Raw genomic sequence first — 144,179 nt, forward strand, 5'->3', positions numbered from 1 at the left:
ATCTATAAAAGTTACGATTTCAAAAAAACAGAATATTTTCTCAAAGCATGACTATGTTGGTGTCTCAGAACAACATGGCACACAGGGGGTTTTCACCATGGCACATAAAGAGTTAATCATTGCACCACTTCAGCTTAGAGACATAGAGATGATAATTACCGCTATGATAGCTAAGCACCTTTCAAGATACAGGGAGGTCACTCTCAATCAGACATGCTACACACCCATGTCCAAAATAAGTGTTTCATACCCCTTTCAGTAACTCCGCTAGCTTGGGCCAGGCCCAAGTTAAGTCATAAAATTTTGAGTTTACGAATGGGTCGGGCCAAAGTGGCTCGCCCCAGGCTCAGGCTATTTTGGCACTGCTGTAAGCTAGCGCCAGAGGTGGGCCAGGCTCGGGCCTGGCGCCAATCAAAGACTTTATGAATGATAGCAGTGCCAGGCTCGGCCAAAATTCCTTGCACGGTCAAAGGTAATAATTACCTGATTGTGCCTCCCCCGGAGCACGCGTTCAGTTACCATGGTAGTTATCCCTTACTTGGCCGAGTTCGCGTGAATGGGTCATTGTAAAAGTAGTATGGCTCTGCTTCAGTTACTGAATGCAATTTTTACTGCATGGCGCGGGCCAATTTAGCTTGGGACAGGAGCTGGCCAAAAATGCATGAGTTACTGAAAGGGGTATTAGAGGTCTTATTTCACAAAAGAGCTTCTCAGCATTCACTACCGGACATTGTTGAGGATCACATACAATTAAATCCGACATCTGTTTCACTGAATTCCATATTGTATTTCAGGAGAGTGCTATTTCGCTGTCATTGCTTTTTAAACTAGTGTTAAGATGCATTTATGTAGAATGCCATTCAGGGTATTGTACTTGGTACAATAATGAGATACACCATTCAGGGTATTGCACTTGGTAACATAACAAAATATGCCAGTTAGGGCATGTATACGTGGCATCCCTGGTGGCACAACTTAGGGGTGCAAAGTCATCATGCCGTAGGGTCAAATTTCTGAGTTGTTAGGATGCGGGTGAGTATCACATTAGTCTGAGAGTGACCAATCAGACTACATCTGAGCTGTGTTCTCTTCTAAAAGTAGCCTTTTGCAAAGGCAGCTCGCAATGGACTCGCTAGCGAGCAGTGGACTCGCACGCACACAGCGAGTGGATCGGAGCGAGCCAAAATTCTCGCAGCTCGCCGGTCGCGCGCTGTGTGTGCGAGTCCATTGCTCTCTGTGTGCATATGCTGAAATTTTAGCGAGCTGCCTTTGCAAAAAGGCTATTCTAGAAGAGGATTTGAGACATCAACATTAAGTTAACGGCACAAAATCACTGCTGATCACAATGGTTGGCACACATATGCTTTTCTTCTCAGGGTTCTGTACACTGATTTGACAGACAGAGCTTTTACATAATGTTAACAGAATAAGAGAGCATGCAGCCCTGGGCTTGATTCTTCTACAAACAGACAGACTTTTGATGACTGTACTAAAAAAAGAACACTCTGAACAAGATGTTACAGGTACTGGAGGTTTTCCTCCACAACACTAGGCAGTATAGTTCACTGCAGTTCTCATTACACAGATCTGTTTGTCTTTCTGTTTTTTTTCTCCACAAATTCCAGGCAGCTTACACATTACATCGGTACAAGGTACAGTATTAGCAAAAGATGTCTAGTAACAACCAATCATATGAAGCATTTGAGTTGTTGCTTTGGAAGTCAAACTGACCATCACTCACAATCACCACCAGGGGCGGATCCAGGAATTCTGTAAAGGGGAGGCACCTTTGCAAAATTAAAGGGGGCGCACGCACCCCCACCATTTTTTTTCTATTTATTTCTTTTGTTTTAACCAAAATAAAGAGGGGGCGGGCGCCCAGTGCGCTCCCCTCTGGATCCACCACTGACCACACATGTCTTTAAAAGCAGGGCCTAAGAAGCTTTAAAGGCTCACATGAATTTTTGTTACCATCACCAAGGAAGTTAACATTTTGCATCATTTGTTTGCATTTTTTGTTCAGGTATAATTGTATGTGTGTGACTGTTATCAATAAATTACTTGAAAGTTACGCACAGATTTTGATTATGTCTTCAGGATATGTCTCCTGTAATAAAAGGGACAGGGTGACTAGCTTTTGGTGGCATTCCTTTGCTCATAATCATACTTTTAGCTCAATCTCTAGTCAAATCATGACCACTAAAGATTTACACAATTACAATGGTTACTGGATGAATACTAGATACAATTTCATCAAACATACTACATCATATTGATAATGGGGCAATTTACTCATTTAATTCACAGCAAAAAACCAGGTTTGCTGCAAAGTCTAATCACATTAATTTCACAGTGCCACACCAAGGTCCATGTCCCTTCCCATCCATCCTGAAACATTAAAACAGAAAAAAAGAAAAAGAAAAAGAAAGTGGTTCACCTTGACCTGTAGACAGAAGATTGAAAGGGCTACAGGATAACTCCCCCCCCCCCCAAAAAAAAAAAGATGATGCTAATCATACTTGTCAGTATATACTGATACACACTGATTTATGTCATGTTATTCTTACTTGCATTTTGACTTGTCTGTTATCTCTCATTTTTCATTTTTCCTTTCGTCTTTTCCCTTTGCGCTTAGAAACATTGTATTAAGCACATTACAAATGTAATGACTATAATTATCATTATTATCACAATTATTATTATTATTATTATTATTATTATTATTATCATTATTATTATTATTACTATTATTATCATTATTATTATTATTATTATTATTATTATTATTATCATTATTATATTATTATTATTATTATTATTATTATTATTATTATTATTATTATTATTATTATTATTATTATTATTATTATTATTATCATTATTATTATTACTATTATTATCATTATGTATTATATACACAGATATTGTACTAAAACACGGATTCTCTGTTGTCATCTGGCTTCACCTCACGCATTGATGCATCCCGAGAAGGCGACTTGTGTTTAGGTTTTGGGGCAAAAATGAAACGACCTGTCGAGGCAAGAGCCATGGTCACAGTCCTATTTTTCCTGATCTGCTCATGGCGCTTTGATCATGAGCAGAGGGATGCCACTATTCATGCATCTCAACAACCAGACAGATTCCAATGGAGGTATCGGGGGAGATACCCTTGCATTATGTGCCATGGATCTTAACCCATTGAGGATGGGCTGTTTTTGTTACATCAGGCATTTGCCATAGACACCCTGCACAAGTGTACTCAGGACTAGTCTTCATCGGGTTAATACAGTGAAAATGACTCTCAAAACCACTGAGGCCTTTATGTTCTTCTGCCCAGATGTGAAAAAAGTAGTTAAAATTACAGGAAGCCTATTGCAGAATTAGAGAGATATGGCAGACCTTTCAATGACATACTTGCTGCAACAATGCACCAAACTTGGCACATTTTTTGAAGTATTATACATTAAATGGTAAAAAGGTGAAAAACTGAATACTGTACAGATTAGGATGATATCATGCTGAAGGTAAATACCTTGATAAAAACTCATTTTTGATAGGTACGGGTCAAGGAAATGTATCTAAATGTCTCAGACCATCACAGTGTACATGGATTTAGGATTATGGTGATTAATTGTGTGAGGCGCTACTACCTGGCAGCTCCACATTGGGCTCCTCAATTTCGGCTGCTTTTAGCCTTTTCTACTTTGAGATCTATCATGAGTTTTATATCAGGAGAAAGCTTGAAATTCACTGATCATCATGGGCTGCTGCACTCTCGGTGAAAGGACTCCTGGTTGGAGAATATCTTGGATCATTTTTCTGACTTTTCTGTGTATTTTGGACATAAGTGCACCAATCTCTTCAACAGCTTTCACACAACATGGACTTCAAACAATAGCATTCCAGAAGACGAGCTTTCACAATAGGTCAGTTCTGCACCACAAGTGGCCTAGTATTGTGCACCATCACCTTCATGGATTAGCAAGCTGTCAGGGAAGCAGTAAGCCGCCAAGTCTTTCACTGTCATCCTTTCATCTCTGTGGAGGTCTATTGAAGCTTACAATGACTTCTGGTCATTCAACCTCCCAACAGCAGAAGTTCACTTACACATCTACCCAGCTCTTTATGCTGAACAAGGACGAAGTGTTTAATAATGACCAAGCATGTCCTTTCCAGCTACATACATGCAGGTATATCACCAGCTTACACATCAGACAGACCCCATGCTTGCTGCATCCACCTACGTGTGATCCTGATGAGTATCGTGCTGTCCGAAGACGTACACGTAGGGGTTGCAAAGCTGGAACTAACAGAAGAAGGAGGATCCCTCAAAGTTTGATTCCAGTGCTTGTTGGTCATAGGAGACGGAGAAAACCTATCACTGCTCAAAGTAACTTTGACCCCTCGCAAAATAGGAGAGAGACCAGCTGCCAAGGTAATCTAGTAAAGATTTCAGGAAGCACAAAACGGATAATGAGAGAGCCAACAACCTCTTTCTGTTTGATCAACGCACGATCTCTCAGGAATAAAAGCAGTGAATTTCTTGACTTTGTTGTAGACAACAAGTTCGATGTAGTCAGCGTCTGTGAGACCTGGCTATCCACCGACGACGATGCTGTCATTGCAGAGCTTAGCCCCAGGGGGTACACCTTCAAGCATATTCCCAGGATAGGGAAACGTGGTGGTGGAGTTGGTTTCCTATATCGGAGTCATTTGAATGTCAAAGTTCATACACAGGTCAACAATTTCACGTCCTTTGAAATGATGCAGATGGATGTAATCGAGAACTCAAAGTCGATGCACTTGGTAGTTATCTACAGACCTCCCAGATCATCAGTTCCATTCACATGTTTCCTGGAAGAGTTTTCAAACTTATTGGACGATTGTCTCTTCAAACAATCTAGTCTGGTCATTGCTGGTGATTTCAACATTCATGTCGACACTTCTGCTCCTGATGCCAGAGAGTTGAATGATGTTCTTGACTCATATGGTCTACAGCAACATATCCAGCAGCCAACTCACATACGGGGCCATACTTTGGATCTGCTCATTTCACGAAAGGAAACTGATATAATCGTGCTTTCTGACGTCAATGTCATCGATGGTATTTCGGACCACTCAGCCATCACATGCCATCTTCATGTAAGAAGTCAGAAATCATCACGACAAACTGTTGTGTCCCGAAACATCCAGTCTGTAAAGGCCAGCTGCTTCATGGAGGATCTGGATAAAGCCTCACTGACGAATAAATGCATGTTGACCAATACAGACATTGCCGTCAACAACTACAACTCTATTCTTGAGGAGACTCTAAGTAAGCATGCTCCTGTCCGACAGCGTTCTGTAATTGTTCGTCCAAACACTGAATGGTACACGCAAGAAATCGCAGAAGCAAAACTGTTACGTAGGCAACATGAGAGAAAATGGCGATCGTCCAAGCTCGAAATACATCGACAACTGTATCGCCAACAATGTCAACGTGTTCAATCTTTGATTCGTACAGCGAAGAGGGAATACAACTCAGAACGAATCAAGGATTGCTCTGGAGACTCAAAACGACTGTTCAAAATTGCAAGTGATCTTCTGAACAGAAAGCAGAAATCACCTCTTCCAACACATACCTCTGCTTTGGATCTGGCCTCACGTTTCAACAAGTTCTTCACCAATAAGGTTGATGCTATACGTGCATCATTGCCAGATGTTAGAAGACCTTCTGGAGCGCGTCAAACTGCTACAGTAATGGACACTCTGACTGCTACCAATGAAGATGAAGTCCGAAGGATCTTGTCAGGGTCACCTGCGAAATCTTGCAAATTAGATCCTATCCCAACATCTCTTCTGAAGAAGTGTTTTTCTGCCATTGTTCCTGCCATGACAAACATCATCAACACCAGCCTCGCAACTGGAGTAGTTCCTGCAGATCTGAAGAGAGCTATTGTTCGTCCGACACTAAAGAAACCAGGAATGGACACTGAGTCTCTTCAGAGTTTCCGCCCAATCTCCAACTTGTCTTATCTCTCCAAAGTCTTGGAGCGTGTCGCTTTCTCTCAACTTTCAGAATATCTGTATGATAACATGCTACTTGACAGCCATCAATCTGCATATCGGCCAAACCACAGCGTGGAAACACTCTTGACCAACTTAGCAGATGATGTACTACAGCAGATGGATAGGGGAAACGTTACAGCTCTAATTCTCCTCGACATGTCGTCGGCATTCGACACTGTTGACCACGACATTCTCCTAGACCAACTTTTTTCTTTGGGAGTCAGTGGGACAGCCCTGCGTTGGTTTACCTCATATCTGACAAATCGTCATCAAAGTGTGATCATTGGTGATGCCTTGTCCCAAGAAAGTAGTCTGATTTATGGCGTTCCCCAAGGTTCGGTAGGAGGCCCCCTCCTATTCTCCCTGTATCTGCAGCCTATTGGTTCCATCATCAAGAGTCATGGCATCGGCTACCACTGCTACGCCGATGACATACAGCTCTATGTGTCATTTCCTCCAACCTCCACCTCGATGTCATTAGCTGTAAGACGCCTTGAAGCTTGCATCAAAGACATCCACGAATGGATGTGTGCATCTGGTCTAAAACTGAATCAGCAGAAGACAGAGGTTATTGTTCTGGGCTCAAAGCAAATGCTCGGCAAAGTTGACATGAAGGACCTTGGCATCCACGTTGGTGATAACGTCGTCTACCCATCCCCCCAGACTCGCAATTTAGGCGTTATCTTCGATGTCAATATGTCTTTCAATGCCCATGTTTCTCACATATCAAGATCCATAAGATACCAACTTCGCAACCTTAGCTTCATTCGTAGTTATCTGACCAGAAGTGCAACAGAACAGCTTGTCCACGCTCTCATCTCCTCTCGCCTTGACTTTTGTAACTCTCTCCTCCTCGGCCTTTCCCAACGACAGCTCTCCAAACTTCAACGCCTCCAAAACTCTGCAGCTCGACTTGTCACCCTCACTAAGAAATCCTGTCACATAACTCCCGTTCTTCAGTCACTTCACTGGTTACAAGTTGAAAAGCGTATCATCTTCAAAGTTCTCTTACTGGTTTACCACACAGTCCATGGATCCTCGCCACTCTACCTCCAGAACTCCATACATTTATATCAACCCCCTCGTAGACTCCGTTCAGCTGGTACTTCACTTCTCCATGTTCCTCGATCCTCTCACTCTTGGGGAGACCACAGCTTTTCCCACGCCGGTCCTTCTCTCTGGAACAATCTTCCCCTTTCTCTTCGTCAGGCTTCCTCAACCAATTCCTTTAAGCAACTCCTCAAAACACATCTGTTTAATTCCAAATCGTGAATGAACGTGATTGTTATAATTGAGTCGTTTTGTACACTGTATAAGTTACTGTATAATTTGTACACGAAGGGTTTTTCTTATGTTCTGAGATTGATTTCGTTATGTATAGTAAGCATCTTGTTTTTGTTTGTTTTTCATTCGCTATTTCATATGTAAGAGCGCCATGAGCATCATCATTGATGGACTTTCAGCGCTTTATAAGAGGCCACTATTATTTATTAACTGCTTGTAAATGTGTTTAAGCTCATTACCTGAATTAAGATTTGTACATCAATCACGTACTGCAAGATACAGAAAGGCACATTAGGTGACAACAGAACATCCAGTAATGTCTCTAATTTCTCAGATATATTTGATATCAGACTGACAAAACTGTAAACAGTTTGTTATTTTTAAACTAGAAATGTTGCTATGGCAATTGGTATGCCTCCGCTACACTGCATGGTTCTCCCAATAGGTCTACAGTACATCTTGACAATGTGAGACGACAGTTTCACATAATTGGCAAAAATTCTCGGTATCGATAATACCTAGGTGCCGTGCACAAAGCAGCCGCATTTTACATGCATTATGGGATGAAAACATAATGCCTCCGGCGACACTTCATGGTGGAGGCATAAAAAATGGAGTCAACAACCTACAATTCCAAACCTCAGTAGTTATTACACTTCAAGTAAGTCATCATACATTTACATTTGCTTCAGCAGGTATACAACTATAAAGCACAAAACATGCAACTGCACCGTCATCCTCCTTATTGCATTTTGAAATGTAGCATAACCATTCAAGTTAAAAAAAAAACAAACCACAAAATATCAAAAGCATCATCAATGATCAAAACAAAAAGACATAGCACAAGTAAAAAAAAAAAAAAAAACCCAGAAATTATGGGCTTTCCATGATAATTTTGGCCTTCCTAAAGACCAGTTCTTCCATGGCATTATTGAAATAATGATTTCCTCGTATCATTAGCAATGCAACAGAAGTAGAAAATGAAACAAGACTCCACACTCACACATATATCTCAAGTAGAAGGACTTCAGCAGCATTTAAAAAAAAGAAAGAACAAGGAAAATAAGAAACAAAACATCGTCGGTGGTTCTTAATGAAGGAATGAATACCCAGTATCAGCAAGTGTGAGTTTCAAGTTTTCCATAAGAACTAATTGTAAGACTGAAGTGTTCTTCTAGTCAAAGAGCTCAACTCCTTTACTCCTTACTTTATACAGATTTGTCAGCACTCGCATCAAGGGACATTTCACGAGAGGAAAACAAGCACCAGACTTATGCTAACTTTTGTATAATATATGCCATTTCGTAATGAGTGTAGTTCTCCAACATGTTGATGTGACCTTGAGAAGCAATGTAAGACAAACAAAATCCAAAAGGTAAAGTTCCATAAAAATCTGACCTAAAGAATAAGCATGCTCTGTAATTACCAAGTTTCATGTGGTTATGGGAAACAAAACTAATAGAAGCAACCCCATTGGCAACTGAGATACATGCCGGCTGTATTACAACCTCACAAGTCTTCCTTGATCTACGGGTAAATCTTGACTAAATTTTGTTATTTCAAGGCGACGTCAAAAAGAAACGACCACTGTTTGTTGCCCTTTGGTTACCATGCAATGACGATGTTAAGGGAAAGGGATGTACTTTCCAAATGATCAATCCAATACATGATTTTCATATATTCTCATGCACAAAACAGTAGGGAGGGGGGTTCAGGAGTTCACCTGGGCACCCCCTCCCCCCCCCCCCCCCCACACACACACACACACACTCATATACACTCTGGGTTTTGAGGGACCACATGCATGTTCCCTAAATCTCTGGTACAGGAATGCTTTTTGCACCACAAAATCCGGACTGAGAATTGCAGAAAAAAGGGTGAGTAGTTGACTTTTCTTCCCGAGATTACTTTTCAAAAGGGATGGTGCTGCATTTGTTTTCCTCTCTCTCTCATTGGAATCCTGAGAAATTCTAAAAACATAAGATATATTGAAAATCGATGAAAAATGTATCAGTTTTTGGGATCAAATTCCTGAAATTCCTACCAATTTGGAAGCTCATTCTTTGTCCCAATTATTTGACTTTAAAAGCGGAAACATTGGCAACCAGTCCCCACCCTGTTGACTCGGTAGTCAGATATTTGGCAAGATGTAAGACTTTTTTTTAAATCTCTCAACACACTTTTCGTCATACATGATAAGCCATAATCACCTGAGATAGGCAAAATAGGAGGTTGCACTAAGCAATGTTCAAGATTTAGGGGGTCTCTAAGGCAAAAAAGTCTGCAAAAGGAGAGGAGGGGGGTTTAGAAATTTTGCGAGTCCTGAGATAAGGGGTGTTTTCAAAGGAAAAGAACGGGCATTTGTGTACCCTACATAACACTGGGGGTGGGTGGAGAGTTGACGATATCATCACATCAGCTACTCTTTGCATATCTGGTTGCGACAAATATGACTACTTGGTGAAAACGTGAAAATTTTTATAGCTTCCGATGTTATGCTAATGTTGAAGAACTTTCTGCCATTTTGCTTGTATGATTTCACTGTGGTTATAACAGTTACGTGGAATGTGGGTGTGGGAGTGTGCTTTAAACACATCTGGCAGGGTTCCAGGGTCATTCAGTACACTCAGTACACTCATTGATACTTGCACTCTAGCTCTGCTTTGACATTTAAAATGCACTACAAAGTGTGAATATGAGGCAGCCATTATTCAGCCCTTGAATCCCTCTCTGGCTCCCACCCCCCCCCCCTTCCTCTCACCTACTCTCAAGCTCTATAAATCTCTCTTTCTTTGACAAATTCATAATGTGGTTATCTTCATGTTAGTAAATACGCAGTATTCGTATCTTTTTGTTCTTGTTGTTGTATTTTTTTTTCCAGGACAAAAACCTAACACCTGGGTATCAACCCTTGGCAAAATCTCAAGCATTCTCTCACCCAATGAAGAGTTCAATCAGCAGGAGAGTCGATATGATTGCCTCATGCCATGTGACTGGTTTTGAAAGCCTTTTAAAACATACCAATTATTCCCCTCTCCCCCCCCCCCACCCCCCATAATAACCTGCTCCCCTGCATATCGATGCAAGAAGCTTGTATAAAATCTCCCAGGTGTGTCTGCAAAACAGGCTGCACTTGTAATGACATGTCCGCGTGGTGATGGTTGACCTCACCAAGACCTACATACAGGTAATTTTATGTAAAGATCATGTAGCAACTTGCCTTAGCCCATAAAGTTCAACAAACTACATATTTATGTGGTCTAGCTGAGCACTGTTTCTTTTCATTGTCATTTTTACGATCTATTTTCAGTGCTTCATACGGTAGAGTATGAAACTTTCTCTTTCTTTTGAACCATTCATTATTCATCATCATTAATCATTGTCTGTTCAGTTGTGGAAATTTGAAAAGCCTTTAACTGATTACAAAATTGGCAACATCCTGTAGAAAATTAGAGTAACTATTTTGATCCCATATTGGCTAATTTTGGATCACTTCTTTCTGATATTGAGCAGCTCTGATGAATTTGAAAAGTTCTATCTAATCCTACTTCAACTTTATAAGGACTGCAGAGTTGCCAATTTGAGGATGACAAAATGATTTTTTTTTTTCCTCGGCAGCAAAATTTCCTGCTAAACTCGGTGGGATAACATAGCCACTGCTGCAGGTTTCCTTTGTGCTGCCATCATGAGCACGCCATACTCCGCACTGCCCAGGCCCCGCTCATGACCTCCTCCAACTCTGCTGTCAATGCCACTGGTGCTGACCGCACAGTGGTCTTCAACACCTGGCTGCCAGCTGTGAAAAGCCCGACATTTCTCGCCTAGTACATGTTTTGTTATCTTATTTTCACTTTCTATTTGTCCAAGACAAAATGGCTGCATGGTTAACCCATATTCAGCTGCACTATTAGTGCTACTGGGGGGCGTTTCATAAAGCTGTTCGTAAAGTTACGAACGTCTTACGAGCGACTGGTGATCAGTTGTGATGTGCTATACATATCAGAATTGCCATAATTCAGCACAAGAACTGATCACCAGTCGCTCGTAAGATGTTCGTAACTTTACGAACAGCTTTATGAAACGCCCCCCAGCTGGTCTTCAATGGGCACCAGTTGTATGGATCATTCTGTGCTTGGGGCAGACCACTTCAGCAGGTTATGCATCGAGTTATGGATGATTTTCAACACAATGCATCACCAACAACCTTTTTGATCCAGACGGGAACACTTTCGATATGAAGTTACTGGGGCTGTGAAACCTACATCGCAAAAAAAGAAAACAAATCTTTGGAAAAAAGAGAAAGTTGCTATCAAGTTGATTCATGAGATTGCTACTCAGCTTATCACGTGTGCAAAGAGAATGAGGACGAGATGCTGATATGACCATGATCACCTCACTCTTCACCCAAAGTTTTCTTCAATTCTTACTGATCTGTGACTTTTACCGGGCATTTTCAGTTCAAAACTTTTCCATCTTTGGGGTGGAGTCTCCCAACAGTGGGACTCTTATGCCCAGTCAAATAATGCTCTACATCCGGCGTTTGCGTCCAAAAATTGGACGGGAGGTAAAAATCTTCCTGGATGGTCTGCGTCCATGCTACGGATAGTTACATTCACTTACGGATAGTTACATTTAATTACTACTACTTGTATGAATCTGCATCCGTGGTAACTCCCTGCGAAATGTTGAAACTTTCAAAATTTCACAGGTTTGGCACTGTTGCATTTCATGAGGGATCAGTTATGGACATTTGACCATGTGGATGCCTGCATCCGCGCTGTGTCTAGTCCATTTATTGGTATCCATCCATGGCGGGCATAACTCAACTTAAGGAACTGTGTGACTGTGGTTTTACAAAGCTAGGCCATGCATAATCTATGGTATTCTTCATAATGCCTTGTAGGTAGTGTGGTACAACTAACATCGCATGCCAGGGCTGCCAACATTGGAAACTAGTTTAGAGTGAGACTCCCATAGGCCAATGCTATAATTCAGGAGTCAAAATGAGTGAGATCAATAGAAATGCATGCAAATGAAATAAAGTTTTGAGTGAGAAAGGACCAAAATGAGTGAGTCTCACTCTCAATGAGTGAGAGTTGGCAGCCCTGGCATGCAGAAACCAGTTAGTGTTGTAAAGACCATCAACTATGCGGCTACATGTACTTTATAAGTGGGACTATACATGGGGCAAGATTCGTAAGTTGCTCAATCAGGGCATCAAAGTTCATCGGAAATGTTCTCGAAAACAAGTCCATATTGACTGCACGCACAACCACATAAAATGTAATCTCAACAAAAGTGACTTGAAAAAGGAGAATAAGGACTCAACAATGTTCTACGGCACTACACATATTCCAGTGACTCTGAGGTCTGAAACTATAGACAGACTTTTTCGATAGTACCATCAAATCAATGACTTCTTCAAACTTTCTTACAAAGAGACGGCTCCATTCTCTTAAAGGCAGCATTTAAGGCAAACTATGTCAAAGATAAACTCTTTCAAAGCCACTCTCAATCTTCCCCCAAAAATCAAGTTCGACGGAATAAAATGACATCATTGGTACTGGTATTTCAGACCCTGTATCTCTGTGACTGTTAGGCAAACTAGTCCATAATGATTATAAAATCAGCTTCACAAAGTTGAATTCCCCATCCATGTACGAGCTCCATAAAAAAGCAGAATGTGCTTGGAACCAAACACGTGGCAAACACCTAATCTTAATAGCCTCGATTTGACGAGAAACCTTTGCTTGAGGTCTCGTAGATTAACTCTCACAGGAACAAAAATCACTGAAGGCCACTGACATTGTACATGACCAAAGGCAATGGCAAAGTCACAGGACTTTCTTTTTCCATCATACCACTGAAATTTCTCACCCAAGAACACAACTGCACATCTTTGCTTACAGAAAATTATTTGTTCTATGTACATGTCTATAGCTACGTATACCTTATTTTTTTATAGGTAGACTATATGATCGTGTAAATTTTGTATCTGTATGCTTTGGGGGGTAAAACAAGAATGTATTTTTTCTTCGCCATGCATGTTTATTACTTTCTTGTGCTCATATATCTTGTAATCTACTGAAACCATGAGAAAAAAACATTACCAAGTAGTCAAAACATATCCTGCCATATGCACCCAGCCATTGTTCACCCAGTGTTTTCTTGTTTGTTTTGTTTTGTTTTTTCATTGAAAATATAGGAAATGAACATTATCTATTTCACAGACAAGGTTGACAGTACTACAGCATTCGATAGTGAAGATATGATGAGATAATTTTCTCTTTTTCTTTAAAATGTTATAAAGCACACTGTCTAACAATATCAACATTCACTATCAGATGACTGGGTCTGATAGGCTTGTCAAACTTACAATCTTACCCACTGACAATTCATCTACCACACCACTCAAGGCACATGTGTTCGTGTTTTTGAAGGTTTTTCAGGGAGTCTTACTCAGTGAGTTGCACGTACCAACAAACTCACTGTTTTACGGTATTTCAGCAAATGATGGATGGAATGTGTCAACTGTTACATCACAAATCTTCATGATTTGACAAAAAGTTCCATGTAGAAAGACGGACAAACAGACAGACAGAAAGACAGGCACACAGAGATATATACAAATGTATTAATTCTCGGTATTATTAGTTAATTTCCTTGATAAAATGTTACCAATGTAAGATACCTATATTTTTCTAGAAAATACTTACAAAAATACAGGGCTCAGGCTGTTTGGCATGTTAGCCACCCTGTGAAATATAGATTAATATAATATTTTGTTTTCGCCGCCTTAAGGAGCAGCACTTGACATTGGTGTCAAGGATTTTTCTTGTCTTCGGACAGTCGTTGCTTCTGCCTCAAGTCCGTGACGGCCACGAGGGCGGTGTTTCCCAGCGAGACGACGAAGGAGAGGATGATGGGCCCAGACATGCTGACTTCTTGAGTGACCCCGGCCACGAGGGGCGAGACGGTGCGGCAGACTGACATCAGGGACTGGGACAGCCCCAGCATGGCCCCCGTGTCCTCCACTTTCCCGCGCTCGATGCTCAGGTTGGTGATGCAGACGCGGGCGGAGGCACTCGTCATGGACAGCAAGAAGTAGAGCGCCATGAAGATGTAGATGTTCGGCACGAAAACCAGCCCCACCAATGCAACTACACGGAGGATGTTCGCATGGAGGTACAGTCGCGGCACGTCGCCGTAGAGACGTACAAGATGCCCGACACCCAGAGCACAGCTGGCGCTCGCGATCGAGCCGAAGGAGATGATGCGGCCGTTTTCGGCGGGCGTTGTCTGGAACTTTTGCTCAAGGATGAGCATGAAGTTGCTGCGGAAGAGCGTCGCCGACAGCCCCTGGAGGAATCGCATGAAGAAGAGCTCGGGGCCAGAGCGGATGATATTACGAAAGGTCTGCAACGAGTTGCGGAAGTCGGCACTGAAGTCATCCTGCATGAAGTTCTTGACAGAGTCGGAGGTGGGTAGGCTGTTGCCACGGCAATGGTGATCTCTCAGGAAGAGAAGCACTACAACTGCACAGGGACATATCATGAAGTAATGAAGAACAGCGAAACATAGAAATTAGCTACCGTACTCTTCATTCATTCTGTCTTCATTCTCTCTATAATGAGGAGCAGATCAAATTGCATATCCTTTCAGTGGCAGCATATATTTCCACTGTAACATTTTACTCAGTTCATTGATGTGTACAATCATTACAGATCATTTGATGTGGGCTCCATAGCTATCACACATAAATCACTTACTGTACAGTAGTTTAATAGAGCAACATCTGAGCTATAGAAAAACAGCCAATACATTTGAAAAACTAGAGGGGCCGTCAAAGGTGGCAGACCCACGCCTTAGCGGTGCTACAGAGTAGTTGCAATACTATACTATGGGGTCAAAACTACAAGGTCATATAGAATTTCTTACTTCACTTCCACCAAAACACTCTACAATGAAAAAGAGTGCGAAGCAGTGATCTTGACATATATGGTGCTGTGTCCAAATTTCGCCCAGTGAGATAGTGCACTAGGAAATGGAAGCATACACACTGCAGTGTGACTGGGACCGAGCAAAATTTTTCCGTGATTGAGGAATGTTCCTCAAACGAAAAAAAAAATCATTATCAATATGAACAAGGCAATCGCCAAATTGTGTCTCGCCCATTCGCGTACAAGGAATTAATATTTTTTATAACACCCAGAAGTTAATTGACCTGCTTATGACCTTTGACCTTGTGGTGACCTTCAACACCCTAAGGGACATCTACCATCCAAGTTTGGTCACAAACGGACAAAGGGATCAAAAGTAATGAGCCATAATCGAAACGCGCCATAAAAACTTAACATTGGGCCATAAAAATTTGTTGACCCCTTTCTGTGACCTTTGACCTTGTGATGACCTTTAACTTCCCAAGGGACATCTACCGTCCAAGTTTGGTCACAAACGGACATAGGGATCAAAAGTTATGAGCCACAATCAAAACGCGCCCTAAAAACATAACATTGGGCCCTAAAAGTTTGTTGACCCCTGTCTGTGACCTTTGACCTTGTGACGACCTTCACCTCCCCAAGGGACATCTTCCATCTAAGTTTGGTCACAAATGGACAAAGGGATCAAAAGTTATGAGCCACAAACGAAATGCGGCCTAAAAACTTAACATTGGGCCCTAAAAGTTTGTTGACCCCCGTCTGTAACCATTGACCTTGTGGTTACCTTCAACTTCCCAAGAGACATCTACCATCACCCAAGTTTGATTGCCATTGTAACAACGTGTGCTGAGTTACGTGTGATAAGAGAGTCTTGCAAGTAAACTTTAACGTATGACCTCAAATGACCTTTGACCTTATCATGTGACCTCTTACGGCACCATAACATGAAGGTACCCCTAGTGCATCCATCACCCAAGTTTGATTGCCATTGTAGCAACATGTGTTGAGTTACGTGTGATAAGAGAGTCTTGCAAGTAAACTTTAATGTATGACCTCAAATGACCTTTGACCCTATCATGTGACCTCTTACGGCACCATAACATGAAGGTACCCCCAGTGCATCCATCACCCAAGTTTGATTGCCATTGTAGCAACATGTGTCGAGTTACGTGTGATAAGAGTCTTGCAAGTAAACTTTAACGTATGACCTCAAATGACCTTTGACCTTATCCTGTGACCTCCAACTTCACCATAACATGAAGGTACCCCCAGTGCATCTATGACCCAAGTTAGGTTGTAATCCAAGCAACTTATATGAAGTTATTTGTCAAAAGAGAGTCTTGCAGGTAAAACTTTAACATAGAAAAGAGAGTCTTGCACATACTCTTTAATATATGACCTCAAATGACCTTTGACATCATCACATGACCTCCGACAACACCATAACATGAAGATACCCCTAGTGCTTCTATCACCCAAGTGTGGCTGCCATTGCTGTAACAGTTGCCAAGTTATGCATCATAAGAGAGTCTTGCAGGTAAACTTTAACATTTGTGACGGACGACGGACGGACGACGGACGGACGCCATTTGGATCCCTTAGTCTCGCCTTCAACTCCGGTGGGCGAGACAAAAATCACCAAATATGGGCCATTTTGTGACAACAGAAAATGAACTTCCACAAAATTTTCACAAGTTCTGAAGGACTAGTCCCTCAAACAAACATAAATTTCGAAATTCTTAAGAAGATTTGAGCAGCGAAGTCCGTCGTCTAGGAGTTCTGCTTATGTATCAAAGAGCATAGAAGCGCACGCACGCATAGCGCACTGCGTGCTCTTCTATACTCTTTGTTTCGTATGGTAGCGGAAAATGTGCAAAAATAAGAAACGGGAAAATGTTCAGAGTGGTCACCCCATCATACTATTGTATGGGGTCAAAACTACAAGGTCACAAAGAATTTGCAGGGGTCAACTGATTATCACCAAAATCTAATCGATTCTTTCCTGTCAGTATCCAAACATTCCCTGAACATTTGGTACAAATCCGTTCACCCATTCTCTTGTAATCTTGTACACAAACAGACAAACAAACATACGGAACCCTTTGCAAAACCCCAGCTGCTGATTTTCATTGGCGTGGGTAAAAAAAAAAAAAAAGATTGCGTTCATCTTGGTTTCCAATAATTCCACCATACTCAGCCAACACTTCACTGGCTGCATGCAAGCCAGCCAGCATCAAGTTTCAAGACAAAAGTAATTCAAATTTACCGCAACGACCTTAAACCAGCCAAAAAATCTCATCACTTGCACTTGACCCGGAGTAATCAGGTTTCATTGGACACTCGTATTCATTATTCCCCAATGCCAAGTTATGGTTACTGTTCAAAATGAAGGACATATTGGGTGGGGGTGGGGGGGAGAAAGCAACTTGTAGCCCTACTCACGGAAACAGAATGCGAAGATGGAAGACGTTGCTACGGTGACGATGAAGAAGCCGTTCTCCAGCTCGGCCAGGTGGCCTCCAACCAGGGGTCCGACGATGAAGCCCATGCTGGAGAAGCCATTGAAGTAGCCCAGGGTTTTGGCCCTCTCCTCCTTGGGTGTGGACTGGGTCAGGATCGCCTTGGTGATGGACACACTGTGCTTGAAGATGCCTGCATCAAGAAACGATAAGAGGGCGTCAAGATAATGATACTAGTTTGGTGGTGATAATGACAGTAACAATTATGGAAGTAATTGTTGTTATATCCTTTTTATCATTAATCTAAAATGATTTTATTATTATTGTTATTATTATTATTGTCATCATTATTATTATTATTAATATTATTATCATCATCATCATCATCATATTTATTATTATCATTATCATTATCATTATTATCATGTCCATCATTGTCATTATTGTCATTATGTTCAAGATATACGCAATCACTTTTGATGCATATGTGTAGGTCAGTTGTATCACAAAACATCCTACCATATAAAATTTTTGCAATAAAGCCTAAAACATAAGGAGATATCTAATTTTTTCTCATTAAACCATAACTGTAAATGGTTCAGTCTGGAAACATTCTTATCATAAATATTATTCACATTTTGTATAACAATACTTAACATCTATCATACTGGTTCAAACCGTTTTGAAGCACTGATGATGGGTTTTTGTTTCATCTGCAAATAAATGGTATTAGTTGGTTGCTATCCAAGCTCATGAATCAACAAATAAAAAAAAAAATGACCTCTTTATACACGATATCTCTGCATTTTGGGGTAAACCCCTTCCCAAACAATCAACTACAACAGCATAACATTCAACAAAGGCAAAGGCACTATCAGGGTCAAACCAATTCCCTATCCCCCACCCCCAACATGGCTAGCGTGACAAGCTAGTACAGCAAGCGTGGCTGCGTTGCATCAGTGGTCTTCCATGGTAACCTTATAGCCACTTGCTTCCCCACTCTCCCCTTGTCTCGCTCCCATATCAGTTATCAGTATGAGGAAATCTCGTGGCAGCACAGACCATCATTCTAGAGCCACTTGACACAGACCTGTTCTCTGAATACTGCATTCAGTGTTCACTTATTCCAGGAAAGCCATTCAAAAAATTAAAAAAAAATATATCTATATCTATATCTATATCTATCTATCTATATATATATCTATATCTATCTATCTATATATATAGATATAGATATATATAATACACATGTATATATACATGTATATATATCTATGCACAGACAGACAGTGTGATATACATGTACACATATATACATGATATATCATCTACACACATACATGTATGCCAATATAATAATAATTCACAATATTTATAAGATATAGAGAAAATATACTTTTTCAATCTATAATTACATGTACATGTATACTATATAATTTGCACACAGATGTGTACAATAACACCTGATATCAACAATACATTGTTACCTCCGCCAAGGGAGGAGGTTATGTTTTTGTTACCGTTTGTTTGTTTGTTTGTCCGTGTGCAAAATAACTCAAAAAATTGGGAACAAATTTTGATGAAACTTGCAGGAGGAAAGGTTGAGAATGACACACAGAACAACAAATGATTAAATTTTGGTAGTGATCCGAAAACTTTCACGGATTTTATGAAGGATTTTCAATACTTTGGCAGGTAGGGTCAATGAACTTGGGAGTTCAAGCTGCGCATTTTTGAGGTTTTCATACATGCACCAAAGTGCGTGCTCTAGTTTCTGCCATGGCAAGGCGTGCCACGCAGTAGAGGGTTTATGATGTAACAAAGACTTCTAATTGGGAATTCGGGCGATTTTTCAGCATTCGTGTGTATGGGTGGAAATCACTGATCACTATGGAAGAGCAAGAGAAGAGCAAAATCTTCGTAAGTTTTTTCCCCGAGTGTCTTCCTACCTTGAGGTGGTATTCTGAAATCCTTCCCAGGAAGAAATTATCACATTTCATGTGATAATGCGTTATATAAATGTTGTGAATTTTCATTATTATAGCTGCTTGGCAGAGGTTTGCGCTCTCAGAGTGCTTTTCTAGTTGAATATGCTTTAAAATCATTCCAGATTGATCATCTGCATCAATGAACAGATGTCAAAGGTTCCTCTATTGTCACAGTACAACACCAATACCCAAATTATACAGGGGCATTCAGAGCGCTCTCGAATGCTCTCAGAGTGTTCCCATAAGAGCTCCCAAACCCCTCTGAACTCTATAACAACAGACAATCGGGTCCCAGTGTGCTCTTTATAGTCATACCCCTCTCCAAGACGAGGCTCAGGAACACTCCTGAAGCACTCTAAATGCTGTATAAACGGTCACTAACTATTAGTGATCCGGAAGTAGAATGGTGTGCACTGCATGTGCCTACAGTTTGTATGATAGAAGTTCCCGCACACTCGAAGGTCACCACAATACCCTTCTCAGCCACTTCACATATGGTCTCAGCAAGCACCTATTCTCTGTTAACGGACACAGATGGGCATATTCAAGTCGAAGCGCTTCCAGGAGTGCTCCTGGGCCCAACTTTGTGTATGAATGGGGTATGAGATGTCTTTTGGCTTTCTATTGGGAGGATGGGAGAGGATAGTTGAGGATAGATGAGGATGGGTGAGGATATGTGAGGATGAGTGAGGATAGGTATTAAAGGATAGGCCAGGATGGGTGAAGATAGGTGAGGATGAGAATCCGACTGAGATCTTGCAGAGAAGTTGTTACTGGTCAACCTTAAAGGGAAGTTTACCCAAATATACATGTGGATTGAGTGAATGTAGCAATTTCTGGAGAACACATTAGTGAACATTCGAGGAAAATTGGATAATCCATTAAAAAGCTGTGAATTTTTAAAGTTTTAGTGCCACTACGACTGGAAGAGAAGACTACTACAGCTTGTGACATCACATTAGAACAAGGCTATAAAGAAGATATAAAGAGAATTTCACAAAATTTCAGTTTATTTGAAAAGTACATCCTGTTCCTTTGACTTGTTGCTAATATATCAAGGGTAATATCATTTCCCCTGCTTTCTATTACAAAGAGGCAAGTCAATTGCTCTTTCACTATGGTAGAAAAATGAAATATTGTGAAATACTCTTTATATCTTCTTTATATTGTTATTCTGGTGTAAAATATCACAAGCCATAGTAGTCTTCACATCCAGCCGTAGCAGCACTACAATTTTTTAAAATTCATAACTTTTGAATGGATTATCTGATTTTCCTCAAACTTTCACTGATGTGTTCTAATTACATTGCTGCATTCACTCCCATTGTTACACCTGAGTGGGTTGAATAACTTACAACTGAATCAAGTTTGGATTATTTCAGTGAATGCTGATGAAAAAGCATGATGGCAATTTACAGCCAACTGCTGGACACATTTCAATAGTTAAAGCTTGGGTAGAGAAATCCCTGTTCCTTCTGTAAACTCATCCACTCAAAAACATAAGATATCCAATATTATAGTATACAAATGATGCACAGGATAGAGTGCGGTTTCGCCTCGTGCATGTTTCACAATTGTAAATACCCTCGAGTGCGCTACATCTCCACTAACGCCACGAAATAATCCTGTGCATCATTTGTTTTATAAAATGGGTCGAAAACTAACAGCATTTTTCACGTACCTTTGTGGGTCAATACCAGTCAGCTACATGTAGCACTCGCTCAAGTCAAAAAGTCAAGATGTCCGAAGATGTTCGTCCCAAACATTTACGCACGTCGCCCTCGGAAATCCCGCACATATAAGTACTGTGAGATGTACGTACGTATAAGAGTATACGTACGCCACATGTATGCACACAAGAAAGGCCGGCTGGCAGCCCGAACTAGAAGTTGTTTACAGGATTGACAGCGCGTATAGTAGCGCGCGACGCACTTGTAACAACTGATTGAGTGCGCACTGCTAGTGTAAACATTGTGACGTCAGGCCGTGCATGTTATAATAGTGAGAAATTAATGCACGCACACGTGACTCATTTCAGCGCTTCCAATTGGCTACATTCTTGAACCCATTTTATAATATGCATTTAAAGGAAAATGTACAATGTAAATCCTTGTAGTATACTTTGGCTACTATACTTTTGAAAATATCTTGCATCTTTCATTCATTCATAACAAAAAGAAAGTACTATACTTTCAAAACAAACTAAACTTGTATGATCTTGAAAGAAGATTCTCTTTCACTCTCAGTGATATAAATAAGACACACTGTAAGATCTGGGCACAATTCACCCACTCCTTCCAATGGCATTTCATCTGACACAAAAACAGTAGCCAAAGGAAGCCAAAAGTAAATAGCAAAGCATGTACGAGATGGTGATGTCCACAACTCAAGTCAGGTGCACCTGCACAATTAAAGAAGAAATTTATAGGAAATAATATCATATAAATTGACTGTTTTCCATCATTTAATGTTATTTTGATTAATTTCTGACATAAATCATGCAATAAAGTTGTCTCTGCTTTGAATATAAGAATCTTTATTTTCACCAAATTTGAGCACTGGAAAAAGTTTGATGTGGCTACGAAAAGTGCCAAATCTGCGACGTCACTAAATGTGTATGCAACCCAGTGGGATTTACGTATCTATAGGCAAACTGTGTGCACTTTTCAGGAAATTGGTGTGTAATTTGTCGTCAATCTAGAATAAATCGTCCGCCAAAACTATATATTCACGTCGTGAAATTGTCTGTTTGTTTGTGTTCATTGGAATCATTTTTTACACCCATAAATCTACGGAAAAACAAAGTTTTAAAAGCACAAAACCTATCGTCAGCTCAATATTCACGATTGCCGTGATCAGCTGTTCCTTCGTACAGCCACAATTTGCTGTTATTATTGACACAACAAATCGATCATTGTGGGGGAATTGCTTATAGCTGAGGTAATCTTACATACTCATGAAGGATGATAACTAAGTCAAAGAGCTGTAATTGATCGGAAATCATTTTTACACCCATAAATTTTACGGAAATACGACGTTTGAAAAGCACAAAACCTACCGTAATCAGCTCAAGATTCGCGATTGCCGTGATCAGGTGTACGCACAACAGTACCAGCAGAATCGGCAGTGAAGAGGTATTCCTTGATGCCGTGATTTCAGTTTGATTCTTCTTCGAAATGGCATGATGAAGGTTTGTTAGATAAATGTGACCTTCTTTTTCTCTTGTGTGTTGGTTTAAATTCTAATTTCTACCCCAACTTGCTAAGAAAACAGTCTAACAAAGCGGGAAACTGCAACATTTCCGTGCTGAGCAGCAGTCACGATACGCGTGTTGCATGCAAGCATGCACCGCTGCTGCAGCGATCCCCATAGTATAACACGTAGGTTGCTTGTAAACAAGGGGGTCCAATCGTGAACACGTATTTCGATCACGTGTCTTGGTAAGCAACAAGGCTGTTTATGCGTCTGGGAGACGATTTGCATAAACTTACGCATGTTTCAGACGAATTTATGAATGAAAGTGAGTAGCATGACATCATGCCATGACCATAATTGGAATAAGCAGAAGTAGAGCTTTCTGTAGGCACCAAATGTGTCAGGGTTCAACGCAGAATATCTAAGACACGATCGCCAAAAGAACAGTCATTTTTGCCATAAGCGAAGGCGATTTGGTCTTTAGATGTAAGATTTTGGCCAACTTTTGAGATTGACATCCCACTTTTCTCTCCAAAATTCCACATTTTGTAGGTTGTATTTCAAAATGTTGTTGATATCAATCAGAAACTAGAAAATTTCCCCTACAACGTGATACCAAAATGTCAATTTGGTCCCTGAGGTAGGTCATTTTTTTACCTTTTTCGGGCAGTAGCGGAAAATCACATTTGCCGAGAAGTTTCGGGTTTTGCCAGAGCAGGTCTCATATAGTCGTACGGCAAATCAGCTCATAGACATCTGGTGACGTCGCTCAAATCCGATGTTTCTTGTAGCGAACGGAGCTACGTGGTCATGGAAATTGGGCGTTTTTTCAATCTCAAAAACAGTTTGGGGGCAAAGTTACATCGTCTAAAAGATATCCAGTTTTGTTAACTAGCTTCTTAGCTTTTCGTAGATATCAAACTTGTCATATTTCTAGATTCTCTATAAATTTCTGCTTTAAGCACCGGTTAATTTGTGTTACTGCATGCAACACAAATAATGAGCTGGGCGGAAAACTCCAACCTCAATTGCTGCATCTTCGCTGTGAAATCCTCACAGGCAATTCATAGTCAAAGTCGGTGAATGTCACATTTTAAAACTGTGACTATTGAGCAATTGCTCTGTTACCTGAGCTTTCTATCACCATAACTTGAGCTTTAATGGGTTAGTTCTGCAAAGGTGAGTATGACAGTGAAACGACTAGCTCAGTGCAATCATGTTCTTACATGATTATGTGACCCTCCTACCAATTCAGTCAATAAATCGCGCACCCATACACGTGCATAAATAGTTTGTATTGCGAGTGGATACACAGCTACCACTGCACTCTGCAATGTGAACTTCAGATCAATTGACATGGCACAAAGGATTAGGCCATGCCCCCTCTTGAGAATTGATATTCAAATCACTGTTTCCAAGGTACCGTGTGTACGGTCCAATCATGTTGATAACGAATTACAATCATCATCATCATCATTATTCTAACTAAATTTGATCTCGTCACCGGAATGATATGATAGAAGGTGATACGCAGCCTATAGGTGTGACAAATATAGGGCAATAGGGCATGTATTTTATCTACACTTGTACTATGAATTTATGTATTTATCTTCTATCTGATCCCAGTAACGAGAATCAAATCTAGTTAGAATAATGACTACGATGATGGTTAAATCCGTTATTTTAAAAGCAAGACAGAGAATGTAGTATTTTTGACATTTGACTGTAATTTATATAGCCGAGGTGCCATCTGATTAAGAAGTCATTATTTTATGAACAATCCATGTAACAAATATATCCATGCGCAAAATACAATGGGTATGGATAAACCAGAATACATAAGAAAGTTTTTTACCCTTGACCAGTCTTAATCTATATCTATAGCCAAGATTGCATCTGATAAAGATGTTGTTAGTCTGTAAAAATGATCAATGCAATCCAGCAATGAGATTTTGTCTCAAGTGTACAAGGAACCGCTCCAAGTCTGTCAAATTGTACTGCCATGAATTATTGGGCGTCTGCGACCTAACTTCAGATAGAGTCACCATGTGATAAAAACCCTCGGAGTCTCTTCTGCCTACAGGTTTTGGACAGACAGCTCCCTGGAAGTTTTTAAATGGACTCTACTTCACTGACATAAAGGTGTTTAAGCACTTCAACTCACTGGTAAAATGTTACAACGATGAATGAAGATGGTAATGATGAAAAGAATTATTATGAAGATGGTACAATTGGTAGTGTTGATTTGACATCTGAATGATGATGATGATGATAATGATAGTAGTAGTAGTAGTAGTAGTAATAATAATAATAATAATAATAATAATAATAATAATAATAATGATAATGATGATAATAATCATAATAATGATATTAATAATAATAATAATAATAATAATAATAATATTATTATTATTATTATTATTATCATTATTATTATTATTATCATCATTATTATTATTACTACTACTATTACTACTATTACTACAACTGCTACTACTTATGATATCATTTATTTAACAATTACAATTACATAAATGATAATCACAATAAAAATACAACAAAAACAACAGCAATGACAAAGTAACAATCAATACAGAAAATATTTGTCCATGTTCTACCTGTACACAATAGTATATCATAATGGTATTGCAACGGTTCAAAGTTTGGGATTTCGCCTCTGACAAAGTTTCCACTGGGATCGAAAGCTATGGCCTTTTGTGTGGGATAACATTCTTGGCACAACACTAGCCAAATGAAGGTTAGATGTGGAATTCCTCAAAAACAGGAAGGAAATTATCTCAAACCAATCCAATGACTTACAATAGCTTGAGGTCACTATATTGTACAGACGCTTTTTTGGACAGCGATCAAAACCTCCAATCAGATGGGAGATATTCAGCATTAAAGGCCAGTCCAAAATTCAGACTAAAATACACCTCGTCAACTAATAAAAACAAACAAACAAACAAACAAACCAGCAAACACAAAATCCTAAAACAGAGTTAAGGAGTGAGGAGCTTCCCCAGTCATGTGGTAAACCAACATGGGGTGTGGGGGATGGAGGTTAAAACAAAATCTTTTCCAGACAACATTTCACTCACTTGGACCTAAATAATTTTCTTTCCTTTTTTTGTGTGTCTTTTCTTGTACTCATCATTACAAGCACTCCATAATGACATTGTGCAGTTTCTGGGCAATGTCCAGGGACCTGGGTGAAAAGTGATACCTAAATTAAATTGTGTAAATGCCTTGCCGGCATTTGCGGGAGAAAGACGATACAGAGGGTACGCTTTCACGCTGAAACTTGAGAGACGATGACTCACTTGAGAACAATTAATCAAAGGCGATTTATTTCAGTCAGTGTGAGGAACCTTGAATGTGACACTGGGCTGACCCATTCATCTGGAGGGGTGTCCGGTCTTTTGTTCTCACAACGGACTAATGGTGTGACTACTTCCTTGAGTACACTAGTTCATCATGCTGTTTCTATCTTAATTCAGTTTACCTTTTCACAGTAAAGGCTATAGGATTCATCTTCCCACCTCTTCAAAAATCTATATCTCTATCTGTGTTTAGTATTTCATGAACTTCACGTCAACTTTACTTTCTTGCGCAGACTCTGACATCACTAGTTTATCGCGTAAGATCTAATCTGTGTATACTTCCTTTCAAACACACACGCTGTTCCTGTTCCCTATCGATTTCTCTTGTTCTAGTTTCCAGCAACTTCTCATGTGACTTCACATCCAATCACTCGTACCAGAAAATGACCTCTTTTAAAACTTGATTTTGAAATGTGATGCAAAAACTTCACATATTTCACAAACACATCAAGATGCAAAAAAAAGAAAGAAAAAAAAGTCTGTCTCAAGTGGTTTTGTTTTACAGCTTCTTGATACAATGTACATGTACGTATGTACTTTGTCTTGCAAATGAAACATATTTTCATTTTTCTAGCAAATTATAGAGCACTTGTACCTCTTCCAGAAAGCAGGGGGAATAACATTATTTTTAATATACATCAGTAACAGGTGCAGGGAATGTGCACTTTTCATTGAAAAAAAAAAATTAAAATTTATGGAATTCTCTTCATATTTTCTTTATACTCTTTTCCTTATATGTGATGTCACGAACCATAGCAGTCCTCTCTTTCAGAGACGGTGGCATCAAAATATTTAAGAGTTCCTGAACTTACCAACAGATGGTCTGATTTTCTTTAAACTTTCTCTGATGTATTCTACCAATACTGCTGCATGCACTCAATCCACATGTAATACTTGGGTTTCATTCCCCTTTGGCCGTCTGCATGCCTCATTAAAGGACAAGTTCACCTTCACAGACATGTGGGTTGAGTGAATGCAGCAATATTAATAGAACATATCAGCAAGAGTTTGAGGAAAATCAGACAATCCGTTCAAAAGTTATGAATTTTTTAACTTTCTGCTCAGTCACAGATGGATGAGAAGACTACTATAGCTTGTGATGTCACATGTGTACAATGATATAATAAAAGAATAAAGAAAATCCAACATATTTTCACTTTTCTCGCATACCAAAACAACACTTGACTTCTCTCTTTCAGAAGGCAGGGGAAATAACATTAACCTTAACATACATCAGTAACAAGTCGAAGAAATGTGCACTTAATTCAAAAAGTAAAGTTTTGTGAAATTCTCTTTTTATTTTCCTTATATCGTTGTACGCATGTGACATCATACACTGTAGTAGTCTTCTCATCCAGGAGGGACTACAAAGAAACTTTAAAAAAATTTGTAACTTTGGAATGGATTGTCGGATTTTCCCCAAACTCTCACTGATGTGTTCCACTAATATTGCTGCATTCACTCAATCCACATGTATAATTATTATGAAGGTGAACTTGTCCTTTAATTTCCTGCCCATAGGTATATGTGTGAAATTTGTACACATTTGACTATTAAAGTGGCACAGATAGGGTTAATAAACTCACCTAGTGGTATCCTAGCCAGCAGGTATAGTGGAAGAAGTTAAGTATACCTAGTGGTATCTTGCCAGGAGGTAGTAGAAGTTAACCCACCAAATGGTATCCTAGCAAGCAGTTACAATGTACGTTATATCCTAGCCAGCAGGTGAGTAGTAGTTGACCCACGTAGTGATATCTTGAATAGCCAGCTGGTAGTACTAGAAGTTGACCCACCTATAGCGGTATCCTAGCCAGCAGGTAGTACTAGAAATTGACCCACCTAGCAGTATCCTGGCCAGCAGGAATAGTGGAAGAAGTTAACTCACCGAGTGGTATCCTAGCCAGGAGGTAGTAGAAGATGGAGGGGGCCACGCCCATAAGGATGTACCCCAGTGAGGTGAAGAAGAGACAGATTAGGAGACTCCGCCTCCTCCCGGACACATCGCTCCATCTCCCCTGAAATGAGGATAAAGCAAGAAGGCATGTCATCACATCTAGAGCTCTTTCCTTTTTTGTAGAATCTCCTCCATAGTGTGCTGTTTACGAATGGTACTTGTTAAAGGCTTGATGAACTTGTTAACAGGCTCAACACTGTTCATCGAGTCCATGATGGTTGATAATTCAACACTGACCACAATATCAAAAAGAAAAGTTGAGGAATTTAAACATTTCCTTTGTTCAAAAAAAAGAAAAACAAAACAAAGCAAAACAAAAACAAGAGTGATAATGGTCACAACTTCATATCCAGATTAGCTGGGGTGGTATCACTACATCACAAATCTTCCATATAGATACATAAATATGTAGAATGGTAGAAGTCTCAACAAACCAGATATAAAAATTATAAAAGTTTAACATCTTTTCACTAAGTATCCATATACTTACCCCAATTAGCTGAGGTGATATTAAAAGTAATCAACCCATAAATCTCTCAATGATTTCTGCGTAAACTGTCATATATATAGAATTTTATGTGCGTGTGTGTGTGTGTGTGTGTGTGTGTGCAGTTATTTCACAACTACAACCCTTTTCCCCATAAGCAACGCAAGGTTATTCTTATTGTCACACAACAACATATTGATACAAAGCATTTGAGTTTGTTTTGAGCTCACATCAAAGACATCAATTCAGCAAAGATTTGTGTGAAAGTCTGTGGCTGCCTTGCAGGGCCACGACATCACCACAGAATCTAATTTACATATATTGAAATGCAGTGACTACAGTACTTTCATCAGTTTCATCACTGCTTCTTACATACAAGTGAGCTTCATAGGGTTGGCTTTGATGCAACCTTTTCTGGCCTGTATGAGTGATTAAACTCCTTATGAAAGCCAACATGAACACGGTGTTAAGTAGAACTGTAAAATACAATGGCTTCCATTTGCCATAAAATACACGTCGGTATCGCTTCATTTCTTACAGCATCAGATCATGATCAGAATGCTGTCATATACTCCCTGAATGAGGCTTTTTATTTCAAGGCTACACAGCAAGTATTCTTAACAACAGGAAAAATCTTTTTTAAAACACGGCATTCATTACATGTTCAACCATTGGTATAGAAAGTCTCCCATTCTTTGCGGCACAGTTCGCACTCGTGGCTTCAAGCCTTGAGAGCACTCTAACATCTTAATGAGGATAACCATGCCATTAGAAGGCAATCACGTATTCCCCTTAAAATGAAAGTAGGTATGAATGGTCATTCTGGAGATAGTCCAGCGAAAAGTCCCATTTCTTTAATGACTTATCCCATCGCAACTGAACTCAAACAATTCTTTCCTGAGGGTTATTATGCCACCCAAAAGTTTCAGTTTCATCTTCTAAATAAGATGAAATGAATCTAAATATCTCACTGCACTACAGTACTTGCATCCTATGCTATAAATGCAAGCACAGGCGTCTTCGAAGTGGCAGTCTAATCACCAGTTTGGTCTATAGAGGGGGCACTTGCTCTGTCAGTGCTGGTACTAAGTGCACACATCTATGCCTACATAGGTGGGATTTTGAAGTTCCTTTGGTCATATTCTTGATCTGGGATTAAATGTACACAAGAGGTAAGAGAAAGCTCTAAAACATAATGATGGAATAAAAAGACACAAAAGCTGAAGAGTCAAACCTGTGTCTGTTTCATCTGTTAGTTTCTGGAGAAAAGAATTCAATTTTTTCCTGCTGTGTGACTCTCATGTGAGTTGGATAGTGCACACATAAGAAAAAGGTAACCCCTCGGTTTAAAATGTGCAATGTCTAGGGTGATTGATTAATTATGAATAAAAACAATCCTGTGGAACTGCCCTCCAGCTATTAAACATTTGATCCATGTGACTTCTATTTTTTCAACCAATTATTTGATCCAGGTGTGCTGTGATATAACCCGAAGGGGAATCATGGCCCCTCACGAGTAGTGAGTTAAAGGGATGGTAGAGTTTTGGTAGAGACGGGGATTCAGGTTTTAACTTGTCACAAGATGATTAGAATCTTCTTCTATGAAATATCAAAGAGCATACAATTCTAAGAGGAATTCAAAGTTTATTCGACAAAAACTGGTTTTGAAATGGCCGAGATATCCAGAAACAAAGAGGTCCTAATAAAAGGTGGGTCCCATCTCTTATTAGGACCACCCTGTTTTACTTTGTTTTTGATATATCTCAGCCATTTCAAAACCAATTTTCATCAAATAAACTTTGAATTCCTCCTAGAATTGTATGCTTTTCAAAATCAGAATGGTTTCTGATTGATAAAAAGTAAAAGCCTGAATCCTCACCTCTACCAAAACTATACCATCCAGGGGTCGCACTTAACACTAGCCAGGCGGACTACTTAGAATCAAATTTGACACTGAAGCAATATTTTGGCTAGCCAGACGGACTAGTTACTTCAGAATTTTATGATTTTTAGCTAGTCCGACATGATTTTGGGTGGCCAATGGCCAGCGGACCATCGCCAATTTCGAACCCTGCCATCCCTTTAAAATACAACAACCACAGTTTCAGACAAGCACTAAACATGACTGATGTCCGGCATGTAGGTAGTATGTGCATCATCATTTATGGCACTCTATTCAACAAAGATATGATATCCATCTTATAGAGAGCATGAATTCTAAATACTGGGCATTCAGTCGATACATGCCTTGAAACCACACCCTCTCAAAGGCATCTAATTGTGAAAATGTGGTTAAAAACTAGGGGCTTACTACAATAAAGTCACTTGTCACTCTGAACAACCATCTTTAGCGAACCATAACTACATCTGAGTATGTTACTAGTAGTAGAACAGAAAGAGAGTGTACCCTCTAGTTATCAAAAGCTTTGGGGAATCCCAGTCGTTGCTTCGCATTCTAGTTACAAGACACGTAGGAGCTTTATGCGCTAAATCATCACAGCACTATAATACAACTAAATGATGTCTCTTCCTCTGTACCCTATTCTCTCTCTCTCTCTCTTTCTCTTTCATAATACGGATAACATGATACTAACTCAGTATGATAATAATAATGATGCAGTAAGGTGCACTGTCAAGAGTACATACAGTGTCATTGGGAGGGGGGAGGGGGAGCCCTGTTTGATAGAGCAGGATTTTTTTTTCTTAAAGGCACATTCACAAGATGCCCCTTCCCTAAGTTTTTTTTTTCTCTCTCTCTCTCACTTTCAGCATTGCCCTCCCCCTTCTCTCTCTCTAACACTCACCTACATAGCACCTCACATCTGTGCATGACCTCTGCTGACCCCATACATTGATGACATGCAGGCTATAGGAATCATAATTGCACAACACATCCACTCTTTTTTTTCCCTTGTATTTTGATTCACCATATCCACAAGGTTCAGTACCATTATTGCTGTTGGCAGCATTCTCTACTGCCTGTGTACGACAGATTGAAGTTTGCACTACACAAATCCAAAAATTTTCAGGTGCACATCACGAGACTTACACCCACAAATCATACAGCCAATGAGTTATACGGCCCATGAGTCATACAGCCCATAAGTTTGACACTGAGCAAACAAGGCCCACGAGACCGACACATTAAGCCCCATGTTGTATCTGTCAAACTCGTGGGCTGTTTTTGCCTTGTGTCAAACTAATGGGCTGTATGACTAGTGGGCTTTATGACTCCTGGACCTCATTTCGAAGTCAAACTCGTGGGCTGTATGACTTGTGGGTGTCGGTCTCGTGGGATGACCCCAAATTTTCTGCGCTTTTTCCAGATATACAATCGACTACAGACACTTGTAAGCTGGGTGAGTAGGCGACTTGTTGAAAATTGCCATGGCACGTCGATGAGAATGAGAAGGCATGAAGGCAACTCCTCAGAACACACCAAGGCACCTTGCTTGAGAAAACAAAGAATAGCAGAACAAGGTGCCTCGCTGCCTTGGTGAGTCTTAAAACATTGCTGTCTTGCCGTCTTGTCCTCGAACAAAGTACTAAGGCCAGTTTCTGACCTTCTCATCTATACGGCAGCACCAGGGCAAGTTCTAACAAGTCACCTCCTTGCCACATATTGCAAACCCCTAACAAAGCAGCATGCCGACTTCTTGAGAAACCGTTACTCCTGCCTACATTCAGCAGCAGTTTACACATTCTTTATATGTTGCTGAGACTGGGCCAGTCTAATAGCACCCTGCTCATTCAAAGACAATGTAACTATCCTGCTGTGCCTACAATTACTTGTATGTTATGTAACGTAATACTCATCTCCAACTCTTGGTACAGCTATATTCCTACCATGGAAAAAACTTTCTTTTAGTAAATGGGACCTCCATTTTTTTTTCTCTCTCTCTCTCTTTTATGTGTATATTACATCAATATCAACATCAATATCTCTCACTAGAGGGGACAGTACGATTACATGCAACATTGCTCAGCTACACTCAGGAATCAAACCTGGGTAATTTGTATAGGGAGGCAGATGCGCTACCAACTGAGCCAAATCACCACCTTATGGAAAAGACTGAACATTGAAATCAGGAGTTTCAACGGATACACATCTGCATCTCGATACTAACCACAAGTGGACTCGAAAGCAGCTGTAGAGTCCCATAAATGGAACCTGAAAGCAAGCAAAAAAAAATTTTACACAGACAAATAAAAATGCTTAGTCATCTTGGTAACAACAAATCCTTTAAACATAATGTACTGGCAGTCTTAATAAATTACACAATCTAACCATCAGGAACGTGTATATATGGCCTTCAGTTCTGGATAAGTGGAATGCTGTAGTGTCTTGGTAGTGCAGGACAGAGGTATCAAATTATCAGTCATACAAATCATCATCACATACACTGGCACTGAAAAAGTGCACTGAAGTTTAAGGCTTGATTCCACGTGGTCCAGTACAATGTCTTTGCAGCCTTCCTAACCAAAAACTTGAGTTTACAATGTTCCCATTTGACATTGATCTGCAACAAAGGATGACTATCCCCCATTTTCAATGAAACAAAACCAGCAGGCAGAATTCATTTGTTAAAATCAGCACAAATGAAATAGTATATGCGGCTGTGCATCACAAAACAAACAAAAAGTTGCACCCTTCGATTGTATGTGAGGACTCAAAAAAAAAAAGGTGAAATGGGTCAACAAAGTCAATCTTGAGTTTTTCATATCTCCTGAAAGTTATTCTTCTTCTATATTATACCTAAGTTTGGGATCATGAAATGAATTGGAAAGTGTGTTTGCAGCAGTTTCTCTACAATCCCTTTTCTGTAGACTTGAGTGATCAAGGTATGTCCCCTTTTCATTTCTTGAAAATCCTAATAGCACATTCTTCACTTTCAACTCTAATAATTTTTGAAAGGATGAGGTTTCTGCTTTGAAAGTTAGCATCAATCATGGCCAGAATGTGTTGATAGATCATGCTCAATTTCAGCTTAATCTGATAATCCCTTCATTGTTGTTGCTCCAGCGGTTTACATCCTGTTTTTTTGTCCCATTCATCACACAGCTAGCACAGCATGGTAAAGAGTAAGTGCTTGAAGATCGGAGAGACCCTGTACTGTCTTCAGAGCCTCTTTTCTCAGTTCACACTTTTCCAGAGTGTGTACTTTCTTTCCAATATTTAGATATGTTAGGAGAGTCCAATTGAATGGACTTATACATCATTTTAAAGCCTAGAGTCTGCTCTTTCAGAATCTGCCCTTAAATAAAAATCCATGTCTGGCGACTTTTTGTTGGCTTTGTGATGCAGGGTCACATATTATGTCATGAATAATGAATGTCCTTGTTTTGTCCCCCCCCCCCCCCCCCTTGCAAGAAAAGAACAAAAACAAAAAGGTGTGATATCTTTGCATGGACTCGCATAATGACATAGTAATACAAACATGTCTGGTTGTAGGCTCGTCAAAGGTGTCTTATCATATCAATCAGTCCTTCATTGGACACAAGATGGCACTCTTACAGGTAGCACTATTACAACTAAACTTAGAGTTTGATTGCAAAACAAGTTAATTCCATTTGTGCTTATTTGAGATATATTTGTGATTAAAGCTGCAAAAAAAAAAATAAGAAGAAAATATGGGGTATTTTCAATCATAACTTCCAAGAATATTGCATGTTATGTAACAAGTTAGGCATTGCTGGAAAAGTTTTCTTTAAAGGACAAGTCCACCTTCATAAGGATTGAGAGAATGCAGCAATATTAGTAGAACACATCAGTGACAGTTTGAGGAAAATCGGACAATCCGTTCAAAAGTTATGAATTTTTGAAGTGTCTGTGCAGATACTGCTGGATGAGAAGACTACTACAGTGTATGATGTCACATGCATACAACGATATAAGGAAAATATAAAGAGAATTTCACAAAACTTTACTTTTTGAATAAAGTGTACATTTTTTCGACTTGCTACTGACATATGTTAAGGGTAATATTATTCCCCCTGCTTTCTGAAAGAGAGAAGTCAAGTGTTCTTTTGTTATGCGAGAAAAGTGAAAATATGTTGATTTTTCTTTATTCTTTCTTTATGTCGTTGTACTCATGTGACATCACAAGCTATAGTAGTCTTTTCATGCAGCCGTGACTGAGCAGAAACTTCAAAAATTCAGAACTTTTGAACGGATTGTCAATTTTCCTCAAACTCTCACTGATGTCTTCTACTATTATTGCTGCATTCACTCAACCCACATGTCTATGAAGGTGAACTTGTCCTTTAATTTCACTCAATCTGATTATGGAGTAACTTTAAAATGTTAAAAAATGGCGCTTACCCATTTTACAATCAAATTCTTTCCTTGTCTTCTTTCCCTTTCTCTTTACCACTCAATTGTTCTTCTCAATTCTCCTCATGCTTCCAAGTATTCTCCCTCCATCAACACAAGCTCAAATTCTGATACGAATTGAGAATGCAGTTTCACCCATGCTCAACTTGGCTTTGATTTAAACAGTGTAGGATCAATTGAATAGAAAGTTCTAAAGAGGTTTCATCATACCTTGACCTGAACTGATAGAGCTTTTTAAACTTTCAAACTTAAAGGGATCGTATAGTTGTGGTTGTGTCCTAACTTCAGGTTTCTAACATTTTTGGTGAGATGAGAAACCTCTTATGAAATATGAAAGAGCATGTGATTCCAAGAGGAATTCAATGTTTATTTGATGAAAAATGGTTTTCAAATGGCTGATATATTCAAACCAAAGCGATCCTAATAAAAGGTGGGACCCATCTTTTATTATGATCACTTTGTTTTACTTTGTTTTTGGATGTCTCAGCCATTCCAAAACTGATTTTCATCAAATAAACTTTGAATTCCTCTTAGAATGGTATGCTCTGTACTAGATCATACAGATGTGGTTTCTTGGAATCTCGCAAAAAGTTAAAAGCTCAATCCTCATCCCCACCAATATACCTTTACCGACCCTTTAAAATGTTACATAATTTTCAGGAAAGTGATACTAGTTAGTGGCGACCAACATATACATATCATATAATGCAAATTAGACAAATCTATGAGGTCATGGCTCCACAAGCCTCTCCAATGACTACGACACACAAAACTTCATAATTTGTCCCATCTCAATGTGGAATCAAAAAAAAAAACCTTGTCCTTCCTATCAAATATTAGCTGCATTCAGTTATCCAGTAATTATGACATTCAGGGACAAAGAATTGCAGTCACCAAATCAAAAAGAAGACATAATTCTTTTCATTTTTTTTTTTCTCTTTAGTACGAAATAGTAGGAGAGTACTCAGTGAGTTTATGGCTCAGTTCAGTTGTAACTAATGTCACAGTTCAGTGAGAACATGGCGAAACCTTTCTTATAAATCCAGCTTTTTTGCTTTAAATGTCCAATTTTGATGACATTTCCATTATTTTCTTGATCTGATTTTGCTCTTATTATTGCAGTCATTTCTGATCTGACATGTAGTGGCATTTTACTGCAAGAGTAATCAGTTATGGGGAGAAGCAATTTGAAAATTTTAGGATCTCATATACACGTTCATGTGATACAAAAGTCAATGCAAAATGTTAAAATAATCTACATTTAATGAAACGGTAAGTTAGTATTTAAGCTCATATGGTCTGAGTTTAACATTCTTTTTTGTTCCGTACATGCTGCTGTTAGACAACACATTTGACCTCTCCGGACTCTAAAACTTACCTGATAAACCCACATATGTTGGAGACCCACCCAATTGTGTGGCATGTCTTGTAATGTTAGGAACAAGCATTGCAACAGCGAACAAGTCCTGTTTGAGATAACAATGAAGAAAGCAAAGACAATTACTTGTACAATGAACAAGTAAATATTGTTACTACTGTAGTTTAAGTTATACAATCAGGATGTAAAATCCAAATCTGTTGACGTCTGAGCTGTTGTATACTGTCTGTGGATAAATTTTCATGGTACCTGGTACATAACTTTTGCGCATTTTGCACTACTCTTGGCTAGCACGAATTCTAAAACCCGCGAAAATATCTTCACGATTTTCTCTGCACATTTTGAATGGGTTGACAATCATGCAACGGTGCAAATTTAAGAACCCACGAATATGTTTTTGAGCCGCTCAGTGCGAAACTTTAATCGCACTAAAATTTGGATGTTTACAGTAAAACAAATAGTGAATGGTCTTAACTCATTCAATCGAACAAGATTTCGCACTCAGTGACAGATGAGGAGCACTATTCAACTCGGTTTTGCCTCGTTCAAAGGCCTCTATCTTACACCTTGTGTCGAGTTTCATACCATCTCACTCATGACCATTCACTATTTGTAGTTGTATACTAAATGGTAGGGAAGGATAGTCCTGTGAATGTTGATCTCCTGGTCAAATCAGCAGTGTTGAAGACTTTACATGGTAGGCTAGGCAAACTGTTACTGTCTTGTGTATGGATATCAGACAAAAACAAAATGTTTGTGTGCCAAAACAAAACTTGCACAGATCATTTTTGAAAATGGCTTAACTTTTTAAGCTGTAGTTTTGCAAAACTGTAACTACAACTCTAGCGGACTATTCCGTGCATATGTTTTCACTAAATCAGCATGGTATTGGTGACCAGGTCAAAGCCAAACATGCAAATTAATTAGATTAGGTGATGACGTCATTACTTCATAACCTCTTATCAACATTGGTTTCTACCTCAAGCCAAAGATTAGAAACACAAAAAAACAGAAGGGTGAAAACATGTTTGGCTTGGTTGACAACTTGCAAATTTTGATGATATAATCAATATCCAATGTTCTGTGAAAACATGTGAAATTTCAAAAATCCTCCAATTCCCAGCCCCCCCCCCCCCCTTCAATTCATTTCATTATCATGGTTTCGATAACACCTCTTGACCTCGTTATTCCGTTCATCTGTCGATCTGATTTTACAGTCACAGTCTACACTACAAATCACTGTAGACTCTAACCGCAGCACGTACCGAGTGGTTACAGCCCCCTGCCCCGCGCCGGGGTTATGTAGACTCTAAAGTCTAACCGGGTTAGATCCCACGGCTTAGAACTAGACTTTTAGTTACAATTTAGTCTAACAGTTGTTAGAGATTGCTAGACCTAGTCTAACCGCAGCAGCGACCCCATACGGACAAATACGTACTGTGTTACAGCGCCCCGCGACGGGGTTAGACCTAGTCCAAATTAACCACTGTAACAGATGTTTACTCTACACAGCAAACTTGTTAGTGTTGTGGAGAATCAATTCAATCATCAATGTTTTGAACTTTTTAATTTTTAGAGGTTTAGGTCTAAAACAGTTTATTCAGAATTGAACATCAAGTCATGAATACGACATGATATTTATAATTATAGACTTGGAGCATTTTTTTGACACTTAATAGCGAGTTCTGAGTTATTTAGTGAAAGTTATACGAATTATACATTACGAATAGGTCAAACAACATATCATCATGTTATCATGATCATGCTGGTTACTCGTTCCGCAGTAGCGTACAACGAGCATAATTTGGCCGGAAAGTCCGGGGGAGATGATTGTCAGTGGCCGGGCGGCCGCCCGGTGTACCGTGGCGAGTCAGTGTGCTGGCTAATACGTGGCACCTGCATGCACTAACACTTAACAGTGCTACCGGTCGACCGGTTAAGAAGTCAACACGTAATCTAGTAATTATAAAGTCACATTCAAATATTGCTATGCTGCCTTTATACTTACTAAAAACCCGAAGGCGTATAAACTGTAGGTTAAGAGACGAGAACTTTTCTCGCCTTTTGTAGGAGAGGAAGAATTCTCACAATCAAGGTGAACCATGTTGACGACTTCTTGATTGCATTAGTCTAGTTTACCATCCGTCTTTTAGGAAAATGGAGTGATCGTTTATGTTCAGGATGCACATCAAGCAATGGCAAAATGTATGAAAAAACTGGATAACATAGACTAATATAATTTATAAAAACGGAGCTTTACTTTCAATTTGCACTTATTGATTATGCACAAAAGTCAATGTGGGTGAGTTATAAGTGCAGGAATGGATGACTGTGAACAAGCTGAAACTCAATGAAGAGAAAACAGTTTCTTGTTCTCGCCTCCCAACGCCATCTTAAGCTTCTACAGGACATCAAACTTGCTCTTGGTACAATTCTCATCTCTCCATCTGATCATGTGCGCAATCTTGGAGTTATCTTTTCCTCTGATGCAAAGATGAGCATGCAGGTTTCACAGATCTGTAAGTTAGCTAACTACTACATCAGAGATCTGTGGAAGATCAGAAAATTTATTGATGCTTCTACTTGTCATGCAGCAGTCCGTGCATTGGTCTTATCGCGACTTGACTACTTAACTGTAATGCTCCTCTTGGCGGAATCAGTCAGGCTGATGCGGATCGCTTACAGAGAGTTCAGAATGCTGCCTCTAGACTAGTGTACCATGTTCGTTCACGTTCTCATGCCACACGTCAACTCCACTGGCTGCCAATCAAAGCAAGAATATCCTTCAAGCTTCTCCTGCTGGTCTACAAAGTAGTCAACAAAAGGGCTCCAGAGTACATTGAGGAGTGTCTGGTACGACACTCTCACTCTAGGCGCACTCGTCTGTCATCATCCGTTATCTTTACACAAACACACACAAAAAAAAAAAAAAAAAAAAACTAGCCGGAGATGCAGCTTTCTCTTCTTGTGCTCCTAGGCTGTGGAATAAGCTCCCTCCTCTTCTCAAATCTTCACCCACACTCGATCATTTCAAACAAAACTTGAAGACTTATTTATTTTGATGTCCCTTTATGTGCACTGGACTTGTACTGTCACTGCCTGGTATTTTGTATATTATTTTATCTCCTATGGCGACCAGGGATGACATGTCATAGCGCTTTGCATCCAGTGGAAAAGGCGCTCTATAAATGTCTATTATTATTATTATTATTGTTATTATTATTATTATTATAAGCAACAAAGATTTTTCTCCTCACCCTGTCCCTATACTCATACATGTACATAGTAAGCTCTATGGAAGGAACTACCTTGGCAATATATAGTTCTATGTAAAATGACAACATCTGGAATCAGTTTGACATGATGTAGCACTTCTACCCCCCTATATACCCAGTTTTACGGCAGCTTGGAAACCAACATATTGTACACCCCAGTATAGGCCTACAGACATTTTGTTGGGGCAATGTGAAGTTGAAGAGATTTAAAAAAAAAAAAAGAATGATAATCAATTTGTTTCATAGTTCTATCTCAACATAAATCATAAATGCAATTCATTAATATTCGTGTGCTTTTCCATGTTCAGCGCCCTTTATATCCAGCGTCGATATAATTATCACACGATGTGTCTCTTTTGGTATGAGCATGAATTCACAACTTTCCGTCTCTTGATAGATTTTTTCCCCTCCAAACTACAAGGTTTAGTCCAACCCTTTCTTAGTAATTGATAGATCTGATCATTTGTATATAGTAGTAGGAGTAGAAGCTATAGAAATGCTAATAATAGTAACTTGAAAAATGATGATAATGAATTATATAATGGGCATATCATCAGATTCAGGTAATAGAAAACACTTAGGCCAATATAAAATATGGAAGAACATACAATGCTAAGACGAGTCAAAATCTATTCAACGAAAATCGGTTTTGAAATGGCCGAGTTATCAAAAAACACAAAGTGAAACAAAAAGCAGGTCCTTATAAAAAGTACTCTCTAAATTTCGTAGATTGAAAGTCAATCTAATATAGATTGTAGTCAGGGACCATGCCAATCCAAAATTGGATTGAAAGTTTGAATCGAATAAGATTGAATTCTACACTGTAAAAACATCGGTGTTAGATTTAACACCACGAGTGTTAAATCTAACACCGATCAAACTTCAATAGAGGACCACACCCACAGGTGTTAAAAATGCACTGTGATGGTGTTGAAAAGTGTTCACCTGACACTTCGTGGTGTTAATTTGACACTGTACCTGGTGTTATTTTGACACTGTACTGGTGTTAATTCAAAAATGACACCACATGGTGTTGATTTGATATTTGTTGGTGTTGATATCATTGGTTTAACACCCGTCCAGCTTCAATAAGAGACCACACCAGCTGGTGTTACTTTGGTGTAAATTTATTTTCACATTTTTTCAAAAATCTAGTATTTTAATGTAAAATTCTTGATCGTCTTGTTTAAATTAAAAATCAACAAGAAGTGCAGTTACTAAGAAACTCTTCAAAAAACAGTTTAAAATTTGGAAATGTTAATTTAACACCATAAATGAGCACCGACAATTTAACACCAGCTCGGTGTTCATTATTTAACACCGGACTTTTTGCAGTGTAACTTCAATTAGATTGAAAACTTCAATCCAACTTTTGGATTGGTCCCTGACTACAATCTATTTCAATCTAAGGAATTTAGAGTGTAGGTCCCACCTTTTATTAGGACTTTGTTTTTGGATTTCTCAGCGATTTCAAAATCCATGGTCATCAAATAAACTTTGAATTCCTCTTAGAAACGTAGGCTCTTATAAATATTTTCAAGTTCAATGACTCTATTCCCAACAAATAGAAATATATAGGCCTATCTTTATAAGTACAAGTATAAACATGCAACCAATTTGAAAATGCTTGGGGCACATTTCTAGAAGTAACAAACAAACAAACAAACAAACAAAACTTGTGACGGTTTCTCCTTATCTCACAAATAAGTTTGAAACTTGAACATTACTAACCCCAAAACTTTATCATCCCTTTAAAAGATGAGTGCATCTTGCGACTTCAGCTGTTCATGAATATAGGAGAGAGGTCTTTTATGAATTTTCATTTCATTTTATATACCCGAGGGGTATATAGTGATCAGAATAGTGATCAGTTAGATATGAGGATTTCAGCCTCGGGCATAACATTGCTTTTGAATTAAAAAAAAGGAAATTTCATAATTTTATGTACAAACTATATATAATAAATGGTAAGTTGTGAGTGAATTACAAGCTCATCACTTTGCCATTTGCATATTTATATTGACTGTTCAAGAACTGTTTCCCCCCCCCCGTCCCCAAAATAGCGAAACTTTAAAATGTTATAACTTCCTTATTTTTCATGATTATGCACGATTTCGATCAACGTATACCGTTGAACTCGTAATATATTACTTTTTCTTATCAGACTAACTTATATTTGGACTGGATTTCCCCTTTACGGAGAGAAACCTTGATTTTTTTTTTTATTCTTTCGCATGTTTCTATACGTTTTTTATGCAGTTATGTCCCATGTAGGATTAGGCCCTACCCCGAAACGGAATTAATAAAATGTGCCTCGGAAAAATTTACGTGACTACACTGATTTTGAAGAATTAACGCTTTTCGAACACTGTGGATTTAGCACCTTTTGGAGCAAAATTTTTTAGCTATAATATAGCGTAAATGATAATAGTTTCTGTGATTTTGTGTATTTTTATGTGATGATTTCTTATCTCCCTACACTCTCAAGCCTGCATGCTTCCTTCATCTCTACGACGAATTAATGGGCATATATAGAAGTGAAACATTTCACATTTTAATAATCATGAGATAAAATGGTACGACTGCATATTATACATCAACAAACCAGAAGCGCTGATGGACCAGCCTGCACTGATACTCTGGGGTCAAAGTTAGTGCGGTCAAACATGCACATTTTATATCTTGTTTGTGATTGGATCCTGCTGGATTTCCGGGCATAGCACTTTTTTTTATTGATTTAGCACTTTTTGAACAAACTTATATTCCATTGCTTGATTTATCAATTTTCTCACAAGGCTTTCAATACTTTGAAGAGTTTACTTTATGGGACTATACTGACAGTGGACACATGTCTGTAAAAAGAGAGAGAGAAAAAAAAAGTCCAACGAATATAATGAAAAATAGATTTAGCACCTTTTGGAAACAACTCTTGTCATTTTCTTAATTAATAATGGTGCATTAATGGAGTTGGGTAGTCCTAGGGTACACTTTTGCAATGGCAAACCTGTCTACTATTATATACTAATACATGTGAAGAGTTTGTTCGCAAAAACCGATAAGTCCATATTTGCCAAATGGAGATATTTGCGATTAAAGGTCAAGAAAAATAAAGAGAATAATAAAAAAATTTTTGCTTCTTTTGACCATAACTTCAAAAATGTACCTTGAGTTATGTATAGTGACCAATATATCATTTAAAAGGTATCATTTTGTACTTTATGACAGAGACCGTACTTCAAAATCTTCAAAAATGGACTTATTGGTTTTTGCGAACAAACTCTTCATGTATTCCTGATTTCATGTGATGTGAAGGGGAAAAGATTTCTTTAAAGGGATTGTACAGTTTTGGTTGAGACCTAATTTCAGGTTTCTAACATTTTTTGGTGAGATAATGAGAAACCTCTCATGAAATATGAAAGAGCATGTAATTCTATGAGGAATTCAATGTTTATTTGATGAAAATTGGTTTTGAAATGGCTGAGATATCAAAAAAAAGAGCGATTCTAATAAAGTTTGGGACCCATTGCACACTTTATTGCGATCGCTTTGTTTTACTTTGTTTTTGGATGTTTCAGTCATTCTAAACCGGATTTTCATCAAATAAACTTTGAATTCCTCTTAAAATGGTATGCTCTGTACTATATCGTAAGTTTTTTCTTGGTATCTCGCAAAAAGTTAAAAGCCCAATTCTCATCTCTACCAATACTGTACCATCCCTTTAAAAAATACACTATCCTCTAAAAAAAAAAAAGACAAAGAGAGACGTGAGATTATTTAAGTGGAGATTTTGAAATTGACACTGAGATGATGGCATTAGTATCTTTTTTTTTCAATTCAGATTAATTGATTGGGATTTTTTTTGCATTGAATATGCAGTGTATATTATTACAAATGAAATACAGTCATTTCTTTTTATTTTCAAGACAATTAAACATATATCAGTGTGTTTATACATCCGAACATAACTGAGATATAATATACGTGAACAGATTGAAGAAAAGAATATAAGAGAACACGTCAATGAGAACCACTCGGTATATAGTGAATCAAATGATATGAATTCATGGCGCATTTATTGGGAGTGTGAATGCAGAAGACTGTCGTCAAATAATAGCTTGACTATACGACAGAGAAGAAAAAAGAAATGGTCAAAACATACATCATGGATTGTATATGCTGTCTACTTATCGAAATAAAAGAAAAGAGAAAAATCTATTAAATATGCAAGCAGTGTGGCTGGTGCCAATCATCAATTTCTCACGAAAGCATGTGAAAAGGAATTACACCAATATACATATTTTTCGTCTTTTCTTATCATTTCAATGAAAATTCTATAAATAAAGCATAATCATAATTACCTTCTATCCGCTTTATTTAATTTTATGGCATATAAATTAACTTGCATTGGAGTCAATTAACCTTTGATCCTATTTACGATGACATTACATACATATGGACCTTATATTGTATTTCGTTGAATGTTTTACCTTTCTTATGATATTCTTATATGAGTTTAGTAACCCGTTGCCTTTTAATTTTGTTTTCTTGATCTTGGCCTACAAAGATATTCTCCTATGTCGGTCAAAGACGCAATCCGCTCTGCAAGAAGCAATACAGCGCCATCTGTAGAGTACAATCTGCCATTTGTTTTGTTCTTTAGGATATTTCACACACAGCAGTTAGCAATACGCAGAGCTTTTATACACACCGCATACATGTACAGCGTTGTACGTTAGCTATGCAAATTGCTGCTTAGATAGGCAAAGTGTACAGCGACGAACGACGACGACGAGTGGTTGACAGTTGACCGACGGCCGACGTACAGATACCGTGGATCGGGAAAGCTGTATCATATTTTTCAATCGTCGATCATCGTCATATTTCACGCAAATCGGGAGGAAGAATCGTGCTTTTCAGCTGAAGTGGAATCCAATCCACTTGCTAACCTCCCTCTGAGAAGAATTGGCCATCGCGTCGGTGAGAATTTAAGCCCCAAAGTGCGGCTTTCTTTGGACAGACGATGGCCTGTGCAACACTCAAACGGACTCTAGATTTTGACCCACTTCACAGTCCTGGCACATCACCTAAACGACGGCGATGTTCACCAATCATTACACCGTCAACCCCTTCATCAAAACCTAGTCTTCAACAATCACCGTTTTCACCAGTTACTCCACGAATTTCACCAGGTGAGAATTCGACATAGAGTTCTGGAACGGAATGTTTTATTCGAATAAAGGTGGAGGGGGTTATGGGGGGGGGGGGGGGGCGTTGATTTGGGACGAAGAGGAAACAGTCGATGATCTACTTCCGGGGTCAAGACTTTTTCGCTTTATTGGACGACGAAAAGCATTTTCTCCCTTTTTTTGGGGTGGGGGGAGGGGGGAGGGGGTGAGAGGATGATACAATTTTTAATAGGTTCAGCTAGGCCGCCCTTGCTTGTTTCCTTAATCTTGACTCTTGTCCGTAAGTTGTATGATTGAGGGTATGACCAAGCGTTGTGGGACCGGACAGGTTGTGGGACCGGACGCGTATTGTAAACTGTGCGTATGTAATGAAAAAGACGCACCCAGGAATTCTCACGCCGTTTTCGGAGTATGTTGTCTAGTCTAGTAAGTAGTATACTTGGGTGACCCACACCTCGCCATAGGGCATAGTTAATATTTATGCATAGAATCTATTTGAATCACATTTTGTCACTGAAATTCTATGAAATCCCATTTAGGGTAGCCCTACTACATATTGACCACCTTCTTTTAAACTGACCGCATATAATTCGCGCAATGAACACTTAGTACGCACTTCTCTGTGCGCAAAGCACATAAAAATGGATTGGCTTTGAATGTATGAGGATGGTGTGGGAAAACGCGATAATTCATTGTTCATTAATGGTTTTAATCAAGGACAAAATTTCGAATGAACATTTTCACCGAATCGTAATGACAACACAATGTAATGTCTATGGAAGTTTCTAAAAGGCTTTTAAAAAGCTTCGTACAACACGGTGTTCAATACAACTCGGTTTGCGTGCATTGTCAATGCAAAAACAGCGGTCGATCCTAATAACGAGATTTACTGCGGGGAGCTGAAACGAGGCCACGCAAGTTCGTCAGCGATATTTTTGCACTAGGGTGTCTGGTAGATTTTTGCAACTGGAGAAATACAAGTCATTTCACACTAAAACATATATCCATAATGTCCATAGTTAACATAATACATGTGCAAAATTTCTCACCATAATCATGAATGATGGTGAAGTTATGAGCAAATAAAAACAGGGTATTTTTCATCCTCACGCTGTCAAAACCTTGGCGAAAAAGTGGGTCGCGAGCGTAATGAAATTCACTGTCAAGCGCACTCCAGTGGGCAGTGCTATTCACTGCGTTTATCACATTCAAAGCGCGCGTGTTTCTAAGGCTAAGCGCGCATCCTTGTCAGCTAGCACACACCTACCCAGCCAGCTGTGCGAGGCCCGCTTCGATCCCGCGGCACGCACTTGTACTTGCACTCGCACGCGATTTGTACACACGGGTTTACGAGACCGATGACCCATCATACATACAAACGTATCACAAACGTAGGTCTAACAGCGCGGCGGAGTAAAAGCGCACACAGTAGTGGTGCATGTGCGATATGTAGTACAGTGTACATCAGGGTGGTCCACGAGGGGTTTTAGCATGTCGCTGCAACATGCTAAAATTCTTGTGCAACATCCTAAAAAGCCAGCAACATGCTGTGCAACATCCTTAAGAATTTGCAACAATCTCAAAGTAAAAGTATTCAAAAATGTGCAAAACATGTGCATAACATAAGAAACATCAAACTACCAGGTACTTTGATATTTGTGTGCAAAACATGAGAGAGAACATTGAATGTAAGCAGCACAAAGAGAGATAAGCAGCAAAATATTGCGCACTACGTACTCATCGTGTGCGCTCCACGCATATTCAATTTCTGCAATATTCTCAGATTCTGAGCTTGCAACATGCTAAAATTTCAAGTTGCGGACCACCCTGGTGTACATGGAGACGCGCACATGTACCGGTACTCACATTACGTACCGGCGGTGCGCTATGCTCAGCTGTGCGGAGGCTGAACATCGTACCTATGCATGCAAAACCGACTCGACTGTATGGAGCTTCGCGTAAGCGCGCGCCGTAACCACGAGTCATGGCGTGTAACTACGTGTCTAGACTTGTAGGCCCCGCCTCGCTTAGTTCGCTGATGCTGTTACTATGCTGACAAGGGTATCTTAATCGCTATTTCGCGGGTTTATCCTGGGGAATAAGCGAAAAACCAATGCTATTTTTGGATTCAGCACCATTGAATCCTCCTACACCGGTATGGCCAGTTTCACAGTCGGACGGAACAGCCGAGTTATAGCGATGTTTAGGCTTAAATCTGAATTTAGGTAGCAATGCGTCTTGATATCTAAACTCGGCGTAGGACGAGAAGAATGAGACCACCACAAGCTTTCATATGATACCAAATTTATGGAGATTTGTTCCCGGGATAAACCCGCAAAAATGCCTGAAAGGTGATTTTAAGCCAAAATTGTGGGTCCACTTTTTGACCGAACGCGCGCCCTACGTTTGCCCATTGCCCAACACGCACTGAACGCATCTGGTAGTCGTAAGTTTATTTGAAAATGCTAGCGCTTTTGCATTCAAAATGTGACTTTCGTGATATCATTTAGTATCGAAGATAATATGATAAATTTCTCTTATTGTAAAAAATGTTTTGAAGTAGTTTTATGTTCTGTAGATGCATATAGACCTAGAAAATCTAGGTCAAAGATGACTTGTGAACTCGCGACTTTTGCGTGAATTTCGAAGGGGATGACAATGCGCATCGCGCTACCGACGCCCTATTTGCACTGAAACTTTAAATCAAAAAGGGAACAACGGCATTTGATAGAGCTGGATTTTCTCAATCACGTAGGTCAAGTTTTTTACGTGAATTTCAGTGTTAATATTCTTATCAAGCAAATAAACATTAGGCGGTCGATGAGTAGTAGGTCCAACCCTACATACTGGAAAAATGCTGAAGCTTCCAATGGAACCACAAATTCACTGTCCAATACCGGAAATTTGCAGCTATCGTCCTCAAACGCGCTCCCATCTGGTAAAGCACGTAAAAGACGTGTGCGGGTGACTGTGAAGCTCCCATAGACAAGCACGTAAAAGATGCGTGCGGATGACCGTGATGATACTTATAAGTTATAGCACGTATTCCCAATAAACATTTCAAATTTTTGCAAAAAAATGCTCGTATGGTTTTCCCACACCATCCTCATCTACATTCAAAGCCAATCCATTTTTATGTGCTTTGCGTGCAGAGAAGTGCGTACTAAGTGTTCAGTGCGCGAATTATACGCGGTCGGTTTAAAAGAAGGTGGTCGATATGTACATGTAGTAGGGCTACCATACATTTAAACCGACCACCCTGACAATACGTATAAAGCGCACTTAAATGCGTTTTTTCGACAAGCTGCTGTTTTTTTCTAGCCGTCATTTTTTCCCCAATAATATTTGAATATATTTTGAATCCTCCGATATTACTTGTGAAGGACTGTTTGATGAAGCTTAAAACAAAAAAAGCTTAAAAGTGTCAAATTCTGGTAGGTTTATTCGTGTGGTTAATTACAAATCCATATTTCTTGAATACAACAGGACTGTGATTGTGTCTGTGTGTATTTACATGCACATCATGAATCAGGAACATGCATTCATGATGCGTGTTATGACATGTGCATAGATGTTACCATGGGGCCTTGCATAAGTATGTACATTTTGTATGTAGCCATGCCTAAAATGTTCGCTGCATCAAAAGAATGATGATAAGAGGTGTCTTGAAGGCATTACACCCATCTGACAAAGTACAACATTGTAGAGTCAGCAAGAAATAACCACACCTTCGAATTCAGCATAATTATCAAAAACTACCTGCATGCCTCGCACTGGTTCCTGTACGGAAGCAGATGCTGAGATAAGGGATTATTGTGTGATTCTAACAATGTTTACATCAGTCTGTTGTCGGCTCATACCAGCGCTCTCATGAGATGGATGAACTAGTTCTTTCATATGATACCAAATTTGTTTGGATTTACTTGCAGCTAGGCCTGGAAAATGCAATATGGGCAATATTTGGCTCAAAATTCCAGGGGTAGACATATGGGGAGGATCCATAAGTTTGAATGGAAAAGGAAGGTGGCTATTTTGTGTAAGACAAGTGGCATAATTTACATATTATGATTTGAGTTTGACAGTCCCTCTGTCTCACTTTGATGCTTCACAGGCCAGCTAGCAGCTCACATAAGTCAAGAATGGCGGCGGATAAAGAGGAGGAGGCGGCTAGAAGACTCCTACACGTCTGACGCTTCCCAGTCCGAGGAACACAGCCACATAACGTCACAAGTGGTCCACCAGGCCGCCATGCATGCCTCACCTGCGAGCTTTGCCTCGGCTGCAGCGGGGCTTGGGTTGAGCGCCACCTTCCCCGGTGTGGGCAGCTCAGCACCGTCCACCTCCAGCGCCTCGCCTGGCCTGTCGGTTGGGTCGCTGTCACCGCAAACCAAAGATCAGCCAATGTTCACTTTGAAGCAGGTGATTAGCATTAGAACAGTGACTCTGAGCTTTCTGTCTCTCCATCCTCCACATACACATAAACACACACAACACACATACATGAAGTTGTCATAAAACGTTGATTTAATTGCTCCATTTTGCTATAAATCTAACATGCATTAAATATCATAAGTATTGGATATTTGTAAGCATGGACCAGTGTTTTCCTACCAGCACGGTCACAGTTTCATGTCTCATTCCATTGTGTTCAGATACAGGGTATTATATTATTACTCATCCTTTGACACAAAGGATGTTGATTCCTTCCCAATCATACAAAGCAAACATATTTTAGTTTTGAGGAGAAACTACACGTGTACTTGTCACTACCTTGGTAGTTTTGTTGTCATTGTACAATTCTATTGTATGACACGGGGAATAATTTTCCACTTAGAATTTGATTGGCAATTTCAGCTAATGACTAATATTTCAAGTTGTGTTCGGTACACTTCTGTGGAAAAACCACTGCTTCATAAACTATTTTTGTTGTGTAGCAGTGATATAAACACGCAGAGCAAATTGCAATGCAATACGAGGAAAATTGTTCCCTGTGACATGCCCTAATTGCAAATCAGTGCAGTGAGGGAAGTATGGCTGCCAAAAAAGATACTACAGTGTTTAACCAAGGTTTTTGGTCTGTGGTATTCCAGTTCTCTTTCAACAAGAGTTTGATGATGAGCTAGTCTATGCAGAGGACTATCTCAAGTCGCGTGAAGAGTTTCCTGGGTTTTCTTTGTGAACCATATTTTGTTTCTCTTTTAACTCCTGTACGTGTCGTTGTGCACAGGTGATTCTGATATGTGAGCGGATGCTGAAGGAGCAGGAAACTAGGATACGAGAGGAGTACGACAGAGTTCTAACTTGCAAATTAGCAGGTAGGTGTGCAAGTTGGACCTTCTCCTGTGAGCCGACCACGAAATGCAGTGCCACTGTGCACTAGTCAGTATTGAATGCCTACCTGCCATGCTTCTATGAGGTAGTAATCGCAGGCTTTCATCCTTACCATTGTACCTCTTGCCATGATGTAGTCTAATTCCCCCGCATGCTGGCATGCACCAAATATTATTGGTCATTCTATGATCATTTATTCTGCAATTGTACCTGCGGATTTGTTTCTTAGTTGGGGAAATGCAGTTATTTCTCTAATTTTTGTCTCACAGTCGCAGTAGATAGGTCTTGCTCGATATATCAGAGCCATTAGAGGGCATCTTGTAAACGTGAAGATTAAAATTGAGATCGAGAATAAACAAAATTCCTCATAGTTGTGCCTTTCCTTGACATAGGTACTCTTTCTAAATTTATATTTAACATGATGCTTGTCATGTTCCAGAATCTGTTGATTTCCACTTGCATCTATAATCTTACCCATTTTCATTCTAGTTCAAGTGCAAAACTGCTATAATGACATTGATTGACATTATACTGTGTGTGTTGAATTGCCTCACAAGTACATGATGAGGTGAAAAAAAAAAAAGATTTGGATGGTACTCCTGCAAGTTGTTGATACATGCCAAATCTCGTTTCCTCCATTTGCAGAGCAATATGACGCTTTTGTGAAGTTCAACCAGGACCAGATTCAGCGTCGCTTCAGCGCCTCCAGTATGAGCTGTGAGTAGTGATCCCCTCCCTGCATTTTGTAACTCTCTTTCGCGCATCCTCCTGTCTCTCCCCTTTCTCTCCTGTGAAGGGGGTTCTTGCAATATACAGTGGGTGATTTCAAGTTCGGTGCCAGTGCTAGTGCTAGTGCTAGCCCCCAAATAACAGCGTTGAATCGAGCTCCAACACTGACGGTCAGATTAACGAAGCGATACCGATCAAAATTATCGATCACCAGCACTAGGTGTTGGAATCACAGCACTGCATGCTCCGCGGGAATTGCGCGACGGAAAAAGTGATGGCGCATAATTAAAGTCAAATATAAAAAGATGTAGCCGAAACTGCTTAGTTTTAGACACGTAACGAGGAAGACTAATTAAAATGCCACAAATTTCATCCCTTCTTTAAAACTCAGTTATCTTTATTTTGCTCCCAGGCTCAGATTTCTATAGCCATGTCTGGAGTGTTCGTGTTCTTTACGTGGGCGACCATTGCATTAGCATAGACTTTGCACGTAAAACGTGCATCTCATATGGAAGTGAATCACTGGTCTCGCGCGACAACGCTTACACCAGCACCGAACTTGAAATGAAGAAAATGATAATCCCTAGGGGCTAGTGTTAGTCTATAGGGAAAAAGCACGTAAATTGCTAACACAGACGGCGGAGCTCAGTTCAGCAGACGACATTCAACACCGAGCCTAGCACCAGCAACCGGAAATACGTCATAATTTTTTAGGTCAACTCCCAACACCGACGTGATTTCAAGCTCGGTTTTATCGCCGGTGCTAGTGCTGAGATAGCACTAGCACTAGCACCGAACTTGAAATCACCCAGTGTGTTCCTAGAAAAAAGTAACCGAAGTTCAAAGGTCAGCTATGTCAAGAATACATGGTTTATTCTTGTGAAATGTTTACTATGATACAGCTCATCAGCTTTAATTTGGCACCTTGTTTGAAGGGTACAAAACCTACTTTTCCCAAGTTTTTGGTTTGTAAGGTACGAAATTAACTTTTCTGTAAGTTTTTGGTTTCATCGTTTGCCGGTTTTGTACCCTTCACCTTCAAAGGACCCTAACTCTGTGATCCTTGACAATGGTGACGCAAGCGAGGTGTCAAATTAAAGCTGATGAGTTACTTTGTATTGTAGTAAACATTTCACAAGAATAAACCATGTATTCTGGGCATAGCTGTCCTTTGAACTTTGGTTACCTTTTTTTAGGAACACACTGTATATCTAAATCAGTGGACTTTGTATCTTGACAGTAGATGAATCTGTTCATGGTGTAGTTGCAATTGTAGTTAGAGTAGTTTCTAGTTACTTGGTAACTGCTTTGTGACATATGTTCAACCACAACATGAAATAGTTAAAGAAAGCAAGACCTTTAAAGAGAAAGTCCATCCTGATATGTTGCTTTGTATGAAAACAAACAAGGAGATCAGTGAAAATTTTGGGAAAAAAATCAGGCACACTCATTAAAGGTTATGAACCAGTAAAGTTTAAAAAGAAAAGCAAATTGGTAACTGTATGTGTTGTAGGTTTTTAATAGCTCTGCATTTGTTTTGTTTTTTTACTCACAATTTCACAAATATTCATTTTTCTCAAATATTTTGGCAAAGATAGAACTTGTCTACTGAGGAGAACTTTAATACAAAAACGTTTACTCTTATCATATGCACCAAAATGCAAATTTGTGATGTTTGTTTACCAACGGAATAGAGAATTGCTCAACATCTTTGTCACTCAAGAGTTGTGAGTTTGTCTTGCTCCATAGATCTTTTTTTATGTGTGTGTGTCTCATTTTTTGATGGGAAATGTTCCCTCTTGTGAGATCACTGCGAGGATGTGGTGAGCCGGCGACCCCCACTGCACTGGAGGGGTCTAGCAAAGTGTGGAGGCTGTCTGTAATGTTTCCTGTGCCTCTTCATTGAACTCTCACAATTAGAAACTAGAGAAGCACTCTGAGAGCGCATACTTCTGCCAAGCAGCTCATTTCCACCACTGATCTTGTTCTGCCATAGAGATCAGTGATTTCCACCCATACAAAGTCACCCGATTTTCCAATATAGAAGCCTTTTGTTCCGTCATCAACTTCCATCTGCATGGCATGCCTCACCATAGCAGAAACTAGAGCATGCACTTTTATAGTGCGCATGTGAAAAACACAAAAATGCGCAGCTTGAACTCTGAAGTCCATCGACCCAACCTGCCAAAATATCAAAAATCCTCTATAAAATCCACAAAATTTCCCAGATCACTACCGAAGTTTAATCATCTGTTCCTTGTGTTATTCTCAACCTTTCCTGTAAGTTTCGTCCAAATCTGTTCACAACTTTTTGAGTTATTTTGCAAACAGACAAACCAACGCCGATGATCACTTATCCTCCTTCCTTGGTGGAGGTAAAAAAGACCTAGCCTGCCACTTCTCAGAGTGCCCATAGACGGCTGGACCGTACCCCCCCCCCCCCCCCCCCCTTTGTGGTTAAATAGTTGGCTAAAGTCTAGCCATGTACATGTATGCAGAGTCAATGATATAAACCTTGCAAAGCAGCTTCTGCAAAAGTGGAAATGTTCATGGTGTGTAATTTTTTTGCACATTTCGCGGTACCAGAAACTAGCCCACATATTTTTTGCTTGTTACATGTACCGCTATGTAACGTCTTGATTCCACAAAATCAAAAACATACGAAACTCATCTTAACTGATAGAGCATGAAAAAGTTACTATCCTGTGCACCTGGTTTCTGTATATATGCAAATTTCAATACGTGAAACCTTTGTTTACCTCATTTCTTTTCTTCATTTGACATACAAGACAGAACACTTTTGTAGCCTAAAAGACAATTTCCAGCTTCAGTGGTAGGCCAGGTACACATGTTTATCATGGTGTACATGTGCATTTTTTAATGTATTTATTATATAATCAATGTAAAAACAAAATATAAAATCAAGGAGGGATTTGATGATGGAAAGAAAAAAGTCATTGTCTATTAGACATTCTGTCAGAGAGATGTTTAGTGTCATAATTATACTAATTGTTCCCACCTCAGCAGTCCAAACTTATTGCTGAAAGGGCCAGTAGTGATGGGTTGTTATACAAAGCTCAGTCTTATGACAAAGTTTCAGTTGAAATCATGCGAAGAAATGAAAGAAAAAAAAATGAGAAAGTAGTGGGCAATGAATGACCTCGAAGATCTGCAACAACTACATTGTATCTTCAACTTCCTTGTTTTGGTTTTGAAAATCACAATGGGGTAAGTGCGAGAACCAGAGGGGTTCTCCACAGTCATAAAAAAAAAAATCATTCAATATGTCACCGGCACTAGTTAAAAAAAATGACAAGGAAATTGCTGGAAGACCATTGTAATGGTATGCTTTATTCTAACCTACTGATATTGGTTTACAACTGAATAATCATTCCACGAGTCTTTCATGTACATGTATATTGTAAAACTAGAAATTTTCGCGAGCATGAAACTTGAAGAGGAACTCAGATTCGCAAAAGTAAAATACATGCGAAAAGTTCTGTGTACGAAATGCGTTGAATACCTGTGACAATTTGCCAAAATTTCACACTCAAAAAAGACTGTCGGCTCCAATCCACCAAATTTCATGCCACAAATGTTTCTGGTTTTACAGTATCTATTTTTGTCGTGATACCGACTTGAAGTGGACAGTTTTCCACAGGATTTATCTCATCTTTTTTTCCCCCCTCCCTACTTCCGTTATGCTTCTTCAAACAGATGTTTCATAGATCTACCCCAATGTGCAATCTTGAGGGAGTTTTGAGAACCTCGTTCGACTCGCTTCTCTTCCAACGAACCACTGACAACAACAGAACTGAGGGCGTTCTTCGGGCTCTGCCAGCCAGAGAAGACAGCCACGCTAACGCCAGTACACGGCATCCCCCTCTCCAGCTGTTACGGACAAGAAGCTGATGCTGAGTTTGCCGTTCCTATAAAGTGTAGTGGTGGAACATGTACATATGATGTATAAGAGGACATATTTCTGTTTGGTGCATTTTACATTTTTAATCTATCGGGTAACATAATTTAAGGAAAAGGCTCACCTTCGTTCAAGGTTACAGTGATGTCAGTGCCTCCCCTGATTGACTGTTCTGTGATGTCATTGTGTGGGCTCCAAGCTTAAAGGGAAGTAGAGTTTGTATAATGTGCAGTCTGGTTCGCATGGAGATCTTGTTCAATGTGGGCACTGCAGTGCCTGCAACCTGCAGAGCATTGCTTACTGATTGTTCAATTCACCGGACAAGCTGCGGACTTTCTCGTAATTTGGAAGCTGTGATTGCGTCAAAATCCCAGCTAAATGGCTTACCCTTCACTTCCGTAGAAGATCAGAAGAGGTTTGTTTTTTTTTAGTCTATTTTTATCTCTTCTATTGTGAATGCATTCATGTAGCTATTTTCACACTTTTATATTGGTTTGTTTTTTTGTGCCATTCTAGATAAAGGAAGATACAGGTTTAATTCAGGTAGACGTTATATGTACTGTGATGTATTACATCTCATCTTTGTGTAAATATGAAATATGCAGTCTCCATGTACAATGAGACTGATGAGCTAAGTCATTAATATGAAGAGGAAAAATATGTATATGATCAATAATTGTAATATACTATGTCTCTGCTTTTCTTACTCTAATCTTCAAATCACACGTACAAAATATATGAATATATTTTTTCTTTCTTTTTTGGAATCATTTATATCTTTTGGCCAGTGTTAGACCACCTTTGCAAAAATGGTAGTTGTTCTTGTTGAGTTCTGCTCACAGTTGTGTTTTCACAAATTTTCTGATGTTGATGATTGAGGGTGTTAACCTCAGCAGTGTGTTCAGATAGTTTCACAGATTAGTTTCCCCATCTGTTAAGAATCCTTTTGTAGCATATGTTAAGACTGTAAATAATGTTTCCATTGTTCCCCCCCCCCCTTTTTTTTAGTAGTGTTGATATCAGTGTTCAGTAGGAGGAGTGAGAGTTTGTACTGAGAGGTTTTTGTGCTGCTTGGTTTGTTGGGAGCATGCGATCGTTGCAAAAGCGCCCACAGGTGTCAAAAGATGTGAAGTATGGGTATGTTATTACAGGGCTAGCTGTCATAAATGTTGCCATTATGATTTACAACAGATTTTCTCTGTGTTCTCTTTTGTGGTGCATATTGTGTATAATGTCCATGATTACACAAACGTTACAAATATTACACAAATCTAAAGGATGTACAGGTACTTCAGTAGAGGAAATTAAAAAAAGGAAATTTCATGGACACCTACATGTATGTTAAATGCGAATCTTATTCAAATGTAGGCAATTAGGAACAGACTAAAAATTCCAAAGTGATGATGTCACAGTCTTTTGTTTTAGCAGAGTGCTCATTCCAAACAAGATGTCCTTATACAAGGTTTCGAGTAGTAAATTGGAACTGGGTATGAGTATGTTTGGCAACTGTCCCGTTCTCACAAATTTGGGCTATGTTAAGTTCTCTCAAGTTTGGGCTACGTTGGGTTGTTTGGAACCAGTTTCCATGGCAATGAATGGATGTGACATCACACTTTGGTACTCTGACCAGTTGAATGTTGGCATGTCATTTAACTTTCCTGGAGGATGCTCCCAATATAGTCACCCGGGTCACGTGGCTGTAGTATCTGACAAAGTACTTCTCTCATTTTGGTAGCGTATGAAATGATAAAAAAACTGATTTTTCTTCTGTGTGACCCTTTCTGTCTTGCACTATGTACAAGAATGTGATACCCCAGGAGTATCTTTTGCGGAAAAATTTGTATTAGATACAAAACCCAACTAGAAAAGCACTCTGAGAGCACAGACCTCCACCAAGCATGCAGCTCATTCCCACCACTGATCTTGTTCTTCCATAGAGATATCAGTGATTTCCACCCATACGTACTTGATAGCATTGTGTGCTGAAAGTCGCCCGATTTCCCAATATAGAAGCATTTGTTACGTCATAAACCCCCAGCTGCACGGAGCGCTTTGCCCTAGCAGAAACTAGAGCACGCACTTTAGTGCGCGCATGCAAACCTCTAATACGGGCAGCCTGAACTCGTAAGTTCATTGACCCTACCTGCCAAAATATCAAAAATCCTTCATAAATTCCCCCAAAATTCTTGGATCACTACCAAAATTTAATCATTTGTTACTTGTGTCATTCTCAACCTTTCCTGCAAGTTTCATCCCAATCCGTTAACTTCTTTTTGAGTTATTTTGCACACGGACAAACTAACTAACTAACTAACGAACAAACACACAAACCAACGGTAACGAAAACAAAACCTCCTCCCTTGGCGGAGGTAATAACAGGCATCGGTCCAGAGCTGTGCAGTTATTAGTACTCTTCATGTTATAAGCCAAGAGGGAGACTGCTGTTGAGTTTTCTGTGATGTAGAAGCATGAAGATTTAAATGCAAGTCTCGGAAGAAGAGGCACTAGATCTACAGTATTTATTCTATCAAATGCATAAGCTGGCCTGTTCCCCATGTTATATTTTCTGTTGATATGTACAGCTGTGATTATTTTATGCATAGATTTGTGGCCATAACCTACAGCAATATTCTAGTAGAAAGAATTATATTATGCTTATGAATTGCTGCATATAACAGAAACGGATGGAAGATTTCATAGATGGCGTGCGAGACCGAGAAGCATTTGTTTGTGCTTAATCTGTGCTTGTATTTGTCAGGGTATGTAAAGCCTGCCGCATACTATACGGCCTGAGGTCATACAACCTTCCAACTGTCGGTTTGATGTCGCCAAACACCCAAGCGTCGGGTCGGAGGACTAGGTAGCATGACCTGATCAGAAGGTTTTGGCATGTTGAATTTTTTCAAGTGTTCATGCGTCCGTAGCTAGCTATAGCTAGCTGCGCACGCGCTGTGTGCTAAAGCGTGTGAGAGGCAGGTTGCAGGTCCTAAGGTCAGATCGTATAGTGTGCATTGCCAGGTCATATGACTTGGTCTCATGGTTGGATGGTCGTACTACCTCAGGTTGTGTGGTATGTGGTGGGCTTAACTTGTCTTCATTTACTTTTTTTTTTAATGGAAAGGAATAGAAACCCAAAGGCAGATTCAAGATTGGCAAGGCTTTTCAAGCCGGAGGAAGGAATGCTATTTGTGTGGACTGTCGAGTTGCATTGAACCACCATGTGATTGAAAATGCATTTGTGTGGAATTGATAAAGACCTGTAGACTGTGCTTTCAATGCAGAGGGTCAATATACATGTACTTGCATTTTACAAGTCGATCTGCCTGTGAATGTTGAGATAATTCCATCCAGGGACATTCAGTGTTTTGTTTGTTTGTATTTTTCTAATTGTTTTTTTTTTATTGTACTGTAAAAACTGTTATTTTCAAGAGGGTTTAATTTTCGCAAATTCAACAACATGCGAAAATATTGCCTCCAGATGCGCTAGCAGAGTGAACAGACTGGCATTAGTGCACATATGATAGCCTCAGTGTCGAATCGTGAAAACATCTTGCAAAAATGTCTGTGACCTCATTCACAAAAATATCTGTATGCGAAAATAACAGGCTTATGTACAGTATTCAATGTCTGTCCGGCATCAGTCTTACATGTGGAATCGGTACATCAAGAGGAGGAACAAAATTTCATGTTACTGTATTATGTCTGGCTAGCTTTCCATCATTGCTTCAGGTATAATTCCATATGTGAACACTCTCCAGCGTGCCAAGGGCCCCCCCCCCCCCCCAAAGGTGATACATGTATGATGTGCTGGGATAAGCCACATCTGTGTATTATAGTGTTTATACCTAGAGTGCCATGTGCTCGTAAACCAGCATGTCGTCGCTGGGGTGATAAGACCTTGTATCTGCAATTGGGTTGAAAATGAGTTTTTTGGATTAATGGTCAAATAATGGGTTAAGTGATGTCCTGTCCAAATCCCAACTGTCTTACTCCAAAAATGAAGCCACCACGGCATGTCAAAGGAAAGGCTATCCCATTTGCCACAGTGCTTTGGCCGCCATTTTTTTTGGCTCTCCTGAACATTTGACATTTCTATACGAGGTCTTATCGCCCCAGCGACGATGTGCTATCTTCACAAAGTTGTTCTCTTGCCTGTGGTACTGTGGTGGATCATTTAGCAGGCAGAAAGATCACCTCCACCATCCCTGTGGTTGTGTACTGGGTATCCCTCCTGGCTATCGAACAGTGGCACAGTAACCCCAAGGACCATGATCTTTATATACCATGGACGTTGTGTTGAAATAAGTTAAAGATGGTAAATGACGGAGCCATTTCTCTCTCGCTTTGAAATAAACGAGGCATCGGTTGGAAGGAATCTTGCACATTGTGGGTTACAGATTTAACACACCTTCACAGAAAGTATGAAGAAGTGACATAAGGTCTGTGTCACCCAAATCTTGAAGAATGTAAATGGCTCTTTGATTGTGCTCAGAGTTCTTATTGAAATAGGGTGCACACAGAGAGATATGCCAGATTATTTCAGAGATGTTGATTTTATGTAATGTAGATTACTACAAGTTTACTTCTTGATGAAGATGTACGGTACCCAACTGAGCCACACATGCAATTAAGACTTTATGCAGAGACATGCAGCCCTTTGCATGAGCTGTGGAATTGGTGTGCAGTATCCCCCCACACAGAAACCATGGTCTGCAGAGTTGTATGCAACATACTACTTTTCTGTGTGTGAAAATGTGATGTGCAGTGTTCTGAGATTTTGGACTGTTTGGCTGTTCAATGCGAGTACAGCTGCAAATGAAGTCATAGTATTGTGGCTTTGAAAGAATGGGAAGGGGTTGATGCTTGTAATATTGCACCCACCACCACCATTACATACACTGTATGCACGTATGGAAGTTTTTCGATCCAAGTGTTTACCTTCAGGGATTGGTCTTATTGCGAGATTGAGTTTTGCTATAAGGCATTGAAGACTAGCCTTTCTTTCTTCATTTTTGTCATGCCTATTTCTGCTGTACCTAATATTGTTTCAGTGTATTCCCACCTGCATGAAGATAAAGCATGTCCAGTGATGTTGGAAAAATGTATGTATGTGACATCCGTAGCAGAAACTCAACTCCAGTGGTATGGTGTGTATGATTCTGTGTTGGAATATCAATGTGTTTTGATGAAAATTGCTTGGTAACTGTATGCCTGTCATCTGTAGTCTAGGAGATGGATATAAAATGCAACAACCAATTTATATCTCGTTTCTCATGAAAACCAAAAATGTTCAGTTTCCTTGTTCAATGCCAATAGTCAATCTCATTTGTAAATATTGCTTGGGTATTAAAAAAAAAGATGAGATGTCTGGATTACCTCTATCCAAGTACAGATATTCTGTATTTAGATTTGCTACTGTACATGTTTTCGAATAGTAGTCAAGGCACTTGTAGTTTTTACCTATTGTATTGATATAGAATATGTGGAGAGCAGTATTCCTGAAAGAGATTGTGCGTAGGAGAAAAAAAAAAGTTCCACCAGATGACATAGACAAAAACAGTAGCTGTGTAGTAGATGAAAGACTAGCTGTAGCTAATGTTGTGGCACTAGAACCATGGAAGCATTCTGTTGTACTGCACTTGAATCTTTGGAGCATCAAGTGTCCCATTGTGACATCACCCAAGCACACATCAACAGAGAGAGAGGAAAAAAAGTAAAAACTTTCTGTCACGATTTGTTGTGCAGATAGATATGTATAGAAGAGGATACTATTGGAGCAAATATCTTGTTTCATTTAAGCTCTGTGAAAGATGACAAAAAAAAAAACAAGAAACTTGCTGAATTCTTATTAATGTTCAATTTCACCAGCAGAGCTTTTGGACAGAAAGAAAGTGTATGAATGCCCTCTTTCATTTTTTTTTTTTTTTTTTGCCTTCTTGTTTTTGATAACAACACATTGTACAGACCCAAATGCACATACGCTCGTATTGTGTCATTGATAACGAAGAAGAGATAGTAAGAAAAGAATATTTTGTTGGTAACAAGATGTGAGAGGAATAAGGAGATAGAGAGAGAGAGAAAGGGAGGAGAGAGGGAGATAGGTGAATATTATAATGCAGAATACCTTTGTGTTTGTACACGGCAAGACATGGTTAGGAGACTTGCTGGCAAAATTGGTCTATGTGGAGAAGTCGCAGAGGAGTAGGGTTAGTCTTTTCTCTCTCTCCTTCTTTCCTTTATTTGAATTCTTGTGTAAAGACTTAACTATCTAATAAATAACATAATCAAAACAGAATGTGTGGTGTCCATTGTGTATGTTGCCAAATAGGTACATGCTGTAAAAGTGGAAATTTTTGCGGGGTGGAAAATTTTGCGCAACCAGAAACTAGCACGGAAATAAAAGCATGCAAATGTTTCAGCTTGCCATGCGTTCCAATAGTTAATGCCTTGATTCCGCAGAATAAAAAACACACGAAATTCACGATTACCTGGCTATGCGCAAACAAATTACTCAAGCAAAAATATCCATTTGTACAGTATACTCGGGTCTGCCAACATTCCCACATCCAAATCAGGGAGATTCCACACAGCAATCAGGGAGATATCTGTGTGTTACATGCATTCCAATGGGCGAAATAATTCCCAAGTCAGGGAGATTTTAATATTCTCTTATTCAGACATGCACAGATTTTGACAGTTTCAGGGAGACTCCTGCAGAATCAGGGAGACTTGGCAGCTCTTGAATACTGTACGATGAAGAGTGTCTGAGGGCTGGTTGACAACGAATAGACAGACACAGATTCTTACAGAGGCCGAGACTGAAAGAAACCTGTGAGTGACTTTAGAGATAAATGGTGCAGACTTTTTTATCTTGGGGTACCAAAATAGAAATTCACCATTTTGTTGATTTATTTTTTCTTCAGTGCAGTACCCTTGGGTTATGAGACAAAAATTTAGGTGAACATAGTTTGTAGTGCTTAAAGGGATCGTACAGTTCTGGTTGAGACCTAATTTCAGGTTTCTAACATTTTTTGGTGAGATAATGAGAAACCTCTTATGAAATATGAAAGAGCCTGTAATTCCATGAGGAATTCAACGTTTATTTGATGAAAATTGGTTTTGAAATGGCTGAGATATCCAAAAAAGAGCGATTCTAATAAAGTGTGGGACCCACACTTTAATTACGATCGCTTTGTTTTACTTTGTTTTTGGATGTTTCCGTCATTCCAAACCCGATTTTCATCAAATAAACTTTGAATTCCTCTCAACCCTAAAAAGACTGGGCTATTTTGGAAGCTCGAAAGATTAAGATCTCGGCCGTGGATCGCGCGATCGCCGCGGAAATTTGCACAATGGTAGTGTGCGATGTAATCTACAAGTTCGTATATCTAAATTTTCCAAAATAGTCTTCTTTAATTTTATTTTGATTAATTATGCTAATTTATGCGAGAAATCAGACTTTTTTATCTAAATCAGTAAATAAAGCTCCAAAAGTGCTCATTTTTGGTCTAGATATTCTTTGTAGCATTCTTAGCAAATGTACTTGAAAAAAAATTCGGTATCAAAATTAATTTCTTATTCATTTTATTGTTTTATGAATTTCTTATGTATTTCTTTGTTTTTTCGACCTTTTGTTTTTGTTGTTTTTTTCAGCAAAATGTGTGGCAGACCCTTTTTGAAGCATAATACTACTAAAACAAATTGATTTTAGCCATTGAGAGTAAAAATAAGCATATTTATATGAACCATGTGATAAAACTCAATTTGTATTGACTTTGTACACAAAATCACATTTTTGAGCCATTTTCGGTCTCGCGTGCATGTACAAAAAGTTATGTAACTTCGGAACCGTACCCCCGGGCATCACAAATTTGGTGTCAAAATGTGCGGGAAACTCGAAAGAAAAAAGTCATAGAGCATCGCGGCGAGAGCATTGCGTGTTGCTGAGTAATCATGCGAAATGTCGAGGGGGGGCCTTTTAGGCCCCCCCCCCCAGTCTTTTTAGGGTTAAAATAGTATGCTGTGTACTATATCGTAAGTGTTTTCTTGGTATCTCGCAAAAAGTTAAAAGCCCAATTCTCATCTCCACCAATACTGTACCATCCCTTTAAGGGAAGAAAAATTTGTTGCAACAATGAGCTCAGCAGTGTAGCATCAAAACATCAGCACTCGTCACACACACACTACACCAGTGATCTCAGTGTCACACACAGACAGCTGCACCACACTACATGTATGTATGCATTACCGGTCCAGGGCCCTGTTTCATAAAGCTTTTTGTAAAATTACAAAGGCCTTACGAACGACTGGTGATCAGTTCTGGGCCCCATTTCATAAAAGTTGATATGATAGCAGCTCTTGCTAGAATGACAACTTCCCATAGCAACAGCCAATCAAGAACCTTGATTCTTGTCATTACGTGTACCATGACAATTGTCATTCCAGCAAGAGTTGCTATCATATCAACTTTTTATGAAATGGGGCCCTGATGTGCTATCTCATCAGAATTTCCATAATTCAGCACAAGAACTGATCACCAGTCGTTCATAAGTCGTTCGTAACTTTACGAACGGCTTTATGAAACACCCCCCAGGAAGATGTGAAATAAGTGATCATTGGACAAGATTGTAGATTAAAATTACCAGGTATCTAATACTGAAGTACTGTTCAAAATTTTAGTTCTAGTAACATGTTAAACTTATTTTTTTTTAAATTGTTACAGTGCACTCCCGTTACAACTAACACGGTTATAACGAAATTTCGTTACAACGAAGTAAATCTTCTGGTCCCAAAATTATCACCATTAGAGTCTATGTTACAAAATTCGCTTATAACGAACACAGTTATAGCAAAATTTTCATTATAACAAAGTCTTTTCCGAGCACCACAGACAAAGAAAAACAAAAGAAATGTGCTCCGTTATAACGAAATGCGAATTGCTTTCGAAAATACGTAGCGGAACAAGCATTTATAGTGTCTCTGCATGGGCGAACGCTTCACATCACTGTGTGTTCGCTCCTTGTGTCACGCACAGTTTCTGAGGGGAACTTGCGTTAAATAATTCCATCACATTTCACATAGCTTTCCAGTGTATAATGAGTATTCAGCAAACAGAATATGATATATATACGGTGTTTCCCTGTTTTCGTTATATACTGTATTTGTTCGGTTATAACGAAATTTCGTTATAGCGAAAGAAAACTGCCGGTCCCGAGCATTTCGTTATAACGGGAGTGCACTGTACACATTATTTTGACTATTGTAATTGTGGTAAATGACATAACATGTGTAAACTGGCATTGGAATCACTACTGCTGACTGCTAAAATCTGGCTGCCTTGATGGAAGTGTGTATGCTGCAAAAGTGCTGCATAAGTGGGACAGACTACCCAGATTCAGTGAGCTTTGCAATCAGGTGCCCTCTTGAGAGCAGCAATGGAGGAATTTGAAGTTTGAATGCAAAAGCAATGTAGAGATTGAAACAAACACTGAATTTGATGGGGGGGGGGGGGGAGAACTGCGGGGACAGGGGAATGTCAAGGTTAATGGTAGTATTATCCCCCACTTAGACAGGAAGAATCTAAGGGCGGAGCCTTCGGAAATTCATGGGTGTTGTGATCCCCTCCCCATGTTTTTTCTCTCTATCTCTTTTTTTTTTTTCTTCTAAGAGCCACAAAAAAGTAGAGGACCTGCAGTCGTCCCCCCCCCCCCCCCCCCCCCCCCCCAAGTTCTGCAGCCCCTGCCAATCTAAGGCAATTTTTCATGTGAGAGCTTGGGTTAGAAATCAATTTGATGCATATCACAATATTGTTTCCTATAGCAATGAGTACATGTCGGGCTGCTGAAAAACTACAAAGACAAAAATTACAACTTTGTACACATGTAGTCCTGGTACGAATGGAATTACATTTAATAGTACGTCATGTTCAGTCCATGAGGGATATCGCTTTTTTTTTTTACACAAAACTATTACTTCATATGAATCTTTCTGACAACCAAACTTTTCCCTCTTCTTCCTATATTCTGCTTTCAGTAAATATAGAGGGCAATCGATACAGAAAACACAGTCGTAGACTCCAATCGCAGGCAAACCCAGTTAAAATGAGAAAGTTGGAAATACAAGAATTTTGTCATAATAACCAAATCTCATTAAAACAGACAAAGTAAGAAAACAAAACTACAATTTCAAAGGTAAGATTCTTTCATACTAATAAAATGTTGCATCTTTATTCATCATAACAAGGTTCACCTGTATAACAAAGAATTTTATTTCAAACCCTGATATAACAAAATCTTGATATACTAGGGGATTTAACTTATCTCAATGATTTTGTTATGACAAGAGCCCCTTTAAAAAAAAAAAACCCTCCTTAGGGTATTTTCCCTCGTTCACATCAAAACAGAACAAAGGCTTCTTACTCAGTTGCTTGTGTCCATTGACTACTTGCTTTCAGAGTGTCATTCTTTGTGTTTTGCTTCTCAACATTGCAGGAACCGAAACACATAACATTATTTTGTACACCAATGTTGGGAAGGCACTGGTAAGCCCACACAGTCTTTACTCCAACGCTCAAGTGGACATTTAACCAAACTAAGAGTGGCTACAATTTGTATTTCAAGGTCTGCATATACCTGTACATGTATTGCCATGTCTCCCTTGACTGAGGGCATCTAAAATAGTGGGGCAGATATGTAGTAAAAATTGGTCGAGATGCTCACATTCGGCGGAAAGTATGAAATTATGCATATAGGGGTACAGTGGGGCACTGATTTAAAAAATTGTCGGATCCAAAAGATCTGACCATGGGGTCAGACGCCATTTCGAATTCCAATATGGCTGCCGTCACATATCTGCCCCACTAAAATAATCATTGAAGCATATTTGAAGTCCTCTATATATTTGATGCAGTCATCATTTTTCAGAGAGATATCAAAGTTATAACACACAAAATGTGTAGTCCCATGTGTCCACATATATGTATGTATCTGTCGTTAGCATCAAGACATGGCTTTGAAGAGTACAGTCTTGGTTGCACAAACCAGACTTTAGCAGCACTCCAATGATGCATGACAGCGCTAAATATGGGTACTACAGCAAAGAGAGACTGACTTGGCTGTAAAAGCAGCTTTGGAAGAAGAAAAAAATGGGCCAGAGTATATTTCCAATAAACGCCGTGGCATATGTTCTACATCAAGCCCAGTCTGTCGATAAGAGACAAGTACCATCTGCAAAGTTCTGGGAGTGCAGGTGCATGTGTCGGTCAAACAACAAACCTTGCCTGCCAACAATGCCATAAACATCTTTATATTTAACCGCAAGTCCACAATTCATGCTATAGCCGGAACATCCCGTCTTCTTTTCTCGGCACAATGCGCAAAATTGTATATCCACAGCACGATTGTTCTTCTGTGCACATGCTCGCCACGTTCAGTCCGCTTATGCAGTTCGCGCCCTCTTTCCACCAGCTCCCTCCTCTCCCGCTGAACCTCCCCCTCCTTCTGTCGTCTGGCTCTCCTCCCCTTTCCTCCGCTTCAGCGCCTTCATCTTTCTGATCTGCAGCTTCCCTAAGTCCTGTTTCTCCATGTGCACCCGTCCGTGCATGGTCTTGAAAACGTCTTGGCTGATGTTCTTCTTCTTCTTGGGCTGAAAAAATAGTTTGGGTAGAGAAGACCAAAGCATCTAAATACAAGATACTGTATACAACATATATTTTGCAAGTCGAATTTTTTACATATCCCAATTGGATGAAAATATTTGCGAGTGATTTAATTCACGATCCTGTATTACAGGAACAGTGGACTCCCGTTATAACGGAAGTCCTTGGGACCGGCAATTTTCTTTTGCTGTATCGAAATTTCGTCATAAGCGAACAAATAAACAATCACTAACAAAGAACGGATAATTTTACAGCCTGAATTTTTACTTTGTTGTAACCGGAATTTCGATATAACTGTGTTTGTTATAATGGGAGTGCACTGTAGGAATGGAGAAACTCAATATCAACACAAGAACATTTCAAGCAATAGATATTTGATGATGACATGACTACAGAGATGTCAACATAGTATACAGCACTGCAGTATTCTGAGGGCTGAAAGGCATACTTTTGGTAGAACAAGGCAAGTGCCGTAATGTGTCTCGCCCACAAATGTACACTTTTTTAAAATTTTGTTCACAAATGGATCTATGGATCAAAAGTTAGAAGTCATAATTAAATGCACAGTACATTGGGCCCTAAAAGTTCATTGACCCCTGCCTGTGACCTTTGACCTTGTGACCATCAACTCCCCAAGGTACATCTACCATCCAAGTTTGGTCACAAATAGACTTAAAGATCAAAAGTTATCACCCATAATCAAAATGCGCCCTAAAAACTTAACATTGGGCCCTAAAAGTTCATTGACCCCTGTCTGTGACCTTTGACCTTGTAATGACCATCAACTCCCCAAGGTACATCTACCATCCAAGTTTGGTCACAAATAGACTTACGGATCAAAAGTTATGATCCATAATCAAAACGCGCCCTAAAAACTTAACATTGGGCCCTAAAAGTTCATTGACCCCTGCCTGTGACCTTTGACCTTGTGGTGACCATCAACTCCCCGAGGGACATCTATCACCCAAGTTTAGTCACAAATGGATTTATGGATCAAAAGTTATATCCATAATCGAAACGTGCCCTAAAAACTTAACATTGGGCCCTAAAAGTTCATTGACCCCGGTCTGTGACCTTTGACCCTGTGGTGACCATTAACTCCCCAAGGGACATCTATCACCCAAGTTAAGTCACAAACGGATTTATGGATCAAAAGTTATGACCCATAATCGAAACGCGCCCTAAAAAATTAACATTGGGCCCTAAAAGTTCATCGACCCCTGCCTGTGACCTTTGACCTTGTGGTGACCATCAAATCCCCAAGGTACATCTCCCATCCAAGTTTAGTCACAAATACACTTACAGATCAAAAGTTATGGCCCATAATTGAAACGCGCCCTAAACACTTAACATTGGGCCCTAAAAGTTCATTGACCCCTGCCTGTGACCTTTAACCTTGAGGTGACCTTCATACTTTATAAAAGGTAAAACTTTGTATGACCACTCTTCCCTCCAAGTTTGATTTAAATTGAAGCCCAGAGTACAGAGTTATTCAAGTTTTTATAGCATTACGGACAGACGACGGACAGACGACGGACGGACAGACGGACAACGGACGGACAGACGCCGCAGGCGATCCCTAAGTCTCCCCTCACCTCCGGTGGGCTCGACAAAAACAGTATTTTTACATTTCTCGCAATAGATGTGTAGCAGCACAATTTGGGAGGAATGAACAGTATTTTCCATGAGACCTGCAGTATTCTTGGCAAAATACAGTACGAAAATACTGCAAAAACAAATAACAGTTAGTATTTCTGCATGACTTTGCATCTACAGTTGACTACCTTCTAGTACAACATCCATAAAAACTAACGGTGATAATATAAGCTATATAAGAGAGAACCACACGTACCTTGAGGGCTTTGGGCTTCTTGCATGCCCTCTTGAAGAGGTCATGTGTGGCAAGTCGGGTCCTTCTCTTGACCAGGTCCAATGACGGACCGATTTCTGCCAGCTCCACCCTGGGCGTTCTCGTTCCGGACTTCTTCAGGACGACTCTAACGACAGCAATAGAGACAGGAGTGACTCATAGCAACAATTTTTAAAAGTGAATTCTCAGCAACTGATTTGCTCTTTGTAATTTCCAAAAGAATTTCGACAGATAACAATTCTTCCTTTACTCTGGTCCTTTAGTCTAGCGCTTTGTCTCCAGTGGAAAAGGTGCTCTAAAAACATCTATTATTATTATTATTATTATTATTATTATTATTATTATTATTATTATTATTATTATTATTATTATTATTATTATTATTATCATTATTATTATTATCATTATTATTATTATTATTATTATTATTATTATTATTATTATTATTATTATTATTATTATTATTATTATTGTTATTATTACTCTCGTTTTCTTGAAATATGTGGTTTGATACTTCCTACATATAGAATCAAACAGGTGGATATATTCTTCTTTGTTCCATGCTCTACAAATCAAATTAATTGACTAAAACTGAGAACATGCCATTTCAGTTTATAAATAGCTCATTAAGTAAGTGATATCAGTACATTTTGTTCTGTTTTTCCTTTATTTGTACATCCCTGCATAGTTTATTGTTGCAAATGAGTGTATGGATATGATACTGAAAGGTAAATACAGCAAGAAAAAAAAATGTGATGTCTCTTCCTCTGTTGCCCCATGCACAAAAGCCATATTCACACACAGGAGATACTGGATTTGTATCAAGATGCAAACATTTTTTTTAAAATCAACTATATTTGTGACTGTCATTCAGCTGCAAATATAAGTGCTCTGATTCTCTTGACTGCACAAGCCTAAATGACAACCTGGAGTGTGATCCTGGGTAGACCTTGTATGGCCGGTTTAAAAAAATATGGTTTCTTGCGTGCCGTTCACGCATGCCACATAGGGCAAATTATTGCAAGAGTTTAAAAAAAAGATATCAAGCTTGACCCATTTTTGCATCACAATGTGTTTGATAGGAGCTAACAAATTTGTCCACACACAGGAATAAATAATTTTTGCATTACGTTGCACAAATTTATTTCCAAAACGAATAATTTTGGGTGTGTGGCAACGGACTAGTAACTCACTTGTAGCTGCGGATCAGAATCTTGCCATCAATCGCCGTGAAGTTGAGAACGTGCTCCAAACCGGCCAGCCGCACCGCTTCCACGACGGGGCCCCGGAAGAAATCTGAATCAGAATGAAAACAATCACATAAATGTTTGCTATTACTCATCATCTATACCCCCCCCCCCCCCCTTGTCCTATAAAAAGTGTGCTAAATGAGGAAAAATAATAGCTGCCCTTCAAGTCATCCACATTTCCCCCATATTTCATCTAAAGATGTATAGTGTAAGAATTTTAATACAAGGTATGTCACAGTTTGGTTTGTGATATAGCTTCTACAATACTGTTTATGACCAAAAAAAAAATATATATATATATATAAATTTCATCATTGTTTATATGAATACCTGATACGAAAGTGGTCCAACAGATAATTTGGCAAGTAAATTGAAATACTCACTAGGTGTTGGGATTTAATAAATCATATCACACATGTTCTCATTTCACTGCATAATGAGCCTAATTTACAGTGCCTGTCTGTTGAATGGCAAATGAAGGTCCCTAAACTTGTATGTAGCTATACAGCAAAGGCAGAGCCAATGTCAGACAAGCAAATGGGGCCTACAGTTTGGTTGGGCCTTGGAAGAGGGGTGTACAAATGTACCCCTTGACATTCTGCACAGCACTCTTGACATTTTCAAGCATGATTTTCTTCCCCTTCATGTTTGCCGCACACTCGTCATCACTCAGCCCTGACCCTACTTTTCACTGGCATGCCAGAGCTACATGATACCAATGATAATGGCATGGCTCCGATATGTGACAGGTGAGTGTAGGGTGAGAGGAAAAATTCATACATCTACCACTGCCCAGAGCATGCTTGTTTCATGGAACACTTTTGGAGTTCCGTGAGACCCAAATATATATATCATAATATATGGAATAGTAAAAGCAGCAACATTAGTAGAACACATCAGTGAAAGTTTGAAGAAAATCAAACTATCGATTCAAAAGTCATGAAATTTTACAGTTTCAGTGCCATCATCACTGGATAAGAAGACTACTACAGCTCATGATGTCATTCTGGACAACAATATACAGAAAATATATAAAGAAATTCCACAAAATTTTAGTTTTCATGAAAAGTACACATTCCATTGATTTATTACTGACATATGTTCAGGGCAATATTATTCCCTCTGCCTTCTGAAAAGGCTAATCAATTGCTCTTTCATTATGCTAGAAAAGAAAGAAATATGTTGAATTTTTCTGTAAATTTTCTTTATGATGTCCAGAATGAAGTCATGAACTGTAGCAGTCTTCTTATCCAGTGACGACGGCAATGAAACTTTAAAAATTCTGACACTTTTTATTCCATTGTCCAATTTTCCTCAAACTTTAACTGATGTGTTCTACTACTATTGCTGTCTTCACTCAATACACACATATATTTGGGTTTTTGTTTCCTTTGCTCATTTTAGACATTACAAAAATCACATGCAATAAGATTCAATGCGGAAGAGTGAAGCAATACTCAGTGAAGAAATAACATCTACATCTTGTACCATATAGTACCAGGTAAATGCAACTGCACAATCAATTGCTGTACAGATTAATTCATTGGGTCTTTCATAGCCAAATCTGATTTGCAAGAATACATAAATTACAATCAAGTTCATTTCCTCTTTTCTTTATATTTACAAATCTTCACAAATGTCTATTCTTCAGAAAGGAAAGGGGAATATACCATTATTACATCATATATCGATACCAAATACCAAGGAGGTTCAAGAGATGGAGTAACAACATTGTTATTCCCTTTGATCCATGTTTGATGCAGCCACTAAGAAATATTTGAAGTACATTGTATGTGCTAAACTGGAGCTGCCTTACAGATAGTATGACAATTGATTCACGCGGCATTGCATCACGACTCGTCACTCTCAATGAAAGATATGTCTTTATGACGATAATTACTTTTCGCTGTCCCTTTTTATAAAGGGTACATGGTACAGACACGAGGATGAGCGAATAGAAATTGAGCAAAAAATGCTGAAATACAGATGAAAATAACTCAACTGGGCATACCCGGGCACTAATCTGATATATCTATCAATAAAGAATTATACTTGAAGATTATTCCATATTAGTTTCATTTGTGGAAATTAAGCAGAAAAGTGATAAAACCAGCTTTCCAGGATGGTACAGTTTTAAACATTTTCACATGATACAGCTCTGATTTACACTTTTGCACAAATTTTTGGATGGGATTGACTTTTGTTTTACATGCTTTATCATTAAGTGAAATTTCATTTCATTTAATGAATAAATAAGCAAAATATGGCCAACATTATGAAAACGTTCAAAATGAATCTTCAGATTGTTCAGCACGATGGCGGCGTCGAACATCGATCATCAAAGGCGCAAGTGCACCTGTGGAATTCTTTTGTACATCAATAGAAATCTGACAACTGCTTGAATGATTACAGCCAGTTGGAACTCCATGTATAAAACCTCCTTGCACATACCTATTAGCAGGCTCTTGAGTCTTTGTAAATCAGGATCATTTTCAAATGCCTCTCCTGTGAATATCAAGCAGGGCTTAGTCCCTGTTGTGCATTTTGGCGTCTGGAAAACAAGAAAAAGGAGAAAGATATGGGATTCATAAAAAGTTTACCTGTTTCCATGTGGATCCCCAGATATGTTAAGTATATATCACTTCAAGAAGTTTAAAACAAAGCAGACACTGTATACGGCATATATTTAGCGAGTCTAAATTTTTGCGAATCGGGACTTCCCGGCGATTTCGCGAGTGGTTAAATTCGCGATCGTGGAGCCGTGTACTAAATGGAGAAATGTATACATGTATGTCACATTCATATCAGGATAAGAGCCAACATTTTCGCGTGTCTTTAATTTCGCAAATAGCACCCGACTCCTGAAATTCGTGAAAAATAGAAACCTCACAAAATGTTTGGCGTATGTAGTAGATGAAACAGCTGACACGTTAATGTCAGGCAATTCAATAGCCTGACTCACTTCTTTTTCATATTTCTTGAATGTCTTTTCTTCACATAAAGCTATATTACAAATGTAATTTGCAAAAAAGGAGATAACATGCAGCGCAGCAGTCTATTAATTACAAAGTCTGATAAGAAAAACTACTTTCATGACATTACGATTACATGAACAATACAGTCTATAAGGTTGAAGAATAACCAAACCTTGGGCCAGTGCAAACGCAGGATGCATACACTCACCTTGAATTCATGCATTGATTTGAAGTTTTCTACTCCAAACTCCACCATATCTAACGTATGGTAGTCAAACATGCGACCTGAAAGTGAGGGTGTGAGAGAATGGAAGAGAGTAAGTTTTGTGGCAAAACTTATTTTCATAAGATTCTGCATGAAAATTAGAAGACATTCATGCACAAGGGACCAACAACAAAAAATAACTTATCACAGTTTCTTAGGTGCAGATAAGCAAAGCAACATCTGATCACATGCATACGCAGGGAATAAATTTCCTGGTATTGCATAGCAATGTGCTATGCATTTTTTATACGGTATTACTGCTATACAAAATATTATTTGTGTAGCATTTTTTGAAGCAGTGTACGACTCATGAACACAAACAGCAAAAGCTCACTGCATGAGGACAGCTCAGTCTATCTACATGCAAGTTTATGTCACATGTACATCATGTGTAAATGACATTGGTTTTCTGGGGGCTTGCTGGAAAATCTTTACGGGGGGGGGGGGTGTTTCATAAAGCTGTTCTTAAAAGTTACAAACAACTTAAGAATGACTGGCGATCAGTTCTGATGTGCTATACTTATCAGAATTTCCATAATTCAGCACAAGAACTGATCACCAGTCGTTCTTAAGTCGTTCGTAACTTTAGCAAAGCTTTATGAACCCCCCCGCCATGTTAAATGCCACATGTGGTAATAGCAAATCAAATTCCAGTTGACATGGCAACTTTATGATCATATCAATATTCTTGTGTGTCTAATTTTACTTGCAGTGTATCATGGTCATGTTGCCTTAAAATGACTGCTTTCACATTGATGTTTACATCTATTCTTTTTATCAGCCATTTACCTAGGACAAGGTTATTTGGTCTCTTCTTGGAGTGAGAGCCGAACGCAAACAGCGAAGAATCATTCTTTTGGGCCATGAATTCCAGTGACGTTTGGTCATCAAACGGTCGCATGATGTTTTTTCTGTGAAGATACAATATCAAGGATAAATTTGCACTTCATTTACACAATAAGCCTAACACAACATAGACTGACTTTAACTGCCAAAGGAAGTATCACGTACCACAAATGCCACAATCAGAAAATTTCATGAATTTCATTTAGACTGCCAGGTGCACAAACATATTGCAATTGCATTGTATCAAGGCTTTTCAAAGATTGTCTTTCATGTCGTTTCTCAATATTAGACCTGTGATTGTCTAGTATTAACATCCAATTCATGGTATTTTGACACATTCTGGATAGCATTTGGAGGACAAGATAGAGGCTTGCCAGCAAAGGCTGTACCTGTTCTCATGAAAAAATGAATAGAAATAAAGAAAAGAAATCACTTTCATAGTATAACTGGCAACAAACTCCAACTTTATCAGCTGGCAACAAACAATGGTTCTCCCAGACCTATTTAAAGAAGTGAAAGCTATTCCTGACCAATGTAAAATTGGAAACATTCATACATTTAAATTTGTCATGCTCAGCGAATCTAAACTGCAGACTTTACTTGACTATGAAATGATGAATGAGAGTAAGCTTTTCACATACTCCTATCATCTCCCTTAAAAATGTTCATGTTATTTAAATTTCATGATTATTCACATAGATTCTCTCCATGCAGCAACAATTCTTCGCCACATGGTTACAGTCGTGTCTACACACCTCCTGAATATCTGGCTATGAGGCTTCCTCAGCATGTGGAGCTCAGTGAGGACAGCGGTAATCCTCTCGCTGGTGTGTCCGCCCCGAATGAAGAGGGACGTCTTGTTGTTCTCAATCAGCTTTGGCTCCCGCTTCTCAAGCGCCCTCTTCACGCGCTGATTCTTTGGCTTTCTGATATTTCAAAGGACAAAAAAACAAAAAAACAAATAAACAAACACTCAAGGTATAAATTGAACACCGCAAGGATTATTCATTCATTCATTCAATGCTGCAAAAATATGGTTAACTCGAATTTAAAGCAGGCTATCCATTTCTAATATACAGTAGTGCTAGATACTAATTATTGATATTGTAAATCACATATCTTTACTGCCAAGAAGGCTACATAACAGGATTTTTTTTACACATTATATATCTTGAATATCAAACTATTGCACAATAAAAATAACACACTGTATTTGAGTCTTCAAAGTAATTCTTAAAGACCTTTAAATGATAAAAATACATGAAGTAGAAGAAAGCAAATAAAGACTGGAAATGTCAATAGTCACTGAGGTGACTGGTATGCCATTGCCTATGTCACAATATTGTCCCAATAGGTCTACAGTACATGTTGAAAATGTGTGACAATTGTTTTAACCAACTGAACAGACCTTTGACCCTTTGGAACAAATCTTTCCCAACAAAATCATTTGAAATCATTTTGCAGCGATGCATGTATAAACTTTGCTTAATTAATGTATAAAATTATTAATTTACAACTGTACAGGATATGGAGAAAAGTGCAATTTCAGCAGTAAATACTATAATCTTAGATTTTATACCTGACCTTTGACCCCATACTTCCAAGGAAAACCATTGGCATTCAATACATGTATGCAAATGTACAGTGGTCACTGCTAAAATTTATAATCAGGAGGGGCCTAAGACAAGTTTTTCTCCCGTTTAATGATTTTCAAACATGTACTAATCTCACCCAAAATATTTTTTAACCTAAACACACTACCATTTGAGTGTCCAAAGTTGGGTAGAAGACACTTTTAATGAGTTTTATGCATTAACCCTAACTAGGCCGGGCTATTTAGGTAGATGATAGAGCCGGGGGGGGCCTCCTAGGCCCCCCCCCCCTCCAGATCTTGGCCGTTGACCGCGCCATAGCGACGAAATTTTGCACACACGTTGCCTATGATGTAATCTAAAGTACCATGAAGTTGATTTTTTTGAAAATTATGCACTTGTCAATGTAATGACGCACCCCACTACCCCAGGACATGGGTGCGTCATGGTCATTTTTTGACTGACCACACAGGGTTTTTGACGGACACCACAGTCACTTTTTTGACGGACATAACGCTGCAAGTGACGAACACCACAGTCACTTTTTTGACGGACAACACGTTGAAAGTGACGCACACCTCGGTCACTTTTTTGACGGACATCCTCGGTACATTTGACGCACCCCCGTAAATACTGAAACGATTTTTGCATACGTTTTATTCAAGCAATTTCATTTTCTTTTGGTTCGTGCACATAATTTGTAAAAGTTTCGGCAAGTTTCCCTTACCATGTAAGCACCGTATTGTCATTCACCGTACATCACGCTGCTGCTATCGCGCTACGATATTCCGTACAGTAGTATGTATTCTGAGCATGCAATCCATAGTATGACAATCACATGTGTGCAGAATGCGCTGAGTGTGCGCGGCCATTGCTAGTGCGGTGGATGCATACTGCTGCAGCGCAGGTAGGTACACACCACGCCACGGCATTCATATTCCCGCTCGAGTACTGCGTAGCTACAGCCTAGTCGCGGTACGTAGAGATTCGCACAGCTAACAGCGTCACGCGCGCGTCTGGCCAGCTGGTCGGGCTATCCCGCGAGCAGAAAATGGCATGCGGCAGGCAGTTCTTCTGCTGCCGTTTCGACAGGAAAGATTGAACTAAGTTGTTACATCGCTGAACAGTCCCTGGTTTGAGATTGAGTATGCATGATTTCATGGGTTTGTTGGAGGGAAAATGTAAGGAGAAAGGGTGGCTTTTAAATTCTTTGCTTGCCAGATTCTGGCAAGCATTTTTTCCTCTTATTCCAAAACGCTTCCCGACTTTGATTTTCACTTGCCGCGGGAAAGCGCTCACTGTAATTTCACTCGCGGTACGTGTATCCGGGACGCATCAGGGACCGGTAGCGTGCAAAACTGCGTGCAGTTTTCCATAGCCAAGTAACGTACCATGACGCACCCCTAGGTTCAAAATAATGCGTGTTATTTTCCATAGCCAAGTGACGTACCATGACGCACCCCTCGGTCATAGTTTTGACCGACAATGATGGGATTTTGACGCACCCCTCGGTCAAAAATTTGACGGACAAAGCTGGTAAAATGACGAACACCTGGGTCACAAATTTGACGGACCAAACGAGGAAATGACGCACCCATGTCCGGGGGTAGTGGGGTGAGTCATTACATTGACAAGTGCATTATCATTTTTGCTAAATTATGCTAATCTATGCATAATGATGCATGAAATTAGACAATTTGGTATAAATCACTAAAATAAAGCTCACAACAGGCACATTTTTGTGTACAAATTCTTTTAAGTGTCCTTAGCAAATGTAAGACAAAAAAATTGTGCAATAAGAAAATTTTTAAAAGTTTTTTATTGTTTATTGAATTTCTTATGTATTTCTCTGTTTTTTCGACTTTATGTTTTTCGTTGTTTTTGGATGAAGTTTGTCCGCGACATTGTTCCGAACAAAAAAATATCTTATGAATTGATTTTAATCAATAAAACCCCAAAATAACCATGCTTTTATGAAATTTGCCTGTAAACACAGCTACAGTTTGCATTGAAATTGTACACGATTTCACATTTTTGAGCAATTTTTGGTCTGACATGCACGTACATATTTATGCGCAACTTCAGAAACGTGCGCCCGGGCATCACAAATTGGGTGTCAAAAGATGCGGGAGACTCGAAAGAAAAAAGTCATGAAACGTCGCGGAGATAGCTTTTCGCGATAGCTCAAATGCTAAGTAAATTACTGACATGTTGCCGGGGCTGGGTCCGGTCCCTCCCCCTCCAGCCCTTGCTAAGCTAGCTAGACTAGAGTAAAGCCACGTTGACTGAACATACTCTAGCTCTCCTAGCGCTAACCCCGGGGCGCGTTTTTTTTAAGACGGCACAGATTGGGGCATGGCGCGTGTTAAACCTATGGGAAAAACGTTGGGTTAGGGTTTTTGGTTATGGTTATGGTTAGGGTTAGGGTTAGGGTTGGGGTTAGGGTTAGGGTTAGGGTTAGGGTTAGCCCCGGAGACCGCGCCGCCAGGCGCGGTCCTGGCGGCTTCCCCGCAGTTTCGCTTATGTTATAGTTCAAGTATTCTGTGCGCTTGTGCAAGTGATTGTGAATTCTGTGAACATCGGTGAGCTGCTTATAAGACATCATTTTGTGCATCACAAGCAATGAAATGCATCAAACAGTCGCCGATGATAGTCATTTAGGTTTCATCGTGTTCATCGACCCATGTAAGTATTCCTAGTAGTTTCTGTTGAAAAATTAAGGAAATATAGCGCTGCAAAGGCACCCGTTTGTTCAACATGAAGATCTTTTATGGGAGCACGGCGCAGCCGCCACACGGTGTGGCGGCTGTCGCAGTTAGGTTAGGGTTAGGGTTTGATGGTTAGGGTTAGGATTAGGATTAAGGTTAGGTTTAGGGATAGGGTCCCCGATAGATTTTTAGTTTCCCCAATCTGTGCCGTCTAAAAAAACACGCCCCCGGGGCGCTGTAGCCAGTAACACGTAAACATTACGTGTTGGGGTCGCTGGTGGAGCTGGAGCGGTTATACCAGCGCTAGCCTCTAACATTATCTAAACAACGTTACGTACAACTAACGCTACAATGAGTATGTGGGACTGTACTGTCTACCTACGTGTGCACATCAACAGTTCATACAAATCGCCAATGTACATTTTACCGCAAGAATAAAGCACATTAATGACAGATTTTCAAAATTTTAATACTGACACTATTCGCTGCATCTTCTAGTCAGTGGCGGGAAATTTCTCTCGGAGTACAGGCCTTCTGGTTGTTCGATTGAAAGTACGGTCACTGCACTTAGCTTCCCACGTGTTGTGCTGTGCAGTGGGTTGAAAGGTCAGCACATTTACTATACTTGCCCTTTTCCAAAGCTGTTTTTATTTATGATCACGTAACTTTAATTAAAAAAAATAAGTACTTTAATAATTTTGCATAATTTTTTTTTTTTGATTACTAGTAAGTTTGATTAGATACAATTATCATTTTTACGTTCACAAATGGTAATTTTCTTGTCACTTGAGAGTATTCTCATAATAAAACGACTTTAATTAGGCTAAACATTGTCACATGACATTTTGCGGGTCACGTTATCGCGATCCACTCAAAACATCATGAAAGTACAATTTCAACCGGATGCGGATACAACTTACAAGTCGACCCATCTACAATACGAAGTCTCTTCGCTTATTTGGACTCCGCGATCCGTGTTTAATATGATGTTCCGTCTATTCACATGATTTTGACCATAAAATCTCTTCTAATCGGCCACTGAAACTTTGTAATCCGTCGGAAGTTTGACGTAAGATGTATTCTTAATTCTTTCATACTGTAGTGTAATTAATGTAAAGTGTAAATAGAATTTTAGATGAAATCAGAGCAGGGACAGAGTTTACAGAGTCAGAAAGCACTGAGAGAGAGAGGGAGAGAGACGGGGGGGGGGTGGCGGGGGGGGGGGGGGTGGCGGGGGGGGGATAGGAGAGGGAGTTGGACAACTCAGATGTTGTCTAATACTTCTTGTTAGAATTGTAAAAATAAGCTAGATTAGTTATCCTTGGGTTATTAAAGAGGGCACTGGGCATAACTGCAGAATATCCCGCAATAAGGATCAGCTTTTGGCCCAGTTTCTTTCGATCACTAAATTTATTTTCTAATGCAAAACTGCGGCTCCAGGCTAGCTTATTCATGCTCGACGTATTGTTAAATAAAATGTAATGTAATATCCATCCAGTCTTCAGAAAATTGCATTGGCTGCCAGTGCCAGGCAAGCAGAAATTAACTTCAAGATTTTAACACTGGTGTTCATGTGCTTGCAAATTCTAGGCCCTGTTTATCTACATGTCATAACAAGATCGCTCGTCCAGCAAGAAACCTTCATTCTCTATTCTTCAATCTTCATTCTTTAGCCACCCCCGTGCACAATACTGACAACTATTATTATTATTATTATTATTTTGTTTTATTTTTGTAGAGCAAGATCTTTACAAGTGGCAGCTGCAGAGTTATGGAACAAACTACCTATAGCCTATGGCTATAGGCATCTCCAGCAGGCTTTAGTTTTTTTGTTTTTTTTTTACATATTTCTTTAACTTGATAATGGATGAGGATCTGCACTGTATGTTGAACTTTTCATTTGGTTCCCTTTTCTCTCTTTTTTTTTATGTGTATAAGACTACTTGCCTTTATTTCTGTATTTTCCTTCCTTCATTGTGCATAGAGACGTTAATCCATTTTTATTTGCAATATCTCATGATTGATATGGTATTATGATTTGTTAATGTTATTATCATTTTGTAGTCATAGAGACATTGATCCAGTTTGGTCAGTCATATGTAATGATTGATATGTTATTTTGATTTGCTATTGTTATTATAATTTTGTAGTCATGATTCCCAGGTCCAGTGTAGCACTTACTCAACGCATTCAAGACAACAAGGGATTGCTGTGCTGAGGGTTGACATCGTACATGTGTCTCTCGACAGATGAAGAAACTTGCCAAGACATAGATCTAGATCTGTTACCTTGCTCGTTGAAATGGCGGCACTTCAACACATGCTTTTCAGGGATTTTTTGTTCAAGAGTGTCCTGTGCTTGACGTTTCTCCTGGCTAAAGCCGACTTCATGACAGAAGTGGGCTCCACTAATGGCGCTGACTTGAACGGAAGAGAACATGCTTACAATCAGCAAAGGCGTGTGGCACTCCAGTATAGCTTCTCTGAATCAGATCGTGGCGAGGGTGCAGGGGACGACGCCTTTGCCAAATGTCAGCACAGAGACACCCTCCTCAAAAACTACAGCGAAGCATCGTCGGCATTCCTAGAGTGTGCTGTTAAAAGAGCTAAACCTGTTCGCATCTGCGAGAAGTGCGTGAGAGAGTTCAAAAATGTGCACTATGCGTGGGATATGATTAACAAGGTAAACCAATCAATACTGCATGGATGTGTGTTAATCACTGTGTCAGTGAAATCATTAGGGGTTGTTTTTATATCACTAGATAGGTACCTGGTATTTCTTATATGCAAGATACAGAATATGCATTACACCAGCTATGACAAAGCTATGTACAATGATGTAATTACTACAAATACAATGCTGTGGCACACTTCTTATACATTTTGATATCTAATGTGTAGTACTTTTGTAATGTACTACATGCTGTTCAGCATAGTGCAAATAAGTTTGTTGATCAGACATTAAGGCGAATGACTCTAATGTTTTGGTCAGATTGAAATGGCCTTTGTCCAGTTTTTAATGTGTCGTACTATATCTTCATACAACTTGTAAGATCACTCCATTGAGTTGTTTTCATGTGAAATATTGACGGTCATCATGTCACCATTGCCAAAAATTAAAATCCACAGTGCATGTTTCTATGTAGGGCTAGTCTCTCTTTTTCAGTCAATATGTTGGCAAAGAGTGTAATAATGATGATGAAGAAACGGCATTTCAATTTGGATATAAACTCCAAATTTTATTGTCCGAAAATGGAAATTCTTTTTGCCCAATTGATCGTGGGCCCGGCAGCCGCTGAGCAGCGCCAGATCGACGTTGCTCTAACCTTTTTAACTGTTGAACGGCAAACAAGGTAGCAGCAACTCCCATCTTTTAACGTCTTTTGGTATGTCGCGGCCGGGGTTTGAACCCACGACCTCCCGATTGTGAGGCAGCCGCTCTACTTACTGAGCCAACACATCGGTATTACATAGTGCCATTTATCTGTAGAAACATTCAAAGGTGCCTGACTCCCACAATGTGTCACACCTCATTCACAAAAGTTGCTGGAAAAGATAGTTTGTAGATATTTTAATCATAAGCACAGGTAGCCTAGTGTACTGTAATGATACATGTAAGTTAGCTGATACTTAAAAAATGACAATGATGACAACAACAAACAAATATCTACTTGATTTATTGTAGGAAATCAAATCATAATGCCTGCTTGAGTTTCTAATTTGTACATTTGATCTGCTCAATGAATTATTCCCTTGAATATTTGCCCTGAAAGGAAATTTGTAGTTGTGAGCATCCATACGTTCTCTGGTGATTTTTATTCTATTTCTTATCTATAACCTTTTCTTTCGCCAATTTGTCTTTTGTTAGGATGATGAGTGCAAGGAGGACATCCTTGTGTCAGACACCCTACAAATTGTTACACAGACACACACATTCTTGCAGTCACTGTGGGATGTTGGTCTGTGTGAGAGTAAGTATACTGGTATGAAACTTGTATGATTGTAACAGTGATTGCATCTCAGTCAATGATGCAGACTGGTAGATCTGATACAGCAGGTTGCTGCACTAGCTGTACATTAGGTAGATTAGGATAGCAATGTTGCACAAATTCAGTCTACAAAGGCTGGGGTGAAATCTGCGTGTTAAACCATAATTGTTGTAGTAAGTTTTTCCACAAAAAAAAAGACCCTTAATTCCCATGGCTGTAATGAGTGTATATAATAGGCTCTGTACTAATTTATGCATCACGTTGTATTTAGAAATTCATGGATTTCGTTGGGGGGGGGGGGGGGGGGAACCCCCCTGCTATAGCACAATAATGCCCAACCTGATTAGGGTTAAAGGTACTCTACCACGTACCACATATATTTATGGAAAACTCCCAGAGATCACACTTGGCATGGTTTCTACCCAGTTGACAACAGACTAATATTGTAGTGCAAGTTTAGTTCTGTAATGTCTGTGTGTTAAGGCTGAAGAATATTCTGTCCTCTTGCCCTATGTCCCTCATCAAAAACCTGTAATCTGTTTCCAATTGAAATTTGCTTGATTTTAGGAGTGCCTTTGTAAACTACAAGTCAGCTTGACTTGTAAAGTACCCTTTTACATACCGACATTTAATACCAACATTAAGCATATTGAGAGTTACATATTTGATTGACATGCATGGAGCTTATGACTCGGCTGTTGTATGAAATGCCATTTGCAGAGGGCCAGAAAACTCATTTCATTGTCTGAATGCTGTATACGCTGTTACTTTCGCGTACAGATATTTTCGCGAATGAGGAGGTCACGGACATTTTCGCGAGATGTTGTTTTCGCAAATTTACACAGAGGCCTTCACAAGCGCACTTACTACAATAGCTAGCGTATGATGACATTTTCGCGTGTTGTTAGAATCGAGGTCCAACTAAGATTCGCGAAATTCACGAAAATCAAACTCTTGCGAAAATAACAGCTTATACAGTACACAGCAGCTTGATACACTTAGAAATGCTTCAGAAATGTGCTTGCAAATAAGCTCTATTTTATGAGAAGCTGCTCTTCATATCGTGTATGCATGCAATGTTTCTTTTGTTACTCAAGATGTGGGACAATGGGTAACAATGCCTCCATGGTTTCTATTGAACATTGCAGATTGTTACAGCACATCTTCACATTTCGAGGCGAGCAATAGCACGGTGCAGTTCCTCAGGCACTACAATGAGACCATCGACTGCTTCATTGCATTTGGCGGAGTGAGTTGTCATGGAAATGCAAAACAACAATCATGAAGGAATTGCCAGAGTGGCATGGAATGATAGTTTCATTCTCTGATTTCAAAATGCACTGTATATCTTGCTTTCACCACCAAGTCCCTCCCCCCCATAAAAAAGTAAATAGAATAAATAAATAAATATTAATTATTTTAAAAAAAATATATATATATGTACATGTATATATATTTCTGTGATGTCATGCTGTATGCTCTTGTTATCATTGTTACTATTACTTGCTAGTGTTCAATAAGGTAGAGTGAAAAAATTATATTTCATTTGAGTACTGTATACTAGTAATCCGTCATCTTATTCAGAGTTTATTTACTGATTTTCAGATTGGCAACTCATTTAAGAATATAAAAGTACCTATAAAATCTACCCATTTTTGTTAATTTATTTTTGAATTGTATAGATTTGATGGTTTTAGATAGTTCCATCTAATTCAGAGGCACCCAGTTCAATGATAATTCAATGATTATGTCTGGCAAATACATGTCTCCAGGACTTGCAGGTTGAAATATGGTGTGACTTGTGGTCATCAAATATGTCAGTGTGATGTCTTTTCATTTTTTGTTTTTGTTTTTTGTTTTTAATGATGTTATCAAAGATGTTTGCCAGTCCAAAATGCAGGTTCATAAACATTTTGAAACAAACTTCTTTTTTTTTTAAAGCAATTTGACTCTATTGCATTTGTCACTGTGGCAGTATGATTAATGAAGCTTGTAACATGATCACAGAATTATTTTTTTTTTTTTTTCAGATTATGGACGGTTATATTTGGGATAAAGGGTAAAGAGTAGTGTGCAGTTTGTGGTATTGCAAATGCATTCACAGTTAACTGTCTTATCTTCTACAGCATGTACCTGGTCCTGAGGATAATAACACCATATGCCAAAACTGTAGTGAGCAATACAAGGCCCTGAATCATGTGTACAATAGCATTCCAGAAAATGGGCTGTGCATGGACATAATTGACTTGGTAAGATATGTTTTCTCTCTCATTTTAAGAAAAGATTCAGACTCATTGGACCAAGAATCTATGTACCCCACCCTCCTCTTTACAGTTCCTGCATCAAATGCATTTCAATTTATGCTCATGTGATATCTGTAAAATGACTTGGAATTCATGCTCTGAACAATGTCATAAACAAGCGAGAGTTATGATTTGTTGCCCCTGGAAGTACAATTATGTATATGAAAATTGTTATTGTTGTTGCTAATAATGATAATAATAATAATGATGATAATAATAATAATAATAATAACAATAATAATAATAATGATAATAATAATGATAATTAGAATAATAAATATTATTATTATCATCATTATTATCATTATCATCATCATTATTATTATTATTACATGTATTGTTATTATTATTATTACATGTATTATTATTATTATTATTATGGCAATTACGGCTATGACTGTCACTGCTACTATTAATTCACTTTTACTGTTATTATCGTCATCCTTTACAAAATCATCAGCAATTTGTAATTCTATCATTCTATGTTGGATAATTGATGAAATTGACCATCGTGTAAGTGTAACTTTGATTTCACTCTATCGATTGAAGCCAGTCTGCATTTGGATTGGCACAGCATTTTGATTTTTTTTTTTCCGCTTTATTATTATTATTATTATTATTATTATTATTATTTTATTTAATGGTATGCCCAGATGAATCGGACTCGTATGCAGTGGAAGAGCAGCGGCTGCACCTGGAGAGAGAGAAATTTCACCTTCGTGACGACTTTAAGCGTCTTCATCTGCATCCTCCCGCTCTTCTTCTATATGACGGCCAAGATACACGGCACCAAGAAAGAGCAGAAGCTGGTCAAAAGTGAGTTAATTCACTCTCAGTTTTCCCTTTCCTTTCCTAGCATATGCTTTCATTTCAGGTATTGAAATTTGTAGCGTGCTATCAATCTTGATAAATGACATTCTAAAAGAGAGCTTAAATAAGTAGGATCAACTTAAAGTCTGTGTGCATTGCAGAGATAGGTATATCGCATACATTTTCATTAAAAAAATTTCTCTAGAGCCAAAATTAGCTAAAAAAGTAAATGCATGCAAAAGTTCTTGTCTACACTATGATGCATTGTGTGCCAGTGGCAATTCATAAAAATTTCATGCCACAAAAAAGGCCATCGTTCCAGTTCATGAAAATTTCATGCCCCAAATATTTCTTGTTTTACAGTAGCTGACTCATTGTTGAGAGTAATACATAGTAATAGCAGATATCTACCCATTGGAAACAGACCTTTTTTATAGCCAAGATTACATTCTGTACAGTTTGTCAAAAAAAAAAATACAATCAGCTTTTGCATTGAAAACTTCCAGTATGATGATTAGACTGTCTAAATACTACTTCAGGGTCTCGAAATTTAACATCTGAGCTATATTTTCCAGAAAACCCCATTCAATTTGGTTAAGTTGTCACAGAGAAATTATGTGGATCTTTGTAAAGCATGTCATGGGTCTGATTCTTCCAAATTTAGCACTCATGGATGCTCTTGGTAGTGGATAATGGTGAACATAATGGACAGGGCTTGGAGGGAAGGGATTCCTGACATGCTCTACAAAACTCCTCATTTCTCTTTGACCACTGAAGCAGATCGGATGAGGTTTTCAGTAAGATGTGGGTAACAAGTTATAGTTTCATACCCTGAAATTCTATTTGATTTGATTCACTATTTCTAAAGTTACCATTGCGGAGGGTCCTGTCGTAATTTATTGGGGGGACATACAGTAGATGATCTCTACTTCATCCTTTTCTCCAAAATGGGTGCAATCTGCAATTCATGTCTTACTCTTTACATTGCAGAAAGCAGACGGCAAAGAAGAGGTTTGACAGCGTCGGACAGGTTATTCGCAGGGACAACAGATTCTTTGCGCTGAAGCCTTCTTCATCCCAAATTGACAGCGCTTCATCGGTGCATCGAGTACGGCTTGTGGAGGGTAAACATATGCAGGAAAACCTTGTGAGAAGGTTACCAATCTTGCCTGCTTATAACCAGTCCCTCCTCGTAAATATACTAAAAAAGTGACCAGCTACATGCAGTAATGGAAAATCGGGACAGCCAAATTCACCTGGGTAAAAGCAGTACCTCTATGTAAGCGAGCCCGTTGTTATGGTTCCCTGTAGTACCTTCAAACGCCACACTCCAGCCCTTATGACGCTTGTCAAGGGTTCCTATTTGAAGATGCAATTTGTGTGGGGCATTGTCTGTCGTTATCACACAAACTCCACGATATAATATGTCCACCTCTTTACACAGCTCATCCTGTACACATGACACTCAGAGCAAGAGAGGGTGAGATATATTTTATATAAGATGGAGAAGAAGCAAAAACTATGAGAGTGTACTGAAATGCAATTCCTCCTTCAATGTTCCTCTGTACTTGGTTATATGCTATGACTGTATTTCCTTTTTCCTACAGTCAATTTGTCAAATTTCTTCAATGCTGATAAAACTGTTATTAATTTGTCACTGATCGGTAGCTTTGATTTCATTGTCTTTGGTAAAAATCGGTAGCTTTGTTTTCATTGTCTTTGCTGAGGTAAAATTTTGAGGTAAAGTCTGCTCAAATATATTGTGCCCATTCTTCCCAGCTCCCCAACTCCCACTTTGAAAACAAAAACAAACAAAAACAAAAAACAAAACAGGAAAAAAAGACACATACAGATCAAAAGTTGGCTGATCTGAATTGAATTGAATTAAGATCTTTTACACATGGCCTCTATTGGAAACACTGAATGCTAGAAGAATTTGCAGTAAACCATTGTGGAAACGTGTACACCAATACCATGAATGTCCTAATTCATTTCATGTGTATTTCACAGCCCACACGTGTTTCTGTGTACCCCAAAAAACAGACAAAATTAAACTTGACAAATTGCACTGTTTTGTCACCACTGCAATATTGCATAAAATCATTTTTTTTCAAAAACAGGTAAAAAGTCTAGGTTTACAGGACCTCTAAATATTGTGAGAATCACCTCAGAGTATGTACCCCCCCCCCCCTCTCCATAGCACATTGGACATTTGCTGCATAATTAGATCTCTGTCATTTTGAACATGTACCAAGCAGTTTCAGTCAGTGAGTATAACTAATGTCGGTGAATCTTCAGGTTTTTCTTGACATCTGTCATATCAAAGTGCTTCCAATTCAGAGCTTTCACAAAAGACCAAGGAATTAGGACTATTGCCATTTGATTTGTGTGAGAGAACTCTGTCTATATCTGGAGTGATAGCATTATGATTTGGAGGGGAAAAATGAAGCAAAAAAAAATGAAATGGAGCAATTACAAGTAAGGCATTGCAAAGTGTCCTGTACATTTTGACTTAATGCTTGTTACAGTGCAAATAAAATAAATTCTATATTTACAACAGAATTGTATATTATGTAATTGGTGCATGTAATTGTAATTTATACATTGTACTACTCTGAGGAAAGATAGTTTATTTGTTCTACATTGTATTATGTTGAAGTCAAAATGAGCAGAAATCTGTTGATTCTGATGCATGTTGAAGAATGCCCCATGATCACAGTGGAATGGATGGACAGCATGCTGGCATTAAAAAACGTGGTGGAGCCAAAGATGATACATACATGTACTTGTCATCAAAAGGGGAATTTCCCATCCCGTCTGCGGTAGTAATTCTTAATATCATCTCCTCACAATGATCAAGATCACACAGCTTTATGGTTTACTATGTACTGATTGCCACCTGTCTAGGACAGGAAATCATCTTTAAAGTGCCAGTTTATGTGCACAAAATCTTGGATATGAAATGCCCCTTTACAATTTTACATCATCAAACAGAACTACTACCAGTTCTATTAAAATTTAACATAAAATGAAGACAGTATTGGAATTCACACGTTTCATGTTTTCTTTCCACAGTAATATGTTCGCAATTCAACACTTTGATACTATACGTGGTACGGTAATAAAAAAAATTTTGGAATTGTTAGCCTTAGCATGTTTTCAGAAAACGTGTAATACAATGTATCTCTAGTAACTGCACATGCATAGAAGACAAAATGATGTCATACTCACACATCTCCCCCAATAGTTTGTAGCAACTTTAGGCAGCACTGTTCCAAAATCATTTTCGGTTGATGAAATAGAAACTGCAACCCTTAACCTTTAAAACCATCAGAAGAATTTATTACAAGTCTTACAATGTGTTCACATGGTGGATGCCATTTGTTTACTTCTTAAAAAAAGACAACAAAAGAGAAAATTTCATGACCGTGTCAAGGCCTAAAATAGACTTTACAGAGGAGATGCTGTGTACAGATCTATTTTGGAGTAAGTATAACATTGCCAATTTTGTGGGTGGTTTTGGATCTTGAACCTCTCTGATGAAATAAGTTCATGTATTACATGTGTATTTTTGAAGTGAAATACAGCTGTATTACATTTTCCCACCTTGGATAAACTACATTCATGTGACAGGAGGTAATATTTTGTGAGTCATTACTTTTGCAAATACATGTGTCACAAAAAATTCCTGAAAATTATAATGCTGCAAAATGTATGGTGCACATACTGTAACATGTCATCTAAGTGAGATGTATGATACATGTAGTAATACATGTACATGTACCACTGAACTGGTTTTGGATCTTGAACCTCTCTGATGAAATAAGTTCATGTATTACATGTGTATTTTTGAAGTGAAATACAGCTGTATTACATTTTCCCACCTTGGATAAACTACATTCATGTGACAGGAGGTAATATTTTGTGAGTCATTACTTTTGCAAATACATGTGTCACAAAAAATTCCTGAAAATTATAATGCTGCAAAATGTATGGTGCACATACTGTAACATGTCATCTAAGTGAGATGTATGATACATGTAGTAATACATGTACATGTACCACTGAAAATTAAAAACTTCCATAACTTTATCCTATTATTTATATCAAAGCAAATTTTACACTGTTTGATGGCACTCAATTTGTCAACATTTATTTCACCTTCAAGATTTATCCGATTACATCACACTAATGTAAAGAAGATGATCATTATTCATTGCCCATGGGCATCTTTTTAAAGTCTCTGTGTCTACCTTTTAAGATAAATTTTCAATTTTGTTCCACTGTATCTGTTCAAAATGTCTTTCTTGAAATAGGAGGATAACACTTTTAGAGGCAGAGGCTACTTGCAAAGACTATTTGCAAAGTATGTCACTACAGTGCACTGCTGTTATACCGAAATCCTTGGGACCTGCAGTTTTCTTTTGTTATATCAAAATTTTGTTATAACCGAACAGAGTAATGTGTAGAGAGTCCTTATTTTGATTTTGTTGTAACAAGAATTCTGTAATAACCACGTTCGTTATAACGGGAGTACACTGTACCCCCTCCCCATATGTGTGAAAAGAGTTAACTCCATAAAAGCAATAAATGTTCATCACACTTTCTTTAAAAATATGTTCATGCACATTGACTCTTTATTTTCATGACTGTGTACAAGGTACGTAAGCTCATCTTTTTAAATAAAAATAAAGCAAATTTCTTTGCAATGTCCACTTCAACATCTACAGACTTCTTTGGGTCACATACACGGGAATGAACAACGCAAAGTGCACAGTGCGCTTTAATCTTTTAACATAATTACATATCTCTCCACAGCCTGCACATGGAAACATTAACATTCACACTGGGTCTCTTTTGTCTTTGATGCAAACTATTTGACATATCCCATGAGAATATAGAGACATTCTACATGTATTTTCTGCCCTATCTGGTCTATATCAGACCCCTTCCACTGATCCTAAGTGATTTTCTAAGAAAAGATTTGTACAGCGTAAAAACACCTGATATGAAAGTACAGGCTCTTGGCATGTGAAAGTGCTGTAAGACAATAGATTTTATGCCCATCACTTATGACGGAAACTAATGCTCATTCAATAATTTCTACTACGTGTACTTTCTTCCAATATCAGCATAGATTTGTCATACAATGACAATTTCAAACTAAATTCCCTAATACATGTACATGTATTAGAGTGGATCTCTACACGAAGAAATCCTTACACGCAACATTTCCTCGATAATATTTTGTTTTTCATTTCTTGAGTAGCACACTGACCTAACATGACATAAAGGCTTGTGAAAACAAAACTCCAACCTAGAATTGAGCCAAATTGGTGACTGCTGTGTGTCTCTCTAGTTACTACAATTATTCTAGAAAAGAAATGTGACTTTATATCAAGCTTCGCAAATTTTCACATCTCTCGGCAAATACGAACAAAAATTCATTGAACAAGTTTTACAGAACTTTTCTCACAAGGTGTTCCTCTTAGACGCTTTGCAGAGCTACTATTCACTGGTTTCTTTACTTTTCACTGAGAAGGAGGCTTACTAGTCCAAAGCAGAGTGTGCAGATTCAATTCTGAATCTTTTTGATGAAGCTTTCCTGCTAATCATACATTTTTTTTATACAGTGCACTCCCGTTATAACGAAATGCTCGGGACCGGCAGTTTTCTTTCGTTATAATGAAATTTCGTTATAACCGAACAAATACAATATATAACGAAAACAAGGAAGCCACGTATATATATATACAGTGTATATATATATATATATATATATATATATATATACAGTTAAACTCGCATAAGTCGATCTTCTCGGGACTGAGCAAAGCACATCGACTTGGGCGATTTTCGACTTGTGCGTAAGTCGAAAAAAATCGACTTAACAACAGTTACACATATACAATTGTACATGTATGTTGTCTAATCTGGAGCCGAGAGCTGGAGAGGTGTGCCGCAGCACGGGGTCGCACGGCAGGGCCGTGTTGAACTTTGCATGGACAGTGCATTAGTAGTGGCACAGGTCCGATTACTTTACACCCTTGTTAAACCTTGAGGAAGTGAATATGAACGATATTTGAGCAGTGATTGATTCCAGTTTACCATACCGTGGCTTGAAATGCGTGTAAAGGTGCAATTCTGATTTACCCGTGCCCGTAACTTCCCCCCTACTTTCTGCTTTGAAAACTCAGCAGCTTCATCTATCCACTGCACAGCGCAGACTGCAAACATACACAGACTATACACAGCCCAGTCGCTGTACGCATAACTATACACAGCCCAGTAGCTGTACGTACGTAGCGCTAGCGCGACAGGGTAGTACCAGCGGACCTCCAAACACGAAGAGAGTTCAACAATCGCATGCGATCGCTTTGAATTTTGATACTTTATATCATTTTTTGTCACCTGTCTGGTCGGGCTAGTTCTTATGTAAACAAAAACTGGCGTCTCGTGATTTTGACAGTGATTTATTGCACAATAAAATCTTATTCGACTTAGGCACAGTGAATTTAATGGTTTTTCCGTGAAAGTGTTCTTGGAATTTCATCGACTTAGGCGAGTATTCGACTTACAAAATTCGACTTGTGAGTGAATTAATACACGTAGGTCAATGGGGAAAAATCAGGACTTTTTAAAATCATCGACTTGCGCGATTATTCGACATATGCGATGTCGACTTAGGCGAGTTTAACTGTATATATCATATTCTGTTTGCTGAATACTCATCATACAATGGAAAACTATGTGAAATGTGATGGGATAACTGTATTACAATAATAAACGCAAGTTCCCCTCAGAAACTGTGCGTGACACAAGGAGCGAACACACAGTGGTGAGAAGCGTTCACCCATGCAGAGACGCTCATGCTTGTTCCGCTACGTATTTTCGAAAGCTAATTCACATTTTGTTATAACGGAGCACATTTCTTTTGTTTTTCTTTGTCTGTGGCGCTCGAAAAAGACTTTGTTATAACGGAAATTTCGCTATAACCGTGTTCGTTATAAGCGAATTTTGTACCATAGACTTTAATGTCGATAATTTTGGGACCAGAAGATTGACTTCGTTATAACGAAATTTCGTTATAACCGTGTTCGTTGTAACGGGAGTGCACTGTAGTAGTAATAACTGCAAACAAGGGAGAGCTATGGGCCCTCTCTTTTTCCCTCGTGTTGGGACAATAGTTTGAACTATTCATTCATGGAAAAAGTTGAGATGCATATCATGCTCATGCACACCATTCTTATCATTTATACATTAAAAAAGGCAAAAAAAAAAGTGTATCAGGTCAAAGAATCTGTGCATCTGACTACCAACATCTGGAAGAAAACGATGTGGTGGTTTTAAAACAATTCTTCAAGTCTACATGAAAAAAAAAGAGGAAAAAGAGCACACATCTGTATGTTGTCATGTCTCGTCACAATCTTGTACGCCTATGGCAGGCCTAAAAGTCTACATGCAACTGCAAGGCAATGCTTACACTTCAGAGCAGCCTCATCATGGATGTTTATCCGAGAGAGATTTACATTTAGATAGTGTAATCTTAAACAGTACCATTATTTTAATTAGCACAGCAGATTGGAATATAAGCCATCCAAACTCATAAATAAAGTACCATACATTCAGATTAGACCAGGGACAGGTACGGTGTCTCACTCATGGGTGCATTATACTGACTATGTGTGGAGACACAAAACCGGACTACGGATGCAGACATTTCTCCCCTAAATGTTTGTACACAAATTGCAGATGTCAGCATCTACAGCAACCAAAGACAAGTACGTAAATATTCACTGGCCTAGAGGAACATAAATGACATATTGAGTTAACTAGACTCATCGGTGACATAACTCGTGTGCTAAGAATGAAAATCAAGAAATCTCTGTTAATATGTCTAGAGGATACAGGAAACTACAAAAAGACAAGAAAATTTGACAGCAGACGCGAAGATTTAGGAAATTGAATACTTTACAAGATATATTTTTAAAAAAAAATGTGTGCACTGATGTCAATTCTTCGCATTTTCTAGTATAAAGGATTCGAATTGCTACAGACTCGAGACTGGAGACACTCCACTGGAGCAATTCCATAACAGGAGCTGGGGGTAAAGACAACACAAAATCTGTCATGGGTGCTGTCCTGTCTTGGAGGTAGCATCAACTATGAGGAGGATATTTCGATGCATTCTATGAAGGAGAAGAGCGTGGCATTCTCTACATCGACTATCGACTATCAACTTCAAACAGCAAAGGAAAGGATGCCTGTCTCCAAAAGGGGGCGCCATCACATCAATGATAACCTCACGTATGCCGTATTCAGGAGCCAGGGTCGGGTGTTGGGAGCTCACGCAGACCGTTCCATCCCTTTTTTGTCAAGTCTCAATGGTCACAGAGCACAGTTTACAGACATCAATCTCACAGCTTTGCTTTCAGGGCGTGCTGTCTGTTCACGACAGAACAGCAAAGGATGCCTTGTCTCTCTAACACTGCTGGAATGAACAGTTCAGTAGTCCTCATTTGAATGCCTACTCTTTTTCATTCTGCCTTCGATCCTGAGGGAGGAGAGGAGAGGAGAATGAACAGAGAGAGAGAGACATGTTAATTCGCATTTCGGTTTATCTTGCATATCATAAACAGAATACAATACACAATACTTCTCTCTCAGATTATTAATGACACAAATGAGAGACTTGTGTTTGATCGTAACTTTTATGCAACGGGGCCCTAGTCTATTACAGAAGGATTCTGTAATAGAATCCCGTTCTTCCCATCCCTTCCCTCCCTCTCCCCTCCCCCCCCCCAAAAAAAAAAACACAACAACAACATCATTACAAAAACACAATAAAACAAGTGTCAAATGTCTGAATGTCTAGAATAAAACACAAAACAAAACAAAACAAAAGAAAAAGTAATTCTGAAACATTATGGCAAGGGTATGGGCACACACCGGTGTCTGCTCTTGTTTTTCCTCTTCTTGTGGCCATGTGAGCTCTTGTGGACCTTGCCGGTGTGGTTGCTGCTGCTACTGCTGCTGCCGGCCTGCGGGTTCTCCTTGGAATCCACAGCCTCTCCATTGCTGTGTCCGTCCGCGGAGTCCTTCTCCAACTTTGTCACCAGCCCGTCTTGATTGTTGGACACATCCTTGGTCTCTGATTCTAAGCATACATAGAAATTAATCAGTGGTTATAATATTTGAGGGGGAGGGAAGAGATGGGAGGGAAAGTGGGGAAGAAACATCCACACAAAGCACAGAGGAAGTAAGAAACTAGTAGCTAATCTAGGGATGGGAATGGCATTCCAGCAGACAATTGCATTTATCATTTTAAGTGAACTCATTTTGGGGTAAAACTCTTCATGTTTCCAGCCGATTATAACTTTTACAGAATATATCTGTTTTTCCCCCCATCATAATTTTTAATGAACATACTCCAACAATAATACGGTGGATAATCTTTAATTTGGCATCAACTTTACCATGACTTTTAGTTGGTACAAATGTATGAAATTATGGATCAGGCACCAAACCAATGTCATATGAAAGGGACAATTCAGACAATGACATCACTACACACTACAAATGCACTTACTTTTGTCATTTGAATCTGTAAGGCCAAGTGATGCCTGTGAAGCAAAAGAAAATGAAATTAAACAAAAATAGGCAGAGGTTAAATGATATTCCACTCATACACAATTGACGAAGAGGATAACATCGACATTGTCTCACAAATAGAAATTACATCAAAGCATCAGTCTTATTGAATCATATAACCCACCTCTTGACAATAATGCAAAGTACTCTTGTCTGCTTTTTTTTTATTATTTCACAAGATACATAAACCTCTATTTTGGATTATATTGTTACATATTTTACAATCAGAGTGTTTGACATCATTTAAAATATCAAAAACAATTGATATTTTGAAATTCACAGCAAAATGATAAAAGTTTTAAATTCTGGCCTTCTTCTTTGTCAGTTCTCCAGAAAAGTCCACATGTGAATTTGCTTTATCATTGGTGTATCACACATGTACCAAAACTGATGAAAAGCAAGAAACATTTCATGAATTATTACTCTTCTCACTAACAATGAACTTTGCACCAATTTATATAATTATCTGAAATGGTCATACATGTGGCCAGTTTTACCATCATACTTTCCAGCTTTCTCAGGTATGAATGGATGGGCAAAGATAAGTAGGAATCGTGGACACTAATGCCTCACCATTTTATAGCTACAGTTAATATCAAAAGTGTGATTGATATCCTTGACATTTACAACATTTGAAATCACAATACCTGAGAAGTGATGCTAGACTTGGAGAAGAGTCTGTCAGCCTCTTTGAATTTTCGATTCCTCTTGTCTGTTTTGCTGTTTGTATTCCTGTATAAGGAAACAAGTTTACATACAAAGCTTAATCGAAGACCCACGACAAGCAGCACAGTTTATCGGTAGGCATTTTCATCATAGGCATTAGAATCTACCAACATACATATATACATATATATATATATATAAGTAACATTTTGTAAACATTCATGAGAAAATGCAAATGTGTTAATTCATTTCATTTTGGAAAACTTATCTGTGAAGTGTCACGTCACATTCCACTTTTGTTTTGAACTTGTGATTCCGATTTTGACAGAATCCTGACTTTCATTGTGTCAGCAACATCAAAAGAATCATTCCATTTTCTTTTTTAATCAATCTTGTTTTTTTCCATTTAATTGGAAAGCTGATTTCATACTTCATCTTTACAAGACAGGAATTTACATTTATTTCCACAACAAACACTGAACAGTGTCACTTACTTATTTGTTAGGTATCTGTCCCATCCTCTGATAATGTTTCCATACATTGCCGTGTCCTCCAAGTAGCTGCCTTCAAATGCATAGATCTGTCTCTCAAGATTGGCAAGTGTCTCCTGCAACAGAGGAAGAAATATCAAATCCCAAAATGAATCTGGCAAAAGACCAAAAGCAGGGCTCAACACTAACAGTGGCCCAGGGCCACCAAAAATGAAAGTCGGGCCACCAAATTTCAAAAAAGGGCAAATTTGGTGGTCCACCTTGGGCCACCAATAATTTTGGAAAAGTGTCATTTATTTATGTTAAGACAGGGCTCGACACTAACAGTGGCCCGGTGGCCCGGTGGCCCGGGGCCACCAAAAACACGCATCGGGCCACCAAAATTTCAGAAATGAAGATTTTGGTGGCCCAATCGGGCCACCAAAAAGTCGGATAATTGCCTTTACTTTTGTAGATGGACAGCGGTAACAATCGGCTCCGTAAGATGCTAAAATAAATATCAGATGTTTTTGCTTTTTATTTTGGAAATGAATAACGGTAATATTCGACTCCGTATGATACTAAAATAAGTGTCGGATGTTTTATTTTGCGTTCGGAAATGAATAAGGATAACATTTGGCTCCAGAAGATGATGAAATAAATGTGGAATGTTAGCTCTGACGTTCGGAAATGAATACTAATAACATTCAACTCCGTACGATGAGAAAATAAATGCCGGATGTTTGCTTTCTATTTTGGAAATGAATGACGGTAATATTCGGCTCCGTACGATACTAAAAGAAGTGTCGGATGTTTGGTTTTGCGTTCGGAAATGAATAAGGATAACATTCGGCTCCAGAAGATGCTGAAATAAATGTGGAATGTTAGCTTTGACGTTCCGAATGAATACTAATCATTAATATTCAACTCCGTACGATGAGAAAATAAATGCCGGATGTTTGCTTTTACGTTGTAAAGTAAATAACAACATTCAGCTCCAGAAGATGCTAAAGTAAGTGTTGAATGATCCCTTTGACGTTAGGAAATGAATAAACATGATATTCAACTCCATATCGATAGAAATACCGGATGTTCACGTTCAGGTGAATGATAAGAATAATGTCTCATGTTCGCTTTTATGTTCGAATGTATATACACGTGTAGCAACAACATTCAGCTCCGGAAGATGCTAAAATAGATGTCGGATATTAATTTTGCTCTCACGTTCGGAAATGAACAACAATATTATTCAACTCCATATAGATAGTAAAATAAATACCGGATGTTCACTTTCAGATTTGAAGTAAATAGCAATAACAGATCAGCTGCAGAAGATGCTAAAATAAATGTTTAATGATCCCTTGCCCTTTGACGTTCGGAAATGAATAACAATGATATTCAACCCCGAATGATGATTAAATAAATGTCGGATGTTTGCTTTTACTTTCGAAACTATTATAGCAATAACATTCGGCTAAGGAAGATGCTAAAATAAATGTCAGATGATTGCTTTTACCTTCGGAAGTGAATAGCAGTAATATTCTGCTCTATGCGATGCTAAAATGAATGTCGGATATTTGCTATTACATTTTGAAATGAATAACAGTAACTTTCAGCTGCGTTTAATGGTAAAATATTTAATGTCTGATGTCTGCCTTGACGTTCAAAAATGAAAAACAGTAAAATTCGGCTCCATACAATGCTAAATTGTCAGATAATTCATTTCACTTTCGGAAGTGGACAGCAGTAACATTCGGCTCCGTACAATAATAAAACAAATGTTGGATGTTTGCTTTTTTTAATTTTAAAATGAATAACGGTAACATTCTGCTCCGTACGGTGCTAAAATGAATAACAGATTATTGCTTTCACATTTGGAAATGATTGACGGTATCAATCGGCTCAGTTAGATGCTAAAATAAATTGAGGATGTTTGCTTTCACGTTCAGAAATGAATAAGGATAACATTCAGCTCCGTAAGATGCTAAAATGAATGTCAGTTCTTTGCTTTTACATTTGAAAAAAAAAAAAAATAATTAATAGTAACATTCGGCTCCGTACGGTGTTGAAATACTAGTAAATGTTGGATAATTGCTTTTACAATCAGAAATGAATAACGGTAACTTCCAGCTCTTTATAATGCCAAAACAGATGTCGGATGTTCACAAATGTCTGCAAATGCTCCCACTCAATCGTTTCAAACGTAAGTTTTGACCACCTAAATAGGCATCAACTTTTATAATAATCTATAAGCCTATTTGCTAAATCTTAGAACTCAGAATAACGGTAACATGATTGAATTTTCTCTTCATTTATTTTAGACATGGGTACATGTATCACTTCAGTAATACAATGTACAATTTGTACTTAATATTTCATTTTCTATGTTCAGTAGGACCGATTTAGTATTTCTTATGTTTTTCTTGATTTTTTTTTTCCGGGCCACCAGATTTTACTTTCGGGCCACCAAAAAATAAAAATTAATGATTTTGGTGGCCCCATCGGGCCACCAAAAATAAAAGTTAGTGTCAAGCCCTGGTTAGGATATTGCAACCCATGTGCCTGTCAATGAATATTTACACTTTAATACTAGTCTTACCATTCCACAGTTAATTTGTTTAAAGGATGGATGAAAAGGACTGAATGAGTGCCTGAGAGTGAGTGTTGCGAGTTTGTTGAGGTTTATTTATGAGTAGATATGTCCAGCTTCCAATTCTTACAATGATAAAACTGAAATATTTGACTCATAAAAAAAGCAGGGATTTTTAACGTTTTTTATTGTTTTTGGGGGACCACCAAATTTTTCTCTCTGGCCACCAAAACTTTGAAATTGAATCGGTGGCCCCATCCGGCCACCAAATAAAAAAGTTAGTGTGGAGCCCTGCCAAAAGAAACTGTTAGATATTGCACACAAATAGAAAATTTAAATGAGAACTTACCTGTTTGAAATTTAAATTGTATTTTATGAGGAAGGTGAAGGAAGAGACTACGATGCATAATGAGTAATAACAGGAGAGCCCGCACGCGCGTCCAGCAATATTAGTAGCTCCGAAAAATGTGACTACCAATCAAACAGTCATCCTACTGCTATTGAGAACTACCTGAAATTATGAAGAAGGGTGGGAGAGGAGGGACTGTAGTCTCTTCCTTCACCTTCCTCATAAAATACAATTTAAATTTCAAACAGGTAAGTTCTCATTTAAATTTTCTATTTTATTTCGGAAGTCTCGAAAGAGACTACGATGCATAATGAGTAATAACAGGAGACTTTAAAGCCCGTAGTCACATTTTTTGGCCATACAGAACTGTACCAATGACCGTTTTTACCACTGAGGGGTAAGGCTTTACCTTTTACGATAACACTGCTTGGCTGAAACCCCCATTCTCATCCCTGAGGGGTTTCGCGTAATAAGTTTGAAATGTCTTCTCATTACTCCAGCCTGCCTGTGCCAAAATGTCATGTACAGGCAGATCTTTCCTCTGGGCAGCAGACGCTGCAGCTGCTCTTGTGGAGTGTGCCGAGAACAAGCTGGTGTCAATCCCAGCTTCTGCCATAACTGTCTTAATCCAACGAGACAAAGTTTGGGTAGAAACCCTGTGATAAGGTTTACGAAAACTTATTAACAGATACTTTTGGTCCTTCCTAATAATCTGAGTCCTTCTCAGATACTCTCGAAGGTATCGTACAATGCAAACTCGTCTGTCTGGAGGGTACGCTCTTAGACTCACGACATGGCCTGTATTACCAGGTCTGTGATGTTTTAACAAGTCATCAATGTAGAATTTGACGGAATTGTCTTTGAACATCATCTTGTCTATTCTCAAAGCATTCAATGACTGTACCCGTTGTGCTGAGAGAAGCGCTAACAACATTGTCACTTTCAACGTTAGCTCTTTCAAGCCCAATTCGCCTGCAGGTGATTTCCTCCTCAGATAGTTGAGGACAGTTCTAACGTCCCACACCTCCGTGTAGCGAGGTCTGGGGGTCGTAAGTGAAAAACTCCCTTCACAAATCTAGTTATTAGAGGATGTGCGCTTATGGAAAGCGAACTGTCTGTGAGAGTCAGAAAAGAAGCCAGTGCACTTCTAGCAGAGTTTATGGTACCGTAGCTGGCTCCCTTGTGAAACAAGTCTGAAAGAAATTCTAGTGCCCATTCTGATGATGTCTGGAGATAGTTAATGTTGTTGGCAGTGCAGAAAACTTTCCATTTGCTGATGAAGCTATGATATTGTTGTCGTATAGATTTCCTCCAAGAAGCTACGATGACCTTGACGGTCCCTGCACTCAATCCCTGCGACCTGAAGGGTTGGCCGAAAGCCTGCAACAGAGCAAATCCAAATGTTTGTGTAAGGGGTGGGGCATTAAAGACACAGGTTGAACAAGAAGTTGTGCATGTCTACGTAGAACAAGTGGTTTTTCAGTCAGCATGTCCTGAAGTGCTGGGAACCATGATTGTGTAGGCCAGTTTGGTACTACTAACAACCCTGTGGCTTTATCTGCCCTTATCTTTTGCAGACATTTAGGGATAAGGCAGAAAGGAGGGAAAGCATAGAACCATAATGGACCCCAATCAACTGTAAATGCATCTACATTCTCTGCCGAAGGATCAGGCTGCCAAGTGATATACCTGGGTTGTTGTGCATTAAGTCTGGAAGCAAAAAGATCTAATTCAGGGAGGCCAAAATATTCTACCACTTCAGTGAATTGAACTTTGTTAAGCATCCACTCTGTTCGATCGTTAAACTTCCTTGACATGAAGTCTGCTGTGGTATTGAGCCGTCCTGGCAAGTAGGCGGCTGTGATCCAAATTTGTCTTTCAATGCACCATTCCCAAATGTCATGTGCCAATTTGTTGCAGTCCTGTGATCTGAAGCCCCCCATATTGTTGATATATGAGACTGCAGTAGTATTATCCAGTCTAATGAGAACATGAACATTTCTCAGGCTAGAACAAAAGGACTTCAATGCCAATCCTGCTGCAAGGGTTTCTAGATAATTGATCTCATTGTTAACAGCCTTTTCTCTTTCCACTTCATTCCATCAGATCGTCCCCCTGTGTTTGTGCACATGTCTGTTGCTCCCCAACCAGACCCACTCGCATCTGTACGCAATTCTATTGTGTGCCTAGGTCTATCGATAGGATTAGAGGTGTACTGTATGTGGTCAATCCACCACTAAGTTCCTGTTTGGCTCTATTAGACAGGCTCATTTTCCTATCAAAGTGACCTTTATTGGCCTTCAATGCCAAAATCTTCTCTTTTTCCAAGAGTTTGTAGTAGAGGGGTCCATATTGGGCTGCGGGAAATGTAGCAATAAGCTTCCCTATTACTCTAGCCACTTCTCGAATAGAGGACTCTGTGGCATTCAACAGGTCTATGCACTCAGCAGTGATATCTTCCTTCTTAGATTCAGGGAGAGTAACTTTCATGTTCACAGAGTTAAGGACAAATCCCAAAAAGGTGATTTCTTTAGTGGGTTTTAACACTGATTTAGACTGGACAAGAAACCCCAAATCTTCGAAGAGATCAGTCGTAGCATCGACTGCTCTTTGAGTGCAAGCCTCATTCTTCCCAATAATGATAGTATCATCAAGGTATCCCACTACCATATGGCCTGCTCTTCTCAGATGAGCAAAAACTGGTTTGAGAAGCTTTGTGAACAGACGCGGTGCTGTACTAAGCCCGTTTGGCAGTGCACGATATTGCCAAAGTTGGCCCTGCCACACAAATCGCAGGTATTTCCTATCCTGCAGATCAACTGGTACTGAATAATAAGCATCCTGAAGGTCGACTGAGGCTAGAAAGCAATCTGGTGTAATGAATTACATTGCTGTATGGATGGAATCCATTTTAAAATGCTGGTAGACTAGGCTTTTGTTCAACTCTGAGAGGTCAAGAATGACCCGAAGGCTGCCATTCTTCTTGGGGCGGGTAAAAATGTTAGAGATGAACTCTCCCGCTTCATGTGAACAAGGTTCAATAACATTCTTGGCTACCAGTGAATCAATTTCAGCTTGGATATTGGCCAAATCTTCATTCTTTACTTTGTACTGAACCAAAGGTTTCAGCCTTTCAGGTGGAAAACATTCAGGTTTGAATTCAAGTTTATAGCCATTCACAGCTTGTAGTATTGTGGGATCTGAAGTTAACTTCTCCCAATTACATGCATGAAGCCTCAGTCGACCTCCAACTGGATGGTCATTTACACATGAAGTGGTAGGTCTAGATTCTATAGATCTAGTAAATCGAGGAGTAGATCTAGAAAACTGTTCTTCTAGACAAGATAGAAATGCATCATGGTCAGTTACTGACATGTCAAATGAGCAATCTGTTGAATCATTGTCTCCTACCTCTTCAGAGGAGGGCTGTTGGTTTACTTGTTGTGGGGAGCCTTGCTTCTGGCCTGTGGATGAGCTCTGCTCTGCGGCCGTTGCTGTGGGGGAGGTCGCGACTTCCCCTGGTAGCGCTGGTCTAAAAAAGGACGATTTGCCGTTCCATGCACGAAGCGTGAGGCTGCAGCACTACGTGCGCCCGTCCAGCCCGCATCGCGAGCCTGCCGGCGAGCTCCGCTGTAGAAGGGTCGTCTGTACGGATGGAAAGAGCCGCTCGGGCGAGAAATGTGTTTCTGCTGGGTCCTCATGACCCCAGCAGAGGCCTTGTGTTGTTCTTTTAGATCTTTCATCTGTCTTGTGAGATCATCACCAAACAAGAGCTGCGTGACTGGTGTTGAGGGCTTACAGAGATGCACGTATTCCGAGTTGATGTCAGGTTTAATCAGATCTTTCCGCACGCAATTCAGTTCGAAATGCGCATTACTCAAAAGAGCAAGTGCGTCTTGCTGAGACTCGGAGATATCTCGCGCGTCGAGAGAGCGAAGAAGAGCCCCAATACCGCGAGTCAGACATTTCTGCACTCTCTGTAGTTTCAGATCACGGTCCGGTTACGCGTGACGGATTGCAAGTGTTCCCAAATGGGAGCGTTCACTTTAACGTTAGGTGTATCGAGGTGGGGGCAGTTGCTCGGAGGGGGGTATTTTCCAACCGTTTCCTCGATGGCTTTATCTTGCAGTTTGTTGCCAATGAAGTAATTCACCGATTTTGCGATTTCCTCGTCAACTGCCTCCTCTATTCCGATGGGGATAGCATACTTGGCTGCCAACGGGGGTAGCTGTGCAGCAGGGGGAACCTCTTCCACCCCTTCGTCAAAATCGAACGGTCCATCACGCTCTGTGTCGTCGGACGTATCAAAATCGTCCCCAACAAAATGGCGGACGTCAGTAGGCAAGCGGGAAAATTCCTCCGCAGTAGATCTAGATGTAGACGCGCCTGAATGTACCACAGCAGCACGGCTAGTGGTTTTATCATGCGATTGGGGAAGGTGTTTCACCACTTCGGCGAGGAGATTTTCAAGTTTGTCTAGACGAGAACTAACATCCCCGGAGGTAGACGCCCGATCCTCGGAAGGGGCTTTTGATACCGTATGAGGTGCTTTTTTAGGGATTTTCTTCATCGGCTTCTTCCCTGAATCTGGAGCCTTAGTCTTACCGATGCTCACATTCTTCTGTACGTGCGCCGTACCGGCATCGCCGGAGGGAGGCGCTGGTGGTGGTAACGTGGCACAGACCTCCTGTCCACGTGTAGCTCGTAAAGCGAAGGATGGATCGTGCTGCTCTTTAGAGCTCATATTTGTCGAACCACCGTCTAGTTTAGGCTCGAAAGATGCGTCTGACACTTCTCAAATGGTTTCCGATGACCGGCGAAGCAAATTTACCTCGCGAAAGGGTAAATTCCGGCGAAGAATATTACGAAAAGAAATCAACCGCGGAGCTAAGCAGGAGAACGTCCTGTCGGCTGGAACGAACGCGAACGTATTGCTGGACGCGCGTGCGGGCTCTCCTGTTATTACTCATTATGCATCGTAGTCTCTTTCGAGACTTCCGAAATAAAATAAAGCAAATCAAACTCATTTAGGTTAGGGCCGAACTATACACAGCCCTATTGGGCCCTATCCCTGCTGTACACAAGTACAGTGTCCACAGACCAGTCGCGGCCGGCCGTGGCCGTGCTAATTGCTAGCGCACGGCGGGCGTCTGGTACGTCGGGCTAATCAAACTCATGATGCTCTGACTGTCGACTGAGTTTGACACTCTACAGTCCCGAGACAGCTTCTGAAGTTGTAAACATTCTGTGATGAGTTATGAACATCTACCAAACATCTAACAACGTTACCATGTGGTAAATGGAAATATGCGGTATGTTATTGTTGCGTCAATGCGTTGAGGCGCGTTGTGTCCATGCCAATGGCGCAGTGTGCGTGTGGTTGGCATGGGCACAACGCAACTTTTATTTTTCATGTGAATATAATGACGCAGATTTGATTGATTCTTTTCTTCACTTTCACTTGAGAGAGAATGGACATACAAATGTATTCTCTATGAGCTCTGCTATGTTGAATACTCCGAGGAGACCTGCTGTTTTGACGACACTTTGGTAGCGGACAGGAGTATGCAGGAGTGATCTTGATGGTGTACGTTGATCAGCCCTGGTAGAGCAACGCTACTCTGTGAGGCAACTTCAAGATGATCAGGCTCGTCGGTAGCAGATTGAAGACTGGAGCAAATGGTGCATCGAGAGTTTGCCGTAGATCGATGTCTATCAGCGCGAGTATACCACAGGAGCAGCAGGACATCGATCAGGATTTAATGTGACAGTTGGAGCTGATGGCATCTCACGCACTGAATAAGACGGTATTTGATAACTTTCGTTTAAACCGAATGGACTTCAGGCAGATTTTGACCTATGATGCCATTTGGGCATTACGTGTCATGTTTGGCGTGTCTTAATTGGTCAGTTTAACTGCGTTGTTAGTCATGTGTGAACAGTTTGTTTATAAGGATGTGCAAAGTGATAATTGCTCTTCGTCATCATATCGACAGGCAATAGATTTGTGTGTAAATCTCACTCTAGGCCATGCTCAGATTGAAAAGTTTAGTGGGTATTGTGAAGATGGCACTGAAACACCTTTTTCTAACTGGATGGAAGGATTCAATTTTATTATTGAACCTTTCCATTTCAGTGATGAGGAGAAGGCTTGGGTTTTGGTGAGCAACCTTACGGGGCCAGCAAGAGAGGAGATTCTTTATTGTCTGTCTGACGCGAAGCGGAGGAGTTTCACAGAGATTGTAAAAGCTCTCCGTCTGTGTTTTAGTCGAGAGAATTCTCACTATTTGCGGTGTTTGTTCTATAAACGTGTTCAACGTGATAATGAAGACTTGGCAGACTTCAGTAGGGCTCTCATGCGTCTTTATGCCAAATTGGTAGATGCTGCAGACGATGAGAAGGAAGCTGCGGCTCTGAGGCAGCTTAGGGATGAAGCTCTGTCAAATCAGTTTGTCAGTGGAACACGGGATGAGAGAGAACGAATTTTGTTAAGGCGTTTGCACATGAGAAATAGGGGAGACCGATTTGAAGTGCTTAGGAGAGAAGCATTGTTAGTTCTCCGTGAAGACTGTATGCTTGAGGGAGATGGGCTGAAAACTGGGAGTGCTGATACTGGAACACAAGGAGTGTTCACTGACCCGGTTGCTCAGCAGCTAGATCTTTCCTCAGACATGTCAGATACAGCTGGACAGGAGAAGGAGGATGTCATATCTACTCTTTTGGATGGGGGATCGCAGATTCTGGGTTGCGTTGATGTAGATGAGGGTGGTGCAGAAATTGATGCTGGGGGACATGGACATGAGTCATGTGATGAACAGGTTGATGCAAAGGATTTAGATGCTGGGGTGCTTCTAATTGCACAACCTGTAGGAGAGGGTACCAAGAGGGTTCCCGAATTATCACTTGAAGGTCAGGATGTCCAAAAGCATGCAAACGTGCAGCCACAAAGAACTAATGTAGCGCCAAAGGAGCGGTCAATTCCAAAAGGGGAGAATATTTCTCATGGTGACATTGTTGTCAATAATGTAACAACAAGGGAGGTATGCATACCCAACTGTAACATGTGGAAGCATGGATGTCATGTTCAGGGAACGGTATGGGGGCCCTGGGAGTCAAATTGGAGACCGGATTTAGGGTTGGTTGCTGCAGGTTAGAAATTCGTCCGTTCATGGAATTTGTTGTGTTGGTAAGTTGATTCGCTTACAGTGTATACGTTCATGACTGCAGCTGAAACTTGTGTACATCTCAAGTAGCAATGGATTTAGGAACTATACGCATTTAGAGATGCAATATCAATGCGAGAAATGATTGTCAAGATATGATTGTTTTAATTGATATGTGATTGATAAGAAGTTTTTAATGAGATATTGGAATAGTGATATGAAAGTATTTTAAATCACTATTACGTGGAAAAACGAAGGAACTATATAATAGCTATTGTTTTAATTGTTTTGTTGGCAGCTGAACAACATGGCATTCTGACAATATTAGTAGTTGTTCGGCGATTCAGAAACTTTTGATAATGAGATAGTTGGTCGAGAATTCATGTTTGAATGATCCCTTTTGTGTGAAGTTTTGTCAATGAGCAAATTGTCGACTGTGACGATATGACACATAAAGCGGGGAAGTTATCTTTATCATTCGCTTGCTAAAGCGGGGAAGCTCATATTTGTTATTAGTGAATTCTAACATTCCGTGACTTCACTTTGTTTTAACTGTTGCATTTCCTGATATGTGTTATATTGAGTAATTGAGAAATATTACTCTTAGAAAATAGATTATCATCATACGGGTCGTATGATATAATCGCGGGGAAGTTGTCGTGTTGTATGTACAATTTGCATAGTGTATTAAGAGACCTGTCTATGTTGTGCCTCGATATAAATCTTAATTGATACAGACATTAATGTATGGTTTTATGTACGACGCAGAAAATGTTCTGTTGCGGCACGTTTGACGTTATTCTGGGCTTATGTAGACCATTTTCTCAGAGAATCTGTACATAACTGACAATGTGGAACAACTGAGCTTTACATTGAAGCGGAACTGAAGATGACGTATTGATGTGTTATTCTCTTGGCCCGAACCTTTATGCCATGTATCTGAATTTGTATGATTTACTGTAAATTTGGAAGGTTCAAGAGTTTCAGCTTTTGGCAGATTTCAAAAATAATGTTCGATTTTGTAGTATTTCCGCGTTTGTATATTTGACTGGAAAAGCGGGGAACACACGCTTTCCTGAAATATATTTTTGTAATTATCTACTGTTAATCCGCTCTGTGTGGAATTGCTGTAAAGTGTAATGATTTGATGTGAAGAGCGGGGAATTTTTCGTTATGTATTATTGTGTGTAATGGTATGAAAAAAATATGATGTAATTGGGATTATATAACACATGGTTGTGTTATATAATCGCGGGGAAGTTTGTGGTAAATGGAAATATGCGGTATGTTATTGTTGCGTCAATGCGTTGAGGCGCGTTGTGTCCATGCCAATGGCGCAGTGTGCGTGTGGTTGGCATGGGCACAACGCAACTTTTATTTTTCATGTGAATATAATGTCTCAATGACGCAGATTTGATTGATTCTTTTCTTCACTTTCACTTGAGAGAGAATGGACATACAAATGTATTCTCTATGAGCTCTGCTTTGTTGAATAGTTGATAGGCCTGTATATCTGTTATTCACTCTGTACTCGACATGTAGCTGAGGATAGTGCGGAGTTTAGACTATTTGATTTGCTCAATAAATCATTGCAATTTCAACTCATGGAGACTGTCATCGTCAGCGTCATCATTAACCCGGTTTACAACAACCACACAAACTAAATTGCAGTAGAAATCTACGGTAGGTCTAGATCTACTTTCAACTTGCGTGACGACTGAGTGAAGTGCGAAAAAAAAAAAAAAAAACTACACCACTAACGTTAAACGTATTGCAGTGTACGGATACGATACAGTACTCGAGTGCATGCAGTTCGTTGCTAATGCAGTGCAGTGCATTGCATGTAAAACATGACGTCAGAGCCACAGACCAGAGTAGAGTGCGATACGAAAATTGCCCGCCACCACTGCCTATTCCGATCATTTACTTGTCCTGTACTTACAATGTACACAAAACGACTACATTAAAAACCTCTAATATTCACAGAATCTTAATCATACCGCTATTTCTGTTCTCCTTTTCACTAATTCGGCCAGTTCTGTTCTCGTATCAGATTGTGGCTGAGCATTTTTCGACGACATCTTGCTTGACTTGACTTGACCCGTACGTGGGCGCGAGATGGCGCTATGCGAAAATTAATTGCCTAGCTCGCCACTACCAGACCAGCCAAGCATGCTACGTAGTGAGCTGCTAGTACATGTACATGGGTACTATGCTGATTTGATTGAGCGATTGAGCTATGCTAGCTAGCTCGCTCGCGAGAGCGCGCGCTTTCTGACTGAGAATTTTCATGCAATGCACGGTCCGGTCGTCGAGAGCTAGAGAACCACAGAACTCTCTCATCTCGCGAGCTTGAGCCGGTTGAAATTATTACGTAATAAGCACGCATGCACGTAAATCGTAGGACCTAAAAAGGCTTTAGGCCCTACTCTTTGATTTATACTGGTCGACAAGAGTCGTGGGGAAAGTAAAGTAAAGAGGAGGACTGAAGAGGACTGATGAGGCGGCCGCCGAGCGAGGCCGCGCCGATGTGATGTGATAAGTTTGATACAGTCACAGTCGTCTGCTTCGTCGCTTGTACAGGCAGGATTCCAGATAAATGTTCACGTGCTGAGTGAAATATACCAAAGCCCAAAGCCAAAGGTAAATCCAGGTGAGCAGGTATTAAAGCTAACGGTTAGGAATTAAATGAGACTGAAAGTTTTTATACGTACGCTTCAGTCCATGAAGCACCAGAAGCAGTTGACCGAAAGATCGGTCTGTATCCGTCCGTCGGGGAATGTTCCGCGGAGACTGCGTCTGGCTTCACGGATCCCCTCCGTATACAGACCGAAGTCAATGATGCCAGCTCCTGTGTGGCAGTAGCGCACAGATCAAACGTTACGATAAACCAAATTTCAGACAGCTTTTTTACATTCAAACAAGTTTGACATGACATGACACATTATGCAGCAATATTTGGGGTTAATTTCTCACATTTTGCAATCGAAATACTCACAGTAACGCGGTTATAATGCAGAAATTTTATCCATATCGCAACATCGCCGTTCGCTAGCTGTAGGTCGCCATTTTGAATCTGTAAACCAATCACATGCGAGGTACTTTATTAAGTAAAAAAAACACGTAGAAACTACCTCGCATGTGATTGGCTAATAGATTCATAATGTATGTTTCTGCAGTTTGAACGTGACGACGCGACGGGCTGGTTGATGTGTGTTTTGCGTTGAAAATTCGACCGAAATATTGGATTATTCATTAATCTGGTGAGTGTAGTCTATTCTTGAATAGTTGATTTAACTATTCAAGCTTAAATTTGCCGACCTAGGGCCGTGAATTAGACGCAATCGAGAAGGGTGAGGTACCTCACCCAATTTTCCATAGAGATAGTGGTTAAGAACATCCACACAGCAATGGGTACTACAACCTTCCGTCTGTCTACGGAGGACGGCGTTAATGGCAAAATACAAAAGAGTCCTCCGGACAGACGGATCTTTCTGTCTACAGAAGCAGAGACAGAGTGCAATTTTGTACAGCCTCATTTCTCAATCATTTGATTTGTCAATGATTTGTCTTGTGATTGGACTTGGGAAATCACCTTGTCTTTGGTTTCTCTCTCTTGTTTAACTGCGACCAGCCTGAAAGGAAAGGCCTAAAAGTTAACATGTTAAGCATTGAACTGTATGTGTGACAGTGAAGGAGCGCGGTTACTCTGATTTAATAGTTTTTATGCCTCCGCCACGAAGTGGTGCCGGAGGCATTATGTTTTCGGGTTGTCCGTACGTACGTACGTCCGTCCGTCCGCTTTCGTTTACGCGATAACTTGAGTAATATTGACTGGAATTTTACCAAACTTGGTCCAAGTGTAAAGTATGATGGGGCAATTATTTGATAAGATTTTGGGTGAAATCGGCCAAAGGTCAGAGGTCAAAGGTCAAGGTCAAATCATGAAATTGTATCCGTTTACGCGATAACTCAAGACTGGATCGAGCAAATTTCACCAAACTTTGTCTGAGGATGATGTATGATAGGACAATTACTTGATTATTTTTTTAGTGAAATTGAACAGAGGTCAAAGGTCAAATATCAAGGTCAAATCCTAAAATTTATCTGTTTATGTGATAACTCAAAACTGGATGAAGCAGCTTTCACCAAACTTGGTCCAAGGATGATGTATGATGGGACAATTAGAACGCTCTAGTTAAGTAAATTTTAGTGACATTGGCAAGAGGTCAAAGGTCAAAAGGTCAAGGTCAAATGCTAAAAATGTTGCTATTTCCCCCATTTGGATGCAATGCCCAAAGGTATTTTCTTGAAACTTGGTGTAGACATGTACTACTGCGTAAAGATTCTCCAGAGAGAGTTTCATGTCATAAGGTCAAAGGTTAGGTGAAAATGTTGCAATATCACTTTTCTCGCAAATGGTTCAATGTATCTTCATGGAACTTGGTACATACGCATGAACTGATTGGCAGGGATTATCTAGGGAATTTAGGGGTCATGGGTCAATAGTCATGGGTCAAAGGTCAAGGTCAACTCCTCAAAATTTTACTATTTCCCTCATATACTAGTATATGCAATGCTTGCATTATTAGTTTTAAAACTTAATATATACGTGTACATGCATTACCTAATGGAGATTCTCTAGGAAATTTCCAGCCAGAAGGTAAAAGGTCAAAGGTTAAGGGTCAAAGGCCAGGTTTCAATGCCCCCCCCCAAAAAAAAAAAAAAAAAAAAAAATTATTTTGTACTGTAATTACACTCTTTCTTCATACCTTGGAAATTACTCAGTGCATAAACTTATAAAAGGGTCGGTCAGAAGTCAAGTAAAAATTCTCAATTCCCCAAATATGTGTACCTGCACTCTTGGACAATTATAGCAAACCCAGTTCAAAGAAAGTGAACATTCAAGACATTTCTGACAAACCTGTCATTTCAATATTTTGCCAGTTATGTGAAACTGTCATGGATCACACATTGTGAAGACATTGTATTATACACCTATTGGGAGAATCATGCATTATGGCGGAGGCATCAGTCGCCATAGCGACATTTCTAGTTAAATTTAGACTACTTGGTTCCTTTTTAGCTCACCTGAGCCAAAGGCTCAAGTGAGCTATTGCGATCGCCCTTCGTCCGGCGTCCGGCGTGCGTCGTGCGTAAACTTTTTACACTTTCATCTTCTTCTTGAAAACCCCGAGACCGATTTTCATCAAACTTGGCAGGTAGCATCCCTAACATTAGGGGGTTAGGAACTCAATTTGTTAAAATGGGCACCATGCCCCACCCAGGAGGCCCCCAGGGGGCCCAAACCCCCCAAAATTAAGGAATCTGTAAAAATCTTCTTCTCTAGAACCAGAAGTGATAGAGCTAAGTTTATACTATGAGTTAGTACATTGATGACTGTAGTTTCAAGTTTGTTCATGGCAGAATCAGGGGTGCCCCCCTTGGGACCCAGGGGAGGGGGGTGGGGAGGGGTTCTAGCGTTAGTGGGGCCTAAATTGTACATTTTCATCTTCTTCTTGAGAACCCCATGACCCATTTTCACCAAACTTGGCAGGTAGCATCCCTAGGGGGTTAGGATCTCAATTTGTTAAAATGGGCACCATGCCCCACCCAGGGGGCCCCCAGGGGGCCCAAACCCCCAAAATGAAGGAATCTTTAAAAATCTTCTCTAGAATCAGAAGTTACAGAGCTAAGATAATACTATGAGTGAGTACATTAATGACTGTATAGTTTCAAGTTTGTTCATAGGAGATCCAGGGGTGCCCCTCTTGGGGGCAGGGGGGGGGGGGGGGGGGGGTTGGTTGGGAAGGTCCAAATGGGGGCCTGAATTGTACATTTTCATCTTCTTCCTGAAAACCTCATGATGTATTTTCGTCAAAATTGGCAGGTAGCATCCCTAGGGGGTCAGGATCTCAATTTATGAAAATGGGCACCATGCCCCACCCAGAGGGCCCCAGGGGGCCCCAATCCCCCCCAAATTAAGGAATCTTAAAAAATTTGGGCCCTTATTGTACATTTTCATCTTCTACTTGAGAATGCCTGGTCAAATTTTGGTAGAACCGTGAATAATTTAGATTAGTGACTGCGTGAAAGGTGAACTTGCGATACTCAGGTGAGCGCTAGACCCGCGGGTCTCTTGTTACTCAATATGATCACTGATGATGGACCCTACGTTAGACCATCTCCATAGCCTAGGTCTACATCTAGTTTACTGCTAGCTAGATCTAATTTACTTTTTAATTTTATAACAACTTGAAAAACAAGGTGTTTTTGTATATAAAAGTAACAAATTACTGTAAACTATTCAGGGGAGGATCCAGGAATTCAGTAAAGCATGTAAAAAAGGGGAGGCAGGGGTGGATACATGGATCTGGCTTTTTCTCCAAGGGGGTGGGGGGGGGGGGGTTCAGGGGCTGAGCTGGGTATTGTGAGGGAGCATATAGTGACCGAGCTCGAGCGAGTGAAACAAGCGAGGGGGGAGGGTGTGTGAGGGGGTTATTCCCCCCACAGGTATAGGGAGATTTTTCATTTTTAGGGTTGCCAGCTTGCAATTTTAAGCTAATGTGCGTGCTCAAGTTTTTTCCCCCAAATAATTGGGGGGGGGGCGATGCAGAGCATTGTCCACAAGGCGCAAAGCGCCAATATCTGTGAACCGCATAGCGGCGTGTTGATTTTTTTTTTTGCTATTTGAACCCCCGTAAGTGATGTTTTCCTGGCATCTACTGTACCAGTCTAGGGAGCATCTACTAAACGAAGTAACGCAATGGAGACCATAAAAAGCAGTCCATACAGATAACTGAAGGGGGAGTGAGCAATATCGCTTTGTTAGTCCTTTGAATCCTGGTTATGGGTAAAATTAGTTGCTTTACAAGTAGTTTGAAGGTGTTGTCGACTATACTCTGGGTGGTGGCTGGTAGTGAGTTTCAGGGTTTTTTTGTCAATAACAAAACATTTCTTGTGGCTATCAGAAATTTAGGGATGGACCACACCTGGCAATTCCACATCATGGAATTTCAAATCCAATCGTAGAAGACATGATTTCATCTAAAAAATATGCGTAATTATTATCAACAACATTGAATCAATTAAAATCAAAGCAAGCTTAGCTTCAATGGCACCTTTGACTACTGTGGTACCTCAACCTTTCCAAAACGCATGCTGAAATTACAATAAATATGTATATAGGCTCTATTTAAGTATTGTGTAGAAATAGGTTTTGAGTCAATCTAAATCTTTGTACCATATTGCTAGAGTCTGCGAGTAAAAGAGTATTTTGATATAAAGTGCGTGAAACATTGTGCTCATTGTTTAATGCACTTTTACAACCCCAAATGCAGGAACTAGATACATGTAACCGTTAGTGCCAGTGGTCTCGACGAGTCTCGCACACTTTGCAAGTTACTGGATGGTCGATGGCTGTTTACATCTGCAGACTTGTGCTGTCTGTAGGCAACAAGCGTCGTCACAATATAAGATGGTTGACCACTCCATCAGCCGGGCTTGATGGGGACTGTCTGCATATGCTGAAGAAGGCTGTTTCTCCTTTACTTGAGATACCGTACACCAAGCAGTTGCAGCTTAAATACATCAGGTAAGGTCACAATAAATGCACATTCCAGAATACTCCACAGAATACAATTAGTTTTCTGATTTCAACAGTTTTCAGCTCCTCGATATGTTGATCGATGTCCATATGTGTATGTGTGAATTTTTGCTTTCAGCTTAAACTAGGTCTTCTTTTGATATGAAGTGGTGATGGAATGATCAAACTAAAACGACTTTTTCGGAAAAATAACAGCCCTCGATGGCATAATTATGGTTTTCTATTCAAGGGTCAATGACAAATTTATTGTGAAAATCACACTGTATATACAATGACCATGTGTCACATAGATGTAGAATAATATTTGTACAAAATTACAAATACAAATTGTAGCCAGCACAAAACATAATGTGATGAACTTGAGTACCAGGTACTGTTTTTAACTTTCTTTCCCTTTTGAGAAAGGCACCTTGCAATAGTCGTGTGAGAAGACAACAAATGTGGTGTATCAATCCCTTTTTCACCATTATCCTTGTCAAATGATACTTCTATGATTTTTAACAACCTGTTTTAATTTATTTCGCAAACTAGTATGGTACTCGAGGGAATCATTTATGCCCACTTTTATTGATGATTATTTCTGTAATAGAGTGTCTATTTTTTTGCTGATGCTTCTGTGATCACTTTTTGTGAGTATTGTTGCTGGAAATCAGTCTGTGAATATAGGAACGTGATAACAACAGAATTCCAAAGGGGAGGGATTATTCTGTAGTAACTCAACATTTGTCTACTAGTATCTATTATGATAATGCATAAAGAGGATATGCAGTGCATTTTTTTTGTTTTGTTGCAGTAGTAATTTAATAGTGTGATATGCAGTGTGCATACACTGCTGTAGGTTTTTTCTAACACACACATACACAATTACAAGTGTACATAGCTTTTCAACATCTACTGTAGATGGCTGCTTATTTGTGTGTATACATTGTACAGGCATTGCAGGCTAGACGTACCCTGGATGCCCAGGTCACTTCCTGTCTGCAATGTAATGTGATGTCTGGTTTTTATGCAAATGAGGTGATAATGAATAATTATTTTTATGACAGCCAATCATTTTAAGTTATGTAATATATTCAGTATTCTTTAGCCAATCAAAATAGTTTTTGCCTTTGTGGCAATTCAGAGCTTGCTGAGTTAGTTTGCAGGCCCCAAAATTTAGTCAGTCCTGCTGCAACTTTCAAAGAGTGATCACCAGTGTGTCTCTATTCTGCTTAGATCTGGCACATGCTTGTGACTCAGGCACACGATACTGTCAGTGATGAGTTTTTGACTTTGAGATTAGCTACTTCACTGTAGGTCACCTACTCGGTCTACGTAGACCCCAATTGTGTTCTGGCCCCTGCACAGTTGCCTATATACTGATTCTGGTGATGGATTCATATTTTGGACTGAGCATTATTTTTGGATAATTCCAACCACGGAATAGCAGGCACTCCTGTGACGCTAGATTACTGCTAGAATCTACCAAGGTTTTTTTTAGTACTTCTGATGGGACATTGACAGCAGCTGTGTATCACATCGGGCTAGGCTATCTCCGTGGCGTGGGGAGCTAACCTCGCATTGGTCCCTACACTGACGTCTGAACCCGCCATCATTGCAGTACTCGTGCACAGCGGGGTCCCTTCTTGGTTTCAAGCTGTTTCGTTCGATGACGCCGGCGCCCAGCACGGCAGTGAACATCAGTGAACAGTGAATACCACCCTCCTAGTTTCATCATCAGCGGCCAGGGTTTTCTTCCAAGTTCTACGGACGATTTCTAGCGCCTGTGTGACTGTCAAATTTACCGTCGACGGAATGCTACCGACATACCGTGCTACTATAGGCTAGTGCTGGACTATCCTAGCAGGTAGCTTTATATTAGGTCCTAACGTTAGATTTATACCTGGTACAACCATGTACTTACTACAATCCATGTTTGTAAATTAACAGCGGCGGCCTCCCGCTATATAAACAGTGCCTATAGTTAAGCTGTACTACACTAACAGTCCCTGCTGGTCAACGTACGTACAATGTACTGTAGGGCCTACAGTCTGTAACCTTGCATAGGGTAGGCTAGCTACTGAAGTCTATACTGTTTTTAGCCTCAGTTTTGTCGGCCATTGATATGCGTTAATGTTACAGTTAAAGCGACGGCCTTCCGCTATATAAACAGTGCCACAGCTTACTTGTCAACCACAATTGAAGAGCTCTGTAGACACGCTGTGTTTCTCTGGATTTATTTTGTTGGCTGATGCCTCATAAATGAAATGGTTTAAGCCAGATATCTTGAATAGTATACCGAAGCCTTTGTGTTGTGTAACATTAGTGTAAAGCCTACCTGTGAATCCCGTGATCAAAAGTGTGGGGTGAATGGGCACGTGGAGTCATTGGATTTTTAGTTGTTGTTGTTGTTTTTTTTTTAGCTGCACTGAGTTAAAACATATTCATATGAATTTGTGTGCACGTGTGAATTTTTGAAGTCAGTGATCAATCTTACCTTTGGTTACAATGTTTCATCTGACATCACACACTCATTAAATACTCGAGGTATATCTCATACATCGAAACGCCAAAAGCCCCAAACCACAAATCATATTACATTACCGATCCCCACAATTCCATGCCCCACCTGGGCCCCCCCCCCCCCCCATAAGATTAATTAAAGATTATCTCTAGAACCAGAAGTGATTGAGCTAAGTTGATACATTGAGTCAGTATATTGATGACTGTTGTTTCAAGTTTGTTCATGGGAGAATCAGGGGTGCCCCCCCCCCCCCCCCCCCCATTGGGACCCAAGTAAGTGGGGTAGGATGGGTCCAAATGGTGATGTAAATTGTGCATGTTCATAATCATTGAAAACCCATTGGTGAATATTCACCAAACTTGACAGGTAGCATGCCAGGGGGTTAAGATCTCAATTTGTTCAACAGGGCACATTGGGGGACCGGAGGGGGACTAATCCCCCCCCCCCCCCCAACATTAAGGCATATTTACAAATTACAGTTCCTCTCTAGAACCAGAAGTGATAAAACAAAGTTACTTTGAGTTTGAGATTGGTGACTATACAAGTAGTTCTAATGTAAGTTTGTTCATTGCAGATCCAGGACTGGACCTAAATTTTCATCTTCTTGCTGAAAACAACATAATGGATTTTCACCAAACTTGCAAGTAGCATTTCTAGGGGGATAAGATCTCAAAGTGTTTGAATGGGCACCATGCTTTCCTTGGGGGCCCCAGGGGGTCCAAACCTCCTAAGTTAATGAATATTTATATAATATTGGATGGCCTTGAGGTTAATACAAGGAAATATTGGACGAGCTATGCACAAATATTGGACGAGTCGAAGACGAGTCCAATATTTTGCTTAGCGAGTCCAATATTTCCTTGAATTAACCGAAAATAGGACATCCAATAATATCATTATTATCCTACAGAGGATTTTAGCAAAGAATATTTCTACCTACCCTTTCTGTCTCTGAGTGATGTATGGTCTCGTACTGTACGGTACTTGATCCTGACATGGGGTATTGCACACTCTTCAGTGCAAGTTAATCCACTTCATTCCCAGATAAACAGTGATCTATGTATTTTGATGTACAATTTTAACTGATTGATATACAATTTGTATGAAATTTGTTTCTATAAACACAGAATTTTAGGAAAAACGATATTTTAGTTAAATCGTGATTGACCAATCACAGACGTTTTTACTTTCATATTTCGGGTCATCTCGTATATCTCAACCAATCACGGTGCAGTTTATAAAAACTTTGGGGGAATCCCCCTCTTGCCATCCAATATTTTGAATATTGGGCGCCTCGGCAAAAAATATTGGTCGAGCTCAACAAACTTTCTAAGTGGGTCAGAGGTTATGAGGTGCGTTGACAAAATAACACTTGCATCTGGGCTCTAAAAATCCTCTGTATGGATAATAATCAAAGATATTTTTCTCTAGAATAAAAAGTGATCAGGGCTTTGGTTTAAGTCTTTTTTTTTTTCAAAACTGCATAATCCATTCTATAAAGTACAGTGTACTTGGCAGGTATTTTTACCAGTGTGATGGAATATGCAAATTATGGACACCATGCCCCCAGCTCTCAAAGCTACCCCCACCACAAGTTTCCAATGTTCTCGGGTAAGAGTCTGCAAGAATGCCTGGAAGGTGAACTTGCGATACTCAGGTGAGCGCGAGACCCCCGGGTCTCTTGTTCACCAGATGTTCTTTTGTCTTGTCTTGGCAGAAGCCATGTTTTACTCCAGCAACTTGCTGCCAGACTCGTGGACCTGGAAGTTGAATGTGGCGAATGTCGCACACTGGATCACATGAGCAATCGCGGTGGAGTCTACTGCCATGTGGGAAACACCAAACGCTCGGTGAGTGCCTGCATATATCCATCTGTATACTGTATACGCTATTTTTTTCGCAAGGGTTTGATTTTTGCAAATTTAACAACAATGTCGCCATGCACTGTGCTGTAATATAGTGCACTTACTGTTGTATAATGTAACCAGTTATAGTATGCCCTTGGCAACGGCACTATATTGTACGCGCATGTACACCACCGTAACCAGGGCCGTGAGGTCCGTACCAATAAAGCCTCAAGCCAGCAAGATGTACCTCTAGTACTGTCTCCAAATCAAACCTTATTTCTGCGTCTCTCTTTACTTTTGTGTTATGAAACTGCCACATAGTCCTACCCCATAACACAACATGGTGGCAGCGGTTACGGACAGAAAACCGTGGATTGTTACTGTTAGGGAACCGAGCAGATTACTTTTGTGTCGCTGGATCAGCCCGACCCGACATTTCTACGGCACATAGCACGCACGCATGTACTGTACTGTGCATTGAGTTATACGCGAGAGTCAAGCAAGGCAAATAGCTCATGCATCTATCGCTCCTGGATACATCGGAATCCACGTACAACAGTTCCAAATCGGAACGCTGAAGCCTAGCCTGAAAAGTGTGATGAGCACCGTCACACAACGAATGCATCGTTTATGGACGCTATGCTGTTGTGCATTCGTTTCCTTTTGAGAGACAAGGCCAGTGTTGACGAATCGCGAAGTGTGATGATCAACGTCACACAACGAATGCATCGTTATATGGACGCTTTGCTGTTGCTTTCGTTATCCTAGACCTTAACTACAGTAGTTTGAGCCAGTCACAGACACAGTGCTAACAAAGCAGCTAACGCAACGACGAGTCTCAGTCAGCCAATCAGTGTCGCACAACAAATGCCCCACTTATGGACGCTATGCTGTATTGAAGTTGTCATTTTCTGATCTCTAACGGGAGAGAAATGAATCGCGATTGAATTGCCAGTCAGTCGGCGCTGAATGTGTAAGTTAATGAACGCTATCCAGTCAAGTGCACATTCTATTTCTAAAATTAGACTAGAGTCTATAGCGTCTGCCTAGTCTAAAGCGAGAAAGAGTTAGTCTACAACTCAGCTAGATCCGGACCAGGACCAGATACGGACCGTCGGAAGCCGACGATCGCTAGGATTGGTAGCCCAGTTCCAGGATCGGAACCTCCTTCAGCCAGGACCAGGGCGCGATGAGCGACATTGCCGATCGACGTGCAGACAAGTGTCATCGTTGTGCAGCCGTCGTCAGCAAAGGCCAAGTGATATCGCACCGGAGTTTACAGTCGGCAAGCGCAAAAGTTCAGCAATGAACAAGGGATAATGATGAAAGACTAGACTCAAAACTTAACTTGAAGTCCAAGTTAGTGCAAGCAGATCAATCAATGATACTGCACAGTTGGAACATTGAACTCAAAGACTATAAATATGAACAATTGAACTTGTTGACATTCTTATTGCCATACATTGATTGTCATATTATGTTCTAATGTTATGATGATTTGTCTCATTGCTCAGTCGTAGATAAAAAGTGTATGCGGATAGGTTCTAACAGGTTTCTTGTTCATAGACCAGAGATTTAGGCTATAACATGTTAGTCTACAGTCCAGTAATAGGTCTAGAGCCTACATGTACCAAGTAGACTACTTTAACAAACTAGTCTAACGTTAGTCTAGTTTCAACAGGTCCAAAACTAAACTAAACTAAACGCTGCTAGAAGTTGTTAGAATATGGACCAGGTAAGGTTGGTCCAACGTTTTTAATATCAGGAGGACCAGGACCAACGAACGTGAATACCATTAAAGTGTTTTATACGGCAAGGTCAAACCCAAGGACATCCTAGACCGAGTCTAATTATTCAGTCCAAGCTACAGTCAAGGATCTCATGCAAGCAGGTCCAAATGTAATTGGTCTATTAAAGGTAGTCTTGATATATTCAGGACCAAGTGCAAACGGGTCCAAGGGATCAAAGTGTGTTTTAGCCCAGTCTGATACCAAATTCTGATCCAGAACATAGTCCAGTCAGTAGAACAGGACCAGAAACAATTTTAGGTCCAAGGTGTATATAGTGTGGGTAGTCCAGTAAGCCCATGCAAGGCCAGACAAAGTATTAAAGCTACAGTAGTCCAGAACCAGGTACAAGGTCCAGAATATAGTCCAAGTGTAATCGAGCATATACACCCATGCTTATTATTGCACTGATTCATGCAAGGGTTTGCAGATCCTTTTAGTGTGATTGATGCATGTAACCAGTATATTTAGTCTCCATGCACATTTAATTTCCGTTGGGTCCTGGACCAGAGTGTTACATTGTCCAGTGTATCATACATGACTGTGCTTTGTTACTGTCGCACGCAGTATTGTATTCATTTCATGTTGTTAAAGTGCATTGTATTGTCAATTGTTGTTTAATGCTAGTATTCATAAGGTGAACACAGAACTTTACATTATGGCTAAATTCCCTGAAATGAATTGGAGCGCTAGCAACGTGGCAGATGAGTGTAAGCTTTTCCGACAAAGAACAGAGCTTTGCTTTTTGGACCATAGTATTGTTGATCCTATCAAACAGGCAACAAAGATAAAGATTGCCGTTGGCAATGAAGGCCTTCGTAAGATTAATGCATCCGGCCTCTCTACTGATGACCAAAACAATCCAGCAAAACTGTGGAACCTCTTTGAAGACCAACTAAAGGTCAAGGTCAATTTCAGAATCCACCGTCTTGAACTCATGAGATACAGGCAGAAGCCAGGTGAATCAATCGATGAGTTCGTTAGCAGATGTCGAAGTAAAGCAGTGGAGTGTGACTTCAAAGCTGATGAGTTATGTGAACGACTGGTAGAGCTCGTGATCGCATCCACACCAATAGAAGCATTTCAAAAGGACTTGCTTGATCAGCCAAAGGGTTTCAATGCAGACAAACTGATCGAAACCGGACGCAAATACGAGGCAATCATGGCCGGACGTCAATGCCTCCAAACATTGGACAATGACACCAACATCGGTGCCATATCACCTGCGTCAAAGAAGCGCTGTGGAAACTGCGGTCTGTCCCACCCCCCAAAGCGATGTCCTGCCTACAAAGACTATTGTAAGGCATGCGGTACCATACAATGTAGGTCATTGGGCAAAGATGTGTCGCAAAACCAAGCATGAAAGCAAGACACAACCCAGACACACGGGTGGATCAACCACCCAACAAAAGGGACGCAATCGATCCAGGAACCGAAGGTTCAGAAACCGATCCACGTATCGAGGGAAGGACAGAGATCGGAGCCCGTCCCAACGGGACTGGAACAAATCGGTTGATGCTGTCACTGAAGGTAACCCTCATGAACGCCCATGGCAGGAGCAGGAGGACAACGTTGAAGTCAGTTTTCATTCCATTGGCTCCAAAGACACAAAGGAGGCATTTGTTGATGTCGAAATCGTCTGTCCTAAACGCACAGGAAGGGCCACCCTGAGCTTAAAAGTGGACACGGGAGCAGGTGGTAATGTTCTACCGTTGCGCATCTTGAAAGACATATACCCACAGACGTGGAGACAGATGATCACGCCTACAAGTGCACAACTCAGCGCATACAATGGCACTCAGATTATATGCCTGGGATCCATCACACTCGGATGCAGGTACAAGCAATCTCCATGGTCTCAACAACTCCTTTACATCACAGATGCTGCAGGCCCAGCAATCTTGGGACTACCTGGATGTAAGACGTTGGGAGTTGTCACCATCAACGAAATCAGAGACATCCCAGGAAGAAGCCTCCAGGACAGCCATCCGATCAAGTCTATCAAAGACTTACAAGAGCTGTACCACCATCAGTTTGACACAATTGGAAACTTCAAGGGGGAAGCCATCCTCTATCTCAAGGAGGATGCAACGCCTTCAATAGACCCCCCTAGAAAGTGCAGTGTCCACATCCGTGATAAGTTGAAGGCAGAACTAGACAAGATGGAGCAGGAAGGTGTTATATGCAAAGTTCAACACTACACAGAGTGGTGTAGCTCACTTACGACAAGTGTCAAGAAGGACGGAAGCCTAAGAGTATGTCTTGATCCCAAAAGACTGAACAATGCTCTTCGAAGGTGCCCTCACAAGATACCTACTTTAGAGGAGCTGAACCCAGCATTCAGCAGTGCCAAGTTTTTCTCGAAGCTTGATGCAAAATCGGGCTATTGGTCTGTACACTTGGAGAAGAAATCACAAGAGTTGACCACCTTCAGGACACCCTTTGGTCGCTACTGCTTCCAGCGCTTACCGTTTGGACTGTCGGTAAGCCAGGATATATTCCAGGAACGCATGGACCACATCATTGCACAGGTCCCTGGCTGTGTAGGGATTGCAGATGACATTGCTGTTTTCGGCCAGACAGAAGCCGAACATGACCACAACCTCCTCCAGCTCATGGAGACAGCCAGACGTGAAGGACTAGTCTTCAATAGCACCAAATGCCACATCAAGACAGACCACATAGAGTTCTTTGGCTCTGTCTACACAGCTGATGGCATACGCCCCGACCCCAAGAAAGTGGAAGATGTTCGTCAGATGCCCACACCTCAGGACAAGGATGACCTGCAGAGGAGTCTCGGATTCTTCACGTACCTGGCACCATACATTCCCAACTACGCGGAACGTTCGTCCATACTTCGGGACCTACTCAAGAAAGACGTACCATTCCTCTGGCAGGAGGATCACCAACATGCCTTTGATGATCTGAAGCAGGCAATCACTTCTGAATCATGCCTGAAGTACTTCAATCCTCAGGAAGAGACTACTGTTGAAGTAGATGCCTCCCAGAAAGGCCTAGGGGCGTGCCTTCTACAAGGAGGAATTCCAGTAGCATTCGCATCCAAAAGCCTATCACCTGCACAGGCAAACTACTCAAACATCGAGCGCGAAGCACTTGGACTAGTATTTGGCATCACAAGGTTCCATACTTACCTGTTTGGAAGGACATTCACGGTGGAAACAGATCATAAACCCCTTGAGATGATCTGGAAGAAGCCACTCGCAAGTGCACCACCTCGTCTCCAACGCCTACTGATCAAGATACAAGGTTATGACTGCCAGGTACGCTACAAGCCAGGCAAGAACATGGTACTCTCAGATGCCCTGAGCAGACTGCCAAATCCCCACAAGAGACAAGACATTCCACTTGACCAGCAAGTGGATGAAGTACACTTGGACATTGAGGACTTTCACGGAGTTGACCTAACAAGCTTTGAGGAACCAAAGCAGAAGCAACTGCAAGATGAGACAGCCAGAGACCCAGTCCTCAAATTACTCTGGCAAACAGTTGTCACCGGATGGCCTGATACAATCAAGGAACTCCCTAATTCTATCAGAAGCTTCTGGCCATTCAGAGATGAAATCGGCATCTCAAACGGTGTGATATTCAAGGGGAAGCGAGTTCTAATTCCTCAATCACTACGGGATGACATCACGAGTCAGTTGCACCAAGGCCACATGGGGATAGAGAGAACGAGAAGGCTGGCAAGAGAGACAGTATACTGGCCTGGAATAGACAGTGACATTGAGAAACTCGTGAAAGCATGTGAGGCATGCCAAGCCCACCAAGCTAGGAACCAGAAGGAACCACTTCAACCACACGAGATCCCACCTTCCCCGTGGACCAAATTAGCCACTGATCTGTTCACCCTGGAAGGAGAAGACTATCTGCTGATAACAGACTACTACTCAAAGTATCCCCTTGTCCACAAACTCCCAAACACGAGTAGTAGGACAGTTGCAAATATAGTCAGCGCAACATTCAGCCTCTTTGGAGTACCAGCACAGATTGTTTCAGACAATGGACCCCAATATGCTGGTCAACCGTTCAAAACCATGTGCGAGAAGTGGGGAATCAAGCACACAACCTCATCGCCGAGATACCCCCGGTCGAACGGGATGGCTGAAAGGAATGTGAGGACCATCAAATCCCTCATGAAGAAATGCAAGGAAACTGGTCAAGATATCCAGATTGCACTTCTTCACTACCGTGCAACCCCACTGGGATCCAATCTTCCCTCCCCAGCAGAACTCCTGCTCGGAAGACAGATACGCACTACCCTTCCCAGTCACCACGTCTCCAGTCATCGTAACTCAGATGAGATCTATGACAATCTGGTGAAACGACGGCAGCGAATGAAGGATGACCATGACAAGATGGCGGGACCCAGTCTTCCAGCACTACACGTGGGACAGAGAGTTAGACTCCAAGATGCCCAGGACCAAACATGGATCCCTGCCCGGGTGACAAAAGTCTGCAAGGAACCACACTCCTATGAGGTGGAGACACCCAACGGAACACGGCTCAGGAGGAACCGTTCCCACCTTCGCGAAGTTCCTTCCGTCAAAACCCCTCCACAAGGCACAGAAGCAATGCTTCCAGTACGTAGACGTGTGAGCTTCGCTGATGGAGATGTAACAGAACCACAGAACACTCCAACACAACTCCCTCCCAAACCAATCCTAAAAACTGGAAGGACTGGTTACCAACAGTTGGAGCCAGGTACCACAGTTACTAGGTCCGGTAGAGTGGTCAGAAAGCCACTGCGTTATCGAGACACATAGTGTACATACACGCATAGATGAGATATCTTCAAATGCGTAATGTGAGAGGAGATGATGTATATAAGTTCTAAATTTTGATAATGAGTCATGCAACATAATTGCATAGCCCCAAAGACTGGGTAGACTCCTGAACATTGTTGTTACATTATGATATACCAGGTTGTACTGTTATAAACAACACTGATGGATTATTATAATGTCCTACTCTTTTATGTGAGAAGTGATTTGTGGACACTTATATACATAAGAATACAAGAGTTGAAATTGTGATAACACAATGTGCTAAACAGTATCCATTTCAGTCTTCAGACACCCAACTTATCAAATTTTGTTGATCTTTGTTAACTGCAGAACAGCTCTATCAGAGAGCCTTTGTTAACTATATGACAAATTCTGGTCAATAGAGTTTTGTAATTCATTATTGACTCTGAATTGTTTAATGTTGAAGGTTTCTGTGTTAACTAGCAAGCAAAAGAGGTACCTTTGCATCATTCGGTTGCATACACACCGACGCATACAACTAGTAATCACTAGATGAATGAAGTTAGCTGAAATGTGTATTATGTAACTGTCATAAGTGTGCAACCTAAATGGAATGTTTTGAGAAGCATGCATACACTATATCTGTTTTAGCTGTTATATGAAAACGACAAAAGCGTTGCAGTTTGTTAGTTTGAAAGCGAATTTCAAAAGTATTGGTACTGGCATAGAAAACAAACTTGGTGTGATAAAAGGTACACTCTGTAACTTTCTTTAAGGAGAGGGGGATGTTGTATAATGTAACCAGTTATAGTATGCCCTTGGCAACGGCACTATATTGTACGCGCATGTACACCACCGTAACCAGGGCCGTGAGGTCCGTACCAATAAAGCCTCAAGCCAGCAAGATGTACCTCTAGTACTGTCTCCAAATCAAACCTTATTTCTGCGTCTCTCTTTACTTTTGTGTTATGAAACTGCCACATAGTCCTACCCCATAACACAACACTTACAATAGCCTCGCTGTCAATTTGCGAAAACGACATCTCACAAAAATGTCTGTGACCTGCTCATCCGTGAAAATAACAGCTTTACCGGTATATAGTAGTATGTGAAGCTTTGGAAAAATTCTCCATTCAAAGCTGGACCCCACTCTTGCATTTATGCAAATAAGAGTGCAGACAATAGCCGGGTTCACACGTACAAAAAAGTGGGATGACAATCGCGATCCATATCTCGAGTTTTTTTGCGACCGTCCACACGTACCAAATTAGCGGGATAGCGATCGCGATCGGTATTCCGCTAATTTGGCGAGCGTCCACACGTACCGAATTATCCTGCTAATTGCCGAAAGAGATAACAGCAAAGCCTGCAAACTGGGTCGCGCAGCGCCCTTCTCTATCACTACCTGTGCACACTTTCCTTTGCCCATTGTCTTTTACGCGTCAGCGGTGTGGTTCGCGCGCTGTTGTTTTGGTGCGCCAAAGAGGTGAAGGACCTCTTCACAGAGGCCTCGCTGTAGTGATGTGCGCATTGCATGATGGGATAAAAAAAACCTCGAGATTCTAATCCCGATAGTTCACACGTACCAGCGCAGGGCCAATTATCCCGCTAATTGATGAACCAGCACAATAATTCTTGGGATTAGCATCGCGATGCTTATCCCGCTAATTTTCAGGTTTTTTCCTGTCCACACGTGCAAAAAACGCGGGATGACGATCGCGATGGAAATCTCGAGATTTGTATCCCGCTAATTGGTGTACGTGTGAACCCGGCTATTTTTAGAATGTGTGATGTGGACTTAATATTCATGGTTTATATTAAGAATAAGAAAGATTACTCTCACCTATCAGCAACATAACACTTTCAGCAACAGTCATCAACACACCCCTGTGTTAATAATATTCATGGTTTATATTAAGAATAAGAAAGATTACTCTCACCTATCAGCAACATAACACTTTCAGCAACAGTCATCAACACACCCCTGTGTTAAGAATTGCAAATACTTTAGGTTTGCAGTGCAGATATCAAGACAACCCAAAGTGTTTTAGTAGCTGATAGAATTACAATATCTCAGAAACTAGCTCTTAATGAGGATGTACAAATGAGCAGAAACCAAAACTCCAGTGAAATTCTGTCCGAAACTTTAAGGTACAAAAAGATTATGCTATCTTAGTTGTTTACTGTACAAGGGCTTATCTCCTTTACTTCTAGCTTTCAACTGTGCTGAGCTTGCCAATCACTAGTGTAGTTCTTTCAGTCTAAACAACCCTCTCTCAATATCTTAACCATCCCCTGGTCTAGCATGTGACCTTTGAAGGTAAAGGGTGTATACTGGTAATATCTTGCCCAAGTTTTACCTATTGCTTCTCCTTTTAGGCAAGCAGGCAAGTTTTCATAACATTTTGTGGGCTGGAAACCTTTTTTTTTTATACTTGTTACAAACGGGCACTGACTCTTGATTGCCTGGGGTCCAGTGGGCATTTGGATATTGATGTGGCATCAGCCTCCGCCCTCTGAAACTATAGACCAAAGTAGAGTTTATATCAATTTGTGAATAAGCAAGGATTGGAGTAACCTCTTCAGTGTTATCTCTTGGCTAAATTCTAGTTTGAAATGTTTTTTAATGTCCCTTATTTTACAATTTATCAGGCATAATTTTTATGTTCCATAGATTACATTTGGTATGAGTGTTCAGAAACCATGGCTTCAGTTTCAAGCCCCCTCCCCTGTCCCATAAATATGTGCATCTAATCATAGTCCCTTCCCGACATCTGTTTTTGGTTATAGCCAGTGACAGAAAGGTATCGCAACAAGTCTGACTTCAGCATAGGTCCTGGACCAGATGGCAATCCAAAGACTGTCGGATATTACGTCGGTGACTGGAAGAGTAAGTGTGACATGAGAAATATGCATTTTTTTTTTTGGGGGGGGGGGGGGGCTGTATCAACCCAAGTCATGCAGCTAAGTAAACAATAGAATTGATTCAAAAGGGACATTATTGTGTATCATGAGTGGTACATTATTCAAATTTATATAAAAAGGCATCTTTTTTCTTCGTTTGTATATCATGTGCTACTGTTATCTTTTTATCCAAACAGTTTTTTTATCTATAGTGAATAATAGTGTCAAGCTGAGCCTTATTTACAGTAAGTAGTAAGAAGGCAGTACCGGTATTGCTGATCTTCTAGAAACTTTAACATCCATTCCACTCAATAACTGTAATAACTGTAATATATCAGTTTCCTTGTCTTCTCTGAAACCAAGTTAATGAAACAACACTTCAACTTTTATGTATATTGAGTACTACTGGTACATTTTAAAAAGAAATGCGAATTGTGTACTTGTATCACAGTAGTGGTATGTGATAAAGTCGGTGAAACATCATAGGTATAACTCCAATCAATCACTATGCATATTGATTTTACGTGCAATAGACATCTAAGTTATTTTTATCACCTTCAACAAACTTGTCGAATGTGTTTAGACTTTCATGGATACTAGTTGCTTTTCAGCATGAGCCTGTATATTTATGAAAGACATTGACCAGCAGATACCCATGAAGGATGTATTTTATTTGTAGAGTTAGTTTATAAACCTTTGTCGGATATTTTGTTTATACAGACATAAAAGCCATATATTTAGAGTGATGTTACCACCTAACTGAATCACGACCAGCTTTCGATTTGAAAGTGATCAAGCACATGTTGGTTGTAACCAATCAGGAGAGACTCTTATATTTTCTGTAAATATGGAATCATCCTCCTTCCCGCCACCAGGCAAGTTCTCTCAGTATAAGTGTCGGTGCTCGTTCGCTCACAAACAGTAAATTTGATATCTAGACCTTTGCATTTTTTTTTTATAGAGAAGACAGTCATGTGTATACCACCAACCTATGCAAAGAATGACAAGACGGAACACATCAGAGTTGCAGAGGTATGATTATCCTCTTTGTTTTTCTACCGTCAAGGTTGTAACATCCTGTAGACACAAGGCATTATGGGGTAACATTGACGACAAAGTCCTTGTAGCAGTGAAAAGACGATTTAATTTGAAAAACTAAAATATCCACAACACTAAAATTCCAGTCAGGTACTGTAGGTAGGAAGGTACATGTAGTTGGAACAATTATGTCATTTTCTTCACTTCATTTCATTCGTTCAGCTGTGCACATGATCGATGAAACTGGATTGTCAGCACCTTTTGATGAAAGAACTGAACAAAATGTACCCCTTCCAGGCATATCAAAGTTTTCTACGACTGTCTCCTCTGCGAGCCATGCACGACTTCCAAGATGGGGGCCACTGGCGCAACATCCTTGTACGTTCCAACCAGCTGGGCCAGCTCATGGCAGTGGTGACCTTTCACCCCCAGCACCTCGCCGAGGTCAAAGTTCAGGAAGTCAAGGACTCCTTGCAAGAGTACTTTGTTCAGGGAGAAGGGAGACACTGTGGTTTGGACTCTCTCTATTTTCAACAGAGGTAGAGAGACAATTAATTTGATGTTCAATTTGCAAGCTTGCTGGTGTAGATCAATTGCCATGTACATGCCTAGATTCAGGCAAAGTTTTCAATGTCAAAGCAATGGAGATTGTACCTGTATCTTGAATATTGTACTGTGTGTCACTTGATTCCAATCTGTTACTTACAAAAAAAGGGGAAAATTCTCACTCAGAAAAAAAAAAAGTTTCTAAAAAAGGTTGATTGGTCCCTTTCATACCGAAAAGAATAGTTCTTAAAATTTTCACTGAGCATCATCTGCCTGTAAGAGGACAGAGTGTTTTTGGGTTTTTTTAATCTGTTTGCCTACCATGCTTACATCAATTGCAGAAAGTTATCCTGTTGAGCTACTTCATAATTTAATCCACAGTGCTTTTAGACAAAAAGTTATATTGCAATAGAAGATATCAATTGGTTAACCTTAATCAGTGCAGAGAAATCATAGATATGTTGTGGCAATGCATTTTAACTTGAGCTATTTGATACACACATTAATATGCTGCGAATGCCTGTCTGCACAGAAAACCAAATAGTGTGGTATACACTGTCCAAAATCCCTGGCACGGAAAGTGTTGAATTAAGCCATGTATGCACCCAATGTTAAAGACTTGTCAATTTTTCATTTAGTTTGTTTTGTTTTGTTTTATAATCCACCACCCAGCACCAGGACGAGAATGTCAAATGAAGAATCGCAATTCGAGCTCCTGCATGGCTGTGCGCACATCTACGAGAAATTGTTCGATCTGCGTTTTCGCATTTCACCGTCATCCTTCTTCCAAGTCAACACGCCAGCAGCAGAGGTGTTGTACTCAACAGTGAAGGAAATGTGTGAAGCCAGTGCGTGAGTTCCAGTTTGGGAAGATAAAGCTGTGGGTTTGATATTGCATGACAACCAGTTATATACAGGGGTGGAAGTGCATATGAATCAATATGGGGCCTGGTTTATAATCACTGAAAAATGAAAAAAAGGTAATGATACACTGTTGTAAGTCTTCACTTTTAGTTCAGTTCAGTATCATTGAGCAAACAATATACACGAGTACAAATAACATGTGATCATTTTGAACATGCTGAGGGTACATCTCTAGAAGTAGAAAACTTGTGAGTGTGCCCTGAACATAAATGAATATAGTATACAGTAATAAACAAAGTTATGATCAAGATACAAAACAGACATAGGGCAACAGGGACAAATATTCATTTTACAAATAGTGTTTGAATAGAATAGAATATATTCCAGATATGCAGCTATTACTATATTAATAGCTACTTGTGTTTCTCATTCTCTCTGTCACTTCTTGTGTATATCTGCGCGATTTCCAGGTGTGTAGCTTGCTTTGTCTATTCTTGTTCCTCTTCTACTCAAGTTTATACGCTTTTGCCTCATCTCATGTTCTTTAACACTTAAACAACTTGTTGCCACCAGAAATCTTGTTGCCTAATAGATGTTATGCTCATGGCCTGTGAATATTTTTTCGTTTGGTCTACTTTTAAAGGGGATGGCTAGTAACCGATCAGTGGGAATCAGTGGGAATGCTGAGGGATGATTGTTCCAATCCTTGTGGGATTCATTTAAGAGTACATAATATATCTACTGTTGTGCGAAAATTATTTGCCTTCAGAACGGTCTCATATTCCAGTAATGTGCAGATTAATACCCCGTTACTGACCAGGCACGCTAACCTGGAAACATTAAACTGCACATTACTTGAATATTAGACCATTCTGAAGCAAATAATTTTCACACAACAATAGATATATAATGCACTCTTAAATGAATCCCACAAGGATTGGAACAATCATCCTCCAGCATTCCCAATGATTCACACTGATCAGTTACTAGCTATCCCCTTTAAACTTGACTGATTAAATCCTAATTTGGATGGGGGGGGGGGGGAGGGGTGTATACACTTTACTCTTGTAGGACTATGTAAAGAACTAAAAGTATTCTGATACTATTGCACTCTGTGCACTTGTCTGAATGTGAGATATATGGGTCAAATGTGTTTTTTTCTTCTCACAGTTCCACCACTCTGATTGATGTGTGCTGTGGGACAGGAACAATCGGATTGGTACTCGCTGGGGAGGTGAAAGAGGTCATTGGTATCGAGATTTTACAACAGGCTGTGCAGGATGCCGTACTTAATGCTGAAGTGAATGGTGAGTATGAGTTATCCATGCAGGCAGCTCCTTTTCTCTTATCATATTCTAATCTACCTCCCACTTTTCTACCACTTTTCACTATGTCATTATGAGTTCTGCAAAATATGATTCAGCTTGTTATCATAGGTCAGAAGTCTAAGCTCAAACTCCTGACGTGCAAGTACCTACAATGTACGCACAGAGCCAAGTCTCTCCACAAGAGATGTTAAGGGCTTTTGTCTAATTTTCCCTTTTCACCGTAACAAAAACATAGTCTCTTCCCAGCAATAATATATTTTCATAGCTTGCAGTCAATAGTTGTTGGAATTTTTTTCTTCAACACTTAACAATTGGTAAGAAATCTACAAAACTATGGTAGTTTGAAGATTAAGATGGTGCTGGCTGCTTTTCATGCACTGGCACAGCACAAATGAAAACATTATTTTGGTAATTGAATATCACCGCTGCCTTTCACACACTGCCACAAATCGTAAGGAACCCAAATTCATATGTTGTATTCAGTGTACCATGCACTTATATTTGTGTTGTATACGTGCTCTCTTTATCCAGAGATTGGCAATGCAAAATTCCTGTGCGGTGCTGCAGAGAAGGTGCTACCCAAGGTTGTGGCCAACACGAAAGATGAATCTGATGTCGTCATGGTTGTCAACCCAGCTCGGGCAGGATTACGTGAGTCTGTGTTCTTTATTTTGGAGCTATCTTCGGTTTCAAAGTTAACAGCAAAGGGACAAAAAGAAAAGACAATCCTCACTTCAAATATTTTCATTTGTAGCTTTCACTAATCAAATGATATGAGAGAACTGAAGATTGATCTGTTGGATACCACTGACATTTCTTTATAAAGCTTGACCCACTTGGCAAACCCTTTGCTTTATTTTGTTGTTTTTGATATCTCTGAAAATGACTTTAACTCTTGCCATAGAAAGTGTATTTTCCTTGATTTCCTAATGAAAATGCACGAAACATTTAGTTTTGTTCTATTCATTCATTCATTCAATTCATTCAACTATACTTAATTTCCATCCAAGAAAATGAAATGCATAGTTAATTTTGATACAAGGTTCACATCTGACAAAGAGATTGTGGCAGGGTTTGAAATTCCCATTTTCTGTCTTCTTTTTTTTTTTTGGGGGGGGGGGGTTGTCTTGCTGCTTGTCCCCAATGTCATCATTAAGTTGTCGCCTCTCAACCCCACAGACCCCAAAGTCATCAAAGCCATCAGGAATTGTACTGCAGTAAAGCGCCTCATCTATGTCTCCTGCAAACCAGACGGGACAGCTTTTAACAACTTTGTAGAGTGAGTAACAGTACAAATATGTGCTCCTGTAAAAGTTGAATGTCACTTCATGTACACATTGACTCTCATCCTATCAAACAGACAGAAATCTAGTTTTATTCAACAACAAAAAACTAGATATAAGAAAGTTGTGAAATTGTAGAATATCAAAAGTTGTCTGTATATCTGTTCTGTGAAAGTACACTAATGTAGACATATTCCAAACTTCCCTACCTTTACCTGTTGGGCTCCTTGCCCATGACCTCCCACCCTCTCCTTTGTTTTCTTTGTTCTGTGTACCCAGCCTGTCCCTGACTGTTCTTGTTGTGTGAATTCCTTATATGTGATTGCTTTCCCTGCCTGTTTGTCATTTTGCCTCTGACGAAGATTCTGCTAGGATCGAAAGCTCAGGCCCCTTTTGACTCCATTTTACTCCATTGGCTTGCCACTATTGGATAAGCAGTTTTCAGCAGCCTTTTTTTGCTACATTTTCCAAACTTTGAAGGAATCAATCTTGTAGGCAGGGGAAACAATGTTTCTCAACTTTTTCAGAAGAACCCAATAGGGGCTCAGGGCCAAGGCCCAAAATGTCTGAATCCTACAATCTGTGGGGCTTTAGCATTGTTGGAGCTGAAAGGGTTCTCCATAGTTCAGTAGTGTCCAGTTTTATGGGAATAAGGTAAGTGCTGTTGATATATGCTGACAACATGAAGCTTACAGAATGGCCTTGTGAGAGGTTAATATATCTGCACTATTCCTCTTTGTTGCTTTCACAGCCTCTGCAGGCCAGCCACAGAAAGACTACAGGGACCTGCCTTTGTGGCCAGCAAAGCAGTACCAGTGGACCTATTCCCCCACACCAATCACTGTGAGCTGGTCATCCGGTTTGAGAGGTGACCGGACTATGGGGGGGGGGGGGGGTAGGATGATGGCCAACTACATGTAATGCTGCATGTTTAGTTCTCCAGCAGAACAAGTGGCTTACTTGACATAAGTTTTTGTATTGTGTTGCACATATGGCAAGATAACTCATAAGATGAGGTGATTTTGCAGGTGCCATGTCTGTTATAGTTTTTTGTTTTTATACCTGACACAAGATTATAATTTAACAAGAAAATTTCATTGGTCCCAAGCAGCTTGTTATGAGTTTCAAGGTATTATGAAAACCTTGTATGACTTATGTAAGACTGTGTACATACTAAGATATATGTATGCTTATGAAGTGTTGGTGGGGGGGGGGGGGGTTCAAGAAGAAGACCAAGAAAGGATGAAGTGTTGATACTTTGGATGCATGCAAGAATCAAATGAAAAGCTTTGTCTGGTATCACAGCTGACTTGTCTCTCTCTCCTTGTGATGAGGAGCGGCCATTCTCACCAGGAGGGGTGAATGTTAATCATTTGGCTGAAGAGGAATACTGTTTTGTTTTGTTTTTTATGGGATTCCACCAAGTAATTGTGGTCAGTTCTCTAGCACACTCAAAGAAGCACATGGGGCAGCATGTAGAGTTGCACCACTGAAATCTGTTGGCTAAGTGACTTGTAGCCAGTTTTAAAGGTCCTGTTGACTTTAGGAGCAGTGATTTAAACAATGTTCAAGATATCACTTTTGATGCATATGTGTAGGTCAGTTGAATCACAAAACATCCTACCGTATATTTTTTTGTCCCCGCCGAACGAGTTCGAGCAGGGGACTATGAAACGGGCTCCGTACGTGTGTGTGTCCGTCCGTGCGTCCGTCCGTGCGTCCGTCCGTGCGTCCGTCCGTGCGTCCGTGTGTGCGTCCGTGTGTGATCAAAATGTTCAATTTGCTACTTCTCTGTCATTTATGAGCCAATTTTGATTCTGTTTGCTTTATATGATAGCACTACATGGGAGCTTTAAAACTTGTACACAGAATTTCAGTTGTGACCTTTGACCTTGACCTTTGACCTATATTGTACATTTTGCTACAAAATGCTACTCCTTCGCCATTTCTAACCCGATTTCGATTCCGTTTGCTTTATGTGATGGCACTAGGTGAGGGCTTCAAAACTTCTACACAGAATTTTGACCTTTGACTTCTTTGACCTTTGACCTTGATTTTTGACCTATATTGTGCATTTTGCTACAAAATGCTACTCCTTCGCCATTTCTAACCCGATTTCGATTCCATTTGCTTTATGTGATAGCACTAGGTGAGGGCTTCAAAACTTCTACACAGAATTTTGACCTTTGTCTTCTTTGACCTTGATTTTTTACCTATATTGTACATTGGCTACAAAATGCTACTCCTTCGCCATTTCTAACCCGATTTCGATTCCGTTTGCTTTATGTGATGGCACTAGGTGAGGGCTTCAAAACTTCTACACAGAATTTTGACCTTTGACTTCTTTGACCTTTGACCTTGATTTTTGACCTATATTGTGCATTTTGCTACAAAATGCTACTCCTTCGCCATTTCTAACCCGATTTCGATTCCATTTGCTTTATGTGATAGCACTAGGTGAGGGCTTCAAAACTTCTACACAGAATTTTGACCTTTGTCTTCTTTGACCTTTGACCTTGATTTTTTACCTATATTGTACATTGGCTACAAAATGCTACTCCTTCGCCATTTTCTAACCCGATTTCGATTCCGTTTGCTTTATGTGATGGCACTAGGTGAGGGCTTCAAAAACTTCTACACAGAATTTTGACCTTTGACTTCTTTGACCTTTTGACCTTGATTTTTGACCTATATTGTGCATTTTGCTACAAAATGCTACTCCTTCGCCATTTCTAACCCGATTTCGATTCCATTCGCTTTATGTGATAGCACTAGGTGAGGGCTTCAAAACTTCTACACAGAATTTTGACCTTTGTCTTCTTTGACCTTTGACCTTGATTTTTGACCAATATTGTACATTGGCTACAAAATGCTACTCCTTCGCCATTTCTAACCCAATTTCGATTCCATTTGCTTTATGTGATGGCACTAGGTGAGGGCTTCAAAACTTCTACACAGAATTTTGACCTTTGACTTCTTTGACCTTTGACCTTGATTTTTTACCTATATTGCACATTTTGTTACAAAATGCTACTTCCGGCGGGGACATATATTACGCACCGCGTAATATCTACTTTTCCTTGTTTTTTTTTTTGGCAATAAAGCCTAAAATGTAAACCATTACTGCAGACGGTTTAGTCTGGAAATATTTTTATTATAATTGTTGTTCACATTTTGTATATTTAACAAATACTGTAAAACAAGGAATGTTCGCATGCATTTTAATTTTGCAAGCGCCAAGATTCGTGAAATTAAAATGCACGCGAAATGTCTTGTCTACACTACATATGCATTGAACGCCAGTGGCAATTCACGAAAATTTCATGCCACGAAAAAGGCCGTTGGCCCCAATTCGCGAAAATTTTGTGCTGCGAATATATCATGTTTTACTGTATTTAAAGTACCGGTATGATGAACAAGAAATCAAAATCAAGAAAATCATGTAAAAAGAAGGTGTCAGAGCAGAGGGAAATGTCTCCCAAAATAGATTTTTAATGTGACTTATTAAAAGATATTCGTGCGACTGAGAAATCGCCAGTTAAAACTGACTGATTTACTTCACCGATTTTCGCTCCGGAACAGCTGTCTTTTCGAGCCCTAAAATATGACGTCATGAAAGGATCAAAACCCTTTACGAGTGCAGCGGGACATCGAGGCCGTCATTCATAAAGCATGTATTTCCAGGCGAGCAGATGTACTATCTGGCCTGTCTTTCTTTGCATCGGCTTTCTCGGCAGAGCCATTAAAACATCCGATCCTTACCTTATGTTGTAGGGAAAGACTGAGTTTGACATCGAGAGTGAATTGAGTGATGACAGTGACACACCTTGGCCCACCTACCTAGTGTGCAAATGATGATTAGATAGGTTATTTATACTTTGCCATCTGGTGATGATGGTGCAGATGTGTCAAGCCTTTTGCACGACAATGTCACCAAGACGCCTATGCCGGATGACATTGCCAGTTTGGACATCGAATCCACATTATTTTGAATTGGGTATTGTCGGTCATTATTATTGCTATTCTTGTTATCATCATTATTATTATTTCCATTGTTTATTATTATTATTATTATTATTAGCATCATTATTATAATTATGTTATTATTATTATTGTCCCCCGCCGAACGAGTTCGAGCAGGGGACTATGAAACGGGCTTCGTACGTGTGTCTGTCCGTGTGTCCGTGTGTCCGTCCGTCCGTCCGTCCGTGTGTCCGTCCGTGTGTGCGTCCGTGTGTGATCAAAACGTTCAAAATGCTACTCCTTCGCCATTTCTAACCCGATTTTGATTCCGTTTGCTTTATGTGATGGCACTAGGTGAGGGCTTCAAAACTTCTACACAGAATTTTGACCTTTGACTTCTTTGACCTTTGACCTTGATTTTTGACCTATATTGTACATTTTGCTACAAAATGCTACTCCTTTGCCATTTGTAACCCGATTTCAATTCCGTTTGCTTTAAGTGATGGCACTAGGTGAGGGCTTCAAAACTTCGACACAGAATTTTGACCTTTGACTTCTTTGACCTTTGACCTTGATTTTTTACCTATATTGCACATTGCCTACAAAATGCTACTCCTTCGCCATTTCTAACCCGATTTCGATTCCGTTTGCTTTATGTGATGGCACTAGGTGAGGGCTTCAAAACTTCTACACAGAATTTTGACCTTTGACTTCTTTGACCTTTGACCTTGATTTTTGACCTATATTGTACATTTTGCTACAAAATGCTACTCCTTTGCCATTTGTAACCCGATTTCAATTCCGTTTGCTTTAAGTGATGGCACTAGGTGAGGGCTTCAAAACTTCGACACAGAATTTTGACCTTTGACTTCTTTGACCTTTGACCTTGATTTTTGACCTATATTGCACATTGCCTACAAAATGCTACTCCTTCGCCATTTCTAACCCGATTTCGATTCCGTTTGCTTTATGTGATGGCACTAGGTGAGGGCTTCAAAACTTCTACATAGAATTTTGACCTTTGACTTCTTTGACCTTTGACCTTCATCTTTTTACCTATATTGTGCATATTGCTACTAAATGCTACTTCCGGCGGGGACATATATTACGCACCGCGTAATTTCTACTTTTCCTTGTTATTATTATTATTATTATTATTATTATTATTATTGTTATTATTATTATTATTATTATTATCATCATCATCATCATCATCATCATCATTATTATTATCATCATTATTATTATTACTATTATTACTATCATTATTGTTGTTACTATCATCAGCAGCAGTAGCATCATAAAAGCTTACCCTCTTTCCTGAGTAGGTTGAATCCTTTCTGCTACGTTCTGATTTCGTCGCATCCGAAGACACCATCTCATGATCGATGCACAAGGAGGGACATAGCGACGAAATCACAGTTGTTGTGTTGACCGACAGAGAGCAGGAAGTCAAAGTCTTGGTCATTGTTGTTGTTTGTGTTATTTATTTATTTCCTGTAACTGCTACGGTGCTGCTGGTGGATTGGGTAGTTGTAACATCCGACTTACATAAAACCGCAAAGGGAGAAACGGGTGTTCACCTTCGTCCTTTGAAGGAATGGCATCAGGTTTAAGGGCTGGAGGGGTCTTTCTTAGTTTAAAGGGTGTGTACAGTTCAGGTTGAGGTGAGGATTTAGCTTTTAACATTTTGTGAGATATTCAGAAACCACTCTATGAGATGTCAAAGAGCATGCAATTCTAAAGGGTATCAAGAGTTTATTTGATGAAAATGGGTTTTGAAATGGCTGAGATATCCAGAAAACAAGGTGAAACAGAGAGATTCTATGTAAGAATTCACAATATTGTAATGCGAGAAGGGGGGGGGGGGATAGAGACTGACATCTGAGAATATCCACGTCTCCTAATCCTGTAGTATGCTGCCACCAGGTAATTTTTGGGTGTACCACTCCCTGCTGAGAAGTCAAGAACTAACTTCCTCAGCTAACATGTTTGGAGAGAGAGATCTATAACTTGAGTGAGTCCTATATGTAACAATGTCTATGCTAAAGAATGTTGTGGCTGCATGTGTATGTTACATACTGGTATTCCTCTTGCGTATAACCTTGACGCCTATAATTAATCATCACCAGTGTCAGTACAGAATGCGCACGCACACACTGCATCTCACATACGCGCATACCTCATGTTCGCGCCACTCGAGCATGTGCACCACTTTCAGTTGAGTACTCTAGTCTGGCACAGCCCACACAAACTAGTATCGGCAATCATTCACTCATCTTATTCATCTAATATACAAGGAAATACCTCAAAGAATCGACCAAGCATTTAGGGTAAGCTAAGTCAGAATTCTTCTAACTTTCTCCGTATCCAAATTGACATAGATCATGTGTAGGTAAGCATTTAAAGTAGAGCCTCAGTCTCTAACTGTCACATCTAGACTTCTACATGCGTGTACTCACACAGATACCAAACATCTCGGGCACTCACTCTCCCTCCAATCACCAAGGCTATCCAATAAGTTCTAGGACCTCGCGTTTGTTGGTAACATGTTTAAAAGGCTTCGATGTGTGGTTCCTTTGTTCAAAGTATATGAACGTGGTGCATAAATTTGTCCAGTGTCTTTATTAATCGACAATACTTAATTAAATCTCATATCCACAACCTCAATCACTGATCACTGTTCACGTAAGTCTACATGCATTCATTCCAGCATCCAGGCAGTACAACTACAAACTTGATGTCAGAACGTTTGAATTTGATTTGTTACTTTTAGACTTTAATAAGTCTAAATTCTGTTTGTACAAGTATACAAATCATTTCATTTACAGCATTTCAAACATCTTCTCTTAGAGACAAAAACCAATTTGAATATGAGTATTTTCCCAGCTTAATCTGACCAAGGTTCACTAACGCTGTAGACCTAACTACGAATCTACGATATCCCAGCTCAGAACGTACCACATATGACGTGGTACTGTAGTTAGACCACTCATTACATTCTAAGTCACATGAATATTGTAAATATAATTCTCCATAATTTAGTATAATGACTGCCTCTTTATCATGGAGACTACTATGTAAGAAATACCACTCCACTACAATGTTATTTAAAGACATCTCATTTTGAGACCCAATTTGTTGTCAGAAAGTGAAATTTCTTCCGTACTTTTGTTCCTGCTAACCTGTGCGAACCTCATCCTATTAGCGAACTCCTGTAGACAGTAGACTCACTTAGACTCCAAGTCTTCCTACCCGTCTCTTTCAGAATAACATCTCTTAGTAGGCCATGGGGTGAGCTGGTTTTTTCGCTTGTTTCGTTCCGACAACTGCGGCACTAAAATTTCTCCACAGCTACGTGTAAACAAATAACTAAAAAGGCTACAGGAAAAAGTTCGACACAAACCCTCCTGTAGTATTTTGGTAATTTAGGGGAAAACAGTGAACTTTTTTGTCACTGAGGAGCTGAATATGTACACTTTGCCGTGTACGATATTCATTCGCGAACGATCATGTGATGTATGTTATCCAATCCGAATCGAGAATTATCGTTTACGAGTCAAAATGGCCGCCCCCTGTGAGCCTGTCGACGCGTCTACGTCGTCTGCTCTGCCGAAACTTTTAAGATGCGTTTTTATGCATGTAACATCGATGAAGTTTGAAAATTTCACGGCTATGACAAACCTAAGATAGACGAAACCTATTTTGTGTGCCAAAGAGTGGATCAAATTGAGTGGGGGAGACCGTGAAATCGCAGACTGCCAGAACGAAGTGATTTAGCTGCTCGGGGGACAGACTGCAACCTACGTAGGATAATTTACAGGTTAGTTTACGTGCGTACAGTCGTAGCAGTCGACACTGCAATGCAGTCTCTCTCATGTTATATGCGTATAAATGTTAATGACCATGATGACTACAAGTACAACGTTAGCTATGTTATGAACGTTGCTTGTGTATGTTATGTATGTTATAATGGGCGCTATTATAAATGCAGTAGCTTAGCCGTTAGCGTGTCTGTTACATTTTAGATAAATTATCTTGAATTTCACCTTGGCATGGCATAGCGCCGTTATATTATATAGATAAGTAGCCTAATGTTAGATGTAATTTTACATGTTGTTCTATGTACAGCCCAGGTTAGGTTGATGTAGTTGATCGGTGATATTGTTTTGTAAAAATCTTGACACACAGGACTGGATTGAAAAAGGTCTGTAAAACTGCATGTAAATTTATATTTTCATAATCATGGCCATGGAGTATTAATATTAAAGATCCATCCTGTTTCTCTCACCCCGAAATTGGCGAATCCCCCCTCAAAACACACATTTAGCATCTCATTAAATTAACTTATTAATATTTGATATAAATAGGTCTAAAAAACCAACAATGACAATAACATAATTTCAACAACTAAACTCCCTAAAACATATGATTACCATTATGTTGTGCCAAACTGTAAAGCAGTGGGTGGTGGCGATAGTGAAAGGCCAAGGATTACTAGTATTAATGATGATAAGGCAGTTGTATTCATAATTATGATAATTGATATTGCATGTGATCAGGTGCTGAAAGCTGTAGATGTAATTTAAAATCAGTAATTGCACTGCAAGTACAAGTTGAAGTAGTTGATGATGACAATGATCATGAGGTGTTAATGAGTACCTGGCATAGTACTAGGGCCTATTGGTAATTACAAGATTCAAATATTGGCAGTCAATAGTCTACCGTACATTTAATGATATATTGAGTGTAATGTTCAACCCCTCCCTCTAGCGTTTAGCCTTTTTTCCCCCTAACAAAATCCAACGGCTAATCATTGCTGTTCATTTCTCCATTGTATTAAATAGGATTCCATGAAACGTGCTACAAGAGGTTTATAGATAGCAAACGCCTGAATCTCGCTAGGAAACAAAAGCTGAAGGAGGAGCCTGGTCCGTCAGCAGGAGCATCTGTTTCCTCCCCTAAGACGCTCACATCAAGATCAAGATTTTCTTCTGGAAGTTCTTCAGGTTCTGCTGTGTTGCCTGTAAAATGCATCATTTGCAACAGAGTCAACCTGCTCATTACTTGCCAAGGGAAATTGGTTAATATGATTGATATTGAAGCATGAAAACATTGTCATGTTACTATAAGTTGTCCTTGATAAAATGGAGCAATATATATACACCACTGAAACATTCACACACATACACAAAGAACTTCAGTGCAAAGTTCAGAAACAGCAGAATGTACTGTATATGCACCAATGCTTTGGTCAATGTGATTGATATTCAAGAATTGACATCTTACCAAAGTTGTGCATGATAAAATGTTTTTGTAATACAGATTGCTTCCTGTATTTTGAATGCCAATGTTTATGCAACATGTTTTGACTCCTTGCCTCAGTATGTGATTGTTCGCCCTTCAGCAAACATTTCTGCCCACTATTATGATTTGATTAGGGTTGAATTATTCTAAGAACAATGATGTTTTCCTAAGTGTGATTTTTTTCATAAAACTGAATGACTACAATTAAAATTTGTTTCTCCCACTCTGGGAAAAAAAAAATATGTAACTATTATTAATACTGAAACAGATGGTTCATGTAGAAAGGTCAGTACAATGTAGGTGTGAGTACAAAATCAGTTTGCTAAAACTAATACACACCAGCCAAATGAAAATTGTGCATAAGTTGAGTCAGGTTTGCACAGATACTCTGATATTGGAAGTTAATTGCAATGTTATCATAATTTTTAACGCCAAACCTGTTTTATTCTCTCCAAGATTTTCAGGTACACATTGCCTCCAATACAGAATCCAACAGTTTTCACTCATGAATGGGTAAACTATAATTTTGCCTTTATTTTATATATTGGCATTTTTCAAAACTTTTACACACTTTCAAGGATATTTGGACCATGGAATGTTCCAGGAAATTTATTAAAACTAGAAAATTTGACTGATTATCATTTTCAACTATCTTACATGAAAGGAGGTAGTGTCCCACCATGTTGTAACCTAATGATAGCAATGAAAACTTCAGGAAATTTTATGAAGATTAAATTTTCTAAAGTACTGTATAATATTTCATGAACAACGTGATTGCTATGTGATCTAAGTATATTAAAGCTTCTAAAGAAGAAGAAGAAGAAGAAAAGAAAAACATGTTTACTGATAAACAATATGATCTGTTTAATAGTAATGTCTCATGTGTGTAAATGAGTTTGTATGTGTGCGTGTGAGTGTATATAATATGTCAGCGTTTTTATGCACCTGTGTATGTGTAATGCACTGATCAATACATGTATTATATCATTGTGTGTGTTCATGTTTATGATAATCTTTTTTATGATGCTGATGTGATAGATGGCCAAGGCATGTAGAATAATATTTTAATACACTTGGGTATATTGAATCTTCATAACTATGTGTGTGCGTATGTGTGTGTGCATGTGAGGGTGTGTGTGTGTGTGTGTACAATAAGATTCTCCCACATGCACGCGGACACACACACAAACAAACGCACTGAATTTTTTTCTTCTATTTTTTTTGCCTTGAATGATTAGTCATTTGATTAATAACATGTCTTTGAACAGAATATAAGGCATTTGCCTTGACCTCTGACGGTCAGTCAGTGCTCTCTCTCTTATGGTCTGGAACCACTTTGCTCTTGTCTTCCTTTGCATAGCCAGCATCAGGAAAAGCTGAAACATGAGATATAATGCAACTATTAAACCAAAACTTCACTTTTTTTTCTAGGTATATGGCTAAAAGCAGTGCTTTACAAATGTGTATATGTATTTCAGCTTAGAAACACTATGGGAACTATACTGCGGCTAGCAGCCCCATACGCATAACTGCGGCCAGCAGCCCCATACGCATAGCGTCATGGGGCTGTGAACTGTAGCATACAGGATCATGACGGAAGTTTAATCGCGGACAAATATCAACTTAAAATCGGGAAAAAATCTTCAATTTGAAGACTTATTAATAAATTTGAAGTATTGATAACAGAGTTCGTGCAAGGTTTGCTTCTGCAAATAGTTCCTTTCTGTTCAAATTGATGACTAAATGTGACTCGGTCGAGAGGAAACTGGGAGAACTACACTGAATTGACGGCCAGCGCATGCACACACAGACATCTAATATCCAGTCAATGGATCCGAAATTTGTGCGCAGTGATGTGAGCGCCTGCGCTGACCGTCAATTCAGCGTAGTTCTCCCAGTTTCCTCTCGACCGAGTCACATTTAGTCATCAATTTGAACAGAAAGGAACTATTTGCAGAAGCAAACCTTGCACGAACTCTGTTATCAATACTTCAAATTTATTAAAAAGTCTTCAAATTGAAGATTTTTTCCCGATTTTAAGTTGATATTTGTCCGCGATAAAACTTCTGTCATGATCCTGTATGCTACAGTTCACAGCCCCATTACGATATGTGTATTGGGCTGCTGGTCGCAGTTTATAAAATATGGATTTTCGCAAAAACTACAGGATATTTCGAGGAGAACTTTTTACAGTATATTTAGGATGTACAAAACATCACATTTCCGCATTCAGAAAGTAGTGCCAGTGTTGCTGGAACGAAACCCATTTTCTAAGCCTCTTTTTCAGCTTCACCCCATGGCCTATTAGTAAGTGCACATTACTCTCTCCAATAGAATAAAGAAATAAAGCAATAAAGAATAAAATCCTTTCATAACCACTCCGGTCACCCCT

At 39.7% G+C, this 144,179-nt stretch overlaps 7 protein-coding genes across 7 annotated transcripts; 4 read left to right on the plus strand and 3 right to left on the minus strand.

Annotated features, from left to right (window-relative positions):
- The first annotated feature begins 4,473 nt into the window (after nucleotides 1-4,473).
- LOC139737316 (uncharacterized) lies at nucleotides 4,474-10,335 on the plus strand. The gene is made up of 3 exons (XM_071647987.1): nucleotides 4,474-5,314; nucleotides 5,504-7,150; nucleotides 10,214-10,335. The coding sequence occupies exons 1-3, from the start codon at nucleotides 4,474-4,476 to the stop codon at nucleotides 10,333-10,335; spliced, it is 2,610 nt and encodes an 869-aa protein (XP_071504088.1).
- Nucleotides 10,336-14,089: 3,754 nt separating this feature from the next.
- On the minus strand, nucleotides 14,090-38,568 carry LOC139737334 (major facilitator superfamily domain-containing protein 9-like). Its single transcript, XM_071648012.1, has 6 exons — nucleotides 38,462-38,568; nucleotides 36,454-36,541; nucleotides 32,869-32,912; nucleotides 28,186-28,315; nucleotides 17,715-17,924; nucleotides 14,090-14,867 (listed from the first exon to the last, which is right to left on the minus strand). Exons 1-6 carry the CDS (start codon nucleotides 38,555-38,557, stop codon nucleotides 14,155-14,157), a joined length of 1,281 nt encoding a protein of 426 aa, XP_071504113.1. The 5' UTR covers nucleotides 38,558-38,568; the 3' UTR covers nucleotides 14,090-14,154.
- A 5,974-nt stretch (nucleotides 38,569-44,542) lies between these two features.
- Nucleotides 44,543-55,256, plus strand: LOC139737335 (akirin-2-like). Its single transcript, XM_071648013.1, has 5 exons — nucleotides 44,543-44,917; nucleotides 49,026-49,333; nucleotides 50,142-50,229; nucleotides 50,891-50,962; nucleotides 54,692-55,256. Exons 1-5 carry the CDS (start codon nucleotides 44,749-44,751, stop codon nucleotides 54,700-54,702), a joined length of 648 nt encoding a protein of 215 aa, XP_071504114.1. The 5' UTR covers nucleotides 44,543-44,748; the 3' UTR covers nucleotides 54,703-55,256.
- An 11,073-nt stretch (nucleotides 55,257-66,329) lies between these two features.
- Nucleotides 66,330-78,623, minus strand: LOC139737317 (ribosome production factor 2 homolog). Its single transcript, XM_071647989.1, has 8 exons — nucleotides 78,533-78,623; nucleotides 74,511-74,681; nucleotides 73,699-73,820; nucleotides 72,853-72,929; nucleotides 72,121-72,220; nucleotides 69,613-69,715; nucleotides 68,402-68,546; nucleotides 66,330-66,536 (listed from the first exon to the last, which is right to left on the minus strand). The coding sequence occupies exons 1-8, from the start codon at nucleotides 78,544-78,546 to the stop codon at nucleotides 66,330-66,332; spliced, it is 939 nt and encodes a 312-aa protein (XP_071504090.1). The 5' UTR covers nucleotides 78,547-78,623.
- A 1,649-nt stretch (nucleotides 78,624-80,272) lies between these two features.
- Nucleotides 80,273-86,285, plus strand: LOC139737336 (osteopetrosis-associated transmembrane protein 1-like). Its single transcript, XM_071648014.1, has 7 exons — nucleotides 80,273-80,737; nucleotides 81,923-82,025; nucleotides 83,192-83,292; nucleotides 84,114-84,119; nucleotides 84,170-84,292; nucleotides 85,000-85,162; nucleotides 86,147-86,285. The coding sequence occupies exons 1-7, from the start codon at nucleotides 80,357-80,359 to the stop codon at nucleotides 86,218-86,220; spliced, it is 951 nt and encodes a 316-aa protein (XP_071504115.1). The 5' UTR covers nucleotides 80,273-80,356; the 3' UTR covers nucleotides 86,221-86,285.
- Nucleotides 86,286-92,834: 6,549 nt separating this feature from the next.
- LOC139737337 (chromatin modification-related protein MEAF6-like) lies at nucleotides 92,835-108,146 on the minus strand. Its single transcript, XM_071648015.1, has 6 exons — nucleotides 108,046-108,146; nucleotides 95,968-96,080; nucleotides 95,455-95,539; nucleotides 94,746-94,779; nucleotides 94,106-94,313; nucleotides 92,835-93,710 (listed from the first exon to the last, which is right to left on the minus strand). The coding sequence occupies exons 1-6, from the start codon at nucleotides 108,124-108,126 to the stop codon at nucleotides 93,662-93,664; spliced, it is 570 nt and encodes a 189-aa protein (XP_071504116.1). The 5' UTR covers nucleotides 108,127-108,146; the 3' UTR covers nucleotides 92,835-93,661.
- A 19,250-nt stretch (nucleotides 108,147-127,396) lies between these two features.
- Nucleotides 127,397-133,389, plus strand: LOC139737318 (tRNA (uracil-5-)-methyltransferase homolog B-like). The gene is made up of 7 exons (XM_071647990.1): nucleotides 127,397-127,444; nucleotides 128,794-129,035; nucleotides 129,715-129,894; nucleotides 131,077-131,213; nucleotides 131,766-131,885; nucleotides 132,414-132,513; nucleotides 133,263-133,389. Exons 1-7 carry the CDS (start codon nucleotides 127,400-127,402, stop codon nucleotides 133,387-133,389), a joined length of 951 nt encoding a protein of 316 aa, XP_071504091.1. The 5' UTR covers nucleotides 127,397-127,399.
- The last annotated feature ends 10,790 nt before the right edge of the window (nucleotides 133,390-144,179 follow it).

Source organism: Diadema antillarum, unplaced genomic scaffold (genome assembly GCF_040938485.1).
Source record: "Diadema antillarum isolate AM-2024a unplaced genomic scaffold, OU_Dant_1.0 seq00000689_RagTag, whole genome shotgun sequence".
In the NCBI taxonomy this organism is placed as follows: Eukaryota; Metazoa; Echinodermata; class Echinoidea; order Diadematoida; family Diadematidae; genus Diadema; species Diadema antillarum.

Excerpts from the sequence above, each read along its gene's own strand:
- LOC139737335 (XM_071648013.1), top strand. The coding sequence starts at position 44,749 with ATGGCCTGTGCAACACTCAAACGGACTCTAGATTTTGACCCACTTCAC. Across the intron at positions 44,918-49,025 it reads TACTCCACGAATTTCACCAG|GCCAGCTAGCAGCTCACATA; the intron begins GTGAGAATTCGA and ends GATGCTTCACAG. Across the intron at positions 49,334-50,141 it reads CAATGTTCACTTTGAAGCAG|GTGATTCTGATATGTGAGCG; the intron begins GTGATTAGCATT and ends CGTTGTGCACAG.
- LOC139737316 (XM_071647987.1), top strand. The coding sequence starts at position 4,474 with ATGAGAGAGCCAACAACCTCTTTCTGTTTGATCAACGCACGATCTCTC. Across the intron at positions 5,315-5,503 it reads TATTCTTGAGGAGACTCTAA|CGAAGAGGGAATACAACTCA; the intron begins GTAAGCATGCTC and ends TGATTCGTACAG. Across the intron at positions 7,151-10,213 it reads TCGTAGACTCCGTTCAGCTG|GACAAAAACCTAACACCTGG; the intron begins GTACTTCACTTC and ends TTTTTTTTCCAG.
- LOC139737334 (XM_071648012.1), bottom strand. The coding sequence starts at position 38,557 with ATGGTTCACCTTGATTGTGAGAATTCTTCCTCTCCTACAAAAGGCGAG. Across the intron at positions 28,316-32,868 it reads TGCTTTCGAGTCCACTTGTG|GGGAGATGGAGCGATGTGTC; the intron begins GTTAGTATCGAG and ends TCCTCATTTCAG. Across the intron at positions 17,925-28,185 it reads CCTGGCTAGGATACCACTCG|GCATCTTCAAGCACAGTGTG; the intron begins GTGAGTTAACTT and ends TTCTTGATGCAG.
- LOC139737336 (XM_071648014.1), top strand. The coding sequence starts at position 80,357 with ATGGCGGCACTTCAACACATGCTTTTCAGGGATTTTTTGTTCAAGAGT. Across the intron at positions 80,738-81,922 it reads CGTGGGATATGATTAACAAG|GATGATGAGTGCAAGGAGGA; the intron begins GTAAACCAATCA and ends GTCTTTTGTTAG. Across the intron at positions 84,293-84,999 it reads GCATGGACATAATTGACTTG|ATGAATCGGACTCGTATGCA; the intron begins GTAAGATATGTT and ends TGGTATGCCCAG.
- LOC139737317 (XM_071647989.1), bottom strand. Across the intron at positions 72,930-73,698 it reads ACCAAATAACCTTGTCCTAG|GTCGCATGTTTGACTACCAT; the intron begins GTAAATGGCTGA and ends CCTCACTTTCAG. Across the intron at positions 69,716-72,120 it reads ACTCAAGAGCCTGCTAATAG|ATTTCTTCCGGGGCCCCGTC; the intron begins GTATGTGCAAGG and ends ATTCTGATTCAG.
- LOC139737318 (XM_071647990.1), top strand. The coding sequence starts at position 127,400 with ATGGCAATCCAAAGACTGTCGGATATTACGTCGGTGACTGGAAGA. Across the intron at positions 127,445-128,793 it reads TTACGTCGGTGACTGGAAGA|GCATATCAAAGTTTTCTACG; the intron begins GTAAGTGTGACA and ends TACCCCTTCCAG. Across the intron at positions 131,886-132,413 it reads CCCAGCTCGGGCAGGATTAC|ACCCCAAAGTCATCAAAGCC; the intron begins GTGAGTCTGTGT and ends TCAACCCCACAG.
- LOC139737337 (XM_071648015.1), bottom strand. The coding sequence starts at position 108,126 with ATGTCGTCGAAAAATGCTCAGCCACAATCTGATACGAGAACAGAACTG. Across the intron at positions 96,081-108,045 it reads AAAGGAGAACAGAAATAGCG|GAGACACTTGCCAATCTTGA; the intron begins GTATGATTAAGA and ends CCTCTGTTGCAG. Across the intron at positions 95,540-95,967 it reads GACAGATACCTAACAAATAA|GAATACAAACAGCAAAACAG; the intron begins GTAAGTGACACT and ends TTCCTTATACAG.